The sequence below is a fragment of the Leptodactylus fuscus genome, chromosome 2, assembly GCF_031893055.1.
Source record: "Leptodactylus fuscus isolate aLepFus1 chromosome 2, aLepFus1.hap2, whole genome shotgun sequence".
Taxonomy (NCBI): domain Eukaryota; kingdom Metazoa; phylum Chordata; class Amphibia; order Anura; family Leptodactylidae; genus Leptodactylus; species Leptodactylus fuscus.
Genome location: NC_134266.1, coordinates 221353822 through 221488247, shown reverse-complemented (window position 1 = coordinate 221488247; position 134426 = coordinate 221353822). Strand labels below are relative to the sequence as shown.

Genomic DNA, 134426 nt, shown 5'->3' with positions numbered 1-134426 from the left:
AGAAATCTAAATACTGCTGTGAGTCAGCACAGTGTGACATGGAAACCTGAAGCTAGAAGGCTCTGTTCTCATATCTTATTATAGAGACTGCACTTACGTTTGTTTAGTATTTTAATACAATAAACTGCTGCATATCTATGTAAAATAAAGGACCACCAAACATCAAGAAATATAAAAATACATATATAGAAATGCTCCCTATTGATACGCACGCATGAATGTCAGCAAGCTACAATGGCAAGCAAGTCTTGCATGCATGAAGTCCCTTTACTACCAGCTTCTTGCGTATTTAGTAGGACACCAACTGGGTAAACCAGTGCGACTTCATTGAAAGTGGATGTTTGGGCAAAAGAGAGTCCAAAAGCTGTAGCAACCTGGAGAAGATAATCTGTGCACCTCGAGGGCAGGGAATTACGCCAGGGATAGTCATTACATGTTTGTTTTAATTTTCTTTGTGATCAATTTTTTTCAGTATTTTTCATTTTAAAAAAACCTTGAAAATATGAAGCCCACGTCCGTCTTGATGTTGACACTAGCAATGGCTCTCCGTCATTTGGGTTTCTATAACAATGGTTCCACACAGAGCCTTGCAGACCATTTTGACTATAATGGGGCCTGATGGTTATCCGCTGTTTTGAAACTAAAAGCGGCGAAGAAAAAAAAAGTGGTCTCTGTGACTCTGACATAGATGTGAACCCAGCTCTAGAGTCAATGAGAACGGACTCAGACTGTCCCCATCTATGTCCATTACTTTACTACAATTTAATGTCTGTTGCTGTCCTCCTATGATAGATGACCGCAACAGATATTAACAACTTTAGTGTGAACATAACCTTAGTTATCTAGAATTCCCTGGTTCCAGGGGTGAACCTAGTCTTTGTGCTGCCTGAGGCGGACGTCAGAAAGCCGCCCCCCTTCCCACGGGAGGAGGGGTGGAGCAGGCGGCATTAGCAGGCAGGGAGAGGACCTGCTCTCTTTTAAGCGTGAGGGGCAGCCGCTAGAACAGCTCTGCGTCCACAGGGCCGCCCCAATCCACCGCTCGGTGCCGGTGACGCTAAGCCAGTCCAGGACAGCTTGTCCTGGATTGGCTTAGAACAGTGAAAATGCCAGTCGCTTCAGGTCGCCTCATGGGAGGTGCTGCGCTGCCTGGTTCCTTATGCAGGAAACTAGCTAGCTGTTGCACACTTCTGAACAAGAAGGTGAATTATTTAGGTAGGTTTTGATTTGCAGTCTCTATTACAGCTACACATAGCTTCCCTGATCCCTGAAAGGCAATTCTGGCAAGCTATGGAGCATGATTATGGAGCACGGAAGGAGATTTATTTAGGTTCATTTAGTATTCATATAACCGTGAAATATAACATATTCCAAGAATGGTAACATTGAATGTCTTATGAACCGTGCATGAATTTTATCCATTTCCTTAGGAGTAAACTTAAATTGAATTATACAGTCACTTTCTTGGTCTATTTAGTTTCAATTTTATTGAAAGTCTTAAGTGCTGGTATCTGTTTCTGTCAATGACCAAGAGGGTCCTGGGAAAGCTTGGGGTCATTGGGGTCAGTACAGGTTTGGTGGTGGGGGGGGATTAGAATATTGAATATTAGATGAGTAAAACTGGAGGCATAGGGGATCAGATCCTCAGGCATGTCCTATAATTACATAGCTCTGGAAAGCTAAGGGTTGTTTTCAGCTGTAAGTAAATGAACAAGTTTACTTTCAGTAACTTAAGGCTTATCGGGGATACAGATGATACCTTTGCGTAGAAATTTCTTGTTAAATATTGAATGAAGGGGGAGCTATTCCTTGGCTATAGGTTCTTTCACACCTAAATGGTCTCCTACTTTTAGGAGGGTGAGAGATGGAGCCATTGCTCCTTGAGTTATGAATTGTCTCTGTGGCTTCAAGATGACTTTGGTTTACTGTATTCACCTCTTTGCTGATAGGTTCTTGGGGGCAAGAGTACTTGAGTGAGAGAGGAGCCAAGTACCGGTTCCTCAATTGGGAGATACAGTTTGGCATGGTTGTGTTTATACAACTCTCAATATTATAATTATGTTGTGATAATCTTTAATATCCATTAAACTCAAACCTCCTGTACATCTTGGCCTGTCTTGGCATGTTCAATTTAAAAAACGTGTGATGGCAAGTGAAGTATATAGTGTAAGCCGATGGCTGGTCAGGTAATGGACTACTCAGACTACTCAGGTGGGTGAGATGAGAAAACTCCAGGAATGTTTGTTCTCAGAAGACAACTTTCGTCTACTGAGCATTTTGGTAAATGCTCAGTATTGGGCTGGATTTTTAGGAATGACAGGTAGGTTGGTAGTGGGACCTGTCATTCCACTCCCCCTCCAGTCCACACTTTGGGGATGTTCCGGCAGCGACTCAACTGCAGAGAGTCTCCTCGTCAATGAGGCTTAAGAAGTTGCTCCAGCAGCAACACTTTGGCAGAGCTTGGCTGAAGAGTGAAAGAAAGAGGTCATATTTTTAAATTCTTTTCAGACCCCAGAGTATAATAATCGGAGACCCGGGGGAATAAAAACATAAAAAATGACTGTTTCTTACCTGTCCTCAGCTCCTACGCTGTCATCTCCGCTGGCGTCCTTATGAAATTACGTCAGATGTCACATGACGCGGGACACAGGCCGGGTTCATGTGACGTCAGAGACGTCATAAAGGAGGCCTGGCAGGATCGTGGAGAGGTAAGTAACACTGTTTGTTATGTTCCCTTACCTCTCCCGATCCGCCGATCATTATACTCGGGGGTCTGCAAAGACCCCTGACTATAATGATAGTATTTGTGGGGCCCGCGGTGTCACTTGCCGATCCCAGCCCAGCCAGGATCGGCAAGTGAATAGGGCCCGTAACGGCCTATTTAAAAAACAAAAAACGCAGCAGTAGCGGCTGTCACTAGGCCCGGGCCCTGTGGCAGCCGCCTCCGCTGCCTCTATGGTAGTTACGCCCCTGCTAAGCAGGACTATAAAGATTTGGTGGATGAGGTAAAGCAGACCTGCCATGAGATAGCTGCAGTGACATTGAATCTACGCCAACTTTCCAAGCGTCTGGATGCTCTTGAAACCACTCAGGATGATAACAGGTGCTATATTGCTCATTAGAAAGCATACTAACCACCACCTAGTGGGCTTGGATAGGGGCTGCTGTAGGTTACTGGCAAAGAAAATCTCAAAATTATCCTTAAAGCTATCTTTAACAGCATATTCAGCAAGCCTCCTGATCACCGTATTAAACTGGACAGGGCTCATAGAGCTCTCTGCCCTAAGGGAGCTACTGCCACTCCTAGGGGAGATATCTCTTGTGTCCAGAATTTTGAGCTTAAGGAGGCGATAATGGCTCAACACATTCAAAAAATGACTTTGACAGTACCTGTATCCAGCTATACCCAGACCTATCTTGGACTACACTTTGAGACATCTGTGCCCCCTGTTGACTGCTCTACAGGATCATCACCTCAGCCACCTCTCCAGGACTGGGAGATTCACCTTCCAATGTCACCTCTCTTTCCTGTTTGGAAAAATGTTCAGTGGAAGAAGCGCTGATTACTATCAACTGATTCCAGATCTCTGCCTGGGCCTCCCAGTCATACCTCCGGGGACCCCCCCCCCCCCATATTGACCCATCCCAGTTTCTGCTTGTGTCATTGGTCCCTATCTTTCCCTGACCTTCTTGGTTTGAGGGACCCTATTGCCACGTCGCTGCCTCATGTTGGTTTGCTTCCATCTCATAACTGATTTACTTGGTTCTTCAGCATTGTGTCTTGGTGTTCCTGCTGTGTATGAGGGAGGCTGTAGGAGGTGCATCTTTGCGGGAGTTAGATGCTTCTGTCTCTCCCCTAACTGTGCTCCCACATCCTCGCCTTCACACCTACAGGTGTATAGCTGTGGTTAGCTTTGTTTCATGGCTCTCTAAGCACATTTGTCGGATATAGTTCTCTTCTCTGACATTTGCTGATAGCCAGCTCTTCAAGGGAGTAATGCTCCTTGGTTCATTTGACCTTTTCTCCTCTCAATGTTTAATTTGTCACGTTTTATGTTGTGTTGTCTTCTCCCTTCCCCTCTTGTCTTTTCCCTGGTCTCTTCTTCTACCACAGCAACACATGGCTACTTCTGTCTCCTGAAGGCCATACGCCTTCCTCTGGAATTTCCCTGGCTGACCTACTGATGACTGCGTTGGGGTGAGCCTCTCATCTATTGCTTCACCGTGTACATTTGTTTGGCTACAATAGTGTCACTACAGTATTATAATATGCTCCATAGTGGCCCCCACACAGTTTAATGTGCTCCATAGTGGCCCACACACAGTATAATGTGCTCCACAGTGAGTGAGTATAAGTGTTTGTTATATTTAATCACCTCTACTTATTATACCCTGGGGTCTGAGAGACCTAAGAGTAATAATACTGTAGTACAGAAACAAAGGGTTGCAGTTCACTATTATACATCGAGATTTTGTGAGGTTCAGCTAAAGCAGGTCTAGGGAGGCCCTTGGGAACATTTTATACTCTCCAGGGCCCCCGTGCAGCATATTATACAGTGTTGGGGTCACTATGGAGCACATTATAATGTGTGGGAAACTGCGGAGCAAAAGGTACTGTGTGGGTGCCACTATAGAGGATATTATATTGTGTGGGGTCCCTTCAGTATTAACATCATACACCATCTATTTTATAGCAGCTATGCACTATTATTACAGACTGTAATAATATTGCATGGTGATTATTAGAGATGAGCGAACAGTGTTCTATCGAACACATGTTCGATCGGATATCAGGGTGTTCGCCATGTTCGAATCGAATCGAACACCACGTGGTAAAGTGCGCCAAAATTCGATTCCCCTCCCACCTTCCCTGGCGCCTTTTTTGCACCAATAACAGCGCAGGGGAGGTGGGACAGGAACTACGACACTGGGGGCATTGAAAAAAATTGGAAAAAGTCATTGGCTGCCGAAATCAGGTGACCTCCATTTTAGACGAATAGTGGATTTCAAATCCGGGTCATATGAGAATGTGAACTTTGTGACTATGAGACAGGGATAGCTGTACAGGCAGGGATAGCTAGGGATAACCTTTATTTAGGGGGGAATGTTATTAAAAATAACTTTTTGGGGCTCTATCGGGTGTGTAATTGTGATTTTTGTGAGATAAACTTTTTCCCATAGGGATGCATTGGCCAGCGCTGATTGGCCGAATTCCGTACTCTGGCCAATCAGTGCTGGCCAATGCATTCTATTAGCTTGATGAAGCAGAGTGTGCACAAGGGTTCAAGCGCACCCTCGGCTCTGATGTAGCAGAGCCGAGGCTGCACAAGGGTTCAAGCGCACCCTCGGCTCTGATGTAGGAGAGCCGAGGGTGCACTTGAACCCTTGTGCACCCTCAGCTCTGCTACATCAGAGCCGAGGGTGCGCTTGAACCCTTGTGCACACTCTGCTTCATCAAGCTAATAGAATGCATTGGCCAGCGCTGATTGGCCAATGTATTCTATTAGCCTGATGAAGTAGAGCTGAATGTGTGTGCTAAGCACACACATTCAGCTCTACTTCATCGGGCTAATAGAATGCATTGGCCAGCGCTGATTGGCCAGAGTACGGAACTCGACCAATCAGCGCTGGCTCTGCTGGAGGAGGCGGAGTCTAAGATCGCTCCACACCAGTCTCCATTCAGGTCCGACCTTAGACTCCGCCTCCTCCGGCAGAGCCAGCGCTGATTGGCCGAAGGCTGGCCAATGCATTCCTATGCGAATGCAGAGACTTAGCAGTGCTGAGTCAGTTTTGCTCAACTACACATCTGATGCACACTCGGCACTGCTACATCAGATGTAGCAATCTGATGTAGCAGAGCCGAGGGTGCACTAGAACCCCTGTGCAAACTCAGTTCACGCTAATAGAATGCATTGGCCAGCGCTGATTGGCCAATGCATTCTATTAGCCCGATGAAGTAGAGCTGAATGTGTGTGCTAAGCACACACATTCAGCACTGCTTCATCACGCCAATACAATGCATTAGCCAGTGCTGATTGGCCAGAGTACGGAATTCGGCCAATCAGCGCTGGCTCTGCTGGAGGAGGCGGAGTCTAAGGTCGGACCTGAATGGAGACTGGTGTGGAGCGATCTTAGACTCCGCCTCCTCCAGCAGAGCCAGCGCTGATTGGTCGAGTTCCGTACTCTGGCCAATCAGCGCTGGCCAATGCATTCTATTAGCCCGATGAAGTAGAGCTGAATGTGTGTGCTTAGCACACACATTCAGCTCTACTTCATCAGGCTAATAGAATACATTGGCCAATCAGCGCTGGCCAATGCATTCTATTAGCTTGATGAAGCAGAGTGTGCACAAGGGTTCAAGCGCACCCTCGGCTCTGATGTAGCAGAGCCGAGGCTGCACAAGGGTTCAAGTGCACCCTCGGCTCTCCTACATCAGAGCCGAGGGTGCGCTTGAACCCTTGTGCAGCCTCGGCTCTGCTACATCAGAGCCGAGGGTGCGCTTGAACCCTTGTGCACACTCTGCTTCATCAAGCTAATAGAATGCATTGGCCAGCACTGATTGGCCAGAGTACGGAATTCGGCCAATCAGCGCTGGCCAATGCATTCTATTAGCCCGATGAAGTAGAGCTGAATGTGTGTGCTAAGCACACACATTCAGCACTGCTTCATCACGCCAATACAATGCATTAGCCAGTGCTGATTGGCCAGAGTACGGAATTCGGCCAATCAGCGCTGGCTCTGCTGGAGGAGGCGGAGTCTAAGATCGCTCCACACCAGTCTCCATTCAGGTCCGACCTTAGACTCCGCCTCCTCCAGCAGAGCCAGCGCTGATTGGCCGAATTCCGTACTCTGGCCAATCAGCACTGGCTAATGCATTGTATTGGCTTGATGAAGCAGTGCTGAATGTGTGTGCTTAGCACACACATTCAGCTCTACTTCATCGGGCTAATAGAATGCATTGGCCAGCGCTGATTGGCCGAATTCCGTACTCTGGCCAATCAGCACTGGCTAATGCATTGTATTGGCTTGATGAAGCAGTGCTGAATGTGTGTGCTTAGCACACACATTCAGCTCTACTTCATCGGGCTAATAGAATGCATTGGCCAATCAGCGCTGGCCAATGCATTCTATTAGCGTGAACTGAGTTTGCACAGGGGTTCTAGTGCACCCTCGGCTCTGCTACATCAGATTGCTACATCTGATGTAGCAGTGCCGAGTGTGCATCAGATGTGTAGTTGAGCAAAACTGACTCAGCACTGCTAAGTCTGCATTCGCATAGGAATGCATTGGCCAGCCTTCGGCCAATCAGCGCTGGCTCTGCCGGAGGAGGCGGAGTCTAAGGTCGGACCTGAATGGAGACTGGTGTGGAGCTATCTTAGACTCCGCCTCCTCCAGCAGAGCCAGCGCTGATTGGTCGAGTTCCGTACTCTGGCCAATCAGCACTGGCCAATGCATTTCTATGGGGAAAAGTTAGCTTGCGAAAATCGCAAACTGACAGGGATTTCCATGAAATAAAGTGACTTTTATGCCCCCAGACATGCTTCCCCTGCTGTCCCAGTGTCATTCCAGGGTGTTGGTATCATTTCCTGGGGTGTCATAGTGGACTTGGTGACCCTCCAGACACGAATTTGGGTTTCCCCCTTAACGAGTTTATGTTCCCCATAGACTATAATGGGGTTCGAAACCCATTCGAACACTCGAACAGTGAGCGGCTGTTCGAATCGAATTTCGAACCTCGAACATTTTAGTGTTCGCTCATCTCTAGTGATTATTAGAGATGAGCGAATAGCGTTCGATCGAGTACATGTTCAATTGGATATCAGGCTGTTCGAGATGTTCGATTCCAGTCGAACACCACGTGGCAAACTCACTAAAAATTCGATTCCCATCCCACCTTCCCTGGCGCTTTTTTTTCAGCAATAACTGCGCAGGGAAGGTGGGACAGGAACTACGACAAGGGAGGCATCGAAAAAAATCGGAAAAAGTAATTGGCTGGCTAAATCAGGTGACCTCCAATTTATACAAATAGTGGATTTAATATCTGGTTCATATGAGACTGTGAACTATGTGACTGTAAGACAGGGATAGATGTACAGGCAGGGTTAGCTAGGGATTACCTTTATTTAGGTGGGAATGTCATTCACCCAGCTCTTTGGGGCTCTATCTGGTCGGGATCCCTGTCAGCTTGCGATATGCGCAAGCTGACTTTTTCCCATAGGAATGCATTGACCAGTGTTGATTGGCCGAATGCCATACAGAATACAGCATTCAGCCAATCAACACTGGTTCTGCCGGAGGCTCGTCTGTGAGGAGGCGGAGTCTAATATCGGACCAGAATGGAGACTGCTGTGGACCGATCTTAGACTCCGCCTCCTCCGGCAGAACCAGCGTTGATTGGCCGAATGCTGTACACTGTATGGCATTCGGCCAATCAACGTTGGTCAATGCATTCCTATGCCGAGATGTAGCAGTGCTGGCTGTGTGCTCAGCTCGGCTACACCAGAGATGCAGCCGAGCTGAGCACACGGTCAGCACTGTTACACTGGTGATGAAACAGAGCTGGCCGTGCGCTGAGCTCTGCTACACCGGAGATGTAGCAGAGCAGAGTGTGCACTGATTCCTGCTGCACACTCAGCTCTGCTGAGATGCAGCAGAGCTGAGTGTACAACAGGGTTCAGCGCACACTCAGCTCTGCTACATCTCTCATGCAGCAGAGCTGAATGAGCAGCAGGGTTCAGCACACACTCAGCTCTGCTACATCTCTGATGCAGCAGAGCTGATTGTGCAGCAGGGTTCACATCTCCAGTGTAGCAGTGCTGGCCATGCGCTCAGCTCGACTGCATCTCTGGTGTAGCAAGCTGAGCACACGGCATACACATATGTATGTAAATATGGAGCATAGTATCTGGGTAGCACAATGTACTGTGTAGGGCCACTGTAGAACATTATATACCATGTGGGGCCACTATGGGGGGGAGGGGTCAGAGGAGCATTTTATACTGTAGAACAGGGGTGTCCAATATGTTGATCGCGATCTACCGGTCGATCGCAAAGGGGAAGAAGCAGACACCAGGGATTCCTGGGTAGCCACAGAACACCGCTGTCTCATGCTCTCGCGCTCCGTCCGACCCCGCCCACATGCCTGGCCCCACCCACAGACATGCCCCAGCCCTACCCACAAGAAGTGGGTAGTAGATATTTTGCCTTGCCAGTTTATAAAGTAGCTCACATGCTGAAGAAGTGTGCGCACCCCTGCTGTAGAGGGAACAATGGAGCATTAAATACTATGCGGAGCATTATACTTCGTACAGGTTAAAGTGAGGTGAAACTGGGTCATGCAACAGGCAAACAATCTTAAAGGGATTTTCCAGGCAGAAATTTTTTTTTTTTAGAAAGCTCTGTTAGTGCTAGTAATGGGTTAATACGTACATCCATATACCTTTAGCAGTGTTTGGAGTGATTTCTGGGTGTCTCTGGTTACTGCTGGCATCCTCTGCCTTTGTTTAAAAGGTGTAACTTCTTGCTGTGCAGCTCCCTGTGTAGCTTCTATACTAGTTCCTTCTCAATCAGCCCCCCCTCCTCTCTCACTGCATTACACTCCCCCTCCCTGTCTCACTAGCCAAGCGATCCCACCCATTAATAGCCCCTCCCCATCTCCCTAGCCTAGCAATCCTGTCCATTACTAACCCCTTCCCCATCTCCCTAGCCTAGCAAATCCGCCCCTTACTAGCCCCTCCCACCCTCCCCCATCTCCCTAGCTAACCTATTCTTCCTACTACTAGCAAAGAGGAAGAGGTGAGAAGTCGTTCCCTGGACACAGGAAGGCTTGGTAAGTATTGATGGGGATGGGAGGGGGAGAGTAATAGTGACGTTCTGTTTCAGAAGCAGTGAAACAGAACGCCACTGGAATATAAAAAAGTGTCCCTGGGGCGTTCACATGACCACTCCAGGGATATGAGTAATTGTAGATTTTTTTTTAATTGAAGTAAATTAGAAATTTGGTGGGAGGAGGGGGTTTGGGGGTTAATTCTTAATTTATCCTGGGCAACCCCTTTAAGCACACCAGAAAATCTAAAAAGTTTGGGAAAATAACTAAGTTATAAGAACAGCCAAGTCAAGTCCAAGCCCCAACTTCATTAAGATGCTGTAGTGAGATCATAAGAGAACTGTGTCTAAACAAATGCCTTCAAACATCAATAAACTAAAGAAATGTGATAAAGAAGAGTGAGCCAAAAATCTCCACAACAATGTGAAACCAAAAATGTGAAACCAAAAATGTTAACTTTAACTTCTTGCTGAAGGAGGATCTAATTGGTACTTACAGTATTTTTCCTCACCTGGATTCTGAATGTTGGTTTACATCAGTTGAGAAGCAAAAAGTCAAATATGTTAAGCATAAAAAAGTAATAAAGAAAGTCCAAACCTTCTTATTTCTGTGTATTGATTAAAATGTTTACAACATTAACATGTTATAACAACAAACAGAAGCAACTTTAACTCGCCATTAGGTGGCATCTTTGCTCTATCATCTCTGCATTACATTTTCTATTTAAAGTTGGGTCTAGGCAGCCTGGAAAAGCGTGGACAAAGGAAATAAAGAAAAAGGTGGGCTCTTAGGCTAGATATTACCCTTTTACCGTGTTGATGACGGAGCTATATCAAGGCTCTTTATTTGACCAAGGCATCAGAAGCGTTCATGCTCACAATCAGTGCAGGCACTGATCATGGGCTTTGATGCTGTGTATGTAATAGAATAAGAATACCTTTACTGTCCCACAACAAATGTTGTTGAGGAAACAGTCTGGGGACTGTTTAATTTAGGGCTCCGATTTGGAATCTGAATTAAAATAGGGATCTGGTATGGGGACTAAAATAAAGGGGGTGTCCAGGAAAGAAAGATTATGAATGATAATCTGTTTTCCCTTAGCCCAAACAGCAGCACAACTGGGGTATTTCTGCCCCTATGAGCTGTTAGGACAGGTGGAATTTTTAATTACCTAACAGCTTTAACCCCTATAAGAGGCCGGAAGACCTGCTCCTCCCTTGTGTTAGTAACAAGTATGATCTACAAAGAGCAATTTATAAAGGTGATACACACACATATACACCACATATTTGTACAATAGCACCTCCTAGGGAGGGAGCCTTGTGCTGCTGTTTGGGCTAAGGGAAAACAGATTATCATTCATAATCTTTCTTTCCCCCAAGCCCAACAGCAGCACAACTGGGGATTTAGCAAGTATTGTTTCCCCTAGGGCGGGTCCTCCTGGCAGGCTGAGGCCAAGACGCAGTGCCCAAATGCTATAGCATCGGTAGTACGCCAGTCCAATCTGTAGTGTTTGGCAAAAGTCAGCTGTGAGCTCCAAGAGGCTGCGGCACATATCTGCTCTAGAGAGAGGAACCGTGTTTCTGCCCATGATGTCGCCACTGATCGGGTGGCATGGGCTCGTAGGAAATCTGGAACAGGAAGATTCTGGGCCCGTAGGGAACAGCTGATAGCTTCTCTGATCCATCTAGACAGGGTTACCTTTGATGCTTTAGCGCCTCTATTGTGGCCAAACACATTAACCAGAAGATTCTCTGATCTTCGGAACGGTGCTGTACGGTCTAGGTAAATATGTAGTGCTCTTACCAGATCCAGTGTGTAGCTTCTCCTCCTGCTCAGTGGCAGGGGAGGGAAAGAAACCCGGTAGGGTGATCACTTGATTGGTGTTCTGAAGAGTGGGTACCTTTGGCAAAAATCCTGGGACGAACCTTAGCTGTACTCTGTCAGGGAAGAAGGTTATGAAAGGTTCGGAGGCTGCTAGAGCCTGCAATTCGCCAACCCTCTTGGCGGAGGTTATTGCCAGCAGAAAGGTCACTTTAAATGACAGGTACTTCCAGTCCACTTCAGATAATGGTTCGAAGGGGGGCGCACAAAGCCCTTGTAGAACTGCGGCCAGGTCCCATCTTGGGACAGGGGGCCGTACCTGGGGGCGGAGCCTGGCAGCACCCCCTAAGGAACTGTTTGACAAGAGGATCTTGTGATAACCGTGTCTCCAGGAGAGCAGATAGAGCTGACACTTGGACTCTGAGGGTGGCAGGTGCTAGTCCTCTCTCCAGACCGTTCTGTAAGAACGCCAGGATTGCATCTATGTCAGGATCGCGGTGGCTGCCTGTACACCAATCTCGGAATATCCGGGTGATCCTCTGGTAGCTCTGATTAGTTGCCTCTGCTCTTGAGTGGGCTAAGGTACTTAGCACTCCCTGGGACAATCCTCTGTCTGCGCGTATGGCGCGGTTAGCCTCCAGGCAGTGAGGTTGAATTTGTCTAGGCCCAGGCAAGGCCGACTGTTCAGTGACACCAGGTTCCTGACTGGTGGAAGCCTCCAGTAGTTCCCCCGACTCATAAGGATAAGGTCGGTGAACCATGCCCTTTTTGGCCAGAACGGCATGATCACTATAGCTGAAGTCTGGTCCTGCCTGAGTTTCGCCAATACCTTCGGGATCATCGGGATGGGAGGGAACACGTATGCCAGTTCGAACCTCCAAGGTATTGACAGCGCATCCACAGCCAAAGGGTTGTCTTCCCGGTACAGGGAGCAAAACCTTTCTACTTTGGCATTGTGTTGGGTGGCCATCAGATCCACCTCGGGGAGACCCCACCTCCTGGTCAGGTAGTGGAAGATGTCTTGATTCAAGGACCATTCGCCTGCGGTCGGGCGGCCTCTGCTGAGTTGATCCGCTAGGATGTTCAGGTGGCCCTGGATATGTACCGCGGCCAGCTGGGAGAGGTTCCGTTCCGCCCAAGAGAAGATCAGGTTGGTGACTTGCAGGAGCGAGGGGGACCTGGTTCCTCCCTGCTTGTTGATATAGTGGACTGTCGTCAGACTGTCTGATCTTACTTTGACCGCCTTCCCCCGTAGAAGTGGTGCAAATGCCAGAAGGGCTCGATGAACTGCGGTAAGCTCGCACCAGTTGGATGAGTACGTCCTCTCCCGCTGCTTCCATGTACCTTGAACCAGGGTCTCCCCCAGATGGGCTCCCCAGCCTGTGAGGGAGGCATCTGTAGTCAACAGGGTCCAGACGGGCTGGACCGAGGACTTCCCATCTCGCAGATGGGTCCACCAGGGCAATGTTTGCCGGGTGCTGATGGTTAACTGGATTGGCTTCTGTAAACCTGAAGGACTGTGATTCCAGACTCTCAAGATCTCGTTCTGTAGGGGGCACATATGCCATAGGGCCCAAGGAACTGCATCTAGGGTAGCGGACATCAATCCAAGGACCTTCATCGCCGTCCTGATGGTGACCTTCCGTGTAGAAGACAAATGATGTGCTGCCCGAGCAATTTTCCTTTTGCGAGGAGAGGGTAGAGAGACCATCATGTTGAGAGAGTATAGAATAAGTCCCAGGAACTGAACACGTGTTGATGGCACCATCACTGACTTCTGCCAGTTTACCAGCCACCCCAGCTTGTCTAGTAGAGCTACGACGGTCTGCACCTGCGTGGTAAGAACCTCCTTCGAATGAGCCTTCAGAAGCCAGTCATCCAGGTACGGGACTATGAATATGCCTTGAAGGCGCAGGGCGGCAGCGACCGGAGCTATGACCTTTGTGAAGGTGTGGGGGGCGGAGGATATGCCGAACGGGAGGGCTGCGCACTGGAAGTGCGCCTCTTTCCTTTGTATATGTACAGCAATCCTTAGGAACTTTCGGTGTGCCAGAAAGATGGGTACGTGGAGGTAGGCATCCTTCAGGTCCAGAGTGACGAAGTGATCATGAAAGGTAGCACTGACCTTATGGTCTCAATGCGAAACCGCAGCCTGCGGATGAAGTGATTCAGATACCTGAGATCGATGATCATACGCCACTCGCCTGATGGCTTGGGAACCAAGAAGACTGGAGAATAGATGCCTGTGCCTTGATCTGCGCGAGGAACCACCTCTAGCTCGGCCTTGTCCACGTACTCCTGAATCAATCTCTCCAGATGAAGTTGTTTGGGGCCCTGAAGAGGGCGGGTTCTTACCATCTTCTCTGGCGGCTGGGAAACAAAATAAATTTTATAGCTTTCCTGGATCGTCTGGATGACCCAGGGGTCCCGAATATTCTACCGCCAGGCCTCCACATAGTGGGAAAGACGACCGCCCACCCCAGGGGAGGGGGGGGGGGTAGGGAGGGGGGTGTAATGAGAGGGAATTAGAAGGGGACATTCTTACGGCCACGAGATGAGCCCCGACCTCTTCCTCTCCCGGATCGCCGCTGGCCTCTGGTACCTCTCCTGGTGGCGCCTCTTCCTCGAAAGGAGGCACTCCGACCTTCGAGAGGCTGTGGCAGGTTCTTGCCTTTGGAGTCGGCCAATCCTTCCATGATGTGGTTGAGCTCCCTCCCGAACAGCCGTCCGGGCTCAAAGGGGAGACCACACAGACTATTTTTGGAAGTGAGGTCAGCCTTCCAGGGCTTCAGCCATAGGGGTCAGCGAGCCACAGTAGCCAGCGCCATGGATCTGGCCGCCAGACGGGTCTGAAAATGGGTAGCCTCTCTCAGGTGATCCACCAACAACGTGATGTCAGACACCGCCGCGAGGAGATCATCACGATCCACGCCGGAATCGATGTCCTTGGCCAGCGATGACAGCTCTGCACGTAAGCCAGTTGCTACCTCATTCGCGACCATACCCAAAGAGGCCTGGGCAGAGGCGGCCGAATATACACGCCTCAGAGATCCTTCGACTCGGCGATCCATGGGGTCCCTGAGACCAGATCCGTCCTCTGATGGAAGGACGGTGCGCCTTGATAACTTGGCCACGGCGACGTCCACCTTTGGTGGCGGACCCCACGCCTTTAGCTGACCTTCAGAGACGGGGAAAAGTGACTTGAAGCGTCTGGATGGCGCAAAGGATCTCTCCGGGTGCCTCCATTCGCCCTCCATCAGGTGGAGCATCTCCGAAGAACGCCTGAAAGTACGAGACCTGCGGCTTGAGCCTTCCCCGCCTTCCCGGTCTCTGATTCTCAGGGTCTTGAATACTCTGGACATCTTGTCCAGGGGAAAAATCTCCTTCTCCTCCTCCGTACTAGATGATGACTCCACGTCCCTGAGGCGCAGTTTTTCCAGAGGCGGCAGGGACAACTCACAGTCCAGACGTGGCCTCTTGGCCAGGGAGACGGCCTCCATCCTTTTCATGGAGTCCTGGACGTACCCCTTCACCCAGGAAACCATCTCTCGCATGGGAGTTGTTTCAGAGGAGGGGGCCCTGCACCCCTGACAGAACCGATACTGGGAGTCGTCAGGCAGCGGCACTCTACAGGAAGCGCACGCCAGGTGCTTCCTTTTGGAAGCAGCCTTCCTTCGAGGAGGAACAGTGGAGGAAGAAGAAGAAGACATTCTGAGGAGGAAGAAGAGGATACACTAACTACTTACTGCCCCCAGGGATACAACTCCCCAACCTCCCTCCCCCCCCCCTGGCCATGTCCACCAAACCTTAGTCAACGAAGCACAGCTTTCCAGGGCAAATGAATGACCAGGGAGCTTCACCAGTTGATGTGCTTGTAACCGGAGCGACAAGCACTGACTGATGATCTGGGGAGACTTATATAGGCCAGGGGGCGGGGTTTTGCCCAGAGCCCCGCCCAAGGGGGCAGGGGCTACAACGGAGGCCAAGAATCTCAAGGAGAGGAGGAGGGGAGGAGGGGGGGGATCCGACTCAGGTGTGGGTCCAAGAACCGGGGGACCCCTTCCCCGCACTACCACGGCAAATGCTCGTGTCTAGGGGTTCTTTCCCTCTCCGTCCGCCGCGAAACCCGCGCACTGCGCATGCGCGGCGGACCCTGATAGCCGGCGGACCCGAGGAACCTGAGAAAGGTTCCTAGGTCTGGCGTTCCTACGCCTGGGGAAAGCCCCGACCCGGCGTGACAGCCACACAGGAGTGCGCACGAGCCGGCAGGGTCCCCGCCGGGAGAAGAGGACCCCTGCTGAAGAAAGAAGAAGGAAACCAAAAAAGAAGATCTTCCGCTGTCAGGTAAGGAAGGGGGAGAGCAGTTGTCCCCTATAGCAGGTCAGAACACCTGCTCCCCCCTGACCACCTGTCCTGTCCCACAGGACAGAAAAAAACACAAGGGAGGAGCAGGTCTTCCGGCCTCTTATAGGGGTTAAAGCTGTTAGGTAATTAAAAATTCCACCTGTCCTAACAGCTCATAGGGGCAGAAATACCCCAGTTGTGCTGCTGTTGGGCGTAGGGAGGAAAAACTATACTCACCTGTCCTCAGTACTCCTGTGTTCCAGGTTGCTGTTCAGCCCTGAGGTGCCCTGATGTTTCTTCCAGCAGAAGTCTCCGCCACATGTGATTGGCCTCAATGGCCTGAAGATAAGACACGGGTGATGTACAAGTTCCTTTCCTTAGACCACTGAGCCCAATCATGAGCAGTGGGAACTTCCGCCGTAAAAGCACCAGGGTGCCACGTGGTCGGACAGCAGCTTGGGGCACCAGAGACAAGTGAGTATGTTTTGGTTTTTTTTCACCTTTGCAGACTCCAGAGAAACAAAACATTTTTCCTGGACAACCCCTTTAATTTAGGGGTCTGATCTGGTGCCTTAAATAATTTAGGTGTTTCCTTAATTCATTTTACGGGGTCTAATCTGGGACATGGAAAAAGGGTTAAAGTTAGGTCTCAGTTTAAATTCATTTAGTAGGTCTGCTCTGAAATATTTTAGGTGTTTGATCTGGGGTCTGAAATAATTTAGTGTTTCTGCATTAGAGTGTTAGTACTTCTATAGAAGGGGAACCAATATTCTAATTAGTTGAGAAACAAAAATAAATAAATAAATACATTCAGAATAAAAAGCGAACTGAGGCCCGTTTCACGTCTGCATTCAGGACAAGCAGCACTTTCCTCTCCGCATGTTTCATGAGGAAACCGAACGGAAACCACTTGAACCACATTGTAGTCTATGGGGTCCGTCGGTTTCCTTAGGTAACCTCTTTTTTTTATGTGTTTAGATTCCCATCCCCAAGCGGAGTCCCCGAATGGAAATTCGAAAGCAGATGTGAACCGCACCAATGAACGTCTTCCATGATATAAACCTAATAAGACATTGACTGATATTTCTATTACTTTGAAAGTTTTTCCATTTTTAATGAAGACTTCAATAAATTCACATTTATTTATAAGAAGCCGTGTCCTCCAAATATTGTTACCTTATGGGTCTACATGTGAACAGGAATTCACCCGAGAGTATACAGTATTTTACAAAAGTGCAGGCAGACTTAGTATACAAACTGTTAAAATTGGAAACTGCGAATCAGCTTCACCCCTCTCACTATCTGGCTAAATATCAATTTGATTCTGTCCTCATACAGTAGGCTGTAAAGGCAATCCGATGGACCAAGCGAGATTTTATAAATTAGTAAACAAACCTGATTAACTATAGCCTCTAAATTACATTCTCATCAGAAACTGAAAAGCATATCCCAAATACGGGAGATTGGGGGCAGACTCGCCTCTAACCTCAAATCTATCTATTCACATTTCCACCATTTTTATCAGAATTTATACTCCGTCCCCACCTCCTTTCTCCCATTGTAACAACCACCCAAGCAACCTCATTCATTAACCCCATCACTAAGGAAGGATTGGATTCAGCTATTGATGCCCTTAATAGTGGTTGTGCCCTGGCCCGGATGGTTTTTACTACCTTTACTATCAAAAATTGAAATCTATCCTTTTGCCGCACCTTTCCCAAATGTTCAACCAAGTCCAGCAGGGTGGTGAATTTCCCAGGACATGCTCAGGGAGTCCATAACAGTTCTAAAATATAACTTTTATTGGTAAACTTAAAAGCCAAATAACCACACGATTAAATGGTCACAGATAAATAGGGCAATTAGGATCTGTGTGTGAATGCTGCCTGAATTGCTCAAACAAACAATCTGGTGTGAATCTCTGATCGATAAGGTTGGGTCCCTCCGGACTTCTACCTCAGTAATAATTCTATTGCCAGAACCTACACTGAGGGGAACCCCTACACCTCCTTTATAGGATTCACACACAAAAGACAAAGCATTCCTATACTGGATCAGCAGCTGCCTGATCCAGCACTAAAGCAATTAAGCCAGAGATGGTAATTAACTGGTTAACCTCACACACACACACACACACACACACACACACATCCATTAACACATCATGTACTAGCATGTACGGCCTATTGGAAACTGCCTGACGCGTTTCGCCGGTTCTTCAGAGGCTACTAGATTCCCTAAATGACCTAATACAGTGTCACCCAACTCATGGGTTAACACTGCAATAGCAGGTACGCTCCTAGTGAAGTTCGAGCGTCCGGCCGGCTGTGATGTATAGCCGCGAAGCACCGGCGCTCGATCCCCTCTTGATATAGGAGGAGATCCGCCCTCAGCCGTGTCATAGGTGGGCGTGTCTGTCTGCACGGACACGCCCATCCCTCCGACGCAGTCCTATCAGTGGTGCTCACGGGCGGCAGACCCACTCAGGCTCCGCCCCCTCAATGACGCTGCCACTGTCAGATGACAGGGAACAGAAAAACAAAGTTCCCTGTCAATAAACAAAATGCTGCTCAAGCCCGGCATTAACACAAAGACAGCATTCACACACAGATCCTAATTGCCCTATTTATCTGTGACCATTTTATTGTGTGGTTATTTGGCTGTTACTAAATAGAAAAAATATTCAAGACGAACCGCGCTTCTTATAGATCTTTATAGGAGTCCGATGATGTTTTCGTCATAAGAGTATATGCACTCCAAACTGTATGCTGAGTACCTTGGCAGCGTATCAGCTTCTCCGACCGAACGTCGGTGAAATATACAGGAAGATTTTTTGGGGGTTAAACCAAAACAGTTGCTGATCGCGCTCACTCAGAAAGGACAAATAGCTTCGTATAAGGTGAGTATTTATTCAGAAAATAATATAATTTTCTGAATAAATACTCACCTTATTTGGCTGTTAAGTTTACCAATAAAAGTTATATTTTAGTGCACTTTTTCCAACCTTTATTTTGTTTCACTTTGGTGCATAACCTCATACAAAACAAAATAATTTTTTCATTTGAGTCCATAACAGTTCTCCCTAATCCAGGCAAAGACGCCTCTACTCCTGCCAATTATAAATTCTAAATTTAGGTATAAAGATATTCTCCTCCATCTTCAACACTCATTTGAATGGCCTACTTCCAAATCTTATAGATTCTGATCAAATGGCAGGCAGACAAGCCTGAAATAATGTAAAAAAAACCTCTGTAACATTATTCGTTCGGCCTATTCACACCAATAGCCTATTTCCCTTCTGGCCTTAGATAACATATAACATTATGGTGCTACATAGCCAATTTTGAGGTACCGTATTTTTCGGACTATAAGACGCACTTTTTTTCCTCCCAATATGGGAGGAAAATGTGTGTGCGTCTTATAGTCCGAATGCAGCGTGTGCAGCGTCTGTGTCCTGTCTATGAGAATCAAAAGGAGAGCAGCACGGTGCCTGCCTGCTCTGCCCCTCCTTCCCTGTCTGTGTCGCGTGTTTGCAGGAGCGAGATATGAGAGGCAGGGAAGTAGGGGCGGGCCAGACAGGTGAAGGAAGCGTGGTTTCAAGCTTGCCGAGAAAACCACGCCTCCTTCTCCCGTCTGGCCCGCCCCTCCTTCGCTGCCTCTCAGATCTGGCTCTTGCAATGAAGCCACACAGACAGGGAAGGAGGGGCGGGCCAAACGGGAGGAGGAGGCGTGGTTTTCTCGGCAAGCTCGAAACCACGCCTCCTTCACCCGTCTGGCCCGCCCCTACTTCCCTGCCTGTGTGGCTTAATTGCAGGAGCAAGATCTGAGAGGCAGTGAAGGAGGGACGAGCCAGATGGGTGAAAGAGGCGTGTTTTCAAGTTTGCTTAGAAAACCACACCTCCTTCACCCGTCTGGCCCGCCCCTTTTTCTCTTCTTGCATAGCTTCACTGCAGGGTGTCTCTTTCCATCCATGGATGAGAATAGATAGATAGATTAGATAGACAGATAGATAGGAGATAGATAGATAGATAGATAGATAGATAGATAGATAGATAGATAGATAGATAGATAGATAGATTAGATAGATAGATAGATATGTTCAAATCACCCCCATATCCCTAGAATACATATAAAACAAAAACATTACTGTGAAACACATACACATTTGGTATCCCTGTGTCCGAAAGCCCCCGATTCTATTTACATTGGTGAAATATTATATTATTAGGTTATTAAATATTTCACCAATTTTTTTTCCTTAAATTTTTTTTTTCCCTATTTTCCTCCTCTAAAACCTTATGGTCTTATGGTCCGGTGCGTCTTATAGTCCGAAAAATACGGTATATGGTAATAAGTGGTTGCAGGGGTGAACCTACCCCTTTTGCCGCCCGAGGCGCACTACAGAAGGCCCCCCCCCCCGGAGGAGGGGCCGGAGCGAATGGGCGTGGTGGAGAGAAGGGGCGGGGCTTAGCACCGTTCGCAGGCAGAGAGCAGGCACGGAGATGACCTGCTCTCTGTCTGAGCGTGAGGGGAGTCTGCTGGAGCAGCGCTGCTCCAGTGGCCTCCCCAAACCACCGCTCGGTGCTAAGCCAGTCCAGGACAGCTTGTCCTGGACTGGCTTAGGTAATCAAAAATGCCGCCCTCCCTGGGGTCCTGACATAGCACCGCCTGAAGCACTCGCTTCAGGTCGCCTCATGGGAGGTGCGGCGCTGAGTGGTTGCTTCCCACGGGTGCATCAAGCACTTTACTGTGGCCCCATAGCCTATTTGAAACTTCCAATCCATTCTCCACTGCCTATGAAAATATGTTATGGCTCGCGGCAAGGTTGACCCTTAGTCATTGCTATCCAATCTCATCCTGGTATTGCAGGTGTATGGATTGGAAATCATGAATATAAGACCAACCTGTTTGCTGACAACATGTTGCTTACTATCATGAAATCCTTAAAGGGATTCTATCACTAGAATATCCTTTTTAAACTAAATACACATAGGAATAGCCTTAAGAAAGACTACTCTTCTCTTACCTTTATTATTCTGATCCGCTGTTCCTGAGGAATAACTTCCTTATGTAAATGAGTTTTCTCACAGCACTGGGGGCGTTCCCTTGTGCTCAAACAGCACTGGGGGCATCCAGTGCTGCTTGAAAACTCTCCAGCGATGGCCTCTGTCTTCTTCTCCGCCTCCAACTCTTCGCTTGTGCTCCTCTTCTTTGTGGCCACAGGAAAATGGCTGCTGGATATGCACATTCGGCGCTTTTGGACGAAGAAAAGAGGAGAGCGAGTGAAGAGTTGGAGGCGGAGAAGAACACAAAGGCCAAACGGGAGAAGCCACAGGAAAATGGCAAACTGTGCATGCTCGTCGGCCATTTTCCTGTGACCTCTCCCACTTGGCCACAGGAAAATGGCCGACGGACACGCCCATACATACTCTCCCTGTCTCTCTAGCTATCCCACCCACAACTATTAGCTCTTCCCTACCTATTCAGCTCAATATCCGACCCCATTACATACTTACCTGTCTTCTCCATCCTGCGTGCTCTGTCCCAGCGCTGCACTGTAGTGACAATCCACCTCTACTGCGCATGCATGTGATCTGTGAAGCAGAGATGGATTATCAGCATCAGAGCAGCGCTAGGACAAGCGTCTGCGGAAAGGCAGCTTTTTTCATTGCAGATTTTGTTGCATTTTTTGAGCCAAAGGGCTCATTCACACAGGGCAAGAGGGGGCAGATTTTGGCAGTGAATCCACGTAAGAATCCGCCCCCTCACAATAGAGGTCTATGTAGACCGCTAGCTTACTTTTTTCCGTGACAGGTCTGTTCCTGCTCACGGAAAAAAGAAGCGAGCTGCCCTTTCTTGAGGTGGATTCCGCGGCTGATTCAGCCCTGGTGTCCGCCTCATGGCAGCACCCTCTGGGCTAGGCCCATTCATTTGAGCCTACTCCGGAGTGGGAAGTCGCAATTGTCGGAAGCCGCAAAAGTTGTGGCAGGCGCATTTTGGCCCTATTCTGACATGGCTTCCTGCGTCAAAATCAGGACCAAAATACGCCATCCCGCGCCCCTGTGTGAACTAGCCCAAAGCCAAGTATAGCTACACTTTGGCTCAAAAAAATGCAACAAAATCTACAACAAAAAAAAGCTGTGTTTTCGCAATGTGGGGCCTTGAGCTATTAAAAAAAAAAAAAATTAATTTTTTTTTAAAATTCCCATTTTTCCAAAAAACATGCAAAAATGAAAACAACATAAAAATAAAGCCGTATGTTCACCAAAAAAAGAGGCAGAAATGAGGTGAATATCCCAAATGCTAGAAATGTTATAGCCCTCAAAAGTGCACATACATAAAACCTGAAAATATGCATGGTCCTGGACCAGAAATTGGCGCGGTAGACATGGTTAACCCCTTCCTGCCGGAGGGATTTTTCGCTTTTGACCATATGAGGTCTTATTGTTTGCTGGACAATTTTTTCTTCATAATGCTACCATTACAATATAATATAATAATGCTACTTTATACAATATAATGGGAAGCTGGAAAAAAAATTCTGAATTGGGGGGAATTGAAGTAAAAGTGTATTTTTGCGACTTCTTTATGGGCTTCGTTTTTACGGTGTTCATTGTACAGCCAAAATGACATCTGAATTCTATATTTCGGTACGATTCCGATGATACCAAATTTTTATGGTTTTATTTACATTTTAACCCCTTAACAAAAATCCAAAACTGTGCAAATTTTTTTTTTTTCTCTAAAAGTGGCCATATTCTGACAGCCGTAACTTTTTTACACTTCTGTGTACAGGAATGTATAGAGCGCCTTTTTTTGTGGGACTAGGTGTACTTATTAGTTTTACCATTTTGGTGAATGTCTATTGCTATGATCACTTTTTATTAAAATTTTTATCAGAGGCAAAACATTGAAAAAACGTCGGTTTGGCACTTTTGATTTATTTTTCTTGCTACAGCATTTACCACTCAGGAAAAATATTTTTATAGATTTGTAGAGCGGGTGTTTTCAGACACACGGATACTTACCGAATTTTTCGGACTATAAGACGCACTTTTTTCCCCAAAAAATTTCAGAGGAAAATGAGGGTGCGTCTTATACTCCGCATGTGGGAGTATAACACTGCAGGCCCTGTGCCAGCGGCTACCACACTCCCCGGCATCCGCCGTTCTATTATAGCGGATGCCGGGTCCGAAGCAAATCGCAGGCATCAAAGTCGTCCCCCTCCCCCCATCAAATACTGAAGCTTATGCCTGCAATCAGAGATTGTAGGCACGAGCTCCGACAACTCCGCTGTAAAAATTGCAGCGGAGATGCCCACCGGAGAAGTCCTCTCCCCCCCCCCCCCAAAAAAAAAAAAAAAGTTTAAAGTTAGCCTTGGGGCCTGTCCCCACCGGCCCCATACCTTTAAAGTTGCAGGTCAGCTCCTGCGCGACGAGCACGCAGGAGCCAACCTGTTCCTTTGACAGCCGGGAACCTACTGAAGGCTCCCAGGCCTGTCATCGCTGTATTACTATTGCAGCTGGTCTATGACCCTCCACGATAGTAATGTATAGAATCTCCCATAGACGGCAATACACTTGTATTGCCGTCTATGGGACTTGCAATCAAATGACTGCAGGTTCAAGCCCCCTTGGGGACGCTAATAAAATAGTTAAAAAAAAAAAAAAAAAAAAAATAAAATAAATAAAAGTTCATCTCCTTTCCCTAGAATACATATAAAAGTATAACATTACAGTGAAACATATATACAGTGTTGGCCAAAAGTATTGGCACCCCTGCAATTCTGTCAGATAATACTCAGTTTCTTCCAGAAAATGATTGCAAGCACAAACTCTTTGGTATTAATATCTTCATTTATTTTGCTTGCAATGAAAAAACACAAAAGCGAATGAAAAAAAGTCAAATCATTGATCATTTTACACAAAACTCCAAAAATGGGCCGGACAAAAGTATTGGCACCCTCAGCCTAATACTTGGTAGCACAACCTGTAGACAAAATAACTGCGAACAACCGCTTCCGGAAACCATCAATGAGTTTCTTACAAGGCTCTGCTGGAATTTAAGGGTGCATTCACACTGAGTAAACGCTAGCTTATTTTGTAGAGTAAAATTACACTTGTAAATTTTGCTATCCCATTGACTTCAATGATATTTTTTTACAAGTGTAAAAATACGCCTGTAAAAAATACGCCTGTAAAAAATACGCCTGTAAAAATACACCTGTAAAATGTCATTGAAGTCAATGGGATAGCAAAATTTACAAGTGTAATTTTACTCTACAAAATAAGCTAGCGTTTACTCAGTGTGAATGCACCCTTAGACCGTTCTTCTTTGACAAACTGCTCCAGGTCCCTGAGATGTGAAGGGGGCCTTCTCCAAACTGCCATCAAGAGATCTCTCCACAGGTGTTCTATGGGATTCAGGTCTGGACTCATTGCTGGCCACTTTAGAAGTCTCCAGGGCACAGATCTGGAAAGCCGACAGTGCAATGAATTCAGCGCACTGTCAGCTTTCCAGCAGTATATAGAACTGCCTGTGTCCAATCTGATGAAAGGTCCTCTTTAAAGGGGTTTTCCATCTCAGGCTGGGGCCGCACAAGACCGAAACGTTGCGATTTGCCCGTGGCAGAAACACCGTGGGAAAAATTGCGGCGTTTTACAAAAAGAGAAAAGTGGATGGGATTCTAGATAATCCCATGCCCACTTTGCATTAAAAGCTATGGTGCAGATACGCCATGATTTCCAAAACTGGCGCAGTTTTGAAAATCGCAGCATATCAATTATACCTACAGAAACACCGACAGTTTCCCCATAGGTATAATTGTAACAGAAAGTCCATTGAGGAAAACTCTGCAAACTTTCTGTCTAAAGCACTGCTGTAAGAAACACGATGCGAGGCCACCGCAGTTTTTCCCACAGCGCTTTTTTGCTGCGGGATGTCCTGTGCCGCCTTACTGTTTCAGCAGTTTGCCTGTCGTCTCTTCTTCTCACTTACTGTATTTCTCACCCCCCACCTTGTTGAATGACACTAGGAGGTATCACAATCTTTGTGGTATAAAACAGCAGAGACTCAGCGACTACGGTGGCCGCCCACTCCCAAGAAGCCGCCATCTTTAAACATCTGGTCACATTTGTGAACATGGTCATGTAATTTATTGTCCATGGTCATGTGATGAGCACACAGGTGCACAGATCGTTACCAGGCAGATGTCTGATTACTGTGATGTGATTATAACGAGCTGTACACCTGTGTATGCATCACATGACCATGGACCGTAGATCACATGACCATGGTCACAATGGTGTCCAGTAGGAGTAACTGAATGAATGATAAAAACTGTGAGGCGGTGATACAGAAAGTATATCAGAAAATTGTACAACTTTTCATTATACAGAAAATAACATTTGTCTCTCAAAATTGTTTTGAAAGTAGACATCCCCTTTAATGAAAGTATACATCCCCTTTAACTGTATACTAGACCCTGACATAATTTGGATCATTGTAGACTTTAAAATGACTACATACAGATAAAGTCATGTGTGCGGATTATATATGACGTAATAAGCCATAATAGGTGGCTGCAGTGGTGTCTCTGAGGGCTGAGGCCTGCGCACCGCGCAATAATACGAGGATGCGCATACACAGTCACCTCTACACCAGGAGCACACGAGCTTCTCGCCTTCCGATTGGCTGCGGCATTGCGGTGACGTCACTGGATCCCGGCAGCTGTCGCCGCCGTGAAGTAGCTGTGCAGTGGATTTATTTGGCATCGGCTCGGAGCAGTGCAGGGCACGGACAGGACAGCTGCAGGTGGGCCTAACGTTATAACTCCTTCATGTGATCCCCAGGGGCACATAGCCCTAGTAATGGCGGATGCAGAGGATGTCATTCATTCTCCTAGCGCTATGGGGCTACTATACAACCATTATGACTTCCTTTACCTTGTAACAAGTTATTACAGCTGACTATTGCTGGTTATGGACCCTCAGCTCCTGTCAGACTGGCTGGCAGGACAGGCTGGGACCTGTAGTTCTTCTAGACATTGCACTTGTTTTGGTCTTGGTATATACAATATCTGAATTATTGCATTGTCTGACACTTTCCTGGTTGTTGCTGGACTATGCCAGTGTTTATCAGTATTCTATGTATGACTATGGTAGTAAGAAGCAGATATAACAGCTGTGGCCTGTCATATATATGAGAGCCAAGTCTTACTCCTTTACGAATCAATAGTAGTGTCTATTGAATGTACAAGTTTGCTGGGTGCCTGAAGTCTGTTAGATGTTTAAGCACACCTATAGTGTAGGGTGCTATTATACATGGTGGGCTAATAGTGTAGGGTGCTATTATATATAGTGGGCTAATCGTGTAGGGTGCTACGGTATTATATATGGTTGGCTAATAGTTTAGGGTGCTATTGTATATGGTTGGCTAATAGTTTAGGGTGCTATTGTTTTTATATATATATATATATATATATATATATATATATATATATATATATATATATATATATAGGGTTACTACAGTATCCATAATTTAAGTTTCACCGTGCTGTTCATGGTGCGATCTGGGGTGCACAAAGTTTGTTCAGTCACCAAACATGACCCCCCCTCCCATAGTGTCTCTGAAGAGTCTATAGACCTGATGAAGGGTCCTCTGACTATTTTGCCTCCTTTCACAATAGCCAAAGGCAGGATGTGCTGTTGAAGCTGCTGCTGCTGCTGGAGTTCCTGGTTGGTGATATTTACATGGAGCCATGAACTCTGGTGGGGGTAGCGCCATATAGAGGGGTGTATAAGGAAGGTGAGTGCCTGGTGGGAGTTGTTTATTTCTCACAAAGTGCGAAGCATCCATCAAAACATCTCTGCCCTATAGTGTTATGAGCCCAGCAAGCTGTGACCTCTCTCTGGGGGTATTTGATAACCCCCCCCCCCCCCTCCTTCTCCTCTAGAAAGTTGTGGTGCTGGTGCGTCCAGAGGTGCCCACTGTGACATAGGGCAGAGATAGCCACTGTCCACCTACAACATTTGGTAGACCACATACTATACTGTAATATCTTGGTAGACTGTACGTTATAATAGGCTCAGTGTATTGTCTTCGTCCATGTAGACTGGTAACTGAGCTGTCCCATATCTTAAAACAGTGTTATCCATTTTAATGATTTTGTAATACTGACAATAGAATGAAAGGGTTCGGCTGTGGTGCCAACTGCACATAGCCCCTCTCTAGCTACTTAGTATTTGTATTGATAAAGAGTTAGGGCTTTGATTAGTAATATAGGGATCCACGTGAATACAGTCATTCCAGTTGCACTGGGTATATACTTTGATATTTTGCTGCGACATCCATTGTGAAGGCCTCAGTTTCGGTAGCACAGTCTCCTTCAGGCCTGTGCGTTGCTAGAAGCCGCTGATAAGGGGCTGTCACACTTCCTACCTCTCAGCCTGTAAGCAGCCAGGGCGTTTGAGGACAGTAACTCCTGTGTTGCCAGACTGAGACTTGCAGGAATACCTTGCACTTTCCTTTTTGCCCTTGTTAACAAACCTCGAATGCAGTTTTGTTTGATAAATTGCGTTGTCTTGTGTTTCATGTCTTTACAATATTTGGTGTTTATGTTCTAATATAAGAATATAAAAAAAAAATGTAAACAATAATTCTTTATTGTTATATTTAAACTCTTACACACCGTTGTTATATGGTATAACATTCTGATTTATTCAAAATGTGTATCGTAAATCTATCAATCTCTCTCTATGCCAGTTTTCTGGCGTAGGGGGATGATACGGTGGTGCCAGTTTTCTGGCGTTGGGTATAATGGAAATCTATGCCAGTTCCTAACCTGACCATGCATAAGATAAGGTTCGGACGCTCCCCGTGAGTCATGAGTCAATCATTTGTACCAACAATCCATCCATCAACGTCCCAGAGTAATCTGGTAGATTACAGCAGTTTAACCAATTGCAGAAGTTTGGATTCAAGCTATATAATACGACAGTGATTAATGGCTGTGTGAAGTGTTTTTTTTTTAATTTTTTTATTCAATTCAAGTGACTGGGGATTATTCTCATGACTGTCGTTTTGATGATACATTGTAGCTACACGTCCTATTTTGTCAGTTTTCACGACCTCTACTTACACTCAAATTTGAAGGGGATTTGTGAAAAAGGATGTCCTTCGGGTGTAAGACTGCTGTGAAAGATTTACATTTTTCTCGGCCGTTTTGCACCTCAGTTGTGTGAGGCTCTCCACACGAAATTAGCTTTTGAAACCGTCTCAAAATCCTCACAAGCTGATTTCAAGCGGTTCGTTTTAAAACCCATTGATTTCAATACATGTAAAAACCATCTGCAGGTGCAGGTGGAGCATTTCCGTCTGGTATCCACTCTTTTGAACAGAGAGAAAAATCGGACTTGCAGGACTTCTCCATTCAAAAAATAAGGATTCCAGACGGACAGCAACCAATTCATTTTTCTTTAACATTGAGGTCTATGGAAAGTGGATTACAAACAGATAATAATCAGTTTTGTGTCTGTTTCGCAATCCGTTTTTTTTTTTTTTCCTCTGCGCATGTTCAGAATGAAGCAGGGGAAAGGGGGGGGGGAAAAACCCCTAAAACAGATTGGTGAAAAACGAAAATAAACATTTTTTTTTTTTTTTTTTTTGGAGTCGTATAGGGCTCACAATCTACATTTTTCTGTATCCGTATGTCTTTTGGAGTATGAGAGCAAATCCATGCAAACATGGGGAGAACATACAAACTTCTTGCAGATGTTGTCCTTGGCAGGATTCAAACCCAGGACTGCAGCGCTTCAAGGCTGCAGTGATAACCACTGAGCCACCGTGTTGCCCCGAACAGTGGCTTTTTTTTTTTTTTTTTTTTTTTTTTTTTTTTAAGTCAATGGGAGCGTATACGGCCTGCAAAATCTCACACGGTGTGTACGTGCCAGGTCACGCGGGAAGTTACTCCGTGTGAATGGGCCCTTATAGTCATAGCCACATAAACCAAGTATTTGCCTTGGTCAAATGATGCAGCAATTTTATAGCCTGTGATTATACATGGGCTGAAATGGCAAATAAGGCTGAGTTCATACAGTGTTTTTTTGGTCAGGAAACTGACTCAAATTCCTCCTCCAAAAAACGCCTCACCATACAGTCCTATAGTGAGGCGTTTTTTGGAGGAGGAATTTGAGTCAGTTTGCTGACCAAAAAACTCTGTGAACTCAGCCTTAGGCTACGTTCTCACGGAGTAACGCGCCACTCATTTAGACACATATACACATGTCAGAGCGAGCCGCTTCAAAACAGATCCCATTGACTTCAATGGGTGCCGGCTTACGCACGCTACCCATTGACATCAATGGGTTATAAAGCCTCCCATTGATTTCAATGTGTAGCGCGCGTAAGTCGGCACCCATTGAAGTCAATGGGATCTGTTTTGAAGTGCTTCGCTCTGACACATGTTTACGTGTCTAAATGAGTGGCGCGTTACTCCGTGAGAACGGAGCCTAAGGGTAACAGTGGATAAAGAAAGATTTGTTTATTGATCTATACATCTATGGTTCCTGAAGATAGAGAACGTCTCTTTGTGGTGCAATGGAAATATTCATATATTTAATAACTATATATACAGTGAAGCCTCTCCAAAATCCACCTCTTTGAGAAGCCCATTTTTAGTTTTCCATATTACTCTAGGTTCACACCTGTGTTCAGGTTTCCATTCGGGAAACATAATCCGCTTAAAAAAGGGTTTGCCTTCAGAAACCCGTGGGCCCCATAGACTAATGTAGTCTGCCGGATTTCCACTCGAAATGGGTATAAAATGCGGAGAGAAATGTAAGATATATTAGTATCTACCTCCTTGCAGGTAATTGTGGCATTTTTTTCTGTACAATCTAGGAATCCAGACTATATGATAATCCACTGTCACTTTAAGTTTTGCAAATGTTGCATATTTATAGATATTTACCTATAGCTTTATTCTTACCAAAACATTGTTTTTAATAATATAACACTATTGCAAGTTCAGGCTATGTTCACACCTGTGCAGGAGTCTCCGATGCAGAAACTCCTGAAAATTTGGTGACGTAAAAAGTGTCTGTACAGACACTTTTTCTCCACTGGATTCAGTTTTAAAATGACAGACCCATTCTGGTCAGTGTGGTCCATCGGACTCTGCATGTTACAACAGACCAGAACAATGGAGAGGCAACACTAGTGTGAACCTAGCATCATTTGTAGACTGAATGGCAGATCTGCCAAAGTGACACAGTAGTATAAGGGCAAGGAAGGCGTCATTGGATAATCACACTCTCCATTTTGTCCTTCTAGAAGCCTGGAAAATTCCACTATGGAAACGCTGTCTGTGTTAGCGTACCCGCCCCCCCCCCCCTCCCTTCCCACTTCTCCCCTCCCGCTGGTGCTGTGTCAGATTCCTACCCAGTACTGACAATAGAATGAAAGGGTCCGGACGTCAATGCCGTGGTGCCAGCCGTACATAGCAGCTCTATGGCTACTTAGTATTTGTATTGATAAAGAGTCAGGATTTGGCTCACATTCAGATGGATGAGGACTCTGACCTGAACATGTCCTCATTTGCAGAACAGATTAAGGGTGCAGGGCTTTGATTAGTAATACTAATCACGTGAATACAGTCATTGCAGTAGCACTGGATATTTATATTATAATATCTGTGATATTTTGCTGCAACATCCATTGTGAAGGCCTCCGTTTCGATTGTACATTCTCCATCAGGCCTGTGTGTTGCTAGAAGCCGCTGATAAGGGGCTGTCACACTTCCTACCTCTCAGCCTGTAAGCAGCCAGGGCGTTTGAGGACAGTAACTCCTGTGTTGCCAGACTGAGAGACTTGCAGGAATACCCTGCACTTTCCCTTTTGCCCTTGTTAACTAACCCTGAATGCGGTTTTGTTTGATAAATTGTGTTGTCTTTTATTTCATGCCTTTAAAATATTCAATGTTCATGTTCTAATATAGGAATATAAAAAAATTATATGTTTTTGTCCATTTTTTTGGTAGGACAGAAGACAGACATTCTATATACATACTTTTGTGCCCTACAAAAGAAATTTACAGAAACAGGATCATTGACTCTGTAAACGGATGGCTGTCCATTTGCTTCCGTTTTCATTCAAATTAGGCATCAATAAAATATGCTCAACAACAGACACGACCAATACAACTATTCATGTGTTATAAATTTATTTATATTGTTTGTCTATAATTGAGCACTTCTAATATATAAGGTAGAGGGGGGTGACGCAAGAGGAAGCAGGGCTGCATCGGAGATAGCATTGCTTATAAAGGGGTCCAGCCATTTTTGTGATGGAGGTTATTTTTCATTACACATAAATAAAGCTGTATGAGCTGTCTACAGTCCGTATTCTTTAATGTGCAGATGGTGCCTGGACATATAAAGTTAACTGTTTGCGTTTCACCGGTATTGATATGGTTAAAATTCATCCTAGAGGGGGAGATTGGCATAGGAGTACTTTACCAGGGGAAGCAGAATGGATCTTCCGTCTGAAGACGGAAAGTCCTCGGGGCCTTAATGAACAACTAAATTTTTGTTGTTTCATTTAGTAGGCTTAGCTAATATGTATTCCGTTCCTTTTCTTTTTCTTTTTCTTTTCATGTTGTGGAAATATTTATTATTCTAGCCGTTATTCTAGCCGTTAATCAAATGGTATGAACTTGCCTATTAAATGCTTATTGAGCATATGACTGACATGCATGATACACTAATTTACATATCCTTATTGCAATTGTTTGTTTAAGTAGGGCTATGTGCTGGGGTTAACAGCTGGTGTATTGGTACGTGTTTCCTTCTGGTCCCGCCCCTTGATGACGCGGCACTATATGGGCGGGTAGGAACGATGTTATTGGGGAACCACTGTTCCTTTCTTGCATGCCAGTGCCAGGATTGGCGTTCTTCTTGCCAATGCGCATGCGCGAGATTCTGGGATCAGGTTCTCGCGCGTCCCTTTGGCTCAGTAAGGCGTTCTATGTTATGACGCGTGGGCTACGTCATCAGTGTGCGCCGTAACGGCACGAACATAGAATACATGCTGAGTACTCAGCGTCAGGAGGTGTGGTTCCGTGCGGCTTTTTAAGGCAAGGTAAGGAACCAATTTTTGTTACCACTGTCACTATGGTGTTAGCCAGCTAGGATGCTAGATGCTGAAGGTAGACCTACCACTGTGGGCGGACCTATTTACCTATTTATTTAGGCAGCTATTTTGCAGTATCCTTGCATTAAGAATTTGTATGAGTCCCCTGATGAATGGCGCATAACAGCTTCGGGAAACAAGGGACAAATAGGGCCGTCAACCAGGGAAAGCTTGGGACTGCCCTTGTTAGGGCGGGAGTCTATGGGAGCCAGGGCCCGGTCAGTAGGGTATATTCCTTACCACCTGGCGTTTCTCTGTGTATCAACTGACTCCTGCTGAAACTCTGGTAAGACTGTTCCACTTTTTTACCTATGTGTGACTGTCTATTGCAAGGGTTATCCTATGTTTAAACAATTTTGAATATAGGTCAATTGCCCATAAACAATATCCTTTCTGTCATATATACAACTATAGTGACTGCACTTGTTTGTTTTTTACATAGAACAATTTTTTAAAAAATAATAAATGTTATGTTTTAATGTGGCATCAGTGCTAAAATATGTATTGACTATTCTGTTGCTATTAGTGCACTCCTTGTAAAAACAAGGCTCTGTATCTATTTGTGCTCGTACATTTTTGCTGGTTTTTGACATATAAAGTTAGTCTGATACGGCATCATATCCTGTGGGTTAATGCTGGAGTGTGAACAGTGGAGGGTTAGATTTAGGGATTAACTACAGAAGGCTTTACATTAGGAATTTGGATAGGCCTGTATGAAAAGATATGTCTTAAGTTTGCGTTTGAAGCTGTAGAAATTGGGAGTTAATCTGTTTGTCCGGGGTAGAGCAATCCAGAGAAGTGGTGCAGCTCGGGAGAAGTCTTGTAAACAAGCATGGGAGGTTCTGATAATAGAGGATGTAAGTCTTAGGCTATTGAGTGAACGAAGAGCACGGGTTGGGTGCTAAGACAGAGATGAGGGAGGAAATGTAGAGAGGTGCAGCATTATGGAGAGCCTTGTGGATGAGACGGATAACTTTATATTGTATTATGTATTGAACAGGGAGCCAATGTAGTGACTGGCACAGACTAGAGGCATCGCTGTAGCGTCTAGACCAGGGGTGGGCAATTAATTTTCCCATGGGGCCTCTTAAGAAATTGAAACTATGCTAGAGGGCCGCGCCACGGAAAATTTAGCTCCACCCACTTCTATGTTGACTCCGCCCATTCCCAATCATCTTTCCATGTGCCCCCACACAGTATAATCCTCCTACAGTCACCCGTACATTATATGTCCCCAAATTATAAAGTTCCCTTCCAACTGCCCCACAGTATTAAGTCCCTTTCCTTGTGCCCCAGTATAAACTGGTGGAAACTAGAGGGGACATGAAGCTGGGACAGCTGGAGGGGGACATTAAACAGTGGGGGTAGTTGGAGGGGGGCAATAAATTGACAGCTGGAGCGGGACATGAAACTGGCGGCAACTAGAGGGGTACATTAAAATCGGGAAGCTGGAAGCAGACAATAAACCGTAGGGGTAGCTGGAGGGTGACATTAAACTGGGGGCATCTAGAGGCAGACAGGTCTCCCTACAGCTTCCTCCACGGTTTAATGCCCCCTCCAGTTGTCCCCAGTTTAATGTCTCCCCAGTTTAAGTGCCCTCTTCATCTACCCCCAGTTTCATGTCCCCCCCTCCATTTCTCCCTCAGTTTCATATCCCCCTTTATTTGCCCCATTTTATGCCCCCTCTCCATCTCTCCCCCAGTTTCATGTCCCCCCCCCCCTCCATCTGCCATCTCTGCCCTATTATAACATTCCCCTTCCATCTCTGTCCCTAGGTTACTGAGACACATACAGACAGAGACACATACAGACAGAGACACATACAGACAGAGACACATACAGACAGAGACACATACAGACAGAGACACACACATACAGACAGAGACACACACATACAGACAGAGACACACACATACAGACAGAGACACACACATACAGACAGAGACACACACATACAGACAGAGACACACACATACAGACAGAGACACACACATACAGACAGAAAGACACACACATACAGACAGAAAGACACACACATACAGACAGAAAGACACACACATACAGACAGAAAGACACACACATACAGACAGAAAGACACACACATACAGACAGAAAGACACACACATACAGACAGAAAGACACACACATACAGACAGAAAGACACACACATACAGACAGAAAGACACACACATACAGAAAGACACACACATACAGACAGAAAGACACACACATACAGACAGAAAGACACACACATACAGACAGAAAGACACACACACACACACAGAAAGACACACACACACACAGAAAGACACACACACACACAGAAAGACACATATAGATAGATACACACACACACACACACACACACACACACACACACACACACACACACACACACACACACACACACTCTTCAGCCTGCATCTCACCTTACATCTCTCAATACCTTATGACACACCCCATGTCTCCATCTTCCTGCCGGCACTAAGACACGCCTCATAGACACGCCACTCCTAGTCAAGCTGTGCGGGCCGGACTGATTCAGTCAGAGGGCCGGATATGGCCCGGGGACCGGGCTTTACCCAGGTCTGGTCTAGACTAATAGATGAGCCTAGCTGCTGCATTCAGAATATATTGAAGAGGGAAGAGTTTAGTGAGGGGAAGACCGATTAGTAAGGAGTTACAGTAGTCAAGGCGAGACAAAACGAGAGCAACAATAAAGGTCTTTAATGTTTCTGTGGTAAAGAAAAGGCGGATTCTGGAGATGACATGAGCATGTGTGTGATTGGATATGGGATGAAGGAAAGTTCTGAGTGAAAAATAACCCTGAGGCAATGGGCATGCTGCCTAGGATTATGGTAAGGCCAGATACTGCAATGGATATATCAGGGACAGATCTAATAGATGGTGGAAAAAGCAGTTCAGTCTGAGAGAGTCCGTTTCAGATAGAGTGAAGACACTATATTTGAGACAGCAGAGAGACGGTCACTTGTGTTCTGCATTAGTGCAAGAGTGATGTCACAGAATGAAATATATAGTTGGGTGTCGTCAGCATAAAGATGGTACCGGAAGTTAAATCTGGTGATGGTTTGTCCAATAAAGGCTGTGTAGAGAAAGGGGCCTAGGACCGAGCCCTGAGGAACCCCAACTGCGAGGGGAAGGGACAATGCCAGCATATGATGCACTGAAAATAATTGCTACAATAATTCAAGGAATTCCAAAGGGTTCACTTATTTATTTATTTTTAACAACTCTATGTGTATAGTCAACATCATCTGTTATTGACTATATATTTAATTGTCCATTGTCAGGTGGAGTCAATAGAAATATTGCCCCAATGCTGTAGACCCCCACCCCCACCCCACTAGATCTGTTGCATTATGTTGCCATCCTATTAGGTAATAACATGTAGTATTATATCTGTATTGTTTCAGAATGTAAGCTATGGAAATGGATAGACTGAGGAGCAAAGAAGTTTTACTTTATTTCATAATGATTTCTTCTTCCATATAGAAAGCAATCATGTCTTCAGAAGGATGGACACCCTCAGAAAGAGACTCGACATCTAGCAAGCTGATCAAGAAGTCTAAGGAATCTCCTTTTGTCCCTATAGGTAAAGTAATGTATATTCATCCTGTAGTACATTTTATTAGTTCTGCTGTGTGTCACTTGTTTTCCATGCTTATCACAGGGTAGAGTCTGGTCTGTTATTTATTAGATCAGCTCCATCATTGGTGCTCCATTGCCATGAATGGAACATCAGTCATGCAAGTGCGTTGGCGCACCGTTCACAAGGAGGCTTTAGGGGGACTTTTAGCCCCCTCATTGCTGGAGTTCCTGGTGGATTTAATCCTTATTTTATACCCTATGGATAGGGAAAATGTTTCCTTAATGGGGCTCCACATTGCGAAAACACTACCCACAAAGTGGATGGGATTCTGGTTAATCCCATCTACACATTGTAGAGAGAAATCTGCAAAGTAAATGGTGCAATTTAAAAGATGCAGTTTTTCTTTCTGCATAGGTATAATAGAGGCAGAAAGTCCACAAAGGAAAATTCTGCAGATTTTCAGTGAAAAACACTGCTGAGAAAAATGCAATGCGTTGCTGCCACAGTTTTTTCCGCAGCATTTTATTTGCTTTAGTGTGAGGGTATGGAAGCTAATGTATTACGCTAGGTTCACGTGTGCATTAGGCTCTCTGTTCTTTGGGTTCACTTGGTAACCTGAAAAAACGGAAACCCAATCAGCTTAAAAGGCTTAGTCACGAAAACCTATAATGGGGTCTTCTTGGTTTCTGCCTGCTTTGCACATGAAAGAAGTGTAAAAATGTGGAGAGAAAAGTCCTGAATGCATTTTTCAAGCGAATTTGGGGACCGAAACCCTCAAAAAGAATCCAGGCGCAGGCGTGAACTTTGACATTTTGTAATCCCCTATTGCATAAATACCCTTTTCTCTTGTAACAACTTTGCTTTCTGCAGTTTCTGTATACTGAGCAGACCAGCCCCTGGAGTCAGCTGTTATATAGTAAAATGTATAAGACTGCCGCTGACCATCTGTCTTCCGCACAGCTGGATTGCTTTCTGGTCAGCTCTCTCAGAATAATATCTCGCATCGTACATACAGTTGGAATACTGAGCTAAACAGATTTTTATGTAATTTTTGACAACAGCAATGAGGTTTTGGGTCAGGATCAACTTGACAGATATTTATTACTCTACCTTAAAACCAGTACTGTGGAGTCTGGAAGCCTCTGTCTCCAATTCCTCCATTTTTCTACGCTTTGAGTACTACAGTGACTCTGATGCCATAAACTGCTCATGTATAATACTGTACTTATTAATACCAAATTTACTGTAGTAAGATGGTAATGTCTGGCTTTGGTTGGATATATAATATATATATCATATTTTTTTATTCTGAAGTTTGTACATTATCAACTCTGACTCTACTGAAAACTCACTCCAACAAGGGGGGGTCCAAGTAATTTTGTCTCCCCTATAGATCCCTGATGTTTGATTATCTCCTGCCTACACATGAGCACGTCAGCAAATAAGCGGATGAAGGGTTATGTCCCATTCCATTACTTGTGAACTCTGACACTTTCTTTTTCCCCCACTTTTTTTTTTTTTTTTTTTTTTTAATTTCAATTTTGCCAAGAGTATGCCAGATATCATCATAAACTTGTAGTGTTTGTAGCAGATGTCTTTGATCAGTCACTGCCGTGGCATCTCTGCTGCGTAAAAAAAAAAAAAAACAGAGGCCCACTGCTATGGCGATCTGGTGGAAGCTGGGAAAAAACAGAATCATGACAAACCCTCAGGGCCAATTAATGTGATTACATTATGTGCAAATTCAACAGAAAAAAAAACATTGTAACATATTTCATTGGATACCATATTTATAGAGATTTCTATAGGAGACTATCTCTGTACGTCTCTGTATAGCAGTACATGGGGGGGGGGGGGGTGCAGCTTTGACACTCGTCCTTATGCAGAGTTGTAGTTTTAATATGAAATGCATACTTGGTAATAGACTTTGAAGTTTGCCTTTTTGTATTTATTGAAACGACAGATTTCTCTCATCATCTCTATTTAGATAATGATAATATTGAACACATCTAATTAGCAGTGAGCACAGCCAGCCTGACAAATGGCAGTGACATGATCGGGTGAAATGTAACTTTAATATCCAACAGAGCTTGTCATGATGGCTTTGAAATGAAGAACTATGACATATATACTGTAATTGTCTACATTAAAGGCATATTAACCTGTTTATCTACAGCGCCCATTGTGTAGTTACACTGCATAAAATACAGTGGTTCACAGTTACTAATAGTCCTCTCGGATGTAGCAGAGTTAAGCACACAGGCTCTTCTACAACTCAGGTATAGCAGAGTTGAGCGCACAGCTCTACTATATCTCAGATGTAACAGTTGAGTACACAGCCCTGTTATACCTGAGATGTAGCAGAGCTGTGCACTCAACTCTGCTACATCTGAGATGTAGTAGAGCTGTGCGCTCAACTCGGCTACACCTAAGATCGGACCACAATGGAGACTGCTGTGGACCGATCTTAGACTCCGCCTCCTCACAGACGAGCCTCCAGCAGGACCAGCGTTGATTGGCCAATGCTGTACACTGTATGGCATTCGGCCAATCAACGCTGGTCAATGCATTCCTATGAGAAAAAGGCAGCTCCTGCATAACGCAAGCTGCCAGGGATCCCGACTAGCATATAATGGGCTGCCACAAGATGTGCTTGCAGGTGAAGTTTGAAAGTGATGAGACCTTTCCAGCCAGAGCTAAATGCGAGAGTAAATTCAATGCAAAAACATTGTGGCAGCGCACCATATGCTAGTTGGGATCACTGGCAGCTTGTGGTATGTGGGAGCTGACTTTTTCCCATAGGAATGCATTGACCGTACACTTGCATGTATCTCGGGCTGGCAAGGAAGGTATATAGAGCTCCAAAGAGCTGTTTGTACAGTACATCTATCCCTGTCTAGTTCACAGTCTCATATGAACCGAATCTGAAATACACTATTCATATAAAGTGGTCTCCTGACTTAGCCAGCCAATTACTTTTCCAGATATTTATTTATTTATTTATTTTCTTTTCGATGCCTACGTTTTCCTACTTCCTATCCACCTCTCCTGCACAGTTATTGGTATAAAAAAAGCACCAGGGAAGGTGGGAGGGGAAATGAATTTTTACTGCGTTTGCCACGTGGTATTCGATTGGAATCGGATGTCTCGAACAGCCTGATAGTCGATTGAATACCAATTCGATCGAATGCTGTTCGTTCATCTCTACTTATAACTAGTTTGTTTACGTGTAATTCTGCCAAGAGTAACCTTACAATAACAAATAGCTGAGAGAAGCCCAAATGACCATCATATAGGAGATCCAGGAATACTGAACTGCAAATGTAGGACAAATACATGCAGGCATGACACAGGAAAAGAGCAGCCTATGAGCATGGCCAGGAAAGCTGCTTGCTGTCTTGTGAATAATATTCCTTCTGCACACACACACACACAAGCAGATAGAGGAAGACTCAAGCACTAAACTTTTGTTACATTGTGAGATTTTTCAGAATGTTCAGTCCTTTGCACAGGCAAAGCATTCTGCCGACATGAGAGGAGCTGATTTTCCTCACAACCTCCACATCTGCATTCACTGCGTGAACATCTATAGACACAAAACTTCCCCAGTAATGGAGAGAACTGGAGTTTAGAAGGGAAACTCCTAGTGGCAGGAGCTCTAGAGCATAAATCTGCAATTTTGGCCAAGAATCATGTTGTATTAAATGAGACTAAGTTGTCGGAAAAGTTAGTGACCATTTTACTTTTAAGAGTCACTCAGGAGGTGACATGTATTTACCTTCCTGAACCAGAGCTATTACAGGAACATGTCATATTAACGGGGTATAAAGAGGACATGGTTCTGCAGATACAATGTATGAAGTGGCATCCTGGACTTATCTGTCTGATAAGTATTAATGTCACTCAGCATGTGACATCTAGAGTCTGGCACATGGTGACTGACATCAAGTATCTGAGATAGTTATAGCAAACAACACAGCATATAAAGGTTGTCCTCTCATTTTCTGCACTAACTAACCCAGGGATTTTTATCAAAGTATCTGGAACTGCTAAAATAAAAAATGACGTATAGGATGGCATTGTACAGCTTATATGTACACCTGTCTGCCTTAGCAGCTACTGACAGGTGAAGCAAATAATTGACTATCTTGTTATAATGGCACCTGTCACACTGTGGGATAGATAGACAGCAAGTGAACAGTCCGCTGTTGAACTTTGTGTTTGAAGCAGATAAAATGGGTAAGTGTAAGGATCTGTGTGACTATGACAAGGGCCAAATTATGATGGCTAGACCACTAGGTCCCAGTATCTCCAAAATGGCAGGCGTTGTGGGGTGTTTGAACTGGCTGAAGAAGGGCAGCTGGTGAACTAGTGATGGGGTTATTGATCCCCCAAGGTTCTGGTACAAAGAAGAGGAGGCTAACACTGTCTGGTCCTGTCCCATACAAGAACTGCAGTAGCACAGTTAAATTGTTACTAGGTCTGAAAAGCTAAATGACATACCTCACCTGGTACGTGCTGTCACAGTGAGCATTTGGGTGATCCATGCTTTGTCAGAGAATATTAATTTACTTACCTGGTCCCTGAAATGCAGATGGTGGATTCTTTTTTTGGTAATGTACTTGTGTTTAGCAGCATAGAAAAAAAAAAAACATTATTTTTGAGGCATTCCAATGAATTCATTGATAGGAAAATCTTATGGGCATTGCTCTGTCTCCTGTTAAGTCTAATTTTTTTTGTGTTGTTTGTACTGATGAATTAAGGATAGGTCATCATTTATTATGCTTATTTGTATAGCACCATCATATTCTGCAGTGCTTTACAGACATTTACAGTCACTGTCCCATATAGGGATCACCTTGTACATTCCCTATCAGTATGTCTTTGTAGTGTGGGAGGAAACACATGCAAACACGGGGAGAACATACAAACTCCTTGCAGATGTTGTCCTTGGCAGGATTTGAACGCAGGACTCCAGCACTGCAAGGCTGCAGTGCTATCTATCCACTGAGCCACCATGCTGTCATCCGTATCATAATCCCTGAAAATCCCTTTAATACACTTATTCAACATAAATATGTCATTTTCCTTTTCTTTCATAGGGATGGCTGGCTTCATGGCAGTGGTGGCTTATGGCCTTTACAAACTCCGCAGTCGTGGGGACCAGAAGATGTCGGTACATCTTATTCATATGAGAGTTGGTGCCCAAGGATTTGTTGTTGGTGCTATGACTTTTGGTAGGTAATACATCATATACAGTAATATAATTGTATATGGCAGGGAATGTCTCTTCTGTATTACAGGATCAGCAGAATTACCTGAATAAAGTGGTTAGTAAGCAGACACAATATGACAAGTAATTCTAGAAAAATGATATAAAAATAAATTGTCATTCATTATTCTTTTTTTAAATATATTGTAAAATAATGATGACTCCTTCATATACATGGAAGATAACTAACATGTGAACAGACACTGAAGATATAATGTGTGACAGGGATACATGTATGATTCATTTAGATTATAGAAATTCCTAAATTCCAGGAAACGCACCATAGATCCAGCAAAGGCTTGGAATTGTTTAGTAATTGTAATGTAAGGGATCTTGTTGGTAGCGGATCCAGTAGTCCGGTTCAATGTTTTTTCTCTAGTAAAGGCTGCAACACTGCGTATTGCAGTATCCATTTATTTCTTCAGGCGGAAAACACCTGAAGAAAGGTCATGTCGCTTCTTTTTTCTGCTAGCTGAAAAATAACTAGCAGAAAAAAAAAAGCTAGTGGGAAAAAAAAGCTAGCTGTTCACATAGGGCTCCATTAGGGGCTGATTTTGAAGCGAAGTCCGCTGTCAAAAAACTCCCCTTTGCCCACGTGTGAACTAGCCCAAAAAAGAAGCGACATGACCTTTCTTCGGGCGTTTTCCGCCTGAAGAAAGCAATAGAAGTGAATGGGAGGCAAAAACTGCGCGGTTTTTTTTCCGTGCGTTTTTTTGCAAAAATAAGCTAGCGGTTTTTTCAGCCCATTCACTTTATGGGAGGGGAAAACAGCCTGGCTTTTTTTGGAAGCGGTTTTTACAAAAAAAAGCTCCAAAAAAAGCTTGGCAAGGTAAAAAAAAAAAGCTTCCTAATTAGAAAGCAGTTTTTTTTCAGGACCAAAATCAGCCAGGAGGTTTTTATGTGTGAACTAGCCCTTAAAGGGAGTCTGTCAACAAGAAAATAAGTATCAAACTAATGACCGTACCATGTAGGGCGACTTCTACACTTGCCAAAGATGTATTTTGTATTCTGCATTGCAGTTCCATTTTTTACGAAAATCAGTGTTTTAATTGAAATTGCTGATTCTCCTGGTGACAAACTCCCTCTAAGGTAAAAGGACACTTTGGTATTTGCTCATCAACTCGCTTGTTTAAAAAAATAAATAAATAAATAAAATTGCCTGGTGTATAGTACTTTTAGGCTAAGGCCCCACACTGCGGAAACACAGCTTTTTCTGTTGCAGATTTTGTTGCGTTTTTTTTTTTTTGAGCCAAAGCCAGGAGTGGATTGAGCAAAAGATAGAAGTATAAGAACTTCCTATATATTTCCCATTCCATTCATGTCCATTCTTGGCTTTAGCTCAAAAAAACGCAGCAAAATCTGCAACAGAAAAAGCTGCGTTTCCGCACTGTGGGGCCTCAGCCTTAATCAACTAGCTGAGTAAAATACTGATCTCTTAAAAAAATAAATAAATAAAAAAATATTCAGAATTCCTGGGCCTTGTGTGACTCTCTCTTTTTCTGATTTAGGGGTGTTATATTCCATGTATAAGGAATATATCAAGCCTAGATTTGATCATGACTCGGACGAATGAAGTAAATGGAAGCATCCAGTATCACCGTAGACCTGTCTGGTAATCGACCTTCTGAACCCCGGACAAGCTTATTCATATAGAGTTTTAGATCTGTTTTCTCACTTTGTAACAATACCACATATAGGACGTTTTATTGATTGTGAGGATGTCAAAGTAAATCGGCTGCTTTTATAGTTCTAGTTGCAGTTTGCCTGGAATTTTCCAATTTATGGTGCAAAAATTGTTTCCAGTATTAGGTGGAGGGATGCACTACACCAGCACAAAACACTTTAATTTTACCTTTTTTTTTTTTTTTTTTTGCTCATTTATAGGAATTGTCCCTTAATGGACAAATGAATATGCTTTATCACTTCTCCTATCGCAGTAATGTGACTCCTTAGATGCCACACTGTACCCCAGAATGATGCCAGTGAAAACTTTAAAGCATTCTGCAAAAAATAATCTCTCCTGCAGCACAGTTGATAGAAAATTAAAAATGTTAATTAAAAAAGTTTTGTAATGTGAAGATATCATTTATTTATTAAAATAACTACTATATTGTGCAGAAGTCATAACACATGAAAACAAATATACAAATGTGAGTTATCCTATCATATTTTGTACCATATGGTGAATCAAAAACAAAATGGTGGCATTACAAAATACAATTGGTCCCGCAAAATTCAAGGCCTATTTGGCAGATAAAGAAGTTTAAGACTCTTTAAATGCTACGGTGAAAACAAGTTACCCCCTATCCACTGAAGTCCATCACTCAGCTCTGAGTGACCGGAATACCCCTTTAATTTAAGCCCCAAGTAGAGTGGTCACTAAGGGGTTAGTACACATAGAAAGTAATCCTTTTGTATGGATGGATATTGCCTGCACTATTGTAGCAGTAATTCTGACTCTGGTTTATGGTCACAAGTATTGTCAAGTTTGGCTTTGCTGTGACTCTTAAGCGCCTGTTTCAAAAAGTGAACTGAAGTCTAATGGTTAAAAATGTTGTTGAGCGTGATAGTGAGGATCTCCTCAATATTAGATGGATGGGAGTCCGATGCCCAGCACCCCCAATAATCAGCTGTTCCCAGCAAATGCCGCAACTAACACAAACCATTTAGCCAAAAGCACAGCTCCATTCTCCATGTAGTACAAAACAAAGTATATCCAGCACGTAAGTATGCTTATTGCTAAAACTTAGCTTTTAATAAAAAAAATTCAATGTCCATAAAATTTTAGATCACGAGACGAGCAAATTCAACATGGAGGAAAAAAAGGAACTGTTTCACAAAAACATACCCCACCGTCAAGACCACCACGCCATCGACTGATGCGTTTCGGGGCAACGCCCCTTACTCCTAGTCATAGTGGCTGAACTATGTTACTGCAGCTCAGCTCCGTTTCAAATTGGACATATAGCTGACCATGCACTACGTGAACAGGCAAAACTCATCCATATATAAGAAATACTTCTATTAGGTAGGATACAGTATGGTAGGTAATGTAAAAGCACAATATAGAGATCTTAAGCTTTAAAAGTCTTTTCTGGGATAACCGTATTGATGGTCTATTTCGAGGATGGGCTGTCAGTATTAGATGATTGGGGGCCTGACTCTCTACACACAATACAAGTGAACTGGATACAGCGGCAATACCCTGAACCACCACTAAGTAGAGGGCGTGCAGGTAGATGGCCAAGTGTCAACAATGAGACTGCAGTGCTGGCCATAGCCCCCACCACAGCCCTTTAAACAACTATTTAGTGGGGATGTCAATAGTTGGACCCCACCATCAGCTACTGATGTCCCATCCGAAAAATAGGCCATGAATATTGTGATTTTAGAGAATCTCTATACAATCATAAATGTATTCAGCTCCTCTAAAAATATCAGTTCCATCCCTACATAAATGCCATTGTTAATGTTTGACTTCACCTTATTTCTTATGGGTCCTTTATTTAGACTGGTTCCTGTCTATGCGAGTCCTCTGCTTGTACTGTAGCCTCACCTTCCTATAGGCACTAGTATGGAGAAGAAGAGGGATAACCAATGTGGTTTTGCACATAGGCTATCAGTTTTAACCCTAATACAGAAGAGACTAGAGTCCGTTTTCCTCCTCTATATCCTTTCTATTATCTTTGGACCAGTTCCTAATGACTAACAAGGGCCCCTCTCTCCAGGGGCCCCATCTTAGCCATATGGAATGTACACTCTTAGTATTGCAAAGTAGAACATATTTTTTTTCCCCCCATCATTGTATTAATAGACTGAACACTCAGCCCTTTATCATCTGGCATACATAGATCATACCCAGTGGTGGTAGGACAGTGCACTGAGCTGTGATGTGTTCTGTCATCGTGTGTGTATTGTACATCACCAGCCACCAGTACAATGGAATGTCCTTTGGTGCTTGTGTCAGATGTTGGCCGTCCTAGTCGCTTCATGGCTGTGCGTAACAGTTAATGCAAGGTGAAGAATATATTTATAAATCACTTACGTAGTTCTTCGTGATGCTGCATAAGGAAAAGCAACCAAAAGTATAATTCTGTACAGTACATGCCAACGCTGGTTACGGAGTGACTGAATTATCTAGTAGAATATATTTTTGTATTCATTTTTAACCCCTGGTTATGTGAAGTGTGGAAAGAATGTTGGATTGTGATCCGTGTCCTAGGCCAACAGACTTACGGTATGTACATGTGTAATATAGGATTTTTGAATTGAATGTCTCCATTTGAAAGGTGTTGTACTGGTTATATTTCTAAAAAAAACCAAAAAACAAAACCTATTAAAAAATAAATATATATAGTACTTATCTGTCCACCCACCCCCCCAGGCACTCAGCGACTGTACTGTCATCATGGTTGTCATTGCATAGGCACAGTGCTAGGAATAGGGAACGTGACTGCTGCAGCCACTGATCTGATGCAGCAGCCGTCACGTGCTGTATTCATGTAAACGGGGAATGGAAGAATTAGGGGGGAGGCAGTGCTGAAAATTATTTTTGGATTTTATTCACTTTTTTTTTTGTATCTAGAGGATTCCTTTAAAGAATAGTTATTTGTGATGCGGGACTATACACAGACATTTTGTACTTCTTATGTACAGGAGCTGGACAAAGTAACGTAAATACCTCTATAGTTTTTGTGTCACTGTTGATAAACATTATTACTTGTGCAGTTCTTAAAATATATTTGTTTTAGGGGAGTGGTAGATCAAACTTGATAGAGTGGCAAAGGGGACTGATTGTCTGTGTATACCCGGTATGGGCTTTAGTGACCCGAGTTGATGGGTGAATTAAGGTCTGATGATTTCATGATCACCTATCAATATGAAAAGGCTTCCAAAACATCTTCAGACAAAAGCCGCTGTGGTCAAAAGTCAAAGTTTGACATTGGACAGAAGAGCATTTAGCCCAAAACATACAAAACTACAGCCCCTTAAATTACTGTAGTTGAATGCAAGTTTAAGGACACCAACATCAGTGAAAACTGTTAGGCATGCACTGCATAAGGATATATCCATGGTGGTGCTGCAGTAGAAAAACCAAAGTCTAGCTTTGACTTTCAACCACAACTGTTTCCATCATCAAATGTTTGTCTGGTCTTTGTAAACTAAGATGTGATCAGCTCAATACACTCGTCAAATCAACTCAAACTTGAGTCACAGATGCCCTAACCATACACACACCAACAACATCCTTTGGAAATTTGTTGAACCTGATATATCATGCCCCTTAAAAACAAATACAATTTATCAACAGTGATTGAAGTTATTTGACTAACAAAAAAGAGAGCATTACAAGTAATGGCAGGCTTGTCAGGCAAACACAGCCATGTACAAATAATAGTGCTCACATTATTGTTGTCCAACTCTTATATTACGAGATATTTTTACATATTTGCTTTCAGCTCCTTTTGGTCATAGTAGACTAATGGGTGGAATTAGAAAACTTCTAATATTTTGCAGGAAAATTTCTCTGATGTTTTCAGAAGGTGCTGCTGAGTTCTTGCCATTGCCTGCACCAGGAAGTGGGAAATTGATCACTGTCATCTCACACCTCTGCCTTCACATGCCCAGATCACTGGGTGCGGACGTGTTGCTTCATGCCAGTAGCCCTTAAAATTACAGGAAAACTGCATACTGGCAACACAGGTGATCGTATTGTGTAGCACAGACAGTACATACCGTATACAGTATCCTAAAGATTAGTGTGAAGGTTAGGGTATAATATTTTTTATACATAGACACAGCAGCTTATCTATATGGACAGCTGTGTCTGCAACTGCTTCTCGGTCTCATTCAGATTGAGTTGTAGTACCAAGCCCAGCCACTTCATTGTATATGAGAGTGTGTATGTAGAGCAGGGTTTTGGGCCACCAGCGATCACACATTGATGGCCTATCCTAATAATAGATCATCAGTGTTCATGCCCTGGAAAGTTCCTTTAGGCCGATGCCCCACTTTACAGAAAAGCTGACCCAAAGTCAGGAGTGGATTTAAATGGTAGGGAGAAGCGTACAGTAAGTACTTTCCTTTTCTGACCACTTTTGACTGGCTCAAAAAAACGCAACAAAATTTGAAAAAAAGCGGCTTTTCTACAACGTGGGGCCTTAGTCCTAAAGCTATTTTACATAGCTGATGGTGTTGTATCTCCCACTAATATAATTCACAACATAATACAAAAAACATTCAGAATATAAATGACGCACAAGTTCTCCTTTGTTCCCCAGGGTAGAGAAGGAGTCTGCAACCTTTTGGCTGTTCTTTGGAATATTTAGAAGTGAATGGCGTAGGCTGAGGGTTGTAGTTTTAGAACAGCTAGTGAGCCAAAAGTTTCTGGCCCCGGGTGTTGACTGCGCTGTATCAATTATAACTGGTAGGTTACTGGATAGTCCGCTTTGGTCACACTGCCAGCCTGTTAACATGGGCAAATACCAATCTACACCAAAACTGCTAATATGATCATCTTTTGTCCTGGGAAATATTATCAAACTAGTACAAATGGAAAGTGTTGCAGTTGCCTGGAGTAGCCAATAGATTAAGTCTTTGATTTACCAAAGAAAATTGCAAAACCTATTCTCAAATAAGTCCTACTTACAAGGTCCAGAGAGTGAGGTGCTCTTCCTTGAGGTTCTGAAGCGTCACTATAGCCGTACTTGTCCACTTTAGAAGCCTGTGCACATGTACATCAAGGCTTCTGCTTCTGACAGATCCATGGAGCAGAATAGACCGTAATGGTCACCATTATCCGTGGCAGAATACAGGCCAATAATAAAATTTACTATTAGAAAATTCCTAGTATGACACGACTGGAAAATACTGGCTTCATAGAGTGTAAGGGCCCATAATGGAGCATACACAGTCACCATTTTGATGGCTGTGAACTTGGTTCACTGGAGACTTTCTTTGTCATTGTATAATAATAATTGTGAGAATCTAACCAAATGAACATTACAGAGGTTAGCTACCTTTTCAAAATTGATGGTCTTTGTTTAAGATAGACGAGGGCCAACTTGAGGGACCCCTACAGTGCTCGCTCACTTGGAAAACAGCTAAAATGTTGTCCGAGTGCTCCATTTTGGGGTCTAGACGGTAGGCCATCCAATTTTAAAAGGTGGATAACCCTTAGAAGACATTCCGCACCTTATTGCATGTGACCATGGCTGTTTGGAGATTGTGGACAAAACTACATTTTGTCTCTTTATGCTATTGTGTAAATTTGATCGACTTATACATTTTTACATGCCACTTTGCAGACTGAAGGCATAGTTCATTCTGACTAATTTGGTTGGTCTGGGTTTTTGGGTTCATGTACAAGCCTGTATGGAGTAGTAATAGGGTTACTATAGAGGTACATAAGGCCTCACTGTACTTCTATACGTCTAAAAGTTCACAAGGTTTTTTGGTATAAAAATCCAACAGACATGAAATTGCGCCATGTCTCTTCAAATTTCATATGTCTGAAGGTAGAGTATTCTGAATCTAGGGGAAAATATCTGCACAGGTCTTATGACTCCGTACGAAGGTGTCCATGTGCATGAGCCCTAAGGGTCTTCCTGACACCCAGCTCCTCGATATTTACTCTGTGAAATAAATATGGAGATTTACAGTAGTTGTTAAAGTGCCTTTTACAGATAGTAATATGTGCACTGTGTATGGTCCCACAGATGGGATTTGTGCCATTATCAGGCCTATACACAATAAATTGGTCATTTTCGAGTCAGGGGACAGCGCAACTTCAAGTAACAGCTGACTTAAGAGGCATTTTATTTTCTGATTTTATTGCAGCTTTATGGATGCAGTTTCTATAGATCCTTTTGTTTATTACATCAGAACAAGCGGCTCTAGGGACTGTACATGATTGTATTCTTGTCTGTTTAGCCTTGTCATTACTACAGTAACATAAGCCAGCTATAATATATACTAAATTCTATATATGACTGTGGGACTGTTTTACCTTTTGTGTTGTAAGGCTGTATTGTTTGATTTGTGCACTATTAAATATCATATTAATACATACAATGTTGTTGTGTTATTTTGTCATGGCTTTATAAGAAATCAACAGCAAACACACCTTTATTCATGTGGTCACTTTTTATTTTAGTTAGCCCTCATTATACAGTTTCCTTTTAAGCCGATACATGAAAGGCACTTTGACAGCCCACTGCTTCCTCTAGTGGGTGATACAAATGTCTACCAACATAGAAGTCTCCTCTAAATTCTGTAGGTTTGGGTGGGCACTGAGGATTGCTCTCGTGTAAGAGTTGAATGTCTCGTTTCTGCTCAGATAGCGGTGCTTGTTCTCAGCTGCTGCTTTCTCTAGCTCCCCTACACGAGTTTGCTGTTGCTGCACGACAGAGCGAAGATGCTTTATGCAGTTATGATTTGGTAGTTCATCTTTGGGCATTTCCAGACCGCATCCCTGCTCACATGTCACTGGTCGCTTTGGATTATGTTCGCAGTCGTTTAGGTGAGACATGAGGTTGTCCAGTCGCACAATGGTGGTACAGCCAAAAACCACGTTGTCACATGTAATTTGGAGCTCATCGCCCATCACCGACACTAAACACGTGACCAGCACCAACCCCAACGGTCGCTCCGTAGCTCCGTTTACCCCTAACAGAAGCTGACGCCACCCCCGCCTCTCAGCTCTGCTGCTACGCAACCCACAGCCAAGTCACGCCTGACCGTCCCGTGACTGATAAGTGACGTTACCCAATCACATGGCAGAGATCTGAAGAGTGGGAGTGAACCAACATAGAAGGCAACAACATGATGCTAAAACCTTCGCGTGACAAAAGATTTCACTTTACATTATTCTCTAAAATGACATTGGAGCTCATTTATAAAGTGCAAATGGATAGCTTGACGTACTAACAAAGGTGGAATGAGAGGTCTTTGGGGTAAAGCTGGCCATACACATTAGATTTAGACTGCCATCACTTGTCTAAGGAGTGTTCTAGTTCCTATTTTTAACCTCTGAAGAGGTGTGTGTATGTATAGTGTATATATAAAATCACTTTATATACAACTCTCCCTCCAGCCAGGATTCCAGCAAGGAGTCTCCATTCAGGTCCGCAGTCAGTCTACATGTCAACCAGTTATTAGGTGAGCATTGGTGTTTTATTTGAACTGCTCAACCACTGGTTGTATCACTTATGTGTGGACCAAAGGACAGGACCACAGGGGACCAAAACTCTCTGTTGAGTACACATTGATTCATTATTTTGTGCCTCTGTGGGGGCTAAAAATAGGAAATGGAACACCCCTTTATAGAGAATCTGTAATGGGGAGTCTGATCTGTCAAACAGCAAGTTATAAAGCAGGAGGAACTAAGTATACTGATACATAGGTCTAGGGGGAAAGATTCAGCATGACGCTGGGTTCACACCAGCGTTCGGGTCTCTGTTCTTAGGTTTCTGTCTTCTTCATGCAGAAGACGGAAATCTGTCATGCCAAGTCTGGCCGTGAGCGCTGGTGAGCGTTTTATGCTCTCCGCGGCGAAACTGTTTTTTTGTTTTTTTTAAACCGGACACAGAGTCCTACATGTCCGGCTCTATGTCCGGTTTTAAAAAAAAAAAAAAACGGTTTCGCGTCAGAGAACATAAAACGCTCACCGACGCTTACGGCCGGACACTTTTCAAACCCATTCAAATGAATGGGTTTGAAAACATGCCGACAGGTTTCCATCTCCTGCCCTGTTTTGTACAGGAAACGGAAACCAGCAGAACGCACCCCCTGGCGCAGATGTAAACGAGCCCTAACTTGTGATTTTACTCATTCAAGTCCCTGTTCATTCTGGACTTCTGATTCCAGGGAGTCGTCTCACCCACTGCCACTGGACTCCTAAGCATGGACTGAACAGGGATTTCAGTTAATAAATTGCAAGTGATACTGAAACTGTACAGTATGGTGGCCATAGACATTCAATAGTTTTCAGCTTGTTTGGTTGACAGGTATTCCTCCTGACCCCCCGAAAAATCTGTAATAAAAAAAAAACAAAAAAAACCTACTTTTCATTAGCATATGGCCTCAGCCTTTGAAATGATCCTAATACTGCGATTGTTGTACCACATTAACAGTGAATACCGTGTTTCTCCAATAATAAGACAGGTTTTAAGGTCTTATATAATAAGATGAGGTCTTATATTATTTTTTTTCTCTGGAAAAAGGACTAGAGCACAGTTTCGGGGGTAGGTCTTATTCTGCAGGCACCAGAGCAAATTAGAAACTTTTCTGATTCACTTTGGACAAATCCAGTAAAATGGTTAGGGTTAGTAACCTTGACCCTAACTTACATTCACAATTGATGGTGCAGGACCAGTGGGTCTTAAAACAAATTTCCTAGCACTCTCGCTATATATATATATTGTGTGGCAGTGGCCCCGTGCCCGCTCTATCTCCTGTACGCTAATGGGGAATTTCTGTAGCGAAGGGCAGCGTCTGTGAGAGCGAGCAAGGGTAGCACCCAACATCTGGTCACGTACTTAGCCAAGTAGCGGTCAGGAGCCAGTACTCGGAAGGCAGTAGGTGGGTCTGGAGTGGATTTTGCCCTGCTGTGGCAGGAGGTAGCGGGGCACTTGTCCAAGACTGTTGGGAGCTATGGTATACCTATTCTCTGTCCCTGTGATGTCACGTGACATAACCTAGGACTGGAGGCACTGACTGTAACTAGGGCTTAATTTTGGAGAAGGGTTTATATTTGAAGCCTACTCCAAAACCCCTGCAAAATCAGGCTAGGGCTTACTTTTGGAGAAACAGCGTAGTTACTCATCTGCCACATGTATTCCTACCAAATAATATGTTGTTGTTTTTGTCATTTGCCACATTCCCTATTTATATGCCACCCCATTACACAGAATTTTGTTTCCAGCTATTCACATATCAGCAATCCTGATAGGATAGTGTACAGTGGAGTGACATATCCTTTAACCAATGGCAGTGTGAGGCAGGTTGGCATGAATGAAAGATAATGGAAATAATCGATTACTTAAGTCGACATTTGATTTCAGTTATTTTGTGATCAGTTATTCAGCCCTAGAATGATCCATTAATGAAATATTGGAGGGGTAAAAGAGTCTTAGAGGGTCTTGCAGTAGGATATGATGAGGACATGTGCAAGTGAATTACCCAATATCTATGTCAGGACCTACTGGTCTGCTATTTTCTGTATAGGATTTTACTCCCTTATGAAGTACTAGCATTACAGCTGATCTCTACTAATGTACTTAGTACAATCTTCTGAATCTAATAATGAACACGAGCGGCCTGTGGTGCATATTACTTGTAAACCGCAGATCTTTGGGAAAAGTAACACAAAAATATACATAAAAATATTGGACATTTTAACACTACAGATGGTAAAATTTGTTATATTCTCTGGAAATAAATAAATTGACAAATTTGATTTTGACACTCATCTAGTCCGTGATCGCTGCAAAAAAAAACCAAAACTTGGCAGTAAATCGTAAAATACTTGAAATGTAAGCGGCTCTGAAATACTCACGTACAAACAAAGAACGGTCATTTACATTTTTGGGTTTTCTTAGCGTTTTACTCCATTAATTGTATGTGCTTGAGAGTCTACATAATTTAGGCTTTGTTCACACTTTAATCATCAAGCAAATGAATCCCTGTAAGGTTGGGGTGCCCTATGGCGTTAACCGCAGTGTTTTACAGTCACTACAAAGTGGATGGGATTCTAGCGAATCCTATTCACATATTGCATAAAAAGTACGCGCAGCGGAAACACTGCAATTTCCAAAAGTGTCACAGTTTTGGAAATCACATCACCTCAGTTTTACCTATGAAAACACTGTCGGGTTCCCTATAAGTAAAACTGAAGCAGAAAGTCTACAGAGTCTGTAAACTTTCTGTGAAAAGCACTTCGGAAAAACCGTGAAGCATTGCCAACCACGTTTTTTCCCACAGCATTTTTTTTTTTGCTGTGGCCCACTACGTGGGGCCTTAGCCTTAGAGGGATTTCCAGGAATATGATTGGTTGAATGCGCAGCGGTGGCCGCCACGCCGATTAGCTGCACCAGTTGCTTCTGGCTCCCGTACAATACACAACACGGTGCCAAAAGCATTTGGCTTCATGCCCTGTGTAGCGGCCAGGCGCACTACTGCAACTCAGCTCCCACTGACGTCAGGGAAGGCTGAGCTGCCGTACACGTGCCTGGCCAGTATACAGAACCGACTGCTTCTGTCCCTATATGATATATAGTATGGGAAGCCCAAGCGGCTATGTACAGCTGAAAGGTACAGGCAGTCCCCCCAACGATCAGAGATTTATGGCCTATCCTAAGTCACTGGGATCTGATATGATCTGTTACAGAACAGAGCTACCAAAGCCATCATTGCTCTTCTAAATATAGAGGCCATAAGAAATTACAGTGTGAACAGAGCCTTATGGTTACTAGAAAACTCTGACCAATGATTGACTGAAAATGTTGAGTTCCTCCTTAACAAACCATAGAAGCACAGCTGCATTCAAATGATCTGCTGAGGTTCATAATCTTTGCCATATTACTGTAGTGCAGGGGTAGGGAACCTTCGGCACTTCAGCTGGCTCCATTCACTTCCATGGGAGTTCCGAGAACAGCAGAGCAAGTATGCATGCTGGGAGTTGTAGTTTTGCAACAGCTGGAGAGCTGAAGGTTTCCTACTTCTGCGGGGTAGCGTGTGACACATGAAGGTACCGATAATAACATAATTGTTGATGTAGAGTTTAAAAGGCTTCTTTTTGTAGTGAGAGCTATAAAGCCTTTAGTGTATCTCCAGTTATTATTGTGACCACATATCCCACCTGGAGCTCCAAAGTGTCACAGTATGATTCACAAGGCAGCCATTCAACTCTGGAAGCCTCTCGTACATTGCTCTTACTTACCAGACCACCCACTCTCCTAGTCGTACCTCCCACCACCACTATCAAACTTCAGATGGAAGAGCTGGAGGTAGAATTTAAACAGAATAGTGCCTATACAGTGTTGGCCAAAAGTATTGGCACCCCTGCAATTCTGTCAGATAATACTCGTTGTCTTCCAGAAAATGATTGCAAGCACAAACTCTTTGGTATTAATATCTTCATTTATTTTGCTTGCAATGAAAAAACACAAAAGAGAATGAAAAAAAAGTCAAATCATTGATCATTTTACACAAAACTCCAAAAATGGGCCGGACAAAAGTATTGGCACCCTCAGCCTAATACTTGGTAGCGCAACCTTTAGACAAAATAACTGCGAACAACCGCTTCCGGTAACCAGCAATGAGTTTCTTACAATGCTCTGCTGGAATATTAGACCATTCTTCTTTGGCAAACTGCTCCAGGTCCCTGAGATGTGAAGGTTGCCTTCTCCAAACTGCCATCAAGAGATCTCTCCACAAGGTGTTCTATGGGATTCAGGTCTGGACTCATTGCTGGCCACTTTACAAGTCTCCAGGGCTTTCTCTCAAACCACTTTCTAGTGCTTTTTGAAGTGTGTTTTGGGTCATTGTCCTGCTAGAAGACCCATGACCTCTGAGGGAGACCCAGCTTTCTCACACTGGGCCCTACATTATGCTGCAGAATTTGTTGGTAGTCTTCAGACTTCATAATGCCATGCACACGGTCAAGCAGTCCAGTGCCAGAGGCAGCAAAGCAACCCCAAAACATCAGGGAACTTCCGCCATGTTTGACCGTGTTCTTTTCTTTGAAGGCCTCTTTTTTTTCCTGTAAACTCTATGTTGATGCCTTTTCCCAAAAAGCTCTACTTTTGTCTCATCTGACCAGAGAACATTCTTCCAAAACGTTTTTGGCTTTCTCAGGTAAGTTTTGGCAAACTCCAGCCTGGCTTTTTTATGTCTCTGGGTAAGAAGTGGGGTCTTCCTGGGTATCCTACCTTACAGTCCCTTTTCATTCAGACGCCCACAGATAGTACGGGGTGACACTATTGTACCCTCGGACTGCAGGGCAGCTTGAACTTGTTTAGATGTTAGTCGAGGTTCTTTATCCACAATCCGCACAATCTTGCGTTGAAATCTTTCGTCAATTTTTCTTTTCCGTCCACATCTAGGGAGGTTAGCCACAGTGCCATGGGCTTTCAACTTCTTGATGACACTGCACACGGTAGACACAGGAACATTCAGGTCTTTGGAGATGGACTTGTAGCCTTGATATTGCTCATGCTTCCTCACAATTTTGCTTCTCAAGTCCTCAGACAGTTCTTTGGTCTTCTTTCTTTTCTCCATGGTCAATGTGGTACTCACAAGGACACAGGACAGAGGTTGAGTCAACTTTAGTCCATTTCAACTGACTGCAAGTGTGATTTAGTTATTGCCAACACCTATTAGGTGCCTCAGGTAAGTAACAGGTGCTGTTAATTACACAAATTAGAGAAGCATCACATGATTTTTCAAATAGTGCCAATACTTTTAAGATAATAATACCAAAGAATTTGTGATTGCAATCATTTTCTGGAAGAAAATGAGTATTATCTGACAGAATTGCAGGGGTGCCAATACTTTTGGCCAATACTGTAGATACCCACCAACATGTATTACAGTCCAGTGACTGTTATATCACAGAATCACTCTTTTCACAGAAAGGGATGATTCGGTAGTTACTCCAATCCTATAGTTTCTATATACCAACCCTATAAATAATTACAAGGCACACGGTTAGAACATGCCACAGCGGACACACCATTATTTGGTGCCATTTTCCTCTGGTCATGCAGCATATTGCTCCCCAGACACAGGCCTCATATGTCTTCATTTTTTTTTTTTTTTGCCTGTTTCAAATAGGAAAACCATACGTGCCCGAAAACCAACTGAGAACAGTTCTATCAACATTTCCTACAACCTTTTGTTTTACAAAGCCATAAAATTAAGATTTAGGAAACACATAAAAGTATCTCCACATACAATAATTTTTTTCCCCAAAAATAACATTTGGATTCAATGAACAGCGTCCCCTTCAGTATGATGACCATTTCGTTCATATATCTGCGTACAGTAAAAAGGAGTTGCTTATTCCAAGACACTGGCTTTCATATACATTACTTCTCCCTCCTCTATCCAGTGTGTGATGATAACACTTATAGATACTATTTATAATTTATGCAGAAAAAATAATCATAAAAATTTCATTCCCTACGTACCTCATCTAACCAGTCTATACAACCATACTCCAATTCTGGTAGGCCAAGTTCCACTTCACAGTCATCTGATCAGATGGGTAGAAGTCACAGCTCTTCTAGAAAGCTAACCAGAGTGAGTCCATTTTGTCTAGATACCGGCAGGTATGACATTGCACGTGCAATATAATAAATACCATCAGAACTATTTAGATTATCGTGTTCGCTACTAAGTCCACCATTAACTTGTATTGTGCCCCAAAAGGTTTGACATGGCACCTCCTAGTTGCTGTGTTCTCCCAAATGTGGAACTAGAGGAAATGGAAGATCTTCAGAGCAGGGAAGAGTGTGCCATGTGGCTTCCATCATCATCGAAGTGAGGAAGACTCCATATTGTTTAGTAGGTAAAGTTCGGGATAAGTGGTCAAGCCCAGGTTATACTATAGGAGAAGAAGAAAAATACACATGAGACACCGCACAAGAAAACAAATACAAAAGTCTCAAAAACAGCTCCTAAAGATGCAGTGTGAACTCATACTAGGGTAATACTGTCCAACCTGGAGTGTATACTAAGACATATATTTCATAGATTACATGTGTCCAGCACATGACAGCAAGATATGACTACAAGGGTTTGCTTGTAGTCTGTAACCATCGAGACACATACAGGAGCTTTATTGTACTATGTTATAACAGTATTTGCATATTATATTTATTTCTATTCTAGATACAATGTAACAAAATGTAATGGTTGCCTGTAAGGTGACCTTACGTGTACGTTATAGAACAGTTTCAGAACAAAAAAAAAAACAAAACACAACAACATATAAATATCAATAAGCAAAATTCATCTGTAATTTGTACTTACACCATCCACTGCCACTATTTGTAATGAGAGCTTGCAAAACAACAAAACATCATATATTCATAGGAAGGCAATATAGAATGACAGTATAAACACCAAAATATCCCACTAGATAATAATTAGAAAATAATACACATTTTACACAAGCCCCACCATTGCTTCTATGGTTTAGATCCATAGCTAGAGCTCTGTACTATGTATAATACCGTAATCTAATATACACACATGGAACCAAAGACCAAATACATCTATAAACTGCATATATATGAGCAAAAACGTGATATGACACAATTCTAAATTGTATTTTAATTATAATTTTTTTTTACAGGGGTTCTTGTTGATGATCAATATAATTATATTGCATAAAGTGATTTCTTATACCTGTCCATGTATTTCAAGGATTGATTGATTTCTTTTGCCACTGGAATCTGAAGGTGCACATAAATTATCTTGTAAATGTACTTGCTATATCTTAAGTCAGTAAGGCTCTGTTCACACTGGTGTCATGCTTTTTTATTTACTCAAATTGACTCCAAAGTTGACGTAACTTGTAGTAAAAGAGATTTTTTTTATTATATTTTTAAATAAAAATAAATAAATTGCTGTGTGCTGGGTCCATCAGGTTTTTATTTTTTTATATAGGATAGAATAGTGAAGCATGATACACTATCAAGAAAAAATAAAAAGTAACGTAAAACCAAAAAGCAGCACTCTTTTGGAAACCGGTCTTGGTTATTTTTATCTTTGAGTCCAAAAGACCAGTGAGTGACTGTTTGAGAAGGGGTTCTAACATGGAAAATTCTAGTTGTGAAAAAGAAACAAGACAGGGCATGATATTATTATTAATTTTTTTAGAGCACCATTAATTCCATGGGGCTTTATATTTGAGGGTCTACGTACGGTACACAACAAAATTGCAATACTAACACTGACCAACTGGCACAGTGGGATAGAGGTCCCTGCCCGCAAGGGATTACAGTCTATGAAGGACGGGGAACAGAGACAACAGGTGAGGGGAGAGGCTGCTCAGATGGTGGTGTGGTGACAGTAGTGTTATTGGGGGTTGTACTCCTTCCTGAATAGGTGAGTCCTCGGGCACAATGCGGACTATACATTTATGTAGGCAGCTAGCGAAGAAGGGATACTACTAGGACTCCTCATCCTTTCAGCAGACGATGTACCAGTATAAATTGCATAATTTGCCAGGGAAGGGAATAGCGTTCTAAAATGTAGAGGATTCTACTACCACCTTATATGTGTCTCTGCATAAGCCTCTTGTGAGCAGACCTGTACATTGTACTGTGGCCAACATAACCTTCAGTAGCTGATCATAGTGATTCCGAAAATCTCTGAAGCAACATGAGTGAACAGCAAGGCCACCCTGATCTTCCGTGTTGACACCCAACAATCTCCACATCACATGTGACATGTAGGACTCCTACACTTGTGACGTAGCAGATCATGATCCTGGTATGAATTATTTCTATCACTTGTGTAGTGCTAATATATTCCGCAGCACAGACATTGGCCTCACAATCCAACTTTCCTATCGTGTTGGAGAAAACCCACTAAAACACAGGGTGAATGTTGTCCTTGGTTGGATTTGAACCTGCAAGGCAACAGTGCTAACCATTGAGGCGTTGTGCTGCTGGATCTCTAGCCAATCACATAAAAGGAACCCATGACTAAACTGGTAGTTATGCCCCATGATATGTTAACAATGAAGTGTCTCAATATAAATGATGCTTCATTCTTGCTGCAATGACCGATACGGTCTAATTGGAAATTACTAAAAAGCAATGCCACGTTCCTCCATCCCCTTCTTGGGCAAATGGCTGGCTAAACATTTCACGTCTCCCTCATAAGCCACAATACTACGAGTGGTTGCTACATGTTGATTTCACAAGGGATAGAGGAGAATAGACTACAGCCAGACTCACATTGCAGCGGATTATCTTCCAGAGGAATATAAGGATTGAGCTTGTTGAGATCCCTCTGGCTGACACCCCCCTCCCCATACACATTAGGCTGGATGACTACAATCTACTGAATATGGCCAGCTTTATGCAGCGACTCTGAAAACACTCCCTCGGTGGGCCTGAAATACTGTATTTTTTAGATTCATTTATTCATTTCAAATATTGCAAAAAGACAACGTATGGAGACAACAGTTAATTCCTATTAGCCGAAGAATACTTCCCGATCTACTGAACACACTGGATGTAGTCTTATGGATTTTGATGGAACTGGTTTGTTTGGTAATGGAGAAAATTTTAGAGAATTACACACTAAGCAAATGTCTTAAACCCATTCAAGAGTTCTTCACCTCATGTGACTCCAAAATAAGAGTTCTTAATGTGACATTGCAGGTCATGTGTATTACTTATGCAGTTGGAGCCGATTCCCAAGTATGTAAAGACTGTATGGCTCAGCCAAAATAGATTTGTGTCATGGTTCACACACTTGGAGTACATTGGAAGGTGTATCACTGCATTTACTAAGAAGTCTGTAGTAATAATCTTCTTATTCCTGACTGATATCCAGACTCATTCTGGAGCACTCTCATCCACAATAGCTTTATTAACAGAAGTGGTTCTTCTTTTGCCTCCTGCTGTTCAGTCTTCTTCACAGCCTCAAGATGTTGCAGAAAGATGTCAGCGGAGCACACCACCATATGTAGTGACTACGGTGTATAATGTGATATTACAAATTGTGGTGTAAACTACAGTAACTCCCTATACACATAGTGTGTACATTCAGTTGTTAATAGCACATATATGTGTGGTTAGTTTTTAATCTATTATTGCAAGATGTCAGGAAGTGGTGTCTGTCCATATAGTATAGATCCAGAAAGAAAGACTTGTTAGGAGACCGATGCACTGTATCCTTATTGCTACTCTCATCTACCCAATGTCCACATAGTGTAAGATTTTCTAATTCCCCAGAATATAGTGCAGGTGGTAGTAGCTGAGTCAGCATTGTTAATTCTAATAGTAAAGACAATGTATTTTACATATGGCAGAGGATTTCTTATCTTAAAAGCGGCCATTGCTTGCTTTGCTTCCTTGTATACTCTGCATTTCTTTATGTCCTTCAAGCTATCCCCTCTGTCAGCAGATGATGGGTTGACAGGTACCATCCTTTCACTGTATTTTCTCCATTTTATTTCAGTATTCATACACATAGTATAGCATAAAACAGCCATATGTTGTGTCTTATACAATGTCACTGGATCTTACAGCTTTCCATTCAAGTGAAACTCGACATAACTGCATCCTTTATGTCATGGCTATGTATTTTCATTAAGTGTGGAAGGTTATTGTAATAGAGAGTTCACATGTCTAATATTTTCGACAGCTTCTTGCAGGAATATGGTATGTTATTAAGATACCAATATGATTATTAATATGGTAATAACTTGCCTTCTTTGCACATTCCTAAAAAGCTGAATTTCTCATAATTAGAGCTCATCAATCATATTAAAAAAAGGGACCATTGGAATCCGTGACCTGCCCTACAGTGGTATAGCTTATAACTGATGTTTGTGCAGACAGAATCCCTTTAAATATTCTTCTGAATGTGTTTACTACAATTATTAATAGTAATTTCCGATACATACAAGAAGCCCCGGAAGTAGTCACATAATGTACATACATTCTCAGGCTAGTATGAAAGTATACTAAGAATTAGCTTGGAGAGAATTCATTTCAGGTTACAATAATCCTAAACAATTCAACATGTGCTGAAATGAGCGTCCTATACATGAAATGTACTTTAACGTAGAATTGTATTTATTAGAAGGATGAGGTGCTCATGTAGAAACAGCAAAGAAGTCGACTCCTCCAGCCATCATAACATTTGGAGAATAAGATATCAGGAATTATAATCCGGATGGCATTTTGGACATCAGCCACTATGTGGCTAAAATAATTCAGATTCATTTCCATAAACATCCTGAATTTACTTTACATGGGCTTAGAATAACAGACGACTGTTTATTATATTTAATTTTAGATTGTGAGATTTCATCATTTTTCCCACGTAGCAGACTCCAGTTTGCAGTATTTCGTTTGTAAGATAACCTGGTACATACATGAACTGTGCCCTGCATCATTTGCTCGGCATCACTAATTTTCTTCTTCCAAAATATTCCTGCCTGTTCTGCTCTTACATCCTAGTAAGCTAAATGAATCCTCGCTCCCTCTCCAGATGAGAAAAATATCATCAATGTACCGCACCCACAGCTCAATTCCGTTCTCTTGCTGGGAGCCCTGACTGAGGAGTTATCTAAACTAGTACACTATTTTTTTTTTTTGCTTTTGTTGACAAAATATAACATTGATGGTGTTGCTTTATGTAGTTTTGGTTACCCAATTGTGCTGCCCTTATTCTATCAACTTAGTATAAGTAAACCCCTGTCTATCACAACACTTTCAGCTAATATGTAATATCAAGTGGACTCTCTGGTGTACAAAAGGGCTCACTTGCTCTACACCTTCTTGCTCATGGATTTCTTGAAGGCGTCTCATTATTCACATGATAGCGGTTAAGTGTCACATTGCTGGGGATCCAACTTTTGGGTCCTCTACCAATAAATAAAAGGCTACTGGAGATTACATTGCTGGAAGCTGCACTTTTTTGAAGCACACTTAAAGAGGTGCTAGGTCACTTTTCTAGCACCTTTGTCAATTTGTTCGCGCAGTGGTTTAGCTTCCAAAGATTAAGCATTGATGGCATATTGTGGCTATATGTCATTAATGTCTATCATGAGAAATCCCCTCTAAAAAAATCCTTTATGTGTCTGTATTTAAAGAGAACATGTCATTATGACAACATAGGCAGCATCTTATAGAGCAGGAGAATCTTAGCAGACAGGAAAAGATTCATTCATCTGCCACTTATTGCTTGAAACGTCTGTTTCTATGCTTTGGAGTCCAGTTAGCAATTTATGGCCTGGTTCACATCTGTGCATGGGATTTCGTTGCACTTGGGGACCTCTGAACGTAAACATAATCTGCATAAAGAAGTGCTTACCTTAGGAAACCCATAAATTATAATGGGGTCCATGTGGTTTCCACACGAAAAATGTGGAGAGAAAAGTGCTGCTTGCAGGACTTTTCTCACCACATTTTTCATGTGGAGAGGAGAACGGAATAGCCCGAACGCAGTTGTGAACTAGGCCTCAGTATAGACAGACAACAAGATTAGTAGGACTGTCCAATGAAGAGGCGTTTTCTGCTCAGCTCCCAACCAGGACTTTTCTCCTGGCAGCAGTTTCAGCTTGTCCGCACCATGAGACTGTAAACTTGTTCAATACTGAGAATTCTTCTTTTTTATTTTTTTTATTTTGTAGATTGTAAGCCCCATATAGAGCTCACAATGTATATTTTTTCCCTCTCATTATGTCTTTGGAGTATGGGAGGAAATCCACGCAAACACGGGGAGAACATACAAACCCCTTGCAGATGTTTTCCTTGGCAGGATTCAAACCCAGGACTCCAGCGCTGCAAGGCTGCAGTGCTAACCACTGAGCCACCGTGTTGCCCCAATACTGAGATTCTTGTAAGTAGATCTGTACTTAAATAAGACACACCAAGCCAGCGACTCATGATCTGCAATCCTTTATTGAAAGATTTAAGATCATTTATGTCAAGTAGACTTTATATGAGGGTTGTGTTCTCCTTATAATGCATTCTGACTAAATAAACAAATATTCTTAAGATTCATACAATATCTAGAATGTAAAATGACCCAATAAGTTCAGCCTAATGAACATACATAATAAATCAATAAAGCTATAGGGACGAAAAGGTAAATGTATGATTCTTGGGAGAACACAATGGTACAAAAGTGAAAAACAACATTACAATTAGAACGGAGAGGTCACACCAATAAGACTAATACCCATGGAGGGTTTGAGTGTGTTAACAATAGCTTCATTTGACAGGGTGCAAGTCAAAAGGAAAGGAGAAGACATTTTTGTAACCCCACTTTTCCAGTGTACACAAACTCTGACCTGTTGCCTGCAGTAGGTTTATACATTATATAATCTATAGAGGTAGACTGTATGGCTCCCCCTCCCCACCTCAAAATGCATTATCCTACAACGTAAAATAGGATTTTTTCTTGCCAGTCCATCAGCTTAGCTACATTTTGCACAGTTGCATAGTTGGCTCAAGAAGGCTTCATCCTAACATATGCACATATATATACACCTGAAAGAGATCTGTAAGAATAGATTTGGATATCCACTTTCATAGCATATCCACAATGACATGACCCACAGTGTTCACGGTAAGTAGATATGGAGAACTGTGAAGCACATCACCACTGAATGTATGCTGTCTGCATGAAGATTCGCTCTTCACCACTTGGTTCTCTGGGTTAGCAGAATACCCGGAGAACATTCGCTATTGTAGTTTGGTGAAGCAGGAATAAGTTTGGGGCTTCTCATTGATTAAGTTGGGCCTCCAAGTGTACGGAAATCTTAATCCTACACCATACAGGGACACTGTAAAAAGATTTTGTCCTGTTTACAATAGGTTCTCAGTAGCGTTCAGGCTTCTGTTCTTTGGGACCGCTTGGGACTTAATAGCAGCAAACGAGGGAAGTGTGGAAAGAGATGTTCAGCAAAAAACTATGGATATCATGTTCATGGGCCTCCATCTTGCCATGACTTATATAGGAATTGTCGAAAAGGTAAACCTGCGCTGTAGGTTCATTAAGAATGGAGAATCACAATACAATACAATAACATCTTATTCTAAGGCTGAAGACACACATTAAGTTTTTGTTGCAGTTTTTGGGAAAAAAGCTAGGAGAGTGTTCAAAAGGAATGAGACGTAAAGGATCATCTTATCTTATAAAGGAATGATTTCCTGCTGAATCCACTTTCGCTCAAAAAAATAAACACAAAATGTGCACCAAAAACTCAATGTATGTCTCCGGCCTAAAGGTGTTCTCCACTTTAGACAATCCCTGCTAGTTAAAAGGAACCCATAGCATTAAGCTAAATCACAGTGTTCCCCTGCTAGGACCTCCAGCAACCTGCTGAAATCTGTGAGGAAACCTGACAGGAGGCATGAAATGCCCAAAGGCCCCCTCTACAGGGGAAAATAAGCATTACCCAGTGTGTATCTAAATCATCAGGCTTTCTGTGTAACAAATGATAGGCCAGCCAGAGCAAGAGAAACTCTCTGTAACCAACGCTCTACTCCAGCCAAGAGAATAGCAGACCCCTATATTAACTAAAGTAGACAACCCCTTTAATTGTGCTTCAACAATATCCTCAACTACTTTAATGTGGCTAACAAAGCAGTTGCAGATTCTCAGCAATACTGAATAAAAACAAGTCACGGACTTACAGGACCCCTGGATTTCAGGGTTTTACAACTTCATAGAAGATCTTATTAAAAAGGGAAGCATTAACTTTAAGCATTTTATGACATCACTAAGACAAGTTCGATGATATAAAGGAGGGTCTGTGCCACGACCCCCACTATTTTCAGGGTGAAGGGCCACTGAACTCCTATGTACATCATAAACCTTCAAAAGATCTCTGTTGTAAATCTCCCTTTCATATGGCAGTGAATGACAGATCGGAAGTCCAAGTCAGAAGACAAGAACCAGGGAACTTTTGATCTAGTAACTGGTAGAGGTTACTGGCTACATGTACAGCTGACAGACATCTTATGGGATATCAAAGTGATAGGAAATGTTTATGATGAACCTTCATTTAAAGAGGTATTTCCACCTAAAACAGTTAAAGCATATCCACGTGATATGCTATAAGTGTGATATGTCTAAATGGATGTGGGTCCTACCTTTGGGATCTCCACTGTTCTCCCAAACCACAGCCACTATGAAAGGAGAGGTGGGTGTGCATATGCCGTCCTCCATTCATTTCTATGAGTGTTAGATAATGTCTTGAGTAGGCATGTCCCTCATAAGTGAATGGAGAAAGATGAACATACACTGTCATCTCTCCATTCACAGCCATGGAATGGGGTTAAGGCTGGATATCAGTGTGGGTTCCAGAGGTGAAACCTGCACGTAACAAACATTTATGGCATATACTGTGAATGTATGCGATATCCAAATTGGAAAAATCCCTTTAAAGCTATACTGCCTTTAAGCAGCTTTGATGTGCCATTTGTCATTAATAATAAAAACATACACAATATACTCCAGTACATCTTTACATACTGTATTATGCTGTGTATTACAACATACTACATGTGTCATTTTACCATTATCATACTACAGAGAACTCTACATAAGCAGGCTTTTAACAAGTTTTTAGATAAACTTTTTAGGTTTACACACATTTAACAAAGAGGTATGTACTAATACAGGAAGATAAGTCACAAATGAGGATATGTTGTAAGATCACAGAGATGATCTTACAACATGTCCCCAAAGAACAACACATCCCCAAAAGATCATGCCAATCATAATGAGGCAAAATGTAGTGTCAGAGATTCCAACGTGGTGCCAAAAGAGAGTTCAGGCACTTATTAAATGTGGTGAGAGTCTAAGATCATGGGAGAGTACCCTGATCTTTAGCACATATCTACTGTATGTCTTGTGCAAGCATAATGTCTTCCTGTGTTCTCCATTAAATGCAGCGTTAGACGCTAGACTGCATCAAAAGTCACCGTAACAGTGTCATCATTTTCTATTCTTTGTGGTATTAATTTATCAGAATTATAGAGACTTACAGAAGCCATCCATGTCTGTCACAGCTAATGTAAAGGGGACTTCCACTTTAATCAATCTTTTGACATATCATGGACTTCCGTCGGCTTGCTAAAGCTACGGCTTATTGTAGTGTAAAGTGTCTAAATGTACAATGATTTAGAAATCTCCAACACTTATTGGCACAGAAGATAAAGGAGATTCCACGTTAACATATGATTCCATGTCACAGCTACATTCAGTACTAAATATAAGAAACCTTATTCCTTAATAAAGGTATTAAAGATGGAGCTTTGATATGATACTGTGATATTCCCATGGCTGCACAACCTCTTTATTTACAGATATTGCTGATATTAAGGCAGTGGTGGGTGCGCAGACATCAGACTCCCAAGGTCCTGCTACTCTGGTGCATAGGAATAGCATAAGCCTAGATTTTGTATTTTAGGAAGTTGCTATGAAATCACATGCACAGAGAAATTAAGTATTCAACGTCTTGTTAGTGTATACTGGACTTTCCATAGCATATAAAATGTAGTACAAAGTGAATCTGTATTACCACTGAAAAAGTTGTATGACAGTTGTGAGTAAAGTGCAAAACAGCAAATTATTATTATTCTGTCTCTTACATAATAGATCAGCACAAATGGATATCTACAACTATAGTAGAACCTGTATCAGCAATGCAGATTGTATTAAGTAAGAGAAAGTAAGAAAACTATACAACCATAATTCATAAGATACACAGCGTCCTCTGTGCAGATTGCACATACTCTGTAGTATGTTCACACAGTAAACCCTAGATACACACTGGCTCTGATGGCTACTTGCCATGCCCAGATAGACGTCACTCCCTTAATTTATAGCGGCATTAGCTTGATCTTCGGCAAGCATTATTTGGTGGATGCTTACCGTCTGGCCGCATTCCAGGAGCTTCACACCCAGGGCAACCAAACATTGCCATACCTGTGTGAAGAATGACAAAGCAGTATTAGAACAACCCAAAAATATGGAAATAACTAGAATCTGCGACACTACAAGAGATACAACCAGACAAATCCCAAACCTGGTGTAACAAAATAAACACAAATAAAAAGTGGTTGATAAAATCTATAAGGGCTTGAAAATGATGCCCATCCAATCTATCTACTCTCCAATCACTTATATGGGCAGGGATGCAGCCAATAATCTTGGACAGTTCCGTGTCACATGAACTATATGCTGTGGAGCTCATCAAGTTTTACAGGGTTAAAATAAAATTATACATTATTGCATTGGCACAGGGAAAAAATTGCATGGAGTGTGGGGTCCCAGCTGTTTGGAAATGAACATATTTGTTTCGTCCTAGTGGTACCAGGGACATCATAGCATTACTGTAGAAAGACAATCAACAACGGGGAAGACATTGCGCTCACTCCGACAATTTGAAATTCACACTCAACTTTATTTCTGTAACAACAACATGACGCTTACAAAAGCATTTCGGGGTATTCTCCTTTGTCAAGGGTGATACCACTGGCGTTCCATCCCTGGGGGCATATTTCCTAAAACAGGACTGGGTGCAGCTGCAGCACTGTAATCATGAAAGGCCTTTGCTTCACTTGAACATTCACAGGTTTCTCATCTCTCTGGAGTAGCACAGTACAAATCCCAAAATACACACCACCATGTGTAGGAATCCTGGGGGCTCACCCAATGTGCTATTTTTCTCCCATCTTATTTCTCCCTGGCCTGGCTGTCGGATGGTACGTTGTTACTCTTGCCTTTGGCGTACATGCTCGCAGAAAGCTCCAATTGTCACACATCTGTCAACCGATGACAGCCTGCCCGGGAACAACCCCGCCACCATGGTGGTGTGTATTTTGGGATTTGTACGGTGCTGCTCCAGAGAGACGATAAACCTGTGAACATTCAAGTGAAGCAAAGGCCTTTCATGATTACAGTGCTGCAGCTGCACCCAGTCCTGTTGTAGGAAATATGCCCCCGGTGGATGGGATGCCAGTGGGTCCAGTACCTCCTGGAATCTTTCACGATACTCTGGTGTAGTTTTTTTGGGCTTGACAAAGGGGGCTACACCGAAACGCTTTTGTAAGCGTCGTGTTGTTGTTACGGAAAAAAGTTGCAAGTGAATTTCAAATTGTCAGAGTGAGCGCGGTGTCTTCCCGTTGTTGGACATCTTCTACTGTATTGCTATCCTGTGTGGATGTTGGGGGCCCTTGCTGCTGTACCACCTCTGGGTGACAACAGACAGTTGCTCGGTGCAGTTTCCTTCTTTGCATCATAGCATTGCTAGAACTTGCCACAAGAGACAAAACTAAATAACTGGTAGGGATAGGATAAAATCCACTAGATTATACGTTTAATATTCCATTTCCCTTTTAATATGTAAGGTAACTCTGCGGCATCTGTCTATGTGAAAATGTTTAGTGATCAAACAGTGTTTTCCGCTTGTGAATCAGAAACTCAGTTGCTGAGATATTGAAATTTTTGGCAATAGATAAATGAGCTCTTTGTAGCAACAAGAACGCTGTCGCTTATACCTTTGGAGACTACGGTCAGGATAGAGTGATCTGAAACAATCTATCTGCTGGGCTGGGCTGATATGCTGGGTTTTGGTGACAAACTCCCTTTAAAGGCCCCACCCATATGCCAAACACTGACCCTCCAAGGTAGCACGCAGTGTTCCTATAGTCCCACACTCATTGTGAAAACCCTATTTTCTTCTGAGAAGAGTACAGAAAATAATATAGAAAACAAAATCAATATACAGCTATACAAAATGCACCATTATAGACACCTACAACACAGAGCCATAATAGATTCTGGGTCTTGTGGCTAGTTCATACTGCTGGCGTATAATAAATTGTGGGGATAACGTCTTTCCTTAGGGAGAGACCACCTTCTCAGGTGTATGGAGATACAGCCATATATTATACAGCCACAAGCCACAGCCATATATTATACAGCCATAGTTGCTCCACTGCAAAGGAACATGGGAAGAATATGCATATCTGTCTCCCAAGATGTAAACAGGGAGACAGTGCCTCTGTTATGCTGCCCTCTATAGCAAGCACCCTAAACAACATACCCGACTTCCCAGAAGCCTTTGCTGCATGATGCGAGGTTATAACCAAATCAATTTCTCAGCTACGGACGGCACCGTTTCTGTCTCTTTGGACGTCATCAGCGCAGCCTAGAGAGAATTGATTTGGTTTAAGTGAGAGGCTGAAAGACCAGATTGTGGGGATAACGTCCATCCTGAGAAGGTGGTCTCTCCCTAAGGATAGACGTTATCCCCACAATCTGGTCTCTCAGCCTCTCACTGAAACCAAATCAATTCTCTCAAGGCTGCGCTGATGACGTCCAAAGAGACAAATGGTGCCGTCCGTAGCTTCTCGCTTCGCGTAGCTTCGCTTCTCGGCCTTATGGCTAAGATCAAGTGTAGTATCTGTTCTTATCAGAATTTATTCTGATTCCAGAGAAACCTTGTATCCCACCAGTTCGGGGCCGAGAACGCGAGCCCCTTGTCTACGAGTGATAGAACACTTCGGACGACGAGGAGCAAGAGAGAGCAGCTGAAGAAGCAACTGAGCTAGAACACTGCTGGAGAAGAAGACGACGAAGAGGACGAAGATGGCGACTTCAGGGGACGTCGTGGCAACCACCGCTGCTGCTCCTCAAGAAGACGTCGGACGGAAGACGGCAACCGGAGACGCCAGCCCTGAAGCTCTCCCCGGGCCTGGTGTACCCGGTCTGCGGAAACAGGGACCTCCTTCACTGGAGCCCTGGATGAAGCAGACCGTGGTGCTCAAGCTTAGGGAGGTGGACGGGAGGCTCCCGGACCTGAGCGAGGAGGTCTTCTGCCGGACCATGCTGGCAGACCAGGGCTTCTCCCCCTGCCAGACCCTCAGCGTCCAGAGCTTTGTGACGGGCTTATTCTACGTCACCTTTGCAAGTATGGAGATCTGCCGCCGGTACTGGGAGGCGGTCAAGTCAGCGGCACCGGGCTCCCCCTTCAAGGCCTTCCTGGGCAGCTGCCCTGTCCAGATGGATGAGAGGAGGGTGACGGTAACGATGAGGAACCCGCACACCCCACCCGGAGACATCGCCCGGTTCCTGGCTCGTTTTTGCACAGTGCTGCGGGATCCCACTCGCATCCTGAACAAGACGGGCTACTGGACTGGGAAATGGTCGGTGGTCGTCAAACTGCGAAGGGACGGCGAGGTAAGGCATCTCCCTCAAACATTTTCCTTAGGTAACAGCAGTGGTCTCATCTGGTACCCCGACCTACCGAAGGCCTGCCGGCGCTGCGGAAAGGAGGGCCACCAGGTAAAAGACTGCAAAGCTGACGCCTGCAGGATGTGTCGAGTGGAGGGCCACGCCACAAAGGACTGCCCCACGGCCAAGACCTGCAACCTGTGCGGCATGGCGGACCATGTCTACAAGGCTTGCAAGATGCGCACCCGATCCTGGGCTTCCGTGGCCAAGGAACCCCCCTCCACCGTGGTTTCTGCCGGGGCCAAGGCGGGACCGGCGAAGGCCTCAAAAGCCCCAGCCGGAAACGCCAAGGCCCCAGCGGCTCGGGCCGGTCCCTCCGGGACCCAGGCTAGAGCCCAGGCGGCCACTAAGGAGAAGAAACCAGGACCGGAGAAGGAGAAGAAAAAGGGAAAGGCCAAGGGTAAGAAATCGGCACCCCTCCCTACCTCCATCCCCACCGAGGTTTCCACCCCTATAGTCTCCACAACCTCGGTGGACACCCCTGTTAACACCCAACCCCCCACCCGCCCTTCCCCCGAGGTAGCACTAACAGTCCTTCCTCCAGCTACCTCGGTATTGTCTATGGAGGAGTTCCCCCCCCTCCCTTGTCGATCTCTTGTCTCCTCAGAGCCGCCCAAGCAGCCCAAGAAGAGGAAGGACAGGGAGGACTCAGATGACGACTCTTCCAAGAAGATCGCCATAGAGGCCTCAGAGGACGCCATCGAGGTGGACGTCCAGAGAGATCCTATCCCTGAGGTCACCGAACTGGAGAAGAGGGTCGACGAGCTGGTGGACGACTCCGCCACGGAGATGGACCCAGACATCGTCGCCGTCTTAGAGGGGGAAGGACCTCCCAGCCAGATGGCCCTAGTGATCAAGGATCTGGAGGAAGACATCTACGGAAGCGGCCTCAGCCTCGGGACACCGGAGTTGGGCCCAGACATCGATGATGGGAGCGGTAACTTGCATGTATCGTTCTGATTGTTAACTTAACCCTTTTACCTTTTCACTATGGCAGGAATTAACCTTCTTTCCATCAACGTGCGAAGTGTGAGAGAGAAGAGGAGACGACAGACGACGCTTGCATTTTTTGCTGCTATCCCTAACATTAATGTTATTATGTTGCAGGAGTGTTCCCTTCCTTCTTCCAGGTCATACCATCACCTGTGCAGGGAGTGGAGCCACGGCCCGTCCTACTGGTTTGGTGGGGGCGACTGTAAGTCCGCAGGTATTGCTGTCCTCATTAGGGGGAACGCCTTCACTGTTGAATCCGTCCAGGAGCTCGTCGTTGGCCGTCTTGCGGTCATCGACGGCACCTGGGCGGGCGAGCCTCTCAGGCTCATCAACGTGTACGCTTCCCCCATGAAGGCCGAGCGACTGGAGCTTTTCCAGATCCTGCGCACTCAGCTCGTCACCACCGGAGCAGTGGTATTGGCCGGGGATTTCAACTGCCCTGTCGAAGCGGACGGACGAAGCTCCTCGACATCTGCGAAGCTGGACGTCACGTCAAAGCTACTGATCGAGATGGTGTCCGAAGCCTCTCTTCGGGACGCTGTGGGTTCCATGGGGCCGGCATCAGTTAATTATACCTGGTGCCGCCCGGATGGCTCGCAGCGCTCCAGGATTGACTTTGTGTTCACCTCTCGATCGGTCACCCAGGTAAGGCACTCTATGATCCCCTGCTTCTTCTCTGACCACAGGGGCATTCTCTTCGAGGGTACTCTGGGCCACGGTTTTCCTCCTGGCCCAGGTTCCTGGAAGTTGAACTGCGCACTGCTGGAAAATGAGGGGTCGCTGGCGGAGCTTAGAGATGCGTACTTGTGTTGGCGTAACGACCGCTTCTTTTTCAGGACTGTTTGGGAATGGTGGGAATATGTTAAACTCCAAATCCGTCATTTCTTCCAGGTCAAGGGACGCCAGCAGGCGTCACAGCGCAAGAGGGACCTCAAGGGGATGCAGCGCGAGCTCAACTCACTGATGGACCTCGATCGCTGCGGCTGGGACGTCAGGGACATGCTCGCCGAGGCCAAGAGGGACCTGAAAAGGCACTTCGAGGAGGAGGCCCAGCACGTCATCTTCCGTTCCAAAGTGGAGACACTGGAGAAGGGTGAGAAATGTAACTCGTTCTTTTTCAGGAAACTCCACGCCGGCCACACGCCTGTGACAGAGATGAAGGATGAGGACGGCAACATCCGACGGGGGAAGCAGGAAGTGATGGGAGTCGTCCACGACTACTACCGCGACCTCTACTCCCAAAGGCCCATCGATGATGACGCCGCCGAGGAGTTCCTGTCAGGTATCACTAACACCCTTGATCCTGCAGGTGCCGAGGGGCTCGATGACCCTCTGACGGCGGAAGAGGTGCTCTCTGCCGCTAAATCCTTTAGGACCGGAAGGACCCCGGGCAGTGACGGTCTCCCAGCGGAGCTCTACGTAGCGCTGGGCGACCTCATTTGCCCGGACCTGAAGGACCTTTACGAGGAGATGGTGGTGGAGGGTGCCATGCCGCCGTCGCTGAGGGAAGGTCTGGTCACGATCCTGTACAAGCGGAAGGGCGACAGGTGCGAGCTGAAGAATTGGCGACCCATCTCTCTCCTCAACGTGGACTACAAGATCCTGGCCAAGGTGCTGGCGACGAGACTGAAGGTTGTCATCGACAGGATCATCCACCCCGACCAAACCTGCGGCATTCCTGGCCGTAGGATTGCGGACAGCCTAGCCATGGTGAGAGACACATTGCACTACATCGGAGACCGCCGTGCACACGCGGCCCTGGTCAGTCTTGATCAGGAGAAGGCCTTCGATCGTGTCTCTCACGCCTTCATGGCTAAGGCTCTCCGCAGACTCGGTCTGGGTGCGGGGTTCTGTAAGTATGTCGACCTAATGTACTTTGACATTCACAGCTCGGTGATGGTGAACGGCTGGAAGACTGACCCCTTTCCGGTCCTCTCCGGGGTCAGACAAGGCTGCCCTCTTTCACCCCTTCTTTTTGTTTGTGTTATAGAACTCTTCGCGGAGTCTATCCGGCAGAATGCAGGGATTAGAGGGATCACCGCACCGGGACCTGGCAACCACGTGGTCAAGTGCTCGCTGTACATGGACGACGTCACCGTCTTCTGTTCCGACAGATCATCGGTCTCAGCGCTCGTCCAGACCTGCGAGAAGTTCGGCCGGGCTTCGGGGGCAAAAGTCAACTGTGCCAAGTCAGAGGTCATGCTCTTCGGAGACTGGCGTCTGGCTTCATCCTCTCCCCTTCCTTTCACAGTGCAACCGGACTTCATCAAGATCCTGGGAGTCTGGTTCGGAAAGGAGGGAGCGGCCCTGAAGTCCTGGAACGAGCGTTTGGCCAAATGCAACCAGAGGATTGGACTGTGGAGCCTCAGACAGCTTTCGCTGGAAGGGAAGACACTGGTCCTGCGGAATGAGATCCTGCCTGTGCTCCTCTACACCGCGCAGGCCTGGCCACCTCTCAACACCGTGGTTAAAGCCATCTACAGGATCGTCTTCCACTTCATCTGGGGCTCCAAGATGGACAGGGTGAAGCGGGCCGTCATGTACAAGGATCCGTCCAAAGGAGGTAAGGGTGTCCCCGACATCCCCACTCTGTTGAGACTAACCTTTGTTTGTGATTGTGTCCGCAGAACCCTGAGGACTGGAACGGAATCGGCAGGCCGAGCCATGTCCCGCTTGTTCCTGTTACCCCTGTGGCGTCGCCTAGGATGGGACAAGTGGAACAGCTCCGTCCCTTACAACTGGACCGTCCCTTGGCACTACCAAGACGTCACCCGGTTCGTGAGGGAGCACCAGCTGGAGGAGCTCAAGCCTGACCTCTGGAAACCCAAGACCGTCCATAAGCTCATCCGAGCTAAGGACATCATGGAGGAGATCCCAGGGCTGCCGGCTGGAACCGCGGAGGTCGTTTGGAAGAACATCTCTTCGGCCCAGCTGACCAACGGGCACAAGGATATGTCGTGGATGGCCGTGCAGGGAGGTTTGGCGGTGAGGTCGTTCATGCATGCCCGCAACCTGAGCAAGACGCGCTACTGCCCCAGATGTCCCTTCAAAGAGGAGACCACCCACCATCTTTTCTGGGCCTGCCCGTTTGCTCAGGGCCTGTTGGATGCCCTGGAGGATGATTTGCAGGACTCGGTCCCCCGGAACCAGCTTTCTTACCATTCTGTTTTTTATGGACTCTTCCCGGGGACCCACCGAGAGACAGACTGCGAGAAGGCCTGGAGGATCCTCAACTGTTTCAAAGACGCTATCTGGTTCGCCAGAAACCGGCTTGTTCTCAGGAGGGAACAAGTCACCTTTCAGGACTGCTGCAGGCTCATCCACAGCTTGCTGCGGGACTACACCATCCTGGACAGCCTGAGAGGCGAAGACGAGGAAGAAGACTGAGAAGCCTTTTTCTTCGATTGTTTCCTCCATTTTGGGACTTTGCCATTTTTGTCTTTGCATTTGGTATAGTTGCATTGTCAGAGCTCTGAGCCAGTCTTCCCTCTCTCTCCCCCCTCCCTTCCCTCCCCTCCCTCCCCCAAGCTGGCTCGGGTGCTCAGGCAGTGCTATTGTGTTAGTTAGAATAGACATTGTGTTGCTCCCTCGTGTTTGTGTGTTCTTCAATAAAGCTTCGGGCACTGTGTTTACTCCCCTCCCCCCCTCCTCCACATGTCAGATAGCTAGTTGTTGAATGCATGCATGCTGTGGGGCTAGGAAGTACTGGTATGAGGTAGGACGAGGCAGAGCACTCAGGAGACTTCTTCTGGGTCTCTGCTTCGCCCTGCCCCATTAAGTATGGGAAAAGTATTTCTATTTATTTATTTATTTATTTATTTGTGCAAGTATTGTAAGCTGTGTATCAAATGCGCTGCGACGCAGTACTTTGTAAATACTTTTGCTTGACGACTGATTGTGAATAAACGCATTTTCAATCAAAAATGGTGCCGTCCGTAGCTGAGAAATTGATTTGGTTATAACCTCGCCTCATGCAGCAAAGGCTTCTGGGAATTCGGGCATGTTGTTCAGGGTGCTTGCTATAGAGGGCAGCATAACAGAGGCACTGTCTCCCTGTTTACATCTTGGGAGACAGATTTTCATATTCTTCTCAGGCGTATAATAAGTCATACATGCCTGGTAACTCTCCACTGAAATCTGTCAGGGCTAACATCATCCTGTTCCCGTGATTGGCGGACAGTCCTCCATCATAATAATGGATAGTCCTCCATTATTAAAAACATATAGGAAATGGGGAGGTAACTAAAACCTGCATTGCGGGCGTTTTCTTGGCTTAATTATGATGTTCACCATGTAGGATAAACCCCTTAGATGCTGTAATTGCAATAGAACATAGCAACTAAAGGGTTAAACTCCCAAGACTGGAGTCATAAGTTGACAACTGGGTGTAACCATTCCAAACAATCTGATACTGTCAGTACTGACTGGACAGTATCAGAGGGATACACCTCAGACTGGTAACACCTAGTTGTCAGTTTATGCATACATTTCTAGGAGGAATGGCTCAATGCAGAGTTATAAGAAATTATGTTCCAGAATTATTATTTTGTACAATTATTTACTAAAATGGACATGTCAGAAGAGGAGACGAATCCTAGGAGTTTTGCACTTTATTGTACATAGCCCATTTAAATCTTGTGCTTCTAAAACCTTGAAAGCCTTAGAAATAAAAATGTACCCCAGAAGTGGCATACATATCATTAGAGATATTTACACCACGCGGTATATAACAGAAACCTACCGTATATATAATAAATATAGGTTCTCTCATTGCTTTGTTAAATTATAAACAATAACGTATAACAGAATAAACTAGTAATACCACACTTACCAAATATCCTACAAAGCACAGATAGAGAACGGACAAGATAGCTGCTCCAATATAAAACGCCAAATGACCAAGTGAAGACACATACACCACCACAAAGTACATGTTTATGCAGCATACTATTAGAATAAGGATACCGCCAGCGATCTTCCACCCCCTGTAGGCAGAAATAAAATTCATGATCATGTATATGGTTTAAGATTAGGATGAAATATCATATTTAAACACAAAATAAATACTTTATGACCTGACAGAGCGCCGTTCTAAAGCGTGCCTAACCTTTCAAGAAACTTTGAATAAATCAATAGCATAATGGGTGTGCATGAGGAGTAACACTATTTCTGGCCTTTATAAAGCAGATTTTCTCATGGCAGGTTCTCTCTAATTTTCAGTTGTCCATGAGCTGTTCAGTGGAGATAAGTTGCTATATCTCCCATACACTGCACAAAGAAAGTAGAGGAGAATATGCTCCATAACTCACTCATTCACTATAAGGATCATATAGGATAATATAGTCAAGTACTGGCCTGTACAGCAGTAGATAAAGAGCTTGGGGTAAAATAGAAACAGCCTATTCCCTTTCAGAAGCCTCTGTCTGTGTCTCTCTTTCTCCTCTCACTCAGGTCCTGTTCGCTCCTCCCTCTCCTCTCACCATAGACTTCTATTGTGAGCTGTAATTTGACACCTCTGTGAACTTTAGTCCTGTCTCGCAGGACAGATTAAGCTGAGATTTCAGAGTGAAAGTCAGTTGAGTGGGAGTCAAATAAGCAGAGAAAGAAACATATGCCTGTGATAAAGGTAAAATTTAGTCTCTTATATTTGCTTGCACTATTAATTTATGCAAAGCTAGTGACCATTTAAGATTAAAAGTTCAGGCGTGAGCTGTACAATCATGGGGCGTACATGTGAAGTACTAGATAAACCACACTTTTACTGCAAAAGAGTGTGACATCAGAAGGAGCTGGAGACATCAATCAAGACAAAGGGAGGTATTCAGCAGAGTTTACCTGGGCAATTGAAAATTCTGTTGCTTATTAAAGTTTAAGTTTCAGAAATTACATATATTAGCCCAAGTCAGTAATGGTAATATATACACTTGCAAATATATTTTAGATCACCTGGTTCCATAAGCAGGTTATTAATGAGAAAGGCACCAACAAGCAACATGAAAAAGAGTAGTATGCACTTAAAAAACAGTTATATATACATGCAAATGAGTGTAATAGGGGTATGCAAGAACCTTCAAGAGCTCAGACATTGTATTCAGGATTCAAAAGATGAGGCTCTGGCACCCTCCATTGTATTTGAGTTTCATTCGCATATATCTAAAAACTGCTTTTTACAAGGAAATGGTGCATTTATTGGATTATCTAAAGATATAATGGTGCACAGCATAATGGCCCCTTACGATGCACTGTTCACATTGCTGTAGTGTGACACTAATGAACATTAAATCAGTTTAATATTTTGGAATTCCAAAATCTCTTCATATCATTCAAGCAGGAAAATAGTCCAAGCAACCTAAATTTGATGGTCATTTTACTTTTTCTTCAGAGATAAATTTCTCTAACATTACATAAAATCTCATGATGCACACTGAATATCACCAACAGTTATCTTTATACTTACAGTCCATTTGCAAAGTCGTTCATCACTGGCCGAAGACTGGTGAAAGTGAGTATTGGTATCAAAGCAAATGGAAGCTTAAATGAAATAAGAAAAGGGAAATCAGTCCAACAACAAAAGAAGAAATATATAGACACAGTCACATGCAGAATGCAGCAACAAATATCAGGTCTTCTCTTTATCTGAAACTGAATCTTTCAAAGACGAAACTACTGCTGCTTCCACCATCTAACAGACCTAACCCCGATATCTCCATTGCAGTCTCTGGCATTACTATAACTTCTAGGCAGTGTGTCCGCCGCCTCAGGGTTATCTTTAATTCTGAACTTTCCTTTACCCCCCATATCCAATCACTCACACACTTGTGTCACATCTCCACCTCAAAAACATCTCCAGAATCCGGCCTTTCCTTACCAGATTCATTAAAGACACTTATTGTTGCTCTGATTCATTCTCGCCTTGACTACTGTAACTCCTTACTAATTGGTCTTCCCCTTACTAAACTCTCTCCTCTACAATCTATTCTGAATGCAGCGGCCAGGCTCATTTATCAGGCTAGACGCTACAGCGATGCCTACAGTCTATGCCAGTCACTACATTGGCTGCCTAATACATAAAACAATATAAAGTTATCACCCTCATCCACAAGGCTCTCCATAATTTTGCACCTCCCTACATTTCCTCCATCACTTCTGTCTATGCCCAACCCCTGCTCTCCGTTCACTCAATGACCTAAGACTTACATCCTCTATTATCAGAACCTCCCACGCTCGTTTTCAAGATTTCTCCCGAGCTGCACCACTTCTCTGAAATGCTCTACCCCAGACAATCAGATTAACTTCCAATTTCTACAGATTCAAATGAAAACTAAAGACACACCTTTTCATACAGGCCTATCCCAATTCCTAATGTTAAACCTTTCCACAGTTGGGATCTTTAAAACTAACCCTTCACTGTTCACGCTCCCGCATTACCCCACAAGATATGATGCCATATCGTACTATAACTTTAAATGTCCAGACTCCAACCTCTTGTATCATCCCCTCTACCTCTACCTCATACAGAAGATTGTAAGCTCTTGCAAGTAGGGCCCTCAGTCCCATTGTGTGAATTGACTATTACATTCTCTTGTCTCTTGTTCTAGAATGGCCATCCCAGTCCCCAGACCTGAATATCATTGAACATTTGTGGGATGATTTGAGAGCGGGCTGTCCATGCTCGGCGACCATCAAACTTAACTGAACTTGAATTGTTTTGTAAAGAGGAATGGTCCAAAATACCTTCATCCAGGATCCAGGAACTGATTAAAAGCTACAGGAAGTGACTAGAGGCTGTTATCTTTGCAAAAGGAGGATCTACTAAATATTAATGTCACTTTTCTGTTGAGGTGCCCATACTTTTGCACCAGTCAAATTTTGGTTTAATGCATATTGCACATTTTCTGTTAGTACAATAAACCTCATTTCAATCCTGAAATATTACTGTGTCCATCAGTTATTAGATATATCAAACTGAAATGGCTGCTGCAAACACCAAAATATTTAGAACTAAAAATGATTAAGATTAATAGGGGTGCCCAAACTTTTTCATAGGACTGTATCCTTTATATGGCCACTTGTAGAAGTATGTAACTGCCAAGCAACTAACTCTACCTATCATAACTCTTATAAGATTACTTGAGAGAAGATTATAGTTAAAGGGAGTCTGTCATGAAAACTGATGTCAAACTCATGACAGTACCTAGTAGGGTAATCTGCCTGAAGGGGTTAATTTGAGACTATATTTATGACTATACTGAACACAGAGCTGTGGAATTGGACTCCTTACCGATTATAGGTAGTGTTTGAGTCAGAATCGGGAAAAAGCTACTGACTCCAACTCTGACTCAAACTAAAATGAGTCAGAGATGAGCGAACACTATTCGAAACAGCAGTTTCGAATAGCACGCTCCCATACAAATGAATGGACGTAGCTGGCATGTGGAGGGTTAAGCGGCCAGCCGCCGGCAAAGTCCGCGTGCCAGCCGCTTCCATTAATTTCTATGAGAGCGTGCTATTCGAAACGGCTGTTTCTAATAGTGTTCGCTCATCTCTAGTCAGAACAAATACAAATATTATGCCAAAATTTTTTTTCTCATGCAACAATTCTGGACTGCTAAGAACAGTAGAGAATACAATGTCCTTCCATGAGTCTCAAAGAAGTTTCTGTAGAGTTGGCAAGAATAGCTAAACAGATTTGCCATATGAACTCATGATACAGCACAGAAGGCATCTCACCTGCAGACTCTGAAGCACATTGAGGAAATCATTCATTCCTGTTAGGTGCTCAACATCTTGGAAAATGGCAACAAGCAAAGTGGGAGTAATTGCAATAGATCGAGTAAGGATCACTCTTGCAAATCGTGACCACTTCAAGTTCAGGAAACCCTAAAAAACAAAAAGTTAGTAACACATTAATAATAAATCATTTAGAGAAAATTATATGCATTATTAAATCTACCTCATTCATACATCTTTAGTACATATACCGGTCTTACCGTGGTCTCAAAGGCTGGACACTAGATTACATTAAAGAGTTAATAAGATTGATAACAAATCCTTTAAGCAAGTCATCAATAGAAGATTGCTGGAAGACTGACACCTGGGGTCTCTGCACATCAGTAATCTGAAGTGCTGATGGACGAGTGCAGTGGCGCCTTCACTGAAGCCAAGCACATCACCATACGTTGTACAGCAGATGTGCTTAATATTGCAACTCAGCCCTTTTACTTGAATGAGAATGAGCTGCAGACAGGCCCTTGATATGTTCTGTGACGTGAAAGTGGTACTCACAGATCAGCAATGACAGCAGATCCATTAGGTTCCTGGGGGTCAGACCCCGATGATCTTTGAATGATGACCCATACAAAGGATAGCTCACCAATCGTATAAGCCTAAAATACTCTTTTAAAAGCCCCAACTACAAAGGCTATTAGATACTAGCCTAAATTTAAAGAACAATCCACCTTATGTGCAATTGGGAATGTAATCAATTGTTCCCTGAATGCAGCCATTTTAGGCTGTGCAGGGGTTTAATAGGGTTGTCTACTTTAAATAATCCCCTTTTGATGGAAGGGTTCCCTTACAATAAGCTGATCAGAGTGCCGCACTGATGGGACTCCCTACAATCATTGCAATCTGTGGTGAAACATGGCAGCAAGTGCTCAATCTCCCATCAGTCTCTACTGCGGGGGAACATTTGATGTTTTGTCACTTCCTAGATTATTTGCAATTTGGAGTAATTTTGTTAGTCCAGTTTGTTCTGGAACAGTGACTGCTCTGACCTCTTTATCTAGAGATAACTTGCATTCTGTTCTGGTGCTGTCCCAGAGCCTAAGCAATGGCTTTAGAACAGCTTTCACCTTTTCTTTCCTCATCTTTCTGGAATTTCCTCTAAGGGTGCATGCACACTACGTAACGCCGGGCGTATATGAGAGCCGTACACGCCGGCGTTACAGCAGGGCTGCCGAACACTTCCCATTCACTTCAATGGGAGCGCTCGTAAACGCCGCTGTTACGAGCGCTCCCATTGAAGTGAATGGGAAGTGTTCGGCAGTCTGCCGTAATGCCGGCGTGTACGGCTCTCATACACGCCCGGCGTTACGTAGTGTGCATGCACCCTAATAGTGTTCTTGTAATTATTTTATAGGGACTATTTCACTGCCCTAGTAAAAATGAAAAAAATTAAAATAAAAATCACAAAGTTTTACATTTTGCAGGGAAAACAATGATTTCCCATCACAAATATGCCAGTGCTTTGTTACCTGTGGCAGTTTAACTGCTCCGGCACCCTAAACCAGCACTGTGCCCCTCTCATGCTTTGGATTGCTGGGGCTCCTGGTAGTCTGACCCCACAATTAAGAAATAATGGCAGATCCATTGAGTGATCATGCATACAAGTAAAATAATAAAAATACATCTAAATATCAATCACCTAGACTCCATGTGACACGGGTGGTGCCCACCTGAAGATTCACAATCAGTTTTTTTTCCCAGATAATAGATGAATGTAATGTTATAGGAATCTTATTTACTTACCTCCATAACAAACTGTCCAGAGTAAGTGCCAGTCATAGTAGAGCTTTGACCTGCTGCCAATATCCCAACTGCCCAAATATAAAGAGCAGCAGGTCCAAAATAGCACCCTAAAACGACACCCTAGAAAATAAGAAACCACAGATAAGCTAACAGATAACATGTCTACTCTGAAGGCCCATGAAATATGTAAAGAAAGCTGAATAGGCGCCTCTCCAGTCAAAATCACTGCAAAAATGCAAAATAAAAAGTAGTGTCCTAACAATCCTAAACCTCATTTGGTTAGTTTACAAAAGCAGCCTGCAATCTCCTATAATAATAGTAGTATTAGCCCAAACACCCTTGGCCCAGAAATAATGTACTGGTACTTCCATATTATACATATTATTGCTGCAATACTGCAGGGAAAAGTCACGGATTAGCTCTATTAAAATACAATGGAGATAATCCAAGTGCAGATCCTCAGGCCAATTCAGTCTTAACATTTCGGTTTTAAATTTTCTAAAAAAATAAATAAATTTTTAAAAAAGCGGATTTACCGATGGCAAATCCATGGCATATTAACAAGGTCTATAGGTACATATCGTGTACGGTCACACACCTGATTCTTTTATCTCTTACACCTCCATAATGACTGGAACTATGCAAGAAAAATCAGTAATTTTGTGGACTTGTAATATTAACCTTGGTAACTCTACATTGACACTTCGAAAATACATATGGCAAAGTCATGATACAAAAAGCAATGTGTCATTTCAAAGAACTTTGTGCCACCTGACCGCCTCAGACGTACTGTATATCCATAGGTGGGACAGTCTTCTAATGGCATAAATCTAGTGTAGCTTACAAATTGACTTTTCAGTACATTATCGATTTGTAGACATACTCACCCCCTTGTAAATATCCACTTTCAAGGGGTCTGTGTTGTTGGGAAATAAACTGCTTTGGCTGGTTTGGTTAAAACACTCTCCGAGCTGAGAGAGGAAACAGAAAATAGAAATTGGACCTTCTTAGAGAGAACTTATGATAAATCTATTTATCTGTCACAAGCGGCGGATTCAACAACACAATTCGTAGCATTTTAAAGTAAAAATTTAACATATCAGCAAAAGTAACACCAACACACATTAACCCCTTCAGAACAACGACTCGTTTTGCCTTTGACAAATTTTGTCATCTTAGCTTTACACAAAAAGTAAATTTTTTTAATTTTTGCATCAGTAAAGCAAAAAGACGCGGAATCCGCCTGAAGAAAGGGCAGCTCGCTTCTTTTTTCCGCTAGCGGCAACATGCAACATGTATACTAATATATAGAGTTTACGCCTAGAAATATGAACAGGCACCTGCTAGGGCATAGCAATGATTGATAGCACTTCAAGGTATCATATGAAGGAGTACCAAATGGCTTTAACCAGTTTTTAATATAATTAAATGAACTATATATGGTTTTACATGATAAATGGAAAACTCAAAAACTCAGGGGTGGCGTAAAATTAAAAGGGTTACTGACCTAGCCCTAGTTCTTCATTTGGGTATTACTTAATCCGTTCCCTTTGATGCTGGAATTCACTGGAGAATTGCTGATGCTTACATAATCACTGGCCCCAATGGTCACATATGTGGTACTAGTGATGTAATCAGCAATACTTCACTGTGACACGTGACCACTGAGCCCAGTAATTGGATGCAGGAGCTTTGTGAGCCTTAGAAATAGATTTTTTTTTTATTTTAAATCACCCCTGGCCACCCTAGATTGCTCATTTATACTAGAAACCCCCTTTGAAAACATAACAAAAAAAGGTAAATAAATTAAACAAATTAGGTTTTCAGCCTCCAGAATTTACCTCTACACTGGCTGGTATTTAGGCCATTTTTAAACAATTATTGATAAAAATGTCTTACCACTTCAGCATTGGTTTTTCCATAGAAGGCCTCAGCGAACACTGCCACAACAAAGACGTTGATAAGGAAAGATATAAATAAGGCTATAGTTGACTCAATGAAAAAATATTTGTTGGCCTCTCTGATTTCTTTTTTGTTGGAACGATTTATATCCCTGGACTGGAAGAGAGAAAGATGGAAATGAAGAGTTTTCATTATGATGCCACTTCTATGTATATATCAATGAACACAATTACAAAACAATTAGAACAAAAACATCGCAGAAAATTGGAGGCTTCTACCATCAAGATACTGTCAACTATTCTAGACACAAACCAGAAATTATATGAAAATTATATATATACACACATATATTTTTTTTTTTTTCCACTTCACAGGTGTGCCCTGTCAGGTTTAATAAGTGGCATTTCTTGCCTTATAAATATACGACAGATTTTCAGTTGTTTCACACTTTTCTGTTAAGTCTATAATTCCACATGTGTTAATTCATAGTTTTGATGCCTTCAGTGGGAATGTACAATTTTCATAATCATGAAAATACAGAAAACTCTTTGAATGAGCAGGTGTGTCCAAACTTTTGGTCTGTACTGTGTGCATGTATATATATATATATATATATATATATATATATATATATATATATATATATATATATATATATATATATATATATATTACCTCTGTCAGATGGAATTTCTGAGAACTCTTCATTCAAAATCAATTTTTTTTACCCCAGAAATCATTTCCAGTGGGGAATAATATGGATGATGTCTAGGAAAACCCTTTGGAGCAACACTCTACATGTAAACAAGCTTTCACTACCCTGTGTTTCAAGTTGTGAACCATTAAGAACAAATGATATGATAGTAATACATAAAAACATTTGTGGTTTCACATGTTAAAAAAAATACCTTAACCAAAGCTGAATGCAAGTACATATTGTGAGGCATAATGACAGCTCCTACTATTCCCACTGCTTGTTCAAGTTGAGGAGTCCCACAACCATCACAGTAAGGAAAAAACATGCCCTTAAGAAGTTTTCCTTGATCAGGCTTGACACGCACATACTGAAAAAGAGGAAAAAATGAGGAGGAAATTAAATGTCTACTTTATACCACATCACAAACATTGTATGGCAAAAAAAAAAAAAAGATAATTTGAAACCCATGGAAACTCAGAGAGATCACACAAACTCCTTGCAGATGTTGTCCTAGGCAGGATTCGAACCCAGGACTCCAGCACTGCAAGGATGCAGTGCTACCCACTGTGCACATGCCCATTTCCTGTACACCGTAATTAACACTTGTATAACGGCTGGCCAATACATACAATTCATTCTATAATTTCTGAAAGATTGACAAAAGTCAAGAATCCAGTCCACAAAACTAACTGGACAACCTACCTCATAGCCAAAAGTTACTGCCATTATTGTGATCAATAGCCCAAAAAATGCTTCCAATTTCCTCAAACCTACAAATATACAAAAGTCACCTAGTTAACAAGAAATCAATATATTTTTAAACACAGATGCAGATAAATGTATATTACAAGGCCAAATATGAACACAAAAATATAAATTCTTAAAAACGTTCTAGTTTCTTCTGTCATTTTCAGCACCCAATATACTAATTAGACTCTTCACTATCATGTGGGTGTTCCTGAGCTATCCAGTTCAGGACCGCCCACCTGACAGAAGAGCGACTACTTAGCATATTAGAATGCTGAAACATCACACAAATTAAATTACTCAGGAATGGTGGGGGCTAGAGTCAGTGAAGCAGCACCTATTACAGGATGCAAAGAGTAGGAGCTGGTGGAGGTGCTGAAAGGTTCTCTGTATGTACCTCTTAATACAATACAACACAAGTCTCAGGATGATCTGCACCTACTCCCTGAGATCATGTAGAGTTTAACTGAACTTCTAAGTGGAAAAGCTCTTTAAAATGTTCTTAGGACGTGTTTGAACAGTTCTGTGTATTACAGTATACTGACCGTACTTATCCAGGAAGAGAAAGACAAAAGTGTCTGCGATTGTGATCAGCACTCCTCCCCATAATGGAATTCTGGCGGGACACAATGAGACAAGAATATAAAGACATCAGATAATCTGTAAGTGTCTGCGGTTTTCTATCTAGAATATAATTGACTGATATTTAGATTTCACCTGCAAACTGTAATTAAATGAGCGAGATTAAGAAAGGAGCCTACCGTCTACAGGAATTACTAGACATTGTAAGTATAAGGTTGTGGTGCTACATGTAACACTATAATTAAAAATAATCCCAATTTATTCTGCTTGTAGACATTTCTAGCATCAAACTGCAAGAGGATACAGATTACAGAAGTATACTGAATACTTTTGGTACACATTTTATTTCATTCATACTTTTCACCTGCTCATTTGTAATAAGCCTATGTTCACATGAGACTGATACACTGCAGTTTTTCCTGCAATGAAATGGAGGTGGAAAACCTACTGTGTTCTACAGCAGCACCAAAGAGAAGATTAAAACAAATCTCACTGAACACTCCACACAGGTTAAAATCTGTAGAAAAACCTTCAGTAGATTTGTTTATAAAAAAATAAAAAAAAATAAAACATTTGGAGCATTATTTTTTTTTTACCTCTGTGGAATGGCAAACACTAATGGAGAATGTGACAAATCCATACATCACATTGAAGAGATTACTATATGTATTCATATTATGACTGGGCGATTAATGAAAGTCTGACAATTCTATTTTTTAACATAATTGTCAAATCGAGTCTGACCTTTCTTCCCCACCGCTTCTGGTTGGTCTTTCAATATGCACTCACTCACAAGCAGAGCGAGTGCCATAACTTGTGGGTCTGGCTTTCTGATCATGGGCATTAAAAATTGATGATAGTGACACCAATACTCCTTTAGCTAAGCCCCCCCCCCACCAAACCAGTGGCACCCTCCCCCACTTGTTTTTGCCGGTAAGGCTCCTGCGAAGTCAAACCGCAGGTGCCGTCCGGTTTGTATGGCAGCCACGAGCCTTCTGAAGACACCCAGGCCTGTCATAGTAATACAACTAAAAATAATTCAGCAATTCATAAGTCCCTTAAAATCCCATTAAACCAATAAAAGGAGGAGGAGCTTACATTCCCACAGACAGAAGGTTGATGGCAATAGCTGAACCAATGACCTCTTGCATGTCAGATCCAATGATAGCCAGCTCTACCATAAGCCATAAGATTATACGGGGAACCTAACAAGACACAATAAATGAATGTCACATACTGTTATAACAATGTTTAAAAGGACAAAGTAATAATAATAATACATTAAAGGATAGACAAATTGAGACATTACAGAATAATTAATCAATTCGCACAATGGAATTGAGGGCCCTGCTCACAAGAGCTTACAATCCATAAGAAAGTAAAGTAAAGTACATATATGCACATAAACCAGGATCATTTAATAACATTTCATACAGGGTGTCCGGAAAGTACGCAAAGTGAAAGGGTGGACTTTAGCCGGTATGTGAAGCGTTTTTGTTTTTTTTTTATTAATGAATATGTGACCGTAAATGCACCGTTGTGGCGCTGCAGGTAGACCCAGATGTCGGTTTCCTATCCTTCAATGCGCCATGTGAAAATAGAAACGAAGAAGAGAAAGCGCTTTAATGGTAAATCAGTTTAATCACTGTTACTTATTTACAAGAATAGCTGGAAGTGCTGGCCGCCTGCTCGATGCAAGCTGTGCAACACCGGGAGATGGATTGATGCACCTGTTCACAGATCCCTGGCATGGCCCTCACCTCGACGAATGCAGCCTGGATGTGGCTCACGAGCGCTTCCTCAAGCAATTCTTGTAATATGTAACAGTGATTAAACTGATTTCCCAATAAAGGCACAGCGAGGGTTAGGAAACAGACATCTTGGTCTACCTGCAGCACCACAACGGTGCAATTCTGGTTACATGTTCATTAATAAAAATCGCTTCATATACCGACTAAAGTCCACCCATTCATTTTGTGTACTTACTTTCCGGACACCCTGTATAACTACAAGCATAGTCATTCACTTTATCTGAAATATCCAGGTTATAAAAATGCTGTGCAAAGTGATAGAGAGGCCAGTTGATAGAGATATAGCCTGTATATAAACAGTGGGGGAACTTTAGCAATCTGCTTTGCCACTTCTCTGGTGTGAAAAAGATAAAAAAACTTGTTGCAAGTGGCTGTTTTTATACTGCCCTTTCCAAAAAGGGCAAGGTGCGAGAGTGCTGGGACAGAGCCAATGGCCCTGCCAGATTTATTCTCAGGAGCCCTACACTGGCTAAATTACAGTACAGGCGCACGGCGTCCTCCTCATTTATCAGGTGCAGCCTCTGCTGGAGCAGGAGATATAAACACCACCATTGGAAGCACCTGTCTTCAGAAATCTCACCCATTATCTTTACAGTAAAGGCACACAGGACTTCAGGCTACCTCATGAAGCAAGCAGAAGTCAAAAGCATTCACTTGCATAACAAAATATAACAGAACATACCTTTGGATACTGCCGATTACATACTTCTGCTAGGTGAAGACCAGTCACTACTCCTAACCTAGCTGCCAGACGCTGCAGAAGAAGGCCGATAATGGTGGCAGCCAGGAGAACCCACAATAGCTGAGGAAACATAACAAAACTATTACTATACTTTATCGACATATTCAGAAGGCATTGTACTTCAACTGTACACTGCTACTCTGCAACAAAAACACAAAAATTATTAGCTACAAATACTTACAAATTAAAGAAGAAAACAAAACAAAATTCTAAATTTCTCAGTAATATGCTAAAAAAGGTGATTGGTCAAAATGTACCAAATAGTTGTGCCTAGAAGTGTTCAGTACCGTGATCAGTACCACCCGCTACATCATTCCATTAGAGTATCTTATAGACGCTCCTTTTAATTCAATGACGGATTCACTTCAGCCTTTGATTTTTTTTTTTCTGGTATTTCCTTAAAGAAACACTCAACCTAGAAATTTATTCAATGTATACAGAAGTTTGTCTACCAGTTCTAAACCTCTGGTAAATTAAGGGGTACAAGCTGCAGGCTTAGGGTTTTCCCACCACAATTGGGGGAAAAAAAAAAAAATCAACTTTTTTTTCTCCCCGTTCCGTTTATTCAGTATGGATGATGAATCTCCGTATGGTCGCTAGTTATAGACAAGATGTGTGAAGCAAGTCAAGGAGTGCTGGTCGGTATCTGTGTATGCTTCAGGAACTGACTCTTGCCTTTGTGCACCATGGGCTCCCTATTATACTTCTGTGGTTGTAAAGGAGTGGAACTGAGAAAACTTCAAAGTGGATCAAGCAAAATCATTCAGTATATAGAACAGTGCGTGCCAATCACAGGTTCCCCTATGGCAGTGTGTGCAAATAACAGGTGCCCCTATAACAGTGTGTGCCAATCATAGGTTCCCCTATGGCAGTGTGTGCAAATAACAGGTGCCCCTATAACAGTGTGTGCCAATCACAGGTGCCCCTATAACAGTGTGTGCCAATCACAGGTGCCCCAATAACAGTGTGTGCCAATCACAGGTGCCCCAATAACAGTGTGTGCCAATCACAGGTGCCCCAATAACAGTGTGTGCCAATCACAGGTGCCCCTATAACAGTGTGTGCCAATCATAGGTTCCCCTATGGCAGTGTGTGCAAATAACAGGTGCCCCTATAACAGTGTGCGCCTGTCACAGGTGTTCTCATAACAAAATTTTTGACTCTTACAGTTGCAGAATCCTAAAATGCCTTGTATAGCTGCTTGCATACAGTCAAAAAGCCGTACTTCAAAGACACTTAATACTGTATAGAAAAGAAGTCATTTAGTCACCTTAAAGTTTGCTACAGAGCCAGACTGCAAGTCAGATTCAATGTTTCCAGGATCTAGATAGGCAATGCTCATCAAAAAGCCTGGCCCAGTGAAGGCCCACAGCTTCCGGAAACTGAACCAAGAGTGCTGGAAAAAAAAAAAAAGATAATATAATATATGGACAGTATACGTGGGTCAGTAATATACAGATATATTTACAAGACAATGAAACAAATCACCGCACCCAGATTTGAAACAGTATATCTCCCACAACAAATTTGTGATAAGTCAACAAAATTGTATCTAATGATAATAATTAGTTTATACAATATTGCAGTAATGTGTAGCAGATGTTATTATACATTCAGCTGTAAGCTAATGCCCATCAAACTGAAAATCTCTGGTTCACTGGCAGAGTCAAATGTGCTACTTATTATCTCCATTAAAAAAAGTTTGCAGTTATTAATTAAAAACGCAGAGTCTAAACCCAGCCTATGTGTTACCATTCCCCTAGTCATATTGAACAGTGTCACAGTATGTGGGGACACCCCTAATTGGTAACGTCCAGTTGACAATTCATACAATCGTTTCTAGCAGAAATATGATAGAAACAGCACAAGTGTCATGTGACTCTAAAATAAATGCAGAAAACATATGAAAAAAAACAGTGGTATACATAACCTCAGATTTCCTTTGGCCTTCACGGTGACAGGTATGCAATAATTGGGAGGCATATAGGAGTCACTCTCATTCAGCTATATAAAACACATACTATAAAGTTTTCATTCATGTATTCCCTAAGTCACTTACAACTTCATCTTCTGGGATAGGTATTTTCTCATCAAAATAACTTGTGAATGGCTCCCCCTCAATGACTGGCTCGATACTTCCATCACTGATATCCGTTTTAGATCCATGGTCTGCTGATTCACTTTCTAGAAAAGAAAGATTTTTTTTTTCTAATTAAAAGTCATTGAATGTGCTAGTAAATGGGATGTCCAGGATTTTCAATAAAATGTACAACTAGGAAACTAATATACTCTGCTGGTTCCCATTGGTCTTTTACTTGTCCTGTAGTCATGACATGACATCCATGTATATGTATGGCACAAGACTGGGGAGAATAGCAGCAGTCCTGAACGGCACGTTATCACTGTAGAACCAAAGACCAGCGGGGACCACCCAGAAGCAAAAGGAATAATAGAGCATAGCATCTTTTTATGTTATAACATTTCATGAAAAAAAAACCTTTACCAGCCCCTTTATATAAAGTCAAATAAGATGCATTAAGATTATTTATGCAGACATATCCTTCACTTTGTCTGGAATATGGGCATAAACCCTGGTAACCCCACTCAACACTCCTTTTATCAACCAAGAAGGATGTCTAGTATGACTCAAAGGTCTTGGACTGGCAGCCTGCATTATGTCCCCCAGATGTCACCTGAAAGATGCAAAAACTGCTAATAACGGACGACATAATGACCTGACTGTGAGAAAGGGGGCACTGTGGGCAGTATGTAAGAGTAGTCTACTTCAGAGGTAGAATGGGAATTTCACAGAAGATGTAGGACAGCAAAATGGGCGAAGGGACTTAGAGAAATCTGAGATCACATAATAGCTCTTAAAGGTGTCAGATGGTTTTTCCTCCCTATACTGACCCCAGCATCAAGTAATGACCTTCCCCATGATGCCCCTCACTAAGCTTTCTGTTTCTAAAAAGTCAAGTTATAAGCCTTTAAATCCTTAGATCGGTATATATGAATTTACTTTAACTAGTCATAGGATGGGGGGAGCAGCTTCATCTAGTCATTCAGTCATCATACTAAATCCCACCCTGTTGGGTTGGTGGATAGATAGCATATCAAATTGACATCTGACAGTGAGAGACAAGTCAATCACATCTTAGTGATTGTATGACTAGATGAAGCTGCTCCCTGCCCCCATGACTGCTGAAGGTAAATTTGCATATGCCGACGTAAAGTTTTAAAAACTTATAACTTAACTTTTCAACAACAACAGAAAGCTTACCAAGGGGCCCCATAGAAAAGGGTCATTTTAGGGTGGGACTTAATATCTGCATGCAGCGGAGAGAGAGCCATTCTGTTTGTACAGCAATCCATGCTAGAAAAAAAAGAGGTAACCTGTGATTATGTGAGTAATTACGGAAGGTGAAAGCAGTATAAAGAAAGACAATTATTACTATGGAAGGGATGGGCTTTCTGGTCATATAACGAGAAATAAAATATAAATAAATAATCTTCAAAGTGTCCCTTTACGATAACATATTTCCAGGGATTCTGCTTACTATTATCTCCTGTAGCATGGCAGTTGTATAGCATGACATGAAGATGCTGTAGTGTCTAATAGGGTTACAATGTGTAACCACTGTAACAGAAAACAGCTATCAAAAGCATGCAAACCCTGTCAGGTGACCAGGCTGTTTCAGGATAGATATGCACAACACACCCTTCCTCAGCGTTGCTCTCTATTGATAATGACACTTACCAATGTGTGACATCTCACATGCTTGCATGGCCATTTCAGCAGGGTTACACTAGCTTGTCCCATCCACACCACAACCTGCCTCACCTCTGTCAATGTAGAACTATAATGCACAACAGGAACTTGTCCCAGTGGTATAAGGATAATGGTCACGAGGATTAAGGGATTTAAGCTTTGATGCAATACAAACATGTAATAAGTCTATGATAACCGTAAGGTAAGGCCCCAGACAAAGCAGTCATCAACCAGGAGGAAAAACTTACCGTCTAAATTCCGGTAATTCTGATCAGACATGGTGGCACTTTTTTCAGGTGTATTGCTTTCTTTATTGGCCACATTAACTAAAACGAAAAAAACCACTGAGTTAGTCTGATATAAATAACACCAAATGAAATCTATACAGAATAAGAGTAAAAATATTCACAATAAAGCCTTAAAGGGACCCTGTCAGGTGGTTTTTCCACTGGTCTCATCATCTGCAGAATGAAGTCCTTACCTTTTCATTGTTGTCCTCTGTAATCTTTCATCTGACTTTATGCTTTCAAACATTTATAACTTCACTTTGCTGCAATTGTGGCAAGTTAAAGGGGCTCTATCAGCAAAATCATGCTGATAGAGCCCCACATAAGCGTGAATAGCTTTAAAAAGGCTATTCAGGCACCGTTAAAGTTATATTAAACTACCCCCCTCCCCCCCCCCCCCCCCCCGTTTTAAAATAAAAAAGAATGTGATCTACTTACACATCGTGCACGCTGGGTGGGCACTCAGGGTGCGCCGTCTTCTTCATCCACGCCTCCTCTTCCTCCGATGTCCTCGGGTCCTGTCTTCCTCCGGCGCTCGCTAACTGACATTGATAAAAATAAATGGCCCGGGCGCATGCGCAATAGCCGTAGTAGAAGCCGCGTGCTACTGCGCATGCGCCCAGGTCATTTTTTTTTTTTTTTTATCAATGTCAGTTCGTGAGCGCTGGAGGAGGACGGGACCGGAGGACATCGGAGGAAGAGCAGGCGTGGATGAAGAAGACGGCGCACCCTGAATGCCCGCCCATCGTGCATGATGCGTAAGTAGAGCACATTCTTTTTTAGGGTTTTATTTTAAAATGGGGGGGTAGTTTAATATAACATTAACGGTGCCTGAATAGCCTTTTTAAAGGCTATTCACACAGCATGATTTTGCTGATAGAGCCCCTTTAAGTACTGGAATCTGCACATGATGGGGCCGATTTACAGTGGAAAATCTACCTGACAGGTTCCTTTAAAGACTGGGTTCCTATAAGTAAATTTGCAGCTGATTTTGAGTCAGATACCGCCTCAAAATAAGCTCCAAATTCCATCCACACTCCCATTGTATCTGGGGCCGCAAGGACGAAAGCCTCAGCAAAAAGTTGAAGCTTCAGCTTTCTGCCATGGGATGCACATGGCTGGAATTTGGAGAGGAATCTGCGGTTGCCTCAAACCCCTCTCCATATCCTGTCGTGTGAACCTGCCTAATGCAACTACATGTATAATAATTCAATATACTACTACTTTCAATACAGTCTCCAAGGTTGTTGTATAAGCAACTTTCCTATTTGAAGGGTTCTTTGAAAAACGTCTAAGATGTCAGAGTTTAGATCCTTGGGGTCCAGGTACTGAGTGAGAACCCAACCAAATGCTTACAACAAATAAGCAGAAGGGCTCATACAAATAGGTAGAAGTCTATGAGTCCATACACTATTAGAGCAGTTGGGAGGTCAAACCTAAAATCCCCGCCAGTCATGTCAGAAGTTTTATAAATTGACGGGTGCCCTTTAATTAATTACATTAACCGAATTATTCTTAGGGTTTGTTCACACGGTGGAAACGCACTTTGGATCAGACGTGTATTTTTACCACAGTTGTATCTGAAACTGTTGCAAGTTTGCCTGGCCTTTAGCGCCATTTAATGGAGTTCATGTAGTGTCGGCCATCTAAGTGCAGCATTAGTGCCATTATCGGGGCACTACCGGTATTTTGTTTATGTTTGGGGGGGGGGGGGGTGTAAATGTAAAGGAGTTTTTTTTTTTTTTTTTTTTTTTTTTTTTAACAGGACCAGATGTATTTTTAAACCTTCTAGGAGTCTTGAACCCTAGGGAGGCTGACCACTAATACAATATACTACAATGCTAACACATTGGAAATGTATTTTATACTCTAGTAATGCAATGACAAGCCTGGCAGCCTGGTAATGGATTGCTGCCCCCAGACCTCATGCAGACCTCATGTGACTGAGACATTTGAAGGTGTTATACCTGTGATCAGTGCAGACACAAATAGCGGTATTGTTGCCATGTCTCCGGCTCCTGAACAGTCGCCATATTTAAAACCTGACAATTGCCATAATAGTAAAGGTTCAAGGCAGTCAGTCACCAGGGTGAGCCATACTAATCCGTCAACAAATAGGTCATTCTCATCGGATTGTAACACTTTCTTCATTATCAAAATTTGTGCCTCTGTTGCAGAGATATTGATTTCTTTCACAATCTGGAGCACCAAGAGGAGCTCCGTTGCTGCAAACTGCTATGCCCCACATTGCACCAATATGTCCCACCTCACTTCTTTGAGTAACAGGGCCAGATAAGCTTTCAGCTTAGCGCCCTGGCCCTTAGTATTGAATAGTATAGATGTCACTAAAGCTCTGGTGAAATAGATATCTTACTGTAACCTGCTCCAGGTTGCAATATTGGGTTCTTTCGACTCTCCCCTCTCCATAGACTTCTATAATGAACAGTATGTCTTCATTGAAGACAGGTATGAGCACTGAATTACTCAGTTTAGCAGGCTGGAGAGGGGTAACGAGGAGACAGAAGCATTTTCCTCTGATGAGAGATATTACAAAGTTTCTTGTGTTCACTTTGAAGTATTCCTTTAAAAAAAAAAAAGAAAAAAAGAAAATTTAAATAAAGAGTTATTCTTTAATAGTGCTTTAGAAGCTGGAAGCGTATGTTTACTAGTTAAGCAAATATTAACCTCAGGCTGGCATTGCCAAATACCATCTTGTACAGTCAAATATGCCAACCTTCTGGGAACAAATAATCAGATGTAGTTGTCATAGTTGTGTAACAGGACAGTAGGACACGCAGCAAGGATTAGCAGGTTTCAGCTCCCTTTAAACATTACAATTTGGAGGCAGAAACCACCAGCACCCTATATATATGGAGACTGATCATGAAGAACTGAGAATATAATAGGATTGTGCGATTAATCCAAAGTGTCCAATCTAAGAGGTGGGAAGTCCTGTGAGCGGAGTCGGCACCAGAGTCACTCCCCCTCCTCTGCCATGTTACCTGTACTATGGGACGGGCTGAATACAGATGTAGCAGAGTTAACCTGAATGCCTGCAACTGGTTAATCTGATGCAGCATGATATCTTATCACACAATTCAAAAACCAATGAAAAAAAAAATTAGGAAAAATGTTTTCAATGATTTTCCATTGGTATATATAGATGGAGCAGAGTTAAGCTGTTGCAGAGTGATATAATAACAAAAGGCAGCCCCCACAGTCCAGGTAACTAGCAGTGAGCTCAGGACAGGAAGAAAAACGTGGAGCAACTTGGGGGCCGACTGCTGTTTCTGAAGACTAGCGTTGCACCTTTGTTGTTCAGGTCTGTTGAGGGACCCAAAAAAATGTTGAGGCGGACCGCTAAACAGTTACAGACCGAGTCTGACTATAATGGGATCTTTTAGGTGTTCGTCCATTTAAAACTGAAACCGGCGGAGGAAAAACTCCTTGGTGCAGGACTTTTTTTATCCACTGATTTTCGATGGACATAGTCCATAGTCTCCAATTGTGAACACAGCCTGACCAAGGATAGAGACCAACCTGGAAACCTGTGAGGGGCACAAACAGAACCATAAGTAGTTATTCATATCCCTGGAGATCACCTTTGACATATGTAGTCACTGATGCAAACAAGGGTAATGGCAGGGGGCATCTGCAGCTAACTAAAAATGAAGTCCTTGTAACTATGGCTAACAGTGAATATAGATCAAACATGGTGCTTGTCACCAGGCGTCGCGCCCCACACAGGCCCATGTGAATGGAATATATTCTAATCCAGTTCTGTGATTAACATTCTCTGGGGTGGTGAAAACCCTTTAATCTTCTTAGGCTTGGTTTACATGGCACTTTTCCCCTGAAGAATGCATTTCTTCTGTATGTAGACTGACATCAAACTCTGCTTTACGGGTACAGTAGAAATGTGCTGCTCATTACTGCAATTAAAAACTACACGCAGCGCTTTAGTGAAAAAAAAGCGCAGCGTAAACCCAACCTTACACTGCAATGACAAAATGTGCCAATGCTCTAGAAATTTACCAACCAAGTGACTTCCCTAAAATACCAAAGTGACAGAGATACACAACAGTACTAGGAACAAGGAAGAGTAAGTACAAGTTGTCTATATACATTTATTATCAGCGGTATGTCCCCGGGAAGAGACAGCAAACCGCATTACCCGACAAATCCTTATAAAGGGCCTGAATAGATCGCACAGAGGTCTAGCAACCAAACATGGCGCACTTTTGAGAAATGATCAGGCATTATGTACATATACATTCAGGAAATCCTCTAACTTTCTGCCTCCAGGAAAGGCCGCCGATAAATCCCATTGTATGGGGCTAATCCTCGTGCAGATCTGTGGCAGAAATCCAAGGGTCAGCCTCAGACTTCTGCTGCAGATTCTCTTGTAAATGCATATCGGATTTACTATGGGCAGAACTGTGACATGTGAACATAACCTTACTGTCCATTAGAGGTTCAAGGACAAGGTTAGGCTATGTTCACATTTGCGCCAACAATGTCCACCGGAAATCAGCGGCTGAAAAAACCTCCTGCAAGTTGTTCCGTCCACAATTTTAAAACAACAGACACCCGACAGACCCCAATATAGTCAATGGGGTCCACCATATGTAATGGCTAGTTTAGCAGTTAGTTTTTGGTCTTCCAATGGACTGGTGACAGCAATGTGAACTTAGTGTCAGACTCCACTCTATAACATCAGGAAGCTAACTAAACCATATTCAGCTTGCAAGAACCTGCTTTAACTACATTAGATGCCCCAAGTCCAGAGAAGTCATAGCAGGCTCTTGCCCCTTCCACTCCACCACAGCAATCCCAGAACGTCACTATTTCTTACCCTTAGATCAGAGACTGAATCCTCAGTACAAACACGTAGTTCTATAGCACATGACTCACTGTATAGCTGCAGATATATTACTGTACGGTATGTACTTTATGCACAGCAGCCATACTAGCCGCATTTACTGAGCTTCTTCTGAAGTCAATGTTAAAAACAGAAGCCATCACATGAATACTGAACAAAACCTGAAGCTGTAACAAAGAGCCGTCTGTTGCGAGACCAGTGACTGCTTTGTGTCTGTCTGCCAAAATGTATAATAATGTGATAACAAGAAAAAAAATCCAGTGCAGCAATATATTGTATAGCAGAAATTATTATTTCTATTATTCTGCATCCCCACGACCTCTAGGGTTATCCAGGGTACATGATGTGGTCTAATATAATAAATAGCTATTACAAAGGATTTGTAAAATGACTCAAGGTATACTGTGGTATGCAAATATAGGGATCCCTGACCTCTGTTATGTAGCAGAAGACGGGCTCATATCTGTAAGACGTTTATAGAATATCCTGCGGAGAGATGGGAAAAACCTTTTCAGCCTTCAACTTGAACTTCCTTGTAGACATAAAGACTGAGATGAGACGACAATGCCAACAAGTATTTTATTACAGAAAGCGGCACTGTGCCAGTTCATGAACATGAGAGAAACAAGAATCACACTATCTGAAATCCAACATGTCCGATCCTTGCTTCTTCCATCAGCAGATACTGCAGGACGGGCTGCAATATATATGTGTATGACCAAGCTCAGCAACGCAGTAGCAGGTAACAGCACACGACTGCCAATCCAGTCATCTACCAGGACTCTCAGAATGAAAGGGGCTATGGGGGAACCCTACAAGTACATGGAAATAATGAACGGAAACAGCCAGTACAGCAAGATATACAGTATGTGGAAATTGTCCATCATCACATTAAAAGTGAAGAAGTTTACCCAGAAAATGCCACTTATTCTCTCCTCATGGAATGACCAGAACAGGGGGGGGGGGGGGGTCATTTGTGGCCACATCTGACCAGGTGACTTCATACGACATTAATTTCTACAGGATTGTTGGAAATCGCTAAACTCCATCTATGGCCGTTCCATATAGATGAATGTAGGACAACCCTTCTGTGCAACTATTGAGCCATTCAGCTAGGAGTACAAGTAATCCCCTGTTCTCTGGATAGAGGGGATAGGTTGTGTTTGTGGGAGAACCCCTTTAGGTGTTACATAGTTACATATGGCCATCAAGTTCAATCAGGGCATGGGAAATGTCATAGCATTCCATAAGTTTCCTAACAGTGAAGAAGCCTTGTCGGGTCTTGAAATTAAACCTTTTTTCTTCAGGTGGAGAGAGTGCCCTCTTGTTTTGTTAAGGGATTTTACACGGAACAACCTTTCCCCATATTTCTTGTATGGGCCATATATGTATTTATACAGGTTTATCACATCTCGCCTTAGACGCTTCTTCTCCAGACTACACAGATTTAACTCCTTTAGTCTCTCCTGTCCTGCAAGTCCATAACCCTTTTAATACAAGATGGTATTGACAATGGATGCTGTAATTTACCCTTTATCTATAAATATACCCAGGTCCTTCTCCATCAGTGACTCTTTCAGCTTTATCCCCCTGGGACATGTTGTATGCAGATTATTTTTACTCAGATGCAGAACTTTACATTCATCCACATTGAACCTCATTTGCCATGTGGAAGCCCAAACACCCAGTCTATCCAAGTCTGCTTGTAATGTACATACATCCTCCATAGACTGGACTGTATTACATAGCATGGTGTCATCTGGAAAAATAGAGACCCTGCTATTAATCCCATCTTCTATATCATTGCTAAATAAGTTAAATAACAGAGGACCCAGCACTGACCCCTGGGGTACACCACTTATATACAGAGGACCCTGCACTGACCCCTGGGGTACACCACTTATATACAGAGGACCCAGCACTGACCCCTGGGGTACACCACTTATATACAGAGGACCCAGCACTGACCCCTGGGGTACACCACTTATATACAGAGGACCCAGCACTGACCCCTGGGGTACACCACTTATATACAGAGGACCCAGCACTGACCCCTGGGGTACACCACTTATATACAGAGGACCCAGCACTGACCCCTGGGGTACACCACTTATATACAGAGGACCCAGCACTGACCCCTGGGGTACACCACTTATATACAGAGGACCCAGCACTGACCCCTGGGGTACACCACTTATATACAGAGGACCCAGCACTGACCCCTGGGGTACACCACTTATATACAGAGGACCCAGCACTGACCCCTGGGGTACACCACTTATATACAGAGGACCCAGCACTGACCCCTGGGGTACACCACTTATATACAGAGGACCCAGCACTGACCCCTGGGGTACACCACTTATATACAGAGGACCCAGCACTGACCCCTGGGGTACACCACTTATATACAGAGGACCCAGCACTGACCCCTGGGGTACACCACTTATATACAGAGGACCCAGCACTGACCCCTGGGGTACACCACTTATATACAGAGGACCCAGCACTGACCCCTGGGGTACACCACTTATATACAGAGGACCCAGCACTGACCCCTGGGGTACACCACTTATATACAGAGGACCCAGCACTGACCCCTGGGGTACACCACTTATATACAGAGGACCCAGCACTGACCCCTGGGGTACACCACTTATATACAGAGGACCCAGCACTGACCCCTGGGGTACACCACTTATATACAGAGGACCCAGCACTGACCCCTGGGGTACACCACTTATATACAGAGGACCCAGCACTGACCCCTGGGGTACACCACTTATATACAGAGGACCCAGCAGGGTCATTCCATATCAAGTGATCCAAATATTTTTTTTACCTGACGTCTTTAGATTTTTTTTATTTTTATTTTTTATGAAGTACAACTTAAGTTAATTACAAATAAAAAGTTTTGAATTTTTTTCTTCATCAGTTAATTTTTTATAGAATTCTAAAGTTTTGAAAAAGTGTGAATTTTGGCCTGGTATGGCTTTACATTTTTTAACATATCTTGGGCTAGAATTAAGATAAATAGGTGGGAGAGGCATCATTTTTCTCAGAGCGGTATCGGCTTTCATTTGATATGTCACAAGACGATGTTTCTTTATATTTTGTTTTGGAGAAATCAAATTCAAAATTTTGATGCGCAATTGTGAAAAAAAACGTATGTTTTAAAATTGTGAAAAAATGTATTTGTGTTACTTGTGTTCTTGGTTATATTTGTACAGGTTTTCAACTTGGGACCAAATTGGGATCACCCTGGGGTACACCACTTATATACAGAGAACCCAGCACTGACCCCTGGGGTACACCACTTATATACAGAGGACCCAGCACTGACCCCTGGGGTACACCACTTATATACAGAGGACCCAGCACTGACCCCTGGGGTACACCACTTATATACAGAGGACCCAGCACTGACCCCTGGGGTACACCACTTACATACAGAGGACCCAGCACTGACCCCTGGGGTACACCACTTATGTCAGAGGACCCATCTTAGCTGCAATCCTTTACCACAACTCTCTGCGATCCTGTAACTTGTTTTCAATCCAATTATACAAACTATATTTTTCAAGCCAATGTCCCTGAGTTTATCCATCAAATGTCTAAGAGGGACAGTGTCAAGCGCCTTTGCAAATTCCAAGAACATGACACGCACAAGTGTTTGAGCATTTCAGTTTTTCCTACAGACCCATTATCTTCTCCTGACATAGAGAACTTTTGCTGAATTGATTACAAAACATTCGCTTTATCTGTGTTCTGCAAGAACTAACTGTACAAACGTACATGAACGTCCACCATAATCCCTCCCTCACCTCTGAGCCACTTGGAGGAAGATTATTTATACTGACAACAGGTGGCCATGCTCCTTAGATAGCTGTTGGTCAAACACCCATTAGCTGCTAGCTATTCCTGTGGACTTACCATACATATGCACACTTGGTTAGGCCAAGCATGCACGTGTTCTCAATGGGGGAACAGTAATAAGCTGCTGCCAGATACTTATGGTGGCAGCTTATCACCCATGAAAGCAAAGGTTAAGGCATATTGAAATCCCACATGCCAGAAAATTTATCATCAGAGAACTAGAACACTACTATATACATTCAATGGTTGACCACTGACATGATGGAGTTCATTTAATGTGTATGGCTACCTTTAAAATATGTATGTAGAAAGACTAGTATTCCTCCCCCCCATTGTCAGATTTAACCCAAGTATCAGACTGTATGTGACCCCTTACAATACAAGGTTGTGATATTATCATTACAAACCCCACACACTTCAAATCACTAAGTGGTTCACAAAGTGACTGGAGTGGTTGTAAGAAGAATCCTTGTTTCTTTATGGCTACCTATTCATATACTAATCTATAAAATCTAAAAGCAAATTTAGTAACACAACAAAGTAAAGTGATAAAAGTCACTCCACACAGAAAGACCCAGGCTGGTATCTAGAATACAAATATACACAGAATAACTTTTGACAAAAATTTGCATAGGTCATGCATAGTAAGGCTCCATGCACAAGACCAAGTGTCCGGTCTGATGTGAGGCCGAATTGGCAGAGGAACGCACTGGGAGTGACACCCCGAGTACAGTCCATGATGTTCTCACCTTTATGGGGGCTTCTCGTGGGTTCGGTTCCAATAACTTGGAGCAGGATAGGACGGCTCTACGTTCATTGGAACAGACTATCGGAGGCCCCCTCGAAGGAACATCGGCCTGCACACTCACTCAAGTGCATTAGGCCTAAATGTTCGGAGATATTCAGTTTTTAGCAAGTAAATATTAGTTTCTACATGAAAAAGTTAAAGGGGTGGTCCAATACATATTTTTACAGTTTATTAGGGCTGCTAGACCATAAACTTGGACTTGCCTCTCCTCGTGCCTCTGTATAAAAGTCACTTGGCTGATGTCACCAGTGATGTTTCATTTGTGTCAGGTGACCGTTGTAGCGAATCACAGGCCTCATTGGTGACCTCGTCACAAAGAGCACAAGATTGTTGCAACGTGGCATTTGTGAAAAGGTGACCCCCGAGGCCTGTGATTGGCTGCAGTGGACACCTGACCCAAACAACCAATGAATCTGTATACAAACCGCTGTCAAAGGAGGCCCGGGGGACAGGAAAGTACTTGGTTGTTAAGTTTATATCCCCAGGATCAGTCCTATTCAATAAAAGTAAAAACTGGACAACTCCTTTAACATTTTATGTATCAACTCTCCATAGTTTTCTGGATCTTTGTTTGCAATCATTCAATAGGACTGAAGCTTCATTGTTCACTTCTAGCAGCTGCTGCAGGAGAAATGTAATATTACGTGGCAGATGAATGGCCGTCTTATACAAGAACGGCTCGAATTTGTAAGAACAGGAGCCATTGGTACAGTACAGCTCTCAGTTCTGCTCCATAGATGGGAGATTGGCGCAGGGGAACCCTCTCAATGACATCATGCCCCCTAACAAGCTATATGGAGATGGGTTGCCTTTGTGAGACAACCCTTTAAAATCTAGAAAGGGTCGAGCTAGAACAGCAGACAAAGCCCAAGGGTAGGAGAGTCTAGACAGGCCATAGACTGTAACAGGAATCCATTGCAAATGTTCACTTCCCACCGTAGCCTTATAGTTCCCGCTAGCAATGACACGTTTCTAAAACATAAGAAACATTTTCCACTGGAAAAATTAACTTGCGCACGTGTAAATCCTGTCCTGGTGGTATCTTACACATATTCCACTAAACACAGAGGAACACAACTATCCCATGTCCAACAACCATTTTCCTATGAACATCATCTCAAAGTTTCATTATCCTGGAATAATATTTTGTGCCTCCATCCTGACCTTAGTCGAGCAGGTGATCTGAAAATACATGCGGTGTTCCCCAGGGTTGTCGCTAAGCCAATTTAATGGGCTCAAACTGTCCCACCAATAGACAACGAAATAGAATACCACATTTACCACAGCAAAACTATTTCCATTTCTACTCCCTTACATTTATATTTCCCATTTTCAACAACTTTAAAGGGATGACCAACACCAGAAAAAAAAAAGTTCACTGTAAATAAAGAAACTTACTTTTATAAATGTATGGATGGCCTTTCATGTGGTCCAAGAAGTGGAGTCCCCGTGATCTGTGATGTTCTGACACACAGTAGTAGTAGAGCTTCCCACACATATGTGTCGGTGACATGTATGAAGAGGCTGTCCGTCTCTCTCAGTACTTTAGATAAGCCAGCCCCCTTCATCATCATGGCTGATGCAGAAACACAGCATTGGTGCTTAGATAGTGGACTAAACAAGACAGCCCCTCATCATGTTACCAATACACAGGAAGAGGGAGAAAGCCCCCTACCACCTTACTGTGTGCCAAAACATCACCGTGTACAGAAGCTCAGGACATCCGAAAATCTTAAGAAATCCAATGGAAACATGACTTCAATAAACATACTAATTTGTCTTTATCAGATGCTCTGCACCAATTTTGCTCCTTTAAAAGCTACACCACCTTGTTAGGACAGAAGTCATTCCAACCGTATGTGGTCCTGTCCATAATATGGCAGCAGATGGAGGTGCACATGACCAGACATCGCTCTGCATCCTCCATTGTAACACATTGCACTGGTTCATTCCCTGGTGAACGTGGTTGAGATTTATCATAAGGGGGATTTTTAAAGTCAGTTTTGCAGGAGTCTGCATGGTCGTAACGTGTCCCAAACAACTCAAGTTTTATGTTATGTTCAATAAATATGGATCATTTGGGGTATTCCAGTCACAGCAGGTCCAGTACTCAAAGGATAAGGGGTACCTTATACCTAAATACTGAAAACCCCGCCAGTCATGAGAAGTGGGGTGCTTTGACCCCAGTTTTAAATAGAGCAGGAGGTTGGACAGCAGATACCTCTCCATTCAAGGTAGAGAAAAACATGCTAAATTGGGGTGCAAAGCAAGCCGGATATCATGATCAATGGGGGCCACAGCAAGCGGATAGGAGGAAACTGACTGTGACCGAAATACTCCTTAAAGTCAGACTTCTGACATGAGACCTTACTCCTTTATCTCCACTTTGTATACTAGCTTTTTACTGGAGTGATTGCAAAAATATTTACAACTTTAACTAAATGCAATAAAAAAATAAATAATTATAAATGATTCCAGACTTCTGTCTCGCACAGCTTGATAGATCCCTCAGTATCTTACAATGGGGGATGCAAAATTATGTGTTTGGTTACAAGCTGCTCCATCTTCAGCATAAGAAACTGTTCACACGGAGGAATTTGAGGCGGTCTTTTGCCCTAAAACACAATGTCGGGTAATAGGTGATCCTTGAGTCACAAGACCACTGACTGACAGTCATGGGATCCAAAGCAAGATCAAGCAGGGCGCTTCTTTTATCAGTGTCCTTCACCGTCTCCCATTGAAAACAATGTAAGGCAATTCCAGCTAAATTTCGGAGCTAATTTTCAGGTGGAATCCATCTCAAAACCAGCTCCAAGCTCCTCCATGTGAACAGCCCCTTACTGATCCACATGTGGCAGGACACCTCACCCACAATGCAAATGCAGTGAAGACACCAGAGAGGAGTCCGATGAGAACATCACTCAAATCTCTTTGTAAACATAAGGGCTTTTTATTCCCTTCAAAGCACCCTAGGGGTTGGACGCAAACAGTATAGACATATTTGGGATACTAAACCGCCAGTCCAATAGAACGTGGTTGCGGGTAAGTGTCTCATATTCTCCTGCCAGGTTCCCTTTAAAGAGTTTCTTTCTGGTGTCAGACAACCCCTTAACTATACTTTGCATGAGCGGTCAGATACAGAGTATCATATTGTCCCCATAGAAGTCAGTGGAGCCTTAAACATCTGCACTCGGGATTAATACTTGTATCTGTAATGTGAGAAAACAGCACTGACAATGGCGATAAAAATACAGACAATAAGGCTTCGGTCACACCTGCGTTCAGTGGCCATCCCCCATTTCGCAGACCTTTTCTCTCTGCATTTTTAGGGCAGAAACCTGGTGGATCCCATTATAGTCTATGGGCTCTGAGGGTTCCACTTTTAAGCGGATTGGGCTTTTGTTTTTTGGGTTCCCAAAGTAGCTAGCATTATACACATAACTTCACTTGTACAATACACAAGGCAACTACAAAGCTCCCATGTTATGTATTAAGCTGCTGACTACCAGGACATGCTGGGACTTGCAGTTCCACTACAGGGCGCAGGTCTGCACAGCGCTGGGAACATTCCAGGACGTAGTAAGACTTTATTCACACACTAGACCTGTTGCAGCACTCCTGTCACTGCCCCGTGTATAGGCGAGCTGCAGAAATCCATGCGCTTGTGCAACAGCAGCCCCCTTCAAAAAACGCAACTCCGTGTTCAATAAATCTGCTACGTGTGAACGTAAACCTAAAGCTGCCAGTACTCAGTGCGGTGCTCTCGTACAATGGAAACAATGTTATGGCAAGTTCTGCTCTTGTCAGGGCTTTACTATGCCAGTGACAAATGTATGGGCAGCTTTACCCCCAGCCAAGGGCACCACTGCTGTGTACTGACCGGTCTGTAGCCGGATACACAGCCGCACACCATGTGACCTGCCCGTCACGCCGTACAGCTGCCTGCACCACAATGGCTGCCACAACCACAAGACACTTCCCGCCACCTCTGCTGCTACTCACCTACCTGCACTGGATCCGCTGCCGCCGGTCACACGGGACAAATCACCTCGCAGTTTCCATGGCAAATTCCGCCATTGTGTCACCGACAAAGTCCGGCCCACAGTGACGTGCCCCGGAAGGATGAATGGCAAACCCGACGTTACCTGAAGGAGAAGCCCTCTGCTGGCAAGTTCTAGTAGTGCAGGCGGTGAAGAAGCCGGCAACATCTCTGGAAAGAAAGCAAGGAGTGCTCTCTGCTGTGTGGAAAATGCTTCCCCCTACTGTGAGGAGAATGCTCCCCCTTCCCCCTGCTGTGAGGAGAATGCTCCCCCTTCCTCCTGCTTTGAGGAAAATGCTCCCCCTTCCCCTTGCTGTGAGGAGAATTCTCCCACTTCTTCTTGCTGTGAAGAGAATGCTCCTCTTTCCTCATTCTGTGAGAAGAATGCTCCCCCTTCCCCCTGCTCTGAGGAGAATGCTCCCCCTTCCCTCTGCTGTGAGGAGAATGCTCCCCCTTCCCTCTGCTGTGAGGAGAATGCTCCCCCTTCCCTCTGCTGTAAGGAGAATGCTCCCCCTTCCTCCTGCTTTGAGGAAAATGCTCTCCCTTATCCTTGCTGTAAGGAGAATGCACCACACACACACACACACACACACACACACTGCTCTGGCATGGCAGTACATTTTTTTTTACAATATCTGTTTAGATGTCTGTATTTACTATGGCCTTCTCTGGCAGCTTTTGTCTACTGCTGCCCTGACAACAGAGATGGCCATGGGAGTTACAGAATACAAGTTCTTCTGTATGTTCTGATAATGTATTTCTTTTATTACCATATATTACTATGAAAAAGTATCTTGGATATTTTGGAAACCATATATTACTATGGATCTATTCACACAATACCGTCGGTAGGGGTGCAGAGGTAACAGCTGCTACTGGGCCCTTCACCCTGAGGGGGCCCCAAAAGGTCTCTCTGTCCCAGAAAAAAATATCTCCTTGCCATGTCACCTTTCAGAAAAGTGGCAAGGGCAGATTAAAACAGAAAAAGTCACAATTTTTTGCAGAATCAGAAAGCAAATGATGTATACACAATATCTATCTATACAATCTGATAGGATAAGGTTGACTCCACACAATGAATAATGAGGTATTTTGTGTTGAGAAATCACTGATATTCAGATGCACAGAACACACTGTTTTCAGCTCTTCATTATAAGTACGTCTTGGCATCCAGCATTGTGTAATAAATACCAGTTCTGTGCAGATCTTACAGGTTCCTTACTCCTAGATACCTCATGTACCCGTCCTGCAAATGTTTTACTTTCCTAATAGTTTGGTCTTGATGTTCTCCAGAACTCACTACTCTATTGTGAAGGTAAGTCTCTCAGTTATTTTGGAGCATCTCAGGTGGTCCATGTGCCAATTTCTGCAATCTACTTGGCATAGATTTCAGCTGTTACTTGCACCACTTTTTTGGTGTAATAAAATAGTAAATTGCACTGCAGTATTCTGCTTAATCCTAAAAGAAGGAGTGGGGTAAGAACACAGAAGTGGAGCAAATCTTTCCTTATACTTTCTTTCTGTAGATTCTATTCCTGATTCTGGAATGAAAATACTGATGCATTTTACAAATGATCCATGTCCTTCAATCGCTGCTGCTCCACTGATACAGGCACTGCTGGAAATCTTTTCTTTATTCCCCACCATTCCTGAGCAATCATTTCTGTTTCGGCCCCCTATATACTAATAAGGGACCACTAGAACAGACAGTCAACTTGAGACGCCCACCTGACAGTACAGAAGCAATTATCATATTAGGTGCTGAAACTAACAGTACCAATTGCTCAGGAACGGTGGGGGCTAGAGAAAAGATTTCAACTGTTGTCAGAATCAATACGGCAGCGCTTATTAAGACATGGTGGAGGCAATGAAAGGTCCTTTTTAAAGGATGCTCAGAACTGGAGTTGGGGTAGATGGTCTTCTTTATTTTTTTAATATAAAACAGTAAAAGCCCCATTTAGCAGCTGCAGTCTTAGTCTGATGGTAAGTAAAGTACTTCAAATACTGAGCACTTCAGATAAGATGTTTTTTATACTTTGAATTATTTCTTTTAATCTGTGCCTGTATAATGTAAGGAATGTTTATGCTGGAAATAGTAGAGTTCTCAGCCCCTTTCTCAAGTACTCCACTTGTATTATAAGAATGTACCTCTGTGCATACCTACAAATTTTCCTATTTTAAATGGTAGTTTTAAGAGGAATCTAATAAGGTACATTTTGTGTGTTGTTGCTAGATGCATGTTTTTGTAACTTGCGGACATCTAGTTAGCAAGAAATAACAAATCCCTTAATAACAAACCCATATGGTACATTTTGCAGTGCTGAATTTATTATTTAAAGGAATATTGTTATCGCAAACATTTGTGGATTATATACAGAATATGGCTGATAGATGTGGATTCTTCAACTCCTGCCCTGACTGCTGTGGCAGCCACAGAAATGGAGACATAGCCAGGCACACACAAATGTCTCTATTAACTTCTATGGGACTTCCAAGAGCTACAAGCACACTTGTTTTGTATTGGAAAACGTGAACAACTAAATAATTACAAAGTTGATCTGAAAAGATTACGGATATATGGTTTGGGACACTGAGGAAGACAACCCAAAAAATTTCTGCAGGTAACTGTAGGAAGTTGTATCCTGCAATAACCTACAATGGGAATGGGCAATATATAAGAAGCTCTTATGCTTCTTAGGGCTCGTTCACATCTGCGCCCGCTCTCCGTTCATACAGGTTTCCGTTTCCTGTACAAAACTGAGCAGGAGACGGAAACCTGCAGGACTCTTTCATACCCATTCATTTGAATGGGTTTGAAAGATGTCCGGCCGTGAGCGCTGGTGAGCGATTTATGCTCTCCGCCGCAAAGCCGTTTTTTTTAAATTGGACACAGAGTCGGACATACAGTACTCCGTGTCCGGTTTAAAAAAAAAAAAAAACGGTTTTGCGGCGGAGAGCATAAAACTCTCACCACCGCTCACGGCCAGACCCGATCTGACAGCTTTCCGTCTTCTGCATGCAGAAGAAGGAAAGCTGAGAATGGACTCCGGGCGCTAGTGTGAACCTAGTGTCATTTCTACTCAATTCACCCCTGGCTTTGGCTAAAAATAAACAGCAAAATCTGCAACAAAAAAACTACATTTCCGCAACGTGGAGCCTCAGCCTCAATGTTTTTTCCAGGCTAAATATTTGATGACCCTTAGGATAGGTTATAAACTAAAGATCAGCAGATGTCCGACACTCAGACCGGGCTGCAGTGTTGAGGTAAGCTCTACAGGCTCTTTACTACTTATCAAGCACTGTGCTGTACATTTGTATAATGGATGTGCCTGATATCACAGCTCAGCCCAATCACTTGAATGTAACTGAGCTGCCATTAGGCCATGTGACCAATGAGCGTAACATCACAAAGACTGTGAAGCAGAAGCGGTGATCAGGGAGCACCATTGTCACTTCAGACTGCTGAGCCATGGAGGATGAAAGTGTTGGACCACCACTGATCTAAAGTTGCCATCCACTAAAAAGTCCTTTAATGACCCTGCAATATTAATGCCCTAAATATGATACAATGGCTGTTGGTTCACTAGATCTCCTGTACCCATCCTTATCACAACACAATAACCGTTTACTAAAAGTACTCTGCTGTTTGCGATTCACTTCATGTAATGTGATGTGTTACTTCAAATTGTCAAACACCTATTAAGAATATTGTTTTTTCTATCACTTTCTCAAAGCTATCCAACTGTGGAAATTGCCTTCTTAATAAGCTTATTATGTTTATTAACGTAAACAATACAAACTCTAAGATAAGGATGGGGCAGCTACCGAAGGAGTCTAGCAGCAGGTTTCTCTCTTCCTCCAATTCAGTACACATGCAAAGTCTGGCTGTGCTGAGTGTGTGCATGCATGGAAGAGTCAGGAGAGATAGTTGTCCGCCAAAGAAGTGGTCTGCTGACATCTAAAGAGTATGAGCTACTTAATGCTAGTTATAGACATACAGATCATTTAGCAATGTGACTTTTCTACATATTAGTACAATCATTTATAGTTATTAAAGTGTTGTTCCACAACTAGTAACAAACATAAGACAAGAAATTCTGCCAAAGTGTAGTTTATATATCCATAGACTTCATTTTTACCTATATTAAAAAGTGTAGTATTGAAGTGTACCTCCCATTTTTTTCCCCCCACTATTGTGTCAGGGGGTGTTTGGTGACCTTTTTATCATATTACTCAGCTTTCATATGATGCCGATATAAGAACTAGCCATAACGTAATCTGAGATATCTTTAGTTAATAACACAATTGGGAATTTCAGCTTAATATGCAGCAGTTCATGCTTCATATAAAATCACATTCGCGACACATTGTGTTATTAGCTCATGATATCTCAGATTATATTATAGCTAATTCTTACATCATGGCATCATAGGTGGTATATAACTGGAGATACAGCAATATGAAGTCTCCATCTCCCCTTTGGTAAATGCTTCATCTCTATGTACTACATTGAGTATATGTCTACAGAGTCTCCTGGCATTACCTAGTTATGTCATTTCTAATGGGAACTTTACATGATGTTTCCAATTAAAAGGAAGCTTGATAGATTAATAAAGTATATTACAAAAATGTCCACCACATTACCCCCCCACCACACATACACACACATACAACATAATAGCAAAAAAGGTAGAGTGTAAAAAAACTTACACTTTAAGCCTAATAACATCCTTTTCTAAGCAACTAGCACTCTAAAATCTTACCAAGTTCACATGAAGGAGATTTAGACTTTATTCCTCCCATTGTCCTCCCTCAAGTAGGCTCTCCATCCACTGGCTTTGATACTCGGCCACTATTTCACTATTGAAGTAGCCCCTCCCATTAAATAACTCCAAGGATGATTGGCTGGCATTTTCCCAAGAATTGGAAAGAAAAAAGACACGGGGAAGTCAGTAAAAACTTGTGCAAACATTATCAAGTGATTTTTCCAGCAATTAAAAGTGTACACTATAAAAACGACACTTCTAAGACTAATGAAAAAATCAATTTCCTGGTAAACTACTGTTTCTTAATTTCTTTAAGTTGCATTGAACTATGAAACACTTATTAGTACTTGGGCTACTTATTAAAGTCACTGTACACACAAACCAGTATTGCTTACTCCAGCAAAGTATAATCTGAAGCACTTTTACAACAGCCTTTCTTTTTGTCTAAAATTAACTTTTTATGCTTGCCCGCCTAAATAGAAATGATTTTCTCATTCTTCATATTACTATATGTCCTATTAACCCCTTTCCAGGAGCAAAGAATGTAAACATTAAGTATAAACAATAAAGCTCAAACACCAGAGCTGCGGGATATGTTATGTGATCCATACAAACCGTACTTGATAGATCCCACTGATCTACTTATCACAGGGTCCACTGAGTTTCCATCAAATTAAAGGGAATTGATAAATATGTTATAAATCTAATTAGTACGTTGAGGCGGACAGGGGGGATTCTACATTTACCAAATATAAAAAATTGATACAGCTCCACCAGTCAAATGAAATTGGTCGTGGCTGCACATTGGATCCTGTGGCACAAGAAGAACAGTGCACAGAAAATCCCTTGGACTCCGCACCGGCCAAAAAAATCTTAGCAGTTTTCTACTGCAGCCCCTGGATTTCAGTTAATGGAATAAAAGTGAAATAGTAACAGTCTGTTGCGGTGCTGGACAAACATAAAGTTTATGAGTTTCCAAATATGCCTCTGTTACTCAGCTTTGAAGCCCCATTTTCATGTAATTCATATGCAAATAAAAATAAAGTGCCTTGGTTTGTCTGGGTTTTTGGACTCCGCTCTAAATTTCCTGGCAAAGCAATTTCCCCCTCAATTACATATGAATAAAACAGCAATTTACAGTCCTATGAAAAAGTTTGGGCACCCCTATTAATCTTAATCATTTTTAGTTCTAAATATTTTGGTGTTTGCAGCAGCCATTTCAGTTTGATATATCTAATAACTGATGGACACAGTAATATTTCAGGATTGAAATGAGGTTTATTGTACTAACAGAAAATGCGCAATATGCATTAAACCAAAATTTGACCGGTGCAAAAATATGGGCACCTCAACAGAAAAGTGACATTAATATTTAGTACATCCTCCTTTTGCAAAGATAACAGCCTCTAGTTGCTTCCTGTAGCTTTTAATCAGTTCCTGGATCCTGGATGAAGGTATTTTGGACCATTTCTTTCTACAAAACAATTCAAGTTCAGTTAAGTTAAATGGTCGCCGAACATGGACAGCCCGCTCTCAAATAATCTGAAAACAAAGATTGTTCAACATAGTTGTTCAGGGGAAGGATACAAAACGTTGTCTCAGAGATTTAACCTGTCAGTTTCCACTGTGAGGAACATAGTAAGGAAATGGAAGACCACAGGGACAGTTCTTGTTAAGCCCAGAAGTGGCAGGCCAAGAAAAATATCAGAAAGGCAGAGAAGAAGAATGGTGAGAACAGTCAAGGACAATCCACAGACCGCCTCCAAAGAGCTGCAGCATCATCTTGCTGCAGATGGTGTCACTGTGCATCGGTCAACAATACAGCACACTTTGCACAAGGAGAAGCTGTATGGGAGAGTGATGAGAAAGAAGCCGTTTCTGCACGTACGCCACAAATAGAATTGCCTGAGGTATGCAAAAGCACATTTGGAGAAGCCAACTTCATTTTGGAAACAAAGATTGAGTTGTTTGGTTATAAAAAAAAGGCGTTATGCATGGCGTCCAAAAAGAAACAGCATTCCAAGAAAAACACTTGCTACCCACTGTAAAATTTGGTGGAGGTTCCATCATGCTTTGGGGCTGTGTGGCCAATGCCGGCACCGGGAATCTTGTTAAAGTTGAGGGTCGCATGGATTCCACTCAGTATCAGCAGATTCTTGAGAATAATGTTCAAGAATCAGTGACGAAGTTGAAGTTACGCCGGGGATGGATATTTCAGCAAGACAATGATCCAAAACACTGCTCCAAATCAACTCAGGCATTCATGCAGAGGAACAATTACAATGTTCTGGAATGGCCATCCCAGTCCCCAGACCTGAATATCATTGAACATCTGTGGGATGATTTGAAGCGGGCTGTCCATGCTCGGCGACCATCTAACTTAACTGAACTTGAATTGTTTGTCCAAAATACCTTTATCCAGGATCCAGGAACTGATTAAAAGCTACAGGAAGCGACTAGAGGCTGTTATCTTTGCAAAAGGAGGATCTACTAAATATTAATGTCACTTTTCTGTTGAGGTGCCCATACTTTTGCACCGGTCAAATTTTGGTTTAATGCATATTGCACATTTTCTGTTAGTACAATAAACCTCATTTCAATCCTGAAATATTACTGTGTCCGTCAGTTATTAGATATATCAAACTGAAATGGCTGCTGCAAACACCAAAATATTTAGAACTAAAAATGATTAAGATTAATAGGGGTGCCCAAACTTTTTCATAGGACTGTACATGAAAATGGGGCCCTGAATCCCAGAGGCATATTTGGAAACTGTAGAAACACCTCTACAAGGTTACAAAGTGATTAGGTTTACAAGTTACTGCTGACAGACTCCCTCTAAATGAAAATAACACAGCATACCACACTATATGCAGTACACCACATTTATTATGTGTTTTAGGCTGAGGCCACATGTTGCGAAAAAGCTGCAACAAAAAACACTGTTTTTTACTGTACCTGCTAATCCCATCCTTACATTGCAGAAAATAAATCTACAGCAGAATTAAGAGAATTCATTTTTCAGCACCTATCTGGAAGACATGTCACAAAAAAAGTAGATTATCTTCCCTTTATTGCTGATTTGAGAACAGAAAATCATAATCTGAAAAAGTGGAGGAGGAGAAAAACATACATAGCAAGTAAATCTATAGCTGTGCTGTAATGCTAGTGTTATTAGTATGTTATTCATTTTTTTACATTGTAATCTGTACCTCCCAACCTCGGCCTCATTTACTGATTGTAATCTACACCTTCTGACATCAGGTTTATTTACTGATTATAATCTGTACCTTCCCAATATAAAGTTATACAGGAAGGACAGATGCAAAAAAACGTGACTGAACGCTACGGAATTACCTGGATTTCTTCATTGATTGGTAATAAAATGTGGTCTGATGGTAATCTAAGTCACAATTCTAGACACACACAATAGGGCAGATTTATTATGCCTCGTATGCCAGTTTTCTGGTGTACAAGGCATAAAAAGACGCATTTTTCTTTGGCAAATCAGTAAATAATCTGTAGATTTCCCTTTAGCAGTAACCACCTCCACCAAACGTTTCCAGAAGCTACAAATAAAGTTTGTAAAAAAAACACTGAGGAATAATCTTGTCCCATTCTTCTCTGCAAAGCCATTTCACTTTATTAATATTTCTGGGCTGCCTTGCATACACAGTCCTCTTCAGGTCATGCCACAGCATCTCAATATGGTAAGGGTCCATTCACACGGAGGAAAATGGTGAGGAATTTGGTGTGGAATTTCAAAGCTGAAAAAATGGGAGGCTTTTTTTCAGGGCTGAAATTCCTCACCATTTTCCTCCGTGTGAATGGACCCTCAAAGGGGTTTTTCCAGGATTATGATATTGATTACCTATATTCTTACATGCTATAGGATAAAAAGCACACAAAAGATTAAAATGAATAATTTTGCCTTCTGTACAGTGTCATTAATATGTCCATATGGGCAAGAATATACAGAGGGAATGGCTAAGAACATTGTGATAACATTTGCAAAAGTAATTCACAGATGATATGCCATCATGGCGGAATACAAAATCAGTATTGTGCTGGCTCAGTGGAGCAGATTTTCTAATACTGTGTGAAAGTACAGTGCAAAGTAAGACTAGGCGGTCTTAGGCCTTTACACACAACAGGAATATGTAGCCTGAGTAGTTTACAATTTGTTAATGACAGGCATGCGGATCACACTCAGATGACATCAAAGTGTCATCCAAGTGCATTCCGTGCTTCATTCACTTCTAATGGGGGTTGCAACGCGTTCTCATCCGATAACATTAAGGAGGAGAGGATCTGCTCTGTATTTATCAGATTGGAGCATCGTATGGACATCACACTTGGGTGTATACATGGGTCCTAAAACTGCAAATGATTTCTTCAAGTGTCTAATACAGAAGAATAAATCTGGGGTCTATTTAGATATTAGTTTTACTTGGTTTAGTTTCCAACAAAAAAATACAGCAAATGTTTTTAGGCTATGCCACTTTCCAGAAAATGACACCTCTTTATTGATGAACTGACCAAGTTTTAGAAAGTCTAAAGCTTGTTAAGGATTGTATGCAGCGGATTGGTCATGGAGCTCGTGATGCAGTTTGTGAGCCAGAAGAGATTTGATACTCTGCAGTTATTAAGTCAATAGAACATTGGTGACTTTTATGTATTATCTGCCTTAGCATTCACCAAGGCAAGAATTGCTTCTAATTTTCAATATTACCGTTCACAGATGATCATGGAATGTCTAAAAACTAACTTGTAAAGGTGGCACTGTAAAAAAAAGCATAGTGTAAATGCAGCCATGAAGTAGCATGCTTGAATTCAGTGAGATTTTTCGGAATGACCCAGTCACATATGTTGGTAAAAGCAGACTGCATGGCTAGTTGCTGCATTTCTTACACCCGTGGCTATGGGACTAAATGAATCCTCTGAATTAATGTGGTGTATCCCAATACTCTTTGTCCACATTGTTCAGTGCTGGTCAATTTAGTGGTCTGTGTAAAGCTGTACCTACAATTACCTGCACTGATCGCCGGCATTAAGGTCCCCAAAGCCTTGGTGAAAGTTGACGAAGACACCATTTTTCAGGCAGACAGATCATCGGTACCCGGAGAGAAATTCGGGACTGGGCGATCCATTGTTGAGACAGCCAAGAACTTGTTGAAAGCTCCCAGGCTTGTCTCTGCATTTCTTGTATTACAGGCAGCCTGTAATAGAAGTGCCGTTATTTAGCAATTCATTAACATTGTAATGCATTGCATTAGTGATCAGTCGTCTAAATACAGAATAATAGTAAAAGTATAAAAGGAAATAAATAAATAAATATTGACCCACTCCACTTTGCAGGTCATGTAAAACGCTGGGTTTTACATGACCTGCAAAGTGGAAGAGATTCTGGCTAATTCTATCTACACACTGCAGAAAAAAATCCACAATAGAAATGCTATGATTTCAGAAAGCTTGTATTCTTGTAAATCACAGCATTCTGTATAGATATTAAAGAGGCAGAAAGTCTGCACTGGAAAACTCTGCGGGCTTTCTGTGAAAATTGCTGTGGAAAAACTAATGTTTTTCCGCCATGGTCTTTTCCTGGAATACATACACTATATATTTCTGTGTCTTAAAACGCCTACAAACTTCTAAAAATATTTTTCCTGTACAGTGAACACTGTAGTGGGAAAAAAAAATCAAAAAAGCCAAATCGCCATTTCTTCAACTTTGATAAAAAATGTTTATAAAAAGCGATCAAAGCAATAGACATTCTCCAAAATGGTCTAACTAAAAACTACATTTAACCCCCCAAAAACCATGCCCTATGCATCCTTGTATACAGAAATCTAAAAAAAAAAAAAAAAAGTTATGGGTGTCAGAATATGGCGACTCTAAGAAAAAAGAGTTAAGGGGCTTTTAAGGGATTAAAATGTAATTAAAACTTTATAAATTTGGTATCCCCGGACTCATACCAACCCAGATGGCATGTCATTTTGCTTGCACAGTAAATGCCATAAAAACCAAGCCCGTAAGAACATTGCACAAATGCACTTTTCCTCCAATTCCACCCCATTCTGAATTTCTTGCCAGATTCCCAGTATATTGTACGGAATATGAAATGATACCACTATGAAGAACGATTTGTTCCGTAAACATTTAACCCTCATATAGCTCGGTGAATGGAAGAAATAAAGTAGTTATAGGGTTTTGAAGGTGGGGAATCAAAAAACAAAATCTAAAAATGCCTGCGTTGGGAAGAGGTTAATACTGTTGGGCTATCCCTAGGAGTGATGCCAGAGGTCCAGTGACCCCTGAGTCCATTGATTGCTCTCATTTGTCACATGGGGTGCTGAAATTCCATCAATGAAGTGTTGACCAAACGCTAGCACTGGCAGTGGACAATGTAGCTCCAGGGACAAGTGATTTTTTTCTGTGTCCAAAACAACACAATATAATGACACCATCACTGTTCCTCATACAGTATGGGGAACCAGTAAAGGGGCCATTGTTTGGGCCATACAGTGACCCCTCCCCATACAGTGGATTCTCTTTTTTGTAAGGAGTAGAGATGAGCGAGTAGTATTGTATCGAATACCTCCCCTGCATAGATATTGGTGTAAAAAAAAGCGCCCGGGAAGGTGGGAGGGGCATCGAATTTTTACTGTGTTTACTGTGCAGTATTCGACTGAGTGCACCAATATCTATGCAGGGGAGGTATTCGATCGAATACTACTCGCTCATCTCTAGTAGGGAGTCAGGTATTTACACTGTGTAGGGAGAAACCAGCTGAACTAATCCCCAGTATACCTGACCCTCTGTGTGTTTCTCTGATCTTACACATTCGATGTGATTGGATGTGAGATTGTTCACAGTATTTATGAGACCAGCACTCTGGATTTTTTTTTTTAGAAAATATTTAATAAAAGTGAAGTTTTATCTTAAAATAGTTTATTGACCGAGGTCTCTTAACAGAGAATTTTTTCTCATCTATTCATCTCTTACCTTTATCTTGAAGGAGCAGCATTCCAGTGCCGCCTTTCTTCTGCTTCATCCGGCATTCTCCTCCTCTTCACTCCTCTTCTTACAGGAGACTACTACAAAACAGCTGCCGAAACAGCCGACTGTGCATGTCCGTCAGCCATTTTGCGGTGGTCTCATGTAAAAGAAAACCATTTTCAGTCCGTGGGGCCCCAGCCTGAATCAACTTACTTTGTGTCAAAGTTTTTCAACACTATTTTGTTGCATGATGGTGCATTTAAGTCACGCCCTTTTTTTCTAAAAATTCTAGGCCATTTTAGATGAGCCTAGATGGGTCATATTACACCAGAAATGCACCACACTGGGCCATTGTTTTAAAAGGTGACCATGTGGTTGGCACTCTACTGACTCTTCCCCGACACCAGATGTCAAGAGATATTAAAGGGGTATTCCCACTTCGCATACTCACCAGTCTTCACTCCTGTAAAATCTTCTTTCTTCCTGGTTTCTTGCGTCATTTGGTGGGTGGGGTTTCACGTGCAACTTGCCGTTTAGCTCTGCCCCCAAATCCGTGAGTAGCTCCGCCTACCCATATTGGACTATGAAGTACAGGCAGCAGCAACTCCATTCTGTGTTACATACAGAGACTGCCTTTCTCTGCCATAATGAACACAATTGTATTAGCTAGCCTGATAACTGGGAGAACAGAAGAAATGAAAGCAGCTCCTCTCCCCTATCTGAGAGCAGGGAGCTAGGTCACATGGTGTAGACACAGGAAAAGCTAGATACACAGGCTCGCTCCCGTGCACTTAGCCCCTCCTCCCTCCCCCCTGAGAGCAGCAGATACATCACTGGACTCATGAGCAGCTAAGTCAGGGCTGTGGCCACAAAGAATTGAATAAAGTAAGATAGTGGACAGACAAAGCAGTTCTGCTGAAGCAATGTATTTAGGAAAAGTCTTACATTGACATTAACAAGCAGTATAGATAGGATCCTTGTGATGGGACAACCCCTTTAAGATCCTTTGATCTTGGGGAGATAAGAGGTGTCTGGCACATGCATTGCCCACTGAATATTTATAATAATAATATAATAGCGGCGCTATTTTGCGGCAAAATAACGCCGCGTATACAAACCCGGCTCCCATTGAAATCAATGGGAGCGTATACGGCCCGCAAAAGCTCACGCGGCGTCTACGTGCCACATCATGTGGCACGTTACTATGCGTGAACCCTCCCAAACACCTACAATCCATGAGAGGGTGGATGCTAGCAATTCAAAGGCATACAAAAATAAAGCTTGTACAAATACCTCCATACATGCACCCCACTAGTACCATCCAAACAGCATAATATGGCCTGGCTGCATCCTGTAAAAAAGGTCAATGACCATTAGTTAATATTTTGGTCAAAATATGCAAGCTTGCAAACCACATCAAGGTTCCCTCTATCTTGTGAGGTCCTATAATAGGATGAAAGGCATTTGTGCTAAATGATGGTTACTTTTCAATTATTCATGTGACCTCACCTTTTAGGCTCAATGGTATCTGAGCAGTAAATAATCTACATATAAAGCCTATGTGTGTCATGTGTCAAATTTATGTCAGAATGGGCTGTAAAACTATTAGCAGTAGAAAAATATTGTCAGTACTATGCCAGTAACCTCAGCATAAACCCTTTCAAAATGTTGCCCTTTCACGTGTACAGAAATTGCACAATACAAAAATGTTCTCACACTGTAAAGCAGAAAATCACAATAATAGAGAAAATATACATATAGAGGCAAAGACAGAAAGAGCGAAATATAAAAATGTATTTAAAATTTTTTGTAAAGGCTCCCCAGCCAGTCTGCAGTGATTTTCTTTTGCAGGCTACGATTTTTTGCAATGTATTGCAATGCACTGCATTAGTGATCAGACCCTCTGGAGTTCAAGACCCCTAGGGGGTCTAATAAATGCAAAAAAAATATATAAAAAAAATTAAAAAAATATTAAAAATTCAACTCACCCCCCTTTCTCTAAAACATATATAAAAGTAGTTATATACTGTGAAACACATACATGTTGGGTATCCTTGTGTCCAAAAACGCCTGCTCTACAAATCTACAAAAATATTTTTCCTGTACAGTAAATGCCATAGCAGGAAAAAAAAAAGTCAAAAGTGCCAAACTGCCATTTTTTCACTGTTTTGCCTCTGATAAAAATTTGAATAAAAAATGATCAAAGCAATACCAATTCCCAAATATTGGTAGAACTGAAAAGTACACCCGGCCCCGCAAAAAAGACGCCCTATAGATCCCTGTACACGGACGTATAAAAAAGTTACAGGTGTCAGAATGTGGCAACTTTTAGAAAAAAAATTTTGCACGGTTTTGGATTTTTGTTAAGGAGTTAAAATGTAAATAAAACCATATAAATTAGGTATCTCTAGAATCATACCGAAACATAGAATACAGGTGACATGTCATTTTGGCTGCACAGTGAACGCCGTAAAAACGAAGCCTGTAAGAAAATCGCACAAATGCACTTTTTCTTCAAATTCCCCCCATTCTGAATTTTTTTCCAGCTTCCCAGTACATTGTACAGAATAAATAATGGCGGCATCATGAAGAACAATTTGTCCCGCAAAGATTAAGACCTCATATGGCTCTGAGAGCGGAGAAATAAAAAAGTTATGGGGTTTGGAAGGAGGGAGTCCAAAACGAAAAACGAAAATCAAAAGATGCAGTCAGCGGGAAGGGGTTGAAGGATACCTGGGTTTTTATGAAAAGCTGAAGATCTATGACTGTGTAAGCCTTCATACATGATGTCTTATCAGTTTCTCTGCTGCTAATAATCACGTTATGGCTGAATCACATTTTACATTTCTATCTGAGGCTGTGACTGTGTGCAAGAGAAGTCCAACCCCCTCCCTATCCATTACTGATACTAGTCTGTCATTCTGCCAGGAGTATCTGTAAAATAGCAAACAAATAGCTAAGAAAAGCTCAAGTGACCATAATAAAGGAGATTCAGGAACACTGGACTGTATAGACACAGCAAATACATGCATGCAAGCAGCTAAAACTCAAGAGCAAAAAAAAAACTACGAGCACAGTCAGTAAAGCTGCTTGCTGTCTGTGAATGCCAATCCATCTGTAATAACACAAGCAGTCAGAGGTAGTTAAAAGTACATTAAAGACTTTTCTTACATTTTAAGCTGTGGTATTTGCAGAATCTCCTGTCCTTTGCAAAAAGCAACAGTTTGCAGAAGTGTGTGTGTGTGTGTGTGTGTGTGTGTGTGTGTGTGTAGTCTGTGAAGAGTATCAGTCCCTCCCATCTACATTAACTGTGTGAAGAGAAAAAAAGAAAAGGTCCCAGTTATACTGTCACTCATTGTGATGCTGTCTTGCTTATGTAACATATCTATGGACATACTTCCCTGGTAACAGAGGTCTGAACTGCAAATTACCTAGAATGGAGACACCTAGTGACAGGAACTTCAGAGCGGATATTCAGGCAGAAAGTAGCTATATTTGTAGTTAAAGTGCATTACATTTTGGTCCAGAATCACATGCTCTATGAACTGCGACTAAATTGTCTGTAAAGTTAGTGGCTATTTAAGAATTACTTTGTTATACAAAGCAAAGAAACTACAGCTACAATGTATAAAATAAAGTAAGCATTAAAAAGTGTGGAATAACACAGTATACTGAAATTACACAATAATATGTTCTTCTACTTTAAAGCATGAAAGAAAATCACATAGCGAGTTAGTAGTTAGTTGCTGGATCTTGTACACTTGTGGCAATGATACTAAGTGAAACATCTGAATTCAGTGAGGAAAACTATAGCTACATCGTGAATTTAGGTCTGGCTCTTGCTGCATGACCAAAGATCAGGTCACTGTGCGATTTGGTAATGTTAGTGAATGGAGTCACAATGCAACCCTGATGCTGCAATGACCACAACTTCTAGTCACAAAAAAGTCAAACATTGCTCAACATTAGAGATGGGCAAACCAAATCATATCGAGCTGAAGTTGACATATACCAAATTGTTCATATTTTTTTATGAAATCGAAAAAATAGAGATTCATCATGTTCTCAGACCTTCTGTTACCTCCTTTGTGCCTCCTCGGGGCCTCAACAGTAAGCCTGGGCACATGATGTCACAGGAGAGACAGAGACAGAGCACCAAATACCACAAAGGAGCCCAAAAGAAGATGAGTGTGGGTCTACTCCTATTATACTCTGGGGTCTGAAGGGACCCCAGAGAATAATAATAATATCACTTTCATATTGACAAAACTTCAGCTGTTTTTGCCTTAGAGAGTTAAAATTCGATAGAGTGGTTTCTAGTAGCCCTGCAAGTGTTGTACACTATGCTTTAAGCCATTTTAAGATGTGGTTTGTCAAACTTGTATAACCCAATAAAAATCTTGAACCCGAGCTACCCGAACCCAAAACTAATCCTGGGAAGTTTGCTCATCTTTACTCATTTTTGTGACTATTGTATCACCTTTGGAATCACAATGCGACTCTGTTTCCTAACATTAGTGAAGGAGTCACAGTTGAGGTCAAAATCACTTTGTATTCCAAGCCAAGCCAATTCTCCAATGCAACACCATTCTCTAACATTGGTGAAGGAGTCACGGTTAAGACCAAAATCAGTTTGTGGCCCTAGCATAAGAAGAGGGTACTCTTTGTATAGAATATATATGCAATTTTGTGTGAGTATAATATTATAACCTGGCATAGATTTCTGGTATAAATCTTAGCAGTTTTTTGGCACAAGTTTTAGTAGGTTTCTCCCCTCTCGCAGTTGAGTATACATGCACCACTCAGCTGAGCAGAGCACGCACTTGTATGGGGGAGCTGGATAGCTGTCGAACCACTGAATGTTATGGCTCTCTAAAATATATGGTCGGCTTTAGAGTGAAGTTTTTATATCTAAAACACGAAACTTAGAATTAATATTGTGCTAAATGATGTTTGCTTTTCAATTATTCATGTGGCCTCACCTTTTAGGCTTAATGACATCGGAGCAGTAAATAATCCACATGCGAAGGCTATGTGTGTCATGTGTCATGCTCATGTCAGCATATGTCTTCAAACTGTTGGCAGCAGAACAGATTTGGCAGCGCGTTAGACTTCTCTGCCAGTAAACTCAGCATAAATACATAGTATACTGAAACTACACAATACAAAACATGTTCTCCCACATTAAAGAGTAAAAGAAAATCACATATATATAGAGGGTGTCCGGAAAGTAGGTACACAAAATGAAAGGGTGGACTTTAGTCGGTATGTGAAGCGATTTTTATTAATGAACATGTGACCGGAAATGCACCGTTGTGGCGCAGCAGGTATACCAAGATGTTGGTTTCCTATCCCTCACTGCGCTATGCGAAAGGAGATATGAAGAAGAGAAAACGCTTTAATGGGAAATTGCTGACAGCACGCATACTGGTGCTTGGGTTCTCTCCAAACCTCTGGAGAATATTCTGCGCAAACTCTGGGATCCGCACAGAGCGAGGACGGCCCATGCAGCTGGTGGTCAGTGGTGATGAATGTATGTTGATTCGGCAGAAGACGGTTAGGGAAACTCTCTGCGTAAATCCTCCTTGCCGCGTTAGCGTATCCATCTGCAGCACTGTAGGCCAGATGCATGTCTGCTCGCTCCACCCATATGAATCGACGCATGGCTTATGTCAACAAAATGCCTGAAAGCGAATTTGCTTACATCCACTGTGTCGGTCTACCTGCATAGTAACAGTAATTAAAATGATTTCCCATTAAAGTTCTTTCTCTTCTTCATTTCTCCTTTCACATGGCACAGCGAGGGATCGAAAACCGACATCTCGGTCTACCTGCAGTGCCACATCGGTGCATTTCCAGTCACAACTTCATCAATAAAAAACACTTCATATACCGGCTAAAGTCCTCCCTTTCATTTTGTGCACTTACTTTACAGACACACACAGATATATATATATATATTTATGATAAGATAAGATAAGATATTCCTTTAATAGTCCCACAATGGGGAAATTTCAGTGATACAGTTTCATAGATGGTACAGTAGTATATAACAGGAGAGAAACACATACAAGCTCATGGCAGATAGAGAAATCCTATGAATCATAGCAACTAAAACGAAAGAAACACAGACACACTGCAGGATCATTTAGTTCTCTGTGCGGATTGATGTTAATAATAATAATAATAATACAGCCGACTGTGGTTGTAGGACACGAGGAGGGGGGTCACAGCATGTGGCTATAACAAGCAGAAATTTTGCAGAGGTGGGGGACATAGTCAGCTATCATGATACATGTGGTAGTTCTTGGTAGGTGGTGAGATCTCCTGCTCACAGCTGATAGTTCGGTATCTTGCATCAGCACTATTGTCCTTTTAACCACAAAAAATGCCCCAAATGTCCTTCATCACAAACCCTCCTCCTCCTTCCTTCTTACCAATGTGTTCTACTGCCCCAAAGAAGTCAGAAACCATCCAGGTGTACATGGTGCTGCTCTCTTGCCATGCTTCCATAACTCCTGGGGTAGGTGGGTGATGGTAGGTTCCCAGGCTGTAACAGAGTCCCACGTGTCCACAGTAGAAGAAAGAAATACCAGTCAGCTGTAGCATCTTCACACATCAGTAATAGATGCCAAAAAATCATCTCCTTGAATGAAGAAGTCCACACTTCCATGTAGGTTTTCCTCCATGCCGCATGGTGTCCTGGGGGGATGGTAGCAGGCACATGTGCAAACAGGAAACCAGCTGAACCAGGTCTTGTCATTGTCCATGCTTTACAATAGAAACAAAAGGAACAAAATACTCCACAGGGTCTTCCATTCGATTTATAGTTGCTAATTCATAGTGCTAGTTTTCTTGGTTACAGGATTCTTGAAGATACAGAGAAAAAGAGTGAGAAAGGAAAGATAAAATTTGCTCCCAGCTTGGAGCACTGCATCAAGGCAGCCAGCCACTCAGGGGGTATATTACATATATATACACTCACCGGCCACTTTATTAGGTACACCTGTCCAACTGCTTGTTAACACTTAATTTCTAATCAGCCAATCACATGGCGGCAACTCAGTGCATTTAGGCATGTAGACATGGTCAAGACAATCTCCTGCAGTTCAAACCGAGCATCAGTATGGGGAAGAAAGGTGATTTGAGTGCCTTTGAACGTGGCATGGTTGTTGGTGCCAGAAGGGCTGGTCTGAGTATTTCAGAAACTGCTGATCTACTGGGATTTTCACGCACAACCATCTCTAGGGTTTACAGAGAATGGTCCGAAAAAGAAAAAACATCCAGTGAGCGGCAGTTCTGTGGGCGGAAATGCGTTGTTGATGCCAGAGGTAAGAGGAGAATGGCCAGACTGGTTCGAGCTGATAGAAAGGCAACAGTGACTCAAATAGCCACCCGTTACAACCAAGGTAGCCAGAAGAGCATCTCTGAACGCACAGTACGTCGAACTTTGAGGCAGATGGGCTACAGCAGCAGAAGACCACACCGGGTGCCACTCCTTTCAGCTAAGAACAGGAAACTGAGGCTACAATTTGCACAAGCTCATCGAAATTGGACAATTGAAGATTGGAAAAACGTTGCCTGGTCTGATGAGTCTCGATTTCTGCTGCAACATTCGGATGGTAGGGTCAGAATTTGGCGTCAACAACATGAAAGCATGGATCCATCCTGCCTTGTATCAACGGTTCAGGCTGGTGGTGGTGGTGTCATGGTGTGGGGAATATTTTCTTGGCACTCTTTGGGCCCCTTGGTACCAATTGAGCATCGTTGCAACGCCAAAGCCTACCTGAGTATTGTTGCTGACCATGTCCATCCCTTTATGACCACAATGTACCCAACATCTGATGGCTACTTTCAGCAGGATAATGCGCCATGTCATAAAGCTGGAATCATCTCAGACTGGTTTCTTGAACATGACAATGAGTTCACTGTACTCCAATGGCCTCCACAGTCACCAGATCTCAATCCAATAGAGCATCTTTGGGATGTGGTGGAACGGGAGATTCGCATCATGGATGTGCAGCCGACAAATCTGCGGCAACTGTGTGATGCCATCATGTCAATATGGACCAAAATCTCTGAGGAATGCTTCCAGCACCTTGTTGAATCTATGCCACGAAGAATTGAGGCAGTTCTGAAGGCAAAAGGGGGTCCAACCCGTTACTAGCATGGTGTACCTAATAAAGTGGCCGGTGAGTGTGTATATATATATATATATATATATATATATATATATATATATATATATATATATATAATATAGAATATACTTAGGTACGGAGACCGAGACAAAAATACAAAAATGTAGGCAGGGTGAGTGGTCTAGTCATTTAGAGCCATGAATGTGCCACCTATCCTCCTGTATATTTGGAAAAATTCTATTAATGCTGCATGGAGGTGGCCAAATCTTTGGATCAATTTTATTAAAATATTACAAAGCAGGGACTACAGTTGCAATGGAGTTATAATCACAATATGGTACCTTTAACTACATGTATATCTAAATTATAAAAAATTATTAAAAAAGCTAATGTTTGTGTGCCTCTCCTCTGTAGGCATCCAAACACCTGAACCATTTGACTCCAAATTTGGAGCCTAGGTAAATCAGGGGTGTGGGAGGATTTTCATAAAGGTCCTGGCCGTCACTAGATCATGGTAAGGACCCGTTCCCACGATATAACGCGGCGCTCATTCTGACACGTAAACATGTGTCAGAGTCAGCGTTTCAAAACAGAATCCCATTGACTTCAATGGGTTCCATCTTACGCACGCTACACATTGAAATCAATGGGAGGCTTTTTAACCCATTGAATTCAATGTGTTAAACGGAATCCATTGAAGTCAATGGGATTCTGCCGGCAGAAGACGGAAAGCTGTCAGACCGGGTCCGGCCGTGAGCGCAGGTGAGCATTTTATGCTCTCCGCCGCGAAACCGTTTTTTTTAAAATCGGACACAGAGTACTGCATGTCCGACTCTGTGTCAGATTTTAAAAAAAAAACGGTTTCGCGGCGGAGCGCATAAAACGCTCACCGCCGCTCACAGCCGGACATCTTTCAAACTCATTCAAATGAATGGGTATGAAAGAGTCCTGCAGGTTTCCGTCTCCTGCCTCTGTTTTGTGCAGGAAACGGAAACCTGCAGAACGGAGACCGGGCACAGATGTGAACGAGCCCTAAGCAGTCTGGAGCACTGAGGACGGCTGAGTTGCTACACCCCACACAGCTTTAATACACCCTTCTTGACCCCTTTCTTTTTTGAGTGACAGGGCTAGGTCAGATTTCAGATTAGCTTCCTGGCCCTGTCACTCAAAGAAGGGAGGGAGTAAGGAGGGCATTCCTGGATAGTGTGGGGCACAGCAATTTGGGGCAAGGGATCTGACCCGGGACTCCAGATTGCTCATTTGTTCATTTACAACATGTGGCATAACATGTGAGTTGTTTGAAGTGAGAGCTATACTATAATTTTATAGGAAGTTTCTTAAAGGTGTTGTCCCACAAAGTGAAGTCTTCAGGACCTTTCTCGCGGGACTGGTAGTGGTCGGGCTTCCCCTTCACTTCAATGAGGTTGACGGAGATAGTGCTTTAATTATGTCTGGTGCAGTCAGTGAAGTGAATGAAAGCGCTAACCTCTTCTTCTTGCTCCATCTTTCAGATTTCTCATTCCGTGCCTATCGCAAGTCATCTCTGCAGCACTTTGTCAACACTGCCAGGGCCTGTATCTCGGCGCTTTGGAAATCGCCTCACCCCCCTTCTCTTCGCCACTGGATCTGCAAGGTGGAGGATATCCAGAGCACGGAGGACCTCATGTTATCCATTCAGGACGCTCGTGGGGCCTTCATGGATGCATGAACGCCATGGATTCTCTTCCAGGGTTCACAGTCATACCGAGACCTAATGGGCTGAGGCAGTATTGCCGGCCTTGCTCCCGTCTCTGGTGGCCAGGGACACTCACCTTTCTTTCTCCTCCATTAAAAAGTTTTGTTGTTTCTCATCTCTGCAATTTGAAAGCCCTAACATCCTATGTGTCATCTTTGATAGCTTGAAAGAGGAACAAGTAGTAGTTTTTAATGGCATATACATATAATGTTTTTTGGGGGTGGCTGAAAACAAAAGCAACTCTGCCATTGTATTTGGGTTCTATTTTGACAACGCTTACCATATGGTTTAAATTACACAATAATCTGATTGTGTGGATCAATACAATTCCAAGGATACTAAATTGATAAACTATTTTTAGGTTTTTCTACTTTTTAGATAATATTATAGTTACTTTCTTTCACTCTCCAAATAAAACCTGATCAGACTTTGAACTAGATCTAAAAGATCATTATGAGAGTACCAAATGCAGGCGGGTCATTGCAGTTGAACAGTTATGGTTATGTGATGACCGGAAAGTGTATTTTGGTCTGTAACAGATTGGCACATGGTGTTTAAACCGATAAAAATTTCTGTAGCTCAGCAGTTTGGATGTTTCAACTGTATGGTCAAAAAGACACACCTGTAGATGTGAATGCTGACACATCTAATAGCAGTATTGTTAATGTGTGCTAAGGTGCAGGTGTCAAACTTCACGTAGTCATCATATAAGAAAGCCAAATATATAATGGTCGAAAAGCTTCATTTTCAGCCTCTTGTTGCATAAAAGTGATTGGGATATCATCAACCTACTGTAAATTATAGCAGATGAGGGGGGATCCCCTTTATGAACCGGAATGGAAAGTAGCTCTGTAAGAGCACCTTCCGCTCTGGTGGACCTAGTGTATCAGATAGATTAGATGGGCAGCCATTCAGTTGAATGACCGACCCTATGTAATACTACATGGGACATGTACTGCCAGACTAAGCTTTCCCTGGTGGCAGGGAAAGCAAGCCCTGCGGTGATCTTCAATGTAGAATCCTACTATATACTGCAGAATCATGTTTGTGCTGTTTATTTATAGAGATGGACGAACCACTTCGTCATGAGCTGGGTTCAAACTGGAATATTCCAAATGTAGTTTCGTTTTTTTTAGATAATGAACAAATGGAGATTCTCGGACTAACTAAAATGTCCAATCTCATATATTACGGCAGGAAAAACAGAAGAAACCATGTGTGTTACTCAGACTATGATTTTCTAGCCTCTTAGCCAATAGACAGTGGTAGGTGGTCACCTTGCAGTGCTGATGTCACATACAATACATAAGATACTGTAAGCGTCCCCAGAAGATACTTGCAGTAATGGTGTAGGATCTGTTATTCATCTCATTGTATAGTCAGTAATATAATTTTGTCTAATTCTTTTGTGCAATAGAACAGTTTCATCTCTATACACAGTATTTAAAAATACTTTTTTCTGCTGGCTAGGAAGGGGATGGGGGCTTGGTGGTTCCACATTTCCTCCACTACTACTGGATTACCTACCGGAGATGCATTTCCTTCTGGGCTGCGTCACAGGTATAAACAAAATAGGTAGAAATTAAAATGTTTTGGCTTGCTCCTTTACACCTGAATGTTCTTCTGGGGGCCCGCTCCCCCCAAATACCTCCCCAGTCTTTTTCGCTTTACTAAAGCAATTTGGACGACCTGCCATACACTCTTTCCTCTTGCCTCTCAAAATTCCTCTATGATATTTTTTTTATATCATTTCCACCTCATGGAGGAACTAACATCTGCGAAGGTTTGGCCTTGGTCTAAGGCAGGCTTCCGTCTAGTAGACATAGTTGACCCCTTGACTTTGGAACTTCAGCTCTTTGACTATGTCACCATTACATAATCCTTACTGAAACGGAGTTGCTTCATTACAGACCAATTACTCATTTTGCTCTTTGCTTATCTGGATTCAAGAAAGTTCCCTACTGCATCCCTACTGCATTTGAGAGGCTGAATCAGGTAGCCACCTCCACTAAAGAATTAATCACTACAATCTATTGACTTCTCTTCTCTCCAGATGGACATGCCCAAGCCCCCTCCCTGTTCACAGATTTATGGCTAAGTAGGAGGAGACCCTCGCACAGCTCCGATATCCCGAGCCCAGTGGTAGATTATTTGGTCTCGGCCTTCCAAGTCCTCCACCTGTGTTACAGTCTTAGAGACTCAGTACAAATTTCTAAGGCATTGGTATCATACACCAGCTTTGTTACACTCTTTAATCTCTTCCCCCCCGGTGTATGGATATGCATATACATCTTTTTTGTGAGGCCAGGTGTACTTTTTAGTTATACCATTTTGGGGAAAGCCTATTGCTTTGACCAATTTTATTAAAAAATTTATGATAAGTGAAACAACAAAAAAAAAAAACGATGGTTTGGCACTTTTGATTTTTTTTCCTTCCATGGCGTTCACCGTACAGGAAAAATATTTGTATAAGTTTGTACATGGAGTATTTTCAGTGTCTTTCTTTATGGAGTGCCACTTGATCTTCTCATGTAGTTGCTAAGTTTATGCCCTAAACTGTTGGATTGAAAGTCCTCCAAACGCCTTTGTTTATGCTGCTAAATAAGACTCTTATAGCTTTATATTGGATTGATTTACTATTTGCAGTTACCATAGAAGGCTGTATGCCTGCTCTTGGTTGCCAGCTAAGCTGTTTCCCAAAACAACTAATATGTAACTAATAACTTCCTCCTGCAATGCTCATCATACCAATGAGTTTCCACATAGTGCTATTATTATACCAAAGTATTCTACCCCTTTTTCCTTGGTCAATACATTGTTGGGGGTTCAATACCTCCTCCAGTCTCTGGTTCTGGCAATGGTGTAACCAACTACCACATGTGACTGTAGAGGCCAGTGACTGGTTGCCAGGGTCATGTGAAGGGTCATTAAAGGGGTTGTCCCATCACAAGGATCCTATCTATACTGCTTGTTAATGTGAATGTAAGACTTTTCCTAAATACACTGCTTCAGCAAAACTGCTTTGTTTGTCCACTATATTACTTTATTCTTTTTTTTTTTTTTGACACATCCCTTGACTTATCTGGTCATAAGTCAAGTGATGTATCTGCTGCTCTGAGGGGGGAGGGAGGAGGGGCTAAGTGCATGGGAGCGAGCCTGGAGGAGGGGGGGGGGTAGTTTACCCTTTGGGGGAAGGGGCCGCCAATACAGACCCGGCATCCGCTGTAATAGAGAGGCGGATGCCGGGGAGGGTTAGACGCCGGCACAGATGCCTGCAACATCGCTATGCTCCTGCTCTGCATGAAGCCAGCAGCGGCAGGAGCGATGTTGCTATTTCGGGGGGGGGGGGCGGAGGAGCGGAATAACAGCATCGCTTCTACCGCTGCTGGCTTCATGCAGGGCAGAAGCATAGCGATGTTGCAGGCATCTGTGCCGGCGTCTACACTCCCCGGCATCCGCCTCTCTATTACAGCGGATGCTGGGTCTGTACTCACATACAGTCCTATGAAAAAGTTTGGGCACCCCTATTAATCTTAATCATTTTTAGTTCTAAATATTTTGGTGTTTATAACAGCCATTTCAGTTTGATATATCTAATAACTGATGGACACAGTAATATTTCAGGATTGAAATGAGGTTTATTGTACTAACAGAAAATGTGCAATATGCATTAAACCAAAATTTGACCGGTGCAAAAGTATGGGCACCTCAACAGAAAAGTGACATTAATATTTAGTAGATCCTCCTTTTACAAAGATAACAGCCTCTAGTCGCTTCATGTAGCTTTTAATCAGTTCCTGGATCCTGGATGAAGGTATTTTGGACCATTCCTCTTTACAAAACAATTCAAGTTCAGTTCAGTGTGATGGTGGCCGAGCATGGACAGCCTGCTTCCAATCATCCCACAGATGTTCAATGATATTCAGGTCTGGGGACTGGGATGGCCATTCCAGAACATTGTAATTGTTCCTCTGCATGAATGCCTGAGTCGATTTGGAGCGGTGTTTTGGATCATTGTCTTGCTGAAATATCCATCCCCGGCGTAACTTCAACTTCGTCACTGATTCTTGAACATTATTCTCAAGAATCTGCGGATGCTGAGTGGAATCCATGCGACCCTCAACTTTAACAAGATTCCCGGTGCCGGCATTGGCCACACAGCCCCAAAGCATGATGGAACCTCCACCAAATTTTACAGTGGGTAGCAAGTGTTTTTCTAGGAATGCTGTTTTTTTGGATCCATGCATAACGCCTTTTTGTATGACCAAACAACTCAATCTTTGTTTCATCAGTCCACAGGACCTTCATCCAAAATGAAGCTGGCTTGTCCAAATGTGCTTTTGCATACCTCAGGCGACTCTGTTTGTGGCGTGCTTGCAGAAACGGCTTCTTTCTCATCACTCTCCCATACAGCTTCTCCTTGTGCAAAGTGCGCTGTATTGTTGACCGATGCACAGTGACACCATCTGCAGCAAGATGATGCTACAGCTCTTTGGAGGTCATCTGTGGATTGTCCTTGACTGTTCTCACCATTCTTCTTCTCTGCCTTTCTGATATTTTTCTTGGCCTGCCACTTCTGGGCTTAACAAGAACTGTCCCTGTGGTCTTCCATTTCCTTACTATGTTCCTCACAGTGGAAACTGACAGGTTAAATCTCTGAGACAACTTTTTGTATCCTTCCCCTGAACAACTATGTTGAACAATCTTTGTTTTCAGATCATTTGAGAGTTGTTTTGAGTAGCCCATGATGCCACTCTTCAGAGGAGATTCAAATAGGAGATCAACTTGCAATTGGCCACCTTAAATACCTTTTCTTATGATTGGATACATCTGGCTATGAAGTTCAAAGCTCACTGAGGTTACAAAACCAATTTTGTGCTTCAGTAAGTCAGTAAAAAGTAGTTAGGGGAATTCAAATCAATAAAATGATAAGGGTGCCCATACTTTTGCACCGGTCAAATTTTGGTTTAATGCATATTGCACATTTTCTGTTAGTACAATAAACCTCATTTCAATCCTGAAATATTACTGTGTCCATCAGTTATTAGATATATCAAACTGAAATGGCTGTTGCAAACACCAAAATATTTAGAACAAAAAATGATTAAGATTAATAGGGGTGCCCAAACTTTTTCATAGGACTGTATGCAAAGCCAAGCGGCGAGATACCGCTTGCCCTGCCTGCACGCTCATAGACCAGTCTAGCCTTCACAATGCGAATACAGACCCGGCATCCGCTGTAATAGGTCTGTATTCACATTATGAAGGCTAGACTGGTCTCACCATCTATGAGCGTGCACACAGGGCCAGCGGCATCTCGCCGCTGGCTTTGCATATGTAACCCCGGCCACCAATGACACAAGAAAGCCGGAAGAAAGAAGAATTTACAGCAACGAAGACTGGTGAGTATGCAACGTGGGAATACCCCTTTAACACCTAAGACCAGTAGAAATGACTAGGGCCCCTACACTGGACGGGCATGAAGAAGATGTGAATGATGCTTTATTTTACACAATTTGCTAGAAAACCTCTCACATGGTAGAATGCCCTCTTAATGGCCCCCCACACAGGATAATTCCCCTTTAGTGGCCCCCACGTAGTATAATGCTGTCTTAAGAGTCCCACACAGTCTAATGCCCTTTAGTAGCCATGATATTGCTTTATGCCCCTTTTATGGCCCCCTCAGTGACTTCCACATAGTATAATACTCCCTCAGTAGCTCCCACACATGATAATACTCCATTAGTTGCTTTCATGCAGGCATCATGCAATAAAAAATGCAATACTCACCTAGCCCTTGTTCCTGCAAAGCGGTCTGCAGCTTTCCCTTTGCATTGTCCTATCTACGGGTCAGCACAGCAGACCCAAACACTAGAAGCCCCATTGGTATCTAATGAGTTCTTCTGGTTTCTGCCCTCATGTCTATTATACTGCACTATTTTGTATGATAGAAGTTTCCATGAAAATGTTTGATGCTTTTTCGTCAAATTTTTTTGGAACTGCAGCAAAATCTCTACATTTGTATAAAAACACAGTTGTTTTTCCAAAATGACAAACTTCTTTGCAAGAAAACAACCAAAAAAACCTCTGCTCATGTAAATACATCCTAAATCAATTTTCACAAAATTGTGGGATGTGGTGCATTTATTGGCAAAGAGAATATTTGGGGATATATAGATTTATATAAACCAGTAGAATGTCAGGCTGCCAAATTTGTACATAGTCTCATTTTTTGACTGTGCGACTTGCACTGGGTATTTTGCTTTGTAAAAGCTGAGTGGCCGAAACCACAGTAAACCCCAGGTTTATCCATCTTGCATACTACTGTATGTGTATGGGCACAGAAAAAATACTGTGGACCCATGAATACTAGGTACTAAGATAACAGCAGGGACTGTGAGCTTAACCAGTGGTGTCACTGTCTCTATGTAGAGGCCTGAGACTTGGTTATTTTGTCCAGTGCCTGGGGTCCGCTGGCTCTGAAAATTACTATATTTTTGAAATGATAAGATGCATCTGACTATAAGAGGCACAATATGTTTGGGCAAGAAAAATTAGGAAAAGAAATTCACATTACCGTATTTTTCGGACTATAAGACGCACTTTTTTTCCCCAAAATTTTTGGGGAAAAGAAGGGTGCGTCTTATAGTCTGAAGGTGGCGCCCGGCACCCGCTGTAATAGAGAGGCGGAAGCCGGCAAGTGATAGACGCCATTACAGGTGCCGGGGCCTGAGACATCGCTGCGCTCCTCTGCCCTGCATGAAGCCAGCAGCGGGAGGAGTGATGCTATTTAGAGATGAGCGAACACTAAAATGTTCGAGGTTCGAAATTCGATTCGAACAGCCGCTCAATGTTCTTGTGTTCGAATGGGTTTCGAACCCCATTATAGTCTATGGGGAACAGATACTCGTTAAGGGGGAAACCCAAATCCGTGTCTGGAGGGTCACCAAGTCCACTATGACACCCCAGGAAATGATGCCAACACCTCTGGAATGACACTGGGACAGCAGGGGAAGCATGTCTGGGGGCATCTAACACACCAAAGACCC

General features: G+C 42.9%; 2 protein-coding genes and 1 pseudogene across 4 annotated transcripts; 2 read left to right on the top strand and 1 right to left on the bottom strand.

Moving 5' to 3' along the window:
- Positions 1 to 25699: 25699 nt before the first annotated feature.
- Positions 25700 to 49137, top strand: HIGD1C (HIG1 hypoxia inducible domain family member 1C). The gene is made up of 4 exons (XM_075265705.1): positions 25700 to 25804; positions 35696 to 35795; positions 40895 to 41029; positions 42573 to 49137. The coding sequence occupies exons 2-4, from the start codon at positions 35705 to 35707 to the stop codon at positions 42635 to 42637; spliced, it is 291 nt and encodes a 96-aa protein (XP_075121806.1). The 5' UTR covers positions 25700 to 25804; positions 35696 to 35704; the 3' UTR covers positions 42638 to 49137.
- A 53-nt stretch (positions 49138 to 49190) lies between these two features.
- Positions 49191 to 105804, bottom strand: SLC11A2 (solute carrier family 11 member 2). 3 transcript variants are annotated; one of them, XM_075265651.1, is made up of 18 exons: positions 105704 to 105804; positions 92093 to 92170; positions 90135 to 90259; positions 89346 to 89471; positions 88016 to 88135; positions 86621 to 86727; positions 85486 to 85556; positions 84896 to 84963; positions 84405 to 84560; positions 83494 to 83652; positions 82482 to 82565; positions 81595 to 81714; positions 79795 to 79944; positions 77522 to 77595; positions 75896 to 76049; positions 66706 to 66759; positions 57100 to 57129; positions 49191 to 56671 (listed from the first exon to the last, which is right to left on the bottom strand). In XM_075265651.1, the coding sequence occupies exons 2-18, from the start codon at positions 92121 to 92123 to the stop codon at positions 56600 to 56602; spliced, it is 1701 nt and encodes a 566-aa protein (XP_075121752.1). In that variant the 5' UTR covers positions 92124 to 92170; positions 105704 to 105804; the 3' UTR covers positions 49191 to 56599. The 3 variants fall into 3 exon arrangements, with proteins under 3 accessions (XP_075121752.1, XP_075121753.1, XP_075121754.1); XM_075265652.1 differs by having other exon boundaries at positions 105700 to 105773; XM_075265653.1 differs by lacking the exon at positions 57100 to 57129.
- LOC142196351 (U2 spliceosomal RNA) lies at positions 69203 to 69295 on the top strand (annotated as a pseudogene).
- Positions 105805 to 134426: the final 28622 nt, after the last annotated feature.

What these genes read in the sequence shown, in the direction of transcription:
- HIGD1C (XM_075265705.1), top strand. Translation starts at nt 35,705, where the DNA reads ATGTCTTCAGAAGGATGGACACCCTCAGAAAGAGACTCGACATCTAGC. An exon ending in ATCTCCTTTTGTCCCTATAG is followed by an intron (nt 35,796 to 40,894) that starts GTAAAGTAATGT and finishes TTTCTTTCATAG; the next exon opens with GGATGGCTGGCTTCATGGCA. An exon ending in TGTTGGTGCTATGACTTTTG is followed by an intron (nt 41,030 to 42,572) that starts GTAGGTAATACA and finishes TTTCTGATTTAG; the next exon opens with GGGTGTTATATTCCATGTAT.
- SLC11A2 (XM_075265651.1), bottom strand. Translation starts at nt 92,123, where the DNA reads ATGTCTGATCAGAATTACCGGAATTTAGACG. An exon ending in GTAATCGGCAGTATCCAAAG is followed by an intron (nt 86,728 to 88,015) that starts GTATGTTCTGTT and finishes GTGTCTTGTTAG; the next exon opens with GTTCCCCGTATAATCTTATG. An exon ending in ATGTGCTTCAGAGTCTGCAG is followed by an intron (nt 77,596 to 79,794) that starts GTGAGATGCCTT and finishes ATTTCATTTAAG; the next exon opens with CTTCCATTTGCTTTGATACC.